Source organism: Microcaecilia unicolor, chromosome 12 (assembly GCF_901765095.1).
Source record: "Microcaecilia unicolor chromosome 12, aMicUni1.1, whole genome shotgun sequence".
In the NCBI taxonomy this organism is placed as follows: domain Eukaryota; kingdom Metazoa; phylum Chordata; class Amphibia; order Gymnophiona; family Siphonopidae; genus Microcaecilia; species Microcaecilia unicolor.
In genome coordinates this window covers 13,380,414-13,502,309 of record NC_044042.1, presented here as the reverse complement: position 1 = coordinate 13,502,309, position 121,896 = coordinate 13,380,414, and the positions used below count along the sequence as shown (strand labels likewise).

The 121,896-nt window shown below is 43.8% G+C and overlaps 1 protein-coding gene across 1 annotated transcript; it reads right to left on the bottom strand.

Annotated features, from left to right (window-relative positions):
- Positions 1-24,435: 24,435 nt before the first annotated feature.
- LRIG2 (leucine rich repeats and immunoglobulin like domains 2) lies at positions 24,436-106,104 on the bottom strand. Its single transcript, XM_030220609.1, has 19 exons — positions 105,777-106,104; positions 83,001-83,069; positions 78,886-78,960; positions 77,461-77,595; positions 73,718-73,861; positions 71,926-72,069; positions 69,360-69,503; positions 59,080-59,223; positions 57,370-57,450; positions 54,479-54,550; positions 53,797-53,865; positions 52,462-52,625; positions 45,401-45,721; positions 40,084-40,365; positions 37,783-38,232; positions 35,433-35,582; positions 28,806-28,961; positions 27,921-28,208; positions 24,436-27,370 (listed from the first exon to the last, which is right to left on the bottom strand). Exons 1-19 carry the CDS (start codon positions 105,974-105,976, stop codon positions 27,144-27,146), a joined length of 3,315 nt encoding a protein of 1,104 aa, XP_030076469.1. The 5' UTR covers positions 105,977-106,104; the 3' UTR covers positions 24,436-27,143.
- Between the last annotated feature and the right edge of the window lie 15,792 nt (positions 106,105-121,896).

Here is a 121,896-nt window from a genome sequence, read left to right as displayed (position 1 = left end):
GAGGAGGTGTTCGTGCGTCCGGGCTCAGTGAGACTTCCAGCTCATGTATTCCCGTCACGCCTCCAACTGCTGCGGGAGATATCAGCGAGCCGCCCGTCGGCGTGCTAGCGGTTTGAGCCCGCAGTAGGAACGAGTCTATTGTATTGCTTCGAGTCGGGGTCCCAAGTCGCTGGGGGGCGATAGCCGCGGCTTTCCCCCTTCTTTTCGGCATAGTGAGGAAATATTTAAGGAAAAACCGAAGTTTTTCCAAAATTCAAAAGGTAAGTTCCTCGGGAGCTACAAGAGTATGTCTTTCCCTCTCGGCAGCCATTTTGAACTCCCTATCGCCCAGCTCTCATTCTTTGCTGAGTCACTGATTGTAGTGGCTGACACCAGGCTCCCTCAGTTATAAGGAGTTTTAAAATCTCTTCTCCCTTCCCTTTCATCAGCTACCATGGAAGCCTCACAGGCAGCTGGAGTTTTTGAAGTGCATTGATACTAATACCCTCATGATCAAAAGCAAACGTTGGCGCTAGAGGCTGTTAGCGCCGTACTAGCACCGGTGTTTGCTACCGCCCCATGATTAGAGCCCTCAAGCGAGTGAAACAATGCGTTTGAGGACTCTTTGCACAAGTAGCATGCAAATGCATGCTAAACAGGGCTTAGCACATTCATCCCCAATGATCTGCAGCCAGCGCGCCAAAATTTGGGTCGCTGGCCGCGGCACACCCTACGCCAGCTCTGAGCTAGGGTTTGCCGATCATTGGCGAGGAATGGTGAGCCCTGTCCAGCATGCAGTTGCATGCTGGCAGGCCCCCGTTCCCCCCCAAAGCAAACTGCAAACAAGGGGCTGGAGGTCCGGTAGACCTCCAGACCCCCGACAATCCCATTCCTCCAGGTTCAGGGAGGGCTGGAGATCCGGTGGGTCTCCAGCCCCCCCACTCCCCCCCCCCAAAATGGTCCCTGGTGGTCTAGTGGCCGCCGGCCAAGCCCCCTCCCTCCCGAGCGACAGGGGGGGGGTGGAGGTCCGGCGGACCTCCAGCCCACCCCAACTCCCCCACCTAGCGTTGTCTTCAGTGGTGGTCCAGCGTACAAAAAGAAACCCCCTCCCAGCCCCCCTACCTTGGTTGGAGAAGGGAGATAGCCTGCCTCCCTCCTCTTCCTTGAGTTGACGACGACAAAATGGCGGCGCCCAGCCCCACCCAATGCATCCTGGGATGCGCTGGGCGGGGCTACAGACCATATAAGGGACCAATTCCCTTATATGGTCTGTAGCCCCGCCCAGCTGGGATTCTGTCTGGAGAAAAAGCAGTTGAGACTGTAAGCGCTTTGGGGGATGGAAATCATGCAATGTGTCACATAGTCACCCGCTACATATGTTGAAAGAAAGAGACAGCAAAACCTGAACTACACAGATGATGAGTGGTGTGGAAGGGGTGGCAGTGAATTGGTTTTTCACTCATTCTAAAAGTACAAAGACCATGGGACACGGAAATACTTTTAAAACAAATAGGAGGAAATATTTTTTTCACTTGAAGAATAGTTGAGCTCTGGAACTCATTGCCTGAGGATGTGGTAATGGCGGTTAGTGTATCTGGGTTTACAAAAGGTTTGGACAGGTTCCTGGAGGAAAAGTCCACAGTCTGTTATTGAGATCAACGTGGGAGAAGCCACTGCTTGACCTGGGATTGGTAGCATGGAATGGTGCTACTAATTGGGTTTCTATAAGGTACTTGTGACCTGGATTGGCCACTGCTGGGAGCAGGATACTGGGCTAGACAGACCATTGGTCTGACCAAGTATGGCTATTTTTATGTTCTTATCGTCCTTCTAAGCCTGTACACAGGTATTATCAGTTCTCTAAAGTAGAAAGGTCCAGAAGAGGGGTGCCTGGAGAGTCCAAAGAGAAACAGCTCATGTCCCCGGCAGACAATTTATTGTGTGATCTTAAAGTTGACAGCTATTTATCCACAAAGTTATGACTGACCCCTGCTTCTCAGTCTCCACCTCGTCTCCTTTCCCTCCCTAAGCTTTTATTTCTGGCTTGAAATATTTATTGGCCAGGACAGTTTTCCTGTTTAAGACAAAGCAGCTCTTACCCTCTGAGATAAGATGGTAAAAAAACATAATCGCCCAGGGCCCAAAATAGAGCAGTAAGAACTCGATATCGATAGTGATTTGAGAAATGAGGGCAGGCCTGACAAGAAACCAATCATAGCAAATAGTTAGTCTGTGGATCGGGGCCCTTTTAAGCATTCATCAATATAAATTTACAGTTTAATCAACACATGTCCCTTTACATAGCAAATCAATACACCCTTCTTTGGAAAGAAAATGGTCTGAACAGCAGACTTAATAGGAGCTTGCAGCCGTTATTAACGGGAGGGCCAGAAATGAAACACAATCGCCAGAGGTAATTCCGAAAAGCTATTTTTTTTGAGACCATTAGGAAAGGCACAGTGGGAATAGACAACGTGCCTCTGGGCTTCATAGACAAGTCCTCAGCCTGCTAAACAACCAAAGTACATATTTTAAAAATAACAAGGACAAGATTTCAAGTGTTGTGGGTGGCTGTTAGACCATTGGATATATGCAACAAGAATCAACAAAAAAAAAAAAAAACATTTTGAGGCAGGACGACTTGGGAACTTTTAGTGAAAACATTTTGTTGCATTTTCCCTTTATAAAATTACTTTTGTGTTACTTTATGTGCATGAAATTATACTTATGGAAATGGAAGCAGAGGAACAAAACAAAATGGACACCCCCACTTGTTACTGGAGTACTGTATCTGTTGCTAGCTTTTGAGAGCTCTGCTCCCTTTCATGAGTAAAAGCAAAGAAAAGAGAAGGGGGTGGGGGTGGGGGATATGATAGAAGTCAACAAAATCCCGAGTGGTGTAGAACGGGTAAAAGTGAATCAATCTTTTACTCTTTCGAAAAGTACAAAGACTAGGAGGCATATGCACTAAAGCTTAATGAGCCTTTAATGACCCTCCAACGAGGAAATTTTGATCCGTTGCATGCATCAAAGGGCTTTTACCGTGGAAGCCAGCAGCTAACGAAAACGGAATGGAGATGAGCTATTAGTGTAAAAACCCCATAGAAACGAGATGCACTAACCTTTTCCGATTGCCTTTACGCAGGAAAAAGGCAGGAAATCTAACGAGTGGTTTACCTACGTCAGAGGAGGGCGGGCCCAGGAAGAAAGAAGGGACGTCTGAGGAGGCCTTCTGACTCGCCAATCAGCTGTTCTTGCCCATGCAGCAGAGGTGAGAGGCGCTGCACGGGCCGGTTAGGAAAAGGGGGGGGGTCGTTGGAGGGGGGAGCGGCAGCCACGACCAAAGGGGGGGGGCGGCGGGGGGGGGGCACGGGACCGGAGCATGGCGGGAGGCGAAGCTAGTGTGGGAGAAGACACAGGAAGGGAGGAGGGCCGGCCCAGGGCTGGGGCTGCTAAAATTTGAGTTTTTTCGTGCGCGGGGGGGGGGGGGGGGGGGGGGGGGTGGGGGAACGGCGACCTCGGGCGGGGGGGCAAGGACGGCCATACAGGATGTTCCTCACGAGCGCCTTTGCCCCCTCCCCACCCTTTTTTTTTATTTTTGTTTTGATTTGGGAGCCATGTGCTTGTGTTTTGGCTGTTTGTGGCATGCGCAGAGCAGCTAACATAACGATTGGCTGCTCTGCGCATGCTTTAGGGGCCGATTACCGATGTGTATTGTGATTCTTTGATACATTGTACTTTTCAATACCGATCCGAGCATGTGTGACTTGTTGCTTTGGTGCACTCTTCGTTTTTTTAAAATCGTTAGGGACTTTAACGATTTAGATTTTTTAACGTTTGCTTGCTGCATCTGCCTCTAGGGGACATTGAATGAAGACCTGAATACGTATAGCCCAGAGGGAGGTGATACAGATGTTTAAACATTTGAAAGGTATTAGTATAGAAACAAATCTTTTCCAGAAAAGGGGAAACAGTAAAACTAGAGGACGTGAGCTGAGGTTGTGGGGTGGTAGACTTAGGAGTAATGGCAGGGAATCCTTTTTCATGGAGAGGGTGGTCGATGCCTGGAATGCCCTCATGAGGGAGGTGGTAGAGACAAGAAAAGTGATGGAATAAAAAAAAAAAGGCATGGGATGAACATGGAGGATCTCTATTTAGATATTAAAAAAAAAAATAAAACCTTAAATGGCTGCAGGTGTGGATGCAGGTGAAATATTCCGCAGCCTGGTACAATCAACGGTGCTAAGTCAACTAGATTACTGCAATGCAATCTATGCCGGATGCAAAGAACAAATTACTCCAAACTGCCCAAAACACAGCAGCCAGACTTATATTTGGAAAAACGAAATACGAAAGCGCCAAACCCCTAAGAGAAAAACTACACTGGCTCCCACTTAAAGAACGTATTACGTTCAAAATCTGCACTCTGGTTCATAAAATCATTCATGGGGAGGCCCCAGTCTACATGTCAGACCTCATAGACTTACCAAACAGGAACACAAAAAGGTCAGCACGCACATTCCTGAACCTCCACTACCCCAGCTGCAAAGGACTAAAATATAAATCAACATTTACGTCCAGCTTCTCCTACGTAAGCACCCAACTACGGAACGCACTACCAAAAGCCACAAAAACAATACACGACATAACTAATTTCCGAAAATTACTAAAAAGTTCAATTAGGCATACCACAATGATCCATCCTAAATACTAGACAACAAAAGTCATACCGGAACTGGACAAAACTGATCTCTCTATACTTGACTACCTCAGTACTCTGTCACAAATGAACTTTAACGCAATTCCACTTTATTTCTCATTACGATAATGAATTCTCTATACTTGATTGCTTAATCTACTCTCACTATGAACTTTAATGCAATACCACTTTGTATTCCTCATTCCGGAAATGGCGATCGCCATCACGGATTAATGTAAGCCACACTGAGCCTGCAAATAGGTGGGAAAACGTGGAATACAAATGCAACAAACAAACAAATAAATAAAGTGAGACGCCCATGGGAGCCAACTTTTCAAAATTATTGGGGGTGCTAAGCCCAGTGTAAATAACCCCCTCCCTGGACATATACAAGGAATATTCTCAATACTAGGGGTGCTCAAGCACCCACAGAGCCAGCTCCTATGATGCTTGGATAGTTGGATGGTGACTCTGGCTGTGGTGACGGGCACACTTTGTAGGTCTGCAAAGGGCTTCAACGGCAACTTCAATAGTCAGAACCGAGGACAGTGCTGGGCAGACCTTTACGGTCTGGGTCCTGCAAATGACAAGATGGATTTGGATAGGCTGCAGTGGGCTTTGATGGCAACTCCGGTAGTTGGAACATAAGGACAGAGCCGGGCAGACTTCTATGGTCTATGTATGTCCCAGAAATACCAAAGAAAGACCATGTATATAATATTACGTTCATTGTTGATTGAATTATGAATTACGAGTGCAACTGTTGGACAGACTCGTTCAGGTCTTTATCTGCCGTCACTTACTATGTTACATGGTAATACTTTTAAAATGAATAGGGGGAAATATTTTTTCACTCAACCAATAGTTAAGCTGTGGAAGTCATTGCTTGAGGATGTGGAAACAGCAGTTAGAATATTTGGATTGGACAAGTTGCTGGAGGAAAAATTAATACAGATGGACATGGGGGCGGGGGGAAGTCACTGCTTGCCCTAGGATTGGTAGCATAGAATCTTATTACTCTTTGGAATTCCGGAATCTTTGCTACTCTTTGATCTTCTGTTTGTGACCTGGATTAGCCACTGCTGGAAGCAGGATACTGGGCTAGATGGACTCTCAGTCTGACCCAGTATGGCTATTTTTATGTTACGTTAGGTGCTGTAGTGTGCCTAATGCAGTAAACATAGCCTAGCTTGAAACATGCTAAAGTGTTCTGCATTAGTTTTGCTATCTCCATGAGCTAAGCATGTGGTAATTATTCTTTTTTTAGGGGGGGGGAGGGGGCGTGTCTGGGTGGAGAATAGGTGTGGATACGCTACTCAGCCAATGCAACGACATTTACCAGTAACATTAGCATACACCCAGAAATAAAACAAAGAGGAAAAACCACTTTTTCAAGGCCACACTAGAAGTGAACTTAGTGCGCAGGAAAGGCCGACTTAAGGATACGCTAAACCCATTTCTTAGGTGTCTCCTAAGACAGTTGAAAGTACAACACTTCAAAACAGAGACTTCATAGGGACCTGGTTTCCTCACTCATTACTCAACACGAACGTACCTAAATCTGCACTACCCAAGCTGCAAAGGACTCAAATACAAATCAACTTACGCGTCCAGTTTTTCCTACATAAGCACACAACTGTGGAACACATTACCAAAAGCCTTGAAAACTACGAACGACCACCTAAACTTCCGGAAAACACTAAAAACTAACCTGTTTAAAAAGGCATACCCTACCAAAACACATGAAGTCCACACACACTAACAGAAATGCATCAATACACCCTCTTCTAAATTCTCTTACCCCGTATTTTCTCCACAATTAATACTCCACCCACATATAAAATTGTTATACTCTAAGGTTTTCGTGCTATTGTTCTATCGCCCTATCTTTTCCCCATTGTAACATTCCATTGTTTCTACGCTCCAAATGATGTTTTGACTTGACTTTGTCTTCCCATAACTCCTCATAATGTAACCCATAATCGTACTGTAACACATTGTATTTCCATCTTTCACAATGTATTGTAAGCCACACTGAGCCCGCAAATAGGTGGGAAAATGTGGGATACAAATGCAATAAAATAAAAATAAATAAAAAAATAAATCCAGCATAATTGCCTGATCTCTGCAACATAACAAAACTAAAGTATGTAATGGACATAACACAACTCTTCCGTTGTACGATTCCCTAGTGTGGCTGTGCCACATGAACTTTATCTTACCACAACATCACTTTGTATTTGTTTACACCGGGGTCTGTAATGCCTCTCCGGTACTATGTAAGCCACATTGAGCCTACAAATAGGTGGGAAAATGTGGGATATAAATGTAACAAATAAATAAATTACCAGACGGTCCCTGCCGGCTGCCCCATTTTTCTCACCCCTCTACTAATGGTCCTTCCTCATTTCCCAAATCCTTCCTTTACATCATCATTCTCATATAAGCAGAGATTTACTTTGCAATCAGGGCAAAGTCATTCTTGGCATTAACCTGCTGATTCTGCAGGGACATGACGGAGAGAGAACAGCTCTGAAAGCTGCTCACAAATGTAGTGTCAATCCAATATAATGGTCTTACCTTTTGTTCTCCTTTATTCAGGTATATTTTAAACCTCTATTTTAACAGTCCTCAGACACATATATTACAGACTCACAGCAGAGCCAATTCTGCCAGCTGGAGAAATGTAACTGGAGGGAACTGACCTCTGCTAACAGCAGGCTTCAGTGCAGAAAGACTCTTCGATTCCAGTTCTGATTTTAATTAACAGAAACATGTATCACTGAAATGCTGGGGCAGAACTAACAGATCACTTTTACCCCAGAAAGCATGGTGGATGGGGTGAGGTAGAAGCTGAGGTGGTGGGGTAATTGCAAAATGAAAAAAAAATTCCTTTTAACATCAAAAATGTTGTTATTTCACTTCCAACAAAAGCACATTTCTAGGCAGCAGGAACAGCCAACACACAGCCAGACTGCTGTCACATTCGCTCTCTCTCCATGAAAAGATTGGAACAGCTCTGTAAACAGCCCAGGAGGTATTTGGGGAGCTGACTGCATGCAGGAGTTTACTCATCCTTGACCTAAGAACAGAACTAAGCATCCTCACTGAACAAACCACCTGTCAGGGCAGGAAGCAAAGTTTATGTTGGGAAGTACGACTAATGGGAATCTTCCAGAGTCCGGTGGCACAGGGCAAGGAGCTCTCCATTTTGATCTGTATCTTTGACCTTTAACTGGATACTGTGCTTGCTGCCCCTCAATCTATAAAGACACCAGATGGACAATAGCAGCCTAAGACCAAAGTCAAGTGACCTCAGCTGCCTGAGTCCATCGGACATACCCTCACCAGCTGAGGATAAATGGGATGATGGGTCATGGTTTTTTTTTTTCTGCATGGACCTTGAGTTGGAATGACAACTTAGAAAAAATCAAACATTTCTGAGGTACATGACACTGACTTTAATGGATTTGGTGTCACTATCTACATCTGTCTCGTACATCAGAAGCAGTAAACCATGAAGGAGCCTTCCAGCCAGGAGAGGTGATCCATCTGAAACCAGCAGAGCAAAAATAGTAACATAGTAGATGATGGCAGATAAAGACCTGTATGGTCCATCCAATCTGCCCAAGTCACATTCATTAGCAAGTCATGATTAAACCAAACAATCCAGAAATGTTAACAATATTTTCTCTTACTAAATTTAAGGTGTTCTTCTTTCTCCCACTGAGTTACACAGTACCTGCACACGTAGCATAAATGAAACAAATGTGGTATAAAATAAAATAAAATATGTATACTTGTTAACTTTGAATTTTTATACATTTTTGGTAATACAAAGACCAACAACCACAAAACAATTATTAATACACTAGTAAAAAAAGGCCCATTTCTGACACAAATGAAACGGGCGCTAGCAAGGTTTTCCTCGGAGTGTGTATGTTTGAGAGAGTGAATGTGCGAGTGTGTGTGTGAGAGAGAGAGAGTGAGTCTGGGTGCAGGTGTGTCTGTGAGAGAGAGAGTGTGTGTGTGAGAATGAGAGTGTGTGCAAGTGCGTATGTGAGACACAGTGTGAGAGAGAGAGAGTGTGTTTCACACAGATACAGTGTGTGCGAGAGAGAGAGAGAGAGAGAGTGTGTGAGACACAGACTCTCTGTGAGACTGCGTGTATGAGACCAAGACAGTATGTGAGTGACTGTGTGACACATAGAGAGTGAATGTGATAGTGTGAGACACAGAGTGTGTGAGAGAGAAAGAAAGAAAGACATTGACTGAGAGAGAGAGAGAGTGTGTGAGAGAGAAAGTGTGTGTGTAACAGAGATACCTCCCCCCCCCTCTCTGGTGTCAGGCCCCCCTTCTCTCTCTGGTGTCTGAGCGTTACTGTGCAGAACGCTGAGCTCTGGCTGTGCTTCAAGGAACTGACCAATCCTAGTTAATAGAATGCACCTCCAACATTCTGAAGCCGAGAAACCTCATGTGTTTGGTCACTTCTGCTTGTGACGAACCCGGAAGTACGTGATGTCAATTCAGGAGATGGATACAGAGAGCAGGAATGCCTCAGCCATGCAGTCAGCTTCAGAATCTTGGAGGTGTGTTTTATTATATAGGATAAAACAAATCGAGTAATGAATGCGCTTAAAGGTGAGCTCCAACATAGTAATACCCACCTTGTCCCAGGGGTGCAGTACATAAACAAAGATATCCAAAATTTGTAATCCAAATGTCTTAACCCTCAAGAACTAAACGCAAAGGCAGCTAATTTGAGAATGGCTAAGCACTAATCACATGGAAAACCATAATCCATGGAACCAGCAGCAAAGCAAAGCAGAGAGGCTGTTTCTAATAAGGGGTGTTTCCGAGGTGGGTTCCATTGAAAACCAGAGAGGATGCAAGAGTATTTATTTCATTTTTATTTAATATAATCACCCCATATCATTGCCCCATGTCCTCCCACCTTATTGGATCCCAGGACAAATAAAATATGTATACTTGATTCTGATCTACCTTTGACATAAATCCACCAGGCACTGGACCCAATTCCCCACTGCTGAAGTTGCCGTCAAAGCAACATTCCTGTCCAGCAACAGTCTAAGGCCAGTTAGGTTTTGTTTTAAGAAACACAAGGGCAGAAAAAAGGCCAAATGGCCCATCCAGTCTGCCCATCCTCTGTAACCCTTAACTCTTCCTTTTCCTAAGCGATCCCACGTGCTTATCCCATGCCTTTTAAAATTCTGACATAGTCCACCACCTCCACCGGGAGGCCATTCCACGCCTCCACCACCCTTTCTGTGAAATAATACTTTCTTAGGTTACTCCTAAGCCTAATCATATGCCCCCTCGTTCCAGAGCTTTCCTATATGTTTATCCCAAACATTTTTGAATTTTGTCACCATTTTTGTCCCCACCACACTCTCGGTGAAAAAGTATTACCCGATGTTACTCCTAAGTCAATGCCTCTCCAACCTCAATTCACGTCCTCTAGTTCAACTACTTCTCCATCTCTGAAAAAGGTTTACATAAGAACATAAGTGTAGCCTTACTGGGACAGACCAAAGGTCCATCAAGCCCAGTATTCTGTTTCCAACAGTGGCCAATCCAGGTTAGAAGTACCTGACAAGATCCCAGAATAGTAAAACAGATTTTATGCTGCTTATCTTAGAAATAAGCAGTGGATTTTCCCAAGTCCATCTTAATAATGGTTTATGGACTGTTCTTTTAGGAAATTATCAACATTTTTAAACCCTGCTAAGCTAACTGCTTTTAACACATTCTCTGGCAACAAATTCCAGGGATTAATTACATGTAGAGTGAAGAAATATTTTCTCTGGCTTGTTTTAAATTTACTACTTAGTAGCTTCATTGTGTGCCCCCTAATCCTGGTATTTTTGGAAAGAGTAAACAAGCGATTCACATCTACCCATTCCACTCCAATTAGTGTTTTATACACCTCTATCTTATCTCCCCTCAGCCATCTTTTCAAGCTGAAAAGCTGTAGCCACTTTAGCCTTTCCTCATAGGGAAGTCACCTCATCCCCTTTTTCATTTCCATTGCCTTTCTCTGGACCTTTTTTTTTTTTTTTTTTAAGTTCGCTATATCTTTTATGAGATGTGGTGGCCAGAACTGCACACAGAATTCAAGTTGCAGTCGCACTGTGGAGTGATACATACATTAATACCTTTCAAGTATTTAAATGTCTGTATCACATCTACCCAGTGGCGTAGCCAAGGGTGGGCTTGGGTGGGCCCATGCCCACCCACTTTGGGTTCAGGCCCGCCCAGTAGCAGCATACCTATGATGTGGCTGGCAGGGATCCCCAAGCCCCACCAGCCGAAAACTCCCAACAAGTGTCCCTCCTACATACCTTGTAAGTAGCAGATCTTCGCCTGCAGTGAGCAGTGACATACTGCTCGCACCGGCCCCACAGCCTTCCCTCTGATGTATTTCTGCCTAGGCAGAAACAGGAAGTTGCATCAGAGGGAAGGGTGTGGGGCCAACATGAGCAGTGTGTATTAGTTGCTGCTCGCTGCTGGTGAAAATCTGCTATTTAAAAGGTATACGGGAAAGGGGGGATGTTTGAGAGACCATATGGCATGCAGGCGAGAGATGGAGAGACCAAATCACCTGTGGGACAGGGCAAGGTTCTTCTGCCCACCCATCTTGGGCCCAGGCCCACCCAAAATTGGGTGTTTGGCTACGCCCCTGCATCTACCTATCCCTCCTTTCCTCTAGGGAATACATATTCAGGTCTTCAAGCCTCTTCTCATAGGTCTTTTGGTGCAAACCCCTTACCATTTTTATCACCTTCCTCTGGACCACATCTTGGGTATCTTGAACTAATTTCAAATATCGGCATACAACCTAGTGCACAGAAGTGTATGAGGACAGAAATGACCTTTAAATAAAGGGATTTAGGATGGTACTGGCCACAGTCAAACAGAGCACGAGCTACCTGTATTCAAGTGTGAAATCAGCTTTGCCAATGCACATTAGCCAAAGCAGAAGCCTAGAATGATCCAGCCAGTTCAGTAACTAAACAAAAGAACCTCCCTTGGGTTTTGATTGATTCCAAACTTTTAGCTCTGGTTTTTGGAGTTTAATTTTAGAATAAACCAAAATAAAACAGCAAGTTAAAAAAAAAATCATTTTGAAAAATCAATTGCTTTGAACTGGTTCTCTAGAAATTTCAGTAAATTTCCTCTGTGGAAGGTCTGTTAATGTAAGGTGATGCGTTTTTATTTGGCTAATATATTCCTGGATGAATTTTCAGGATTAGCAGTGATTTACAGTACAGAAATGTGAAATCCTCAGGGCCAGGCTGTAGTGTCATTTAACCTTTCCTGAGCACCAGCTGGAGTTTATTAATTGGTAAGGGGGAGGGGGAGCAGGACATCTTGTGCAGATTAATCAGTGCAAGCCTCAGAGTGAAACAAATTAATTCAATTATTAATAAAAACATGCAACCAAAGGATAGGAAAACCTAGAAAAAGAGGTGCAAACTCAGCCCTCCATTCACCCTCTTCCTGCTTAAGTGGGTGGAGGATGCGTGTGGAGAGGCCCAATCATTTCCTCTTGCATGTTCCATTCCTCCATGTTTTGTTCCCTCCTCTAAAGTGCCTATTTTTCAGGCAGTCTGTCACACTTATGCGGTGTGCGTGCACCTCTCCGCTCCCCCTGGCGCCACCATCTGGCTACACTTCTGAATTTCTCCACTCCCTCCTACCTTAGAAGGCCTATTACTAAGCTGCGTTGGACACTAACACGTAACACAGGAAAAACAGCCTATCCGTTTTCGCATCCTGTTCAAACTTCTTCTACTAACCCATAAATGTACTCACTCTACTGCTCCCCAGTATCTCTCCACACTCGTCCTTCCCTACACCCCTTCCCGTGCACTCCGCTCCATGGATAAATCCTTCTTATCTGTTCCCTTCTCCACTACTGCCAACTCCAGACTTCGCACCTTCTGTCTCGCTGTACCCTACTTTTGTCTATTAGATTGTAAGCTCTTTGAGCAGGGCCTTTCTTCTATGTTTGTGCAGCGCTGCATACACCTTGTAGCGCTATAGAAATGCTAAATAGTAGTAGTAGTACTAATACGGGAAGCGCTAAAGCATTCCATGTTAGTTTTGCCATCTGCGCATGCTAAGCGTGCAGTATTGTTTAAAAAGACATTTTTTGGTGGGGGGAGAGGCGTGTCAGAGGCAAAGAATGGGTGTATATCTGCTAATCAATTAGTGTGCTGACATTATCACCACGTTAACTGGTCAGCGCATCCATAATACAGGACAGCTCTTAGCACTTCCTAAATAGGGGGTGGTAAGTTCTTCCATGGTAATTTTTTTTAAAGGCCACACACTCAGGCTAACATTAGCACATGGCCATATATTCTGGAAAAAAGGCCAAAGTTGTGGCTGCACTAAAAATGGACTTGGCGCACAGGAAAGCCCTGCATACGGATGTGCTATGCCTAAATGCTAAATAGTAGTAGTAGTAGTATTTCTTAATGCAGGTTAGTAAAAAAAAAAAAAAAAAAAAAAAGCCCATTAGTTCCTTGCAGTTCCGCTAGCTGCCACAAGCCTTCATTTATCTTCCTAAGCTTCCTGTCAACTCCCATTGGCTTTCATTTTTGCTTGGCAGGACCTGGGGCTCCAGGCAAGGTTTAATTAGACAGAAGATGGCATGATGTCACAAGGCTGAAGCTGGAGTCCACCCAAGGAAGTTTTAATTCTCCTCAATGCAGCTGCTACTACTACTATTTAACATTTCTAATGCGCTACTAGGGTTACGCAGCGCTGTACAATTTAACATAGAAAGCCAGTCCATGCTCAAAGAGCTTACAATCTAAAGGACAAATGTACAGTCAGACAAGTAGGGGTCGTCAAACTGGGGCAGTCTAGATTTCCTGAAAGGTAAAAGGTTAGGTGCCGAAAGCAACATTGAAGAGGTGGGCTTTGAGTAAAGATTCGAAGATGGGTAGGGAGGGGGCTTGGCGTATGGGCTCAGGAAGTTTATTCCAAGCATAGGGTGAGGCGAGGCAGAATGGGCGCAGCCTGGAATTGGCGGTGGTGGAGAAGGGTACTGAGAGGAGGGATTTGTCCTGTGAGCGGAGGTTTCGGGCGGGAACGTAAGGGGAGATGAGGGTACAGAGGTAGTGAGGGGCTGCAGACTGAGTGCATTTGTAGGTAAGAAGAAGCTTGAACTGTATGCTGTCATCTTGGCACACCCAAAACCATGAAATTGATTGGGCGACAAACTCTGCCTATTGGCTTCAGCCTACATAATGGGCCAGATAGGCTCATGTCATCTCCTGTTAGCAAACCACCTTGGCTTCAGAGAAGCCAAAACACCCAACACTGCTAGCAGCATGAAGTTCTGACCTCCCACAGAGCAGCCTATGGTTCCTCTATTGGAGAGTATGTAGCTTTGCACACAGGGTAGGTGCAACTCAACAAGCAGTAGAGGCAAAGCGGCTCCAAATGAAATAAAGCTCTGTGTACATTGTGTTGACAAGACAAAGAGGGCAGGTCTCTTGAGAGTTAGTCATAGATCTAGATTGTAAGCTCTTTGAGCAGGGACTGTCTTTTTGTGTATGGTGTACAGCGCTGTGTATGCCTTGTAGCGCTATAGAAATGATAAATAGTAGTAGTAAATAGTAATATAGCAAGTTAGGCCTACGGTTGATGACCTGTATTTTGACAAAAACAGTAACAGAATAAGTACATAAGTAATGCCACACTGGGAAAAGACCAAGGGTCCATCGAGCCCAGCATCCTGTCCACGACAGCGGCCAATCCAGGCCAAGGGCACCTGGCGAGCTTCCCAGTCCAAACATTCTATACAATCAAGCCATTGTGACATCACTAATGAGGTTGGCTCTTATTGGTGGAAGAGCCACTATGACATCACAATAGGTTAAATCACTGCTCTATGTAATAAAAGTGAGCCAAGTAGAGGACATAAGTACATAAGTAATGCCACACTGGGAAAAGACCAAGGGTCCATCGAGCCCAGCATCCTGTCCACGACAGTGGCCAATCCAGGCCAAGGGCATCTGGCAAGCTTCCCAAACGTACAAACATTCTATACATGTTATTTCTGGAATTGTGGATTTTTCCCAAGTCCATTTAGTAGTTGTTTATGGACTTGTCCTTTAGGAAACCATCTAACCCCTTTTTAAACTCTGTCAAGCTAACCGCCTTCACCACGTTCTCCGGCAACAAATTTCAGAGTTTGATTATGTGTTGGGTGAAGAAAACTTTTCTCCGATGTTTTAAATTTACTACACTGTAGTTTAATCGCATGCCCCCTACTCCTAGTATTTTTGGAAAGCGTGAACAGACGCTTCACATCCACCTGTTCCACTCCACTCATTATTTTATATACCTCTATCATGTCTCCCCTCAGCCGTCTCTTCTCCAACCTGAAAAGCCCTAGCCTCCTTAGTCTTTCTTCATAGGGAAGTCGTCCCATCCCCGCTATCATTTTAGTCGCCCTTCGCTGCACCTTTTCCAATTCTGCTATATCTTTCTTGAGATGCAGCAACCAGAATTGAACACAATACTCAAGTTGCGGTTGCACCATGGAGCGATATAACGGCATTATAACATCCTCACACCTGTTTTCCATACCTTTCCTAATAATACCCAACATTCTATTCGCTTTCCTAGCCGCAGCAAATTCAAGCAAACCTGGGATAAGAATAGAGGATTCCTCATTATGAAGAAGTGAAGGGAAAGGCAGAGATCAGCTGGGGGCTGTAGTATTGATTAGGAATGAATGTGGGCAGACTAGATAGGTCTTATGGTCCACTATAACTGTTACATTCTATATAATCTGAAAAATGGTGAGGTCTTCTGTTCTGAACTATGAAAATATATTAACAGACCTTGCCTGCTGCTAGTATAGTATCTATTTGATGAAAATTCATGACCTGTATCATTACTGGAATAATTGTTCCATTTTTTTTGTTTTTGAGACTACAGGCTGAGGAAGCTCCCAGACCCAAACAATCCTCGGCTCTGCTGCGCCATCTAGTGGCTGTCAACGTGCAGTTTGTAGATAGAGCAAAACCACTGGCAAATTGAAGTCCTGTGGTCTTGCTTCGCACTTAAGTGATGGAGGTGGTATACCTCAACCAAAGGTATACATAGAGGTTTTAGGTTGGTTCACTAAAACATATTTCCTGCACCTTGCTTGCAAATTACTTCTTTTTCGATGCATTTTGCCTAAGCAATAGCACCAATTAAGGGAGGTTCCATTCATGCACTTGTACAAAGAAAAATATGCATTCCAATAAAGGCAGATAAGTTGGGCCCCTGGAACCAAAACAGGCGCAGCTGGAACAAACTCTTACTGTGGTGTTCTCTTCAACATGCTGATGAGAAGCTCCATCCATCACCGCCAATGGAAGACAAAAAGGCACAGAAGCAGCATTGACCTCAAGCTTAACCAGCAGAGGCAGGAAGGAAGGCTGCGGGGGGGGGGGGGGGGGGGGGGGGGCCCATGTACCATGTGCAGAGCATGGCAAAAGGCCATGGTGGCAGCAAAAAGGAGCTGCACCAGCCTACAGAAAGCCCAAGCCCTATGAGCAGAGGAAGGGAGAATCTAGTTCATGGTGGTGCTGAAGCTGCAGATGCTCAGTGGATAGAATGTTCTGCACTAGCTCAGGTCAGATATCCACAGAAAAAGGTTCAAATTTGTGTGGAGATGAGGAAAAGAGGAGAGGGCAGGGACTGGAGGAGGAGAAAGACGCTAAAGGAGGGGAATGGAGGGCAGGGGGAAGGAGGAAATGGGGAGTGTTGGGGGAAGGGGAAAGAAAAGAGAGAGTAAGGGAGTGGGAGCTTGGTGATATGAATGCTATAAGGGGGCCAGAATGACTATATACCAAGTTACATGTGTTGTCCAAGTAATACATTTACTAGGTGTTGGGGGGGGGGGGGGGAGTGAGGAGAATTTACAAAGTAATATTAACAGAGAGATAATTCCCTGTCAGGTCAACACTTTTTGCTGGTGGCAGGATACACTTTTGCTACACTGGGGGCTATTTTTCCTCTGTCCCCCAGAATTATACAGTTTTTTCTGCTCATTCTTTTTCAGGAAGTCTTTAAGTGCTAGCACTGGGAAATTTGTAGCTCTGATAGTTTTGTATTTTACACAGTGCAATAGGAAATACATTTTTGTTTCTATTTCTCCAGCATTGGATTATATGCCAATTCCGGCTTCTTGAGGGGTTCAGTTAAGCTCAGCTGTGGTGATATCCTATATAATAATTCTCACCTCCAACAGGATGTGCTTGGGACCCTGCCTGCCGGAAGTGGTCTGCTAGGCAGGCACTCAGTGACATCAGTGACAGACAATTTGGCAAAGCAAAACAATCTGAGTGCTGGCCATTAGGACACAGGGTTGATAGGAGAGTTTTAAAAGACTGAAGGAACTGAAAGTGTTAAATGGGGGGAGGGGGGGTTCTGAGCCACTGAAAGACATTTACATCTTGGGGGAGGGGTGAGGAGGAAAGCGGTGGGGTATCCGGATACTGGGCGTTAGGGCCACGGGGGTACATAGACTTTTGAAAGCCTTAAGGAACCCAACGTGTGGGAAGGAGGAGGGAACGGGGTGAGGGGCATTAGGAACAGGGGAGGGGGCCCTGTCACACACTCTCATTCTCACACACACACTGTCACACAGACAGTCTCACTCTGTCACACACCCGCACATTCACTCTGGCTCTCTCTCTCAAACATACACACTCCCAGGAAAATCTTGCTAGCGCCCGTTTCATTCGTTCCAGAAACGGGCCTTTTTTACTAGTATTTTATATTTGTTGAGGATCTGTCTGTTTTGCACATATGTGACCAATGATTATTTTTACTGATGAGACTCAATTTGCTGTGTGGAGTACATCGGTTTTTGTAAATAGGACTAACGTGAAATAGTGTCAAAAATAAAACACATTTAACAGCACTGAAGAACAATAATGTAACAGAAATATGATATGTCAGTACAATACCAAAATAGACAGCATGGAAAACATTCAGATAAAATAGACATAATACGATGTCAGCATAATACCAATGAAATCTGCAAACGAACCTTTTCCAGAGAGGGGAAGGCGGTAGAACGAGAGGACATGAAATGAGATTGAAGGGGGGGGGGGGGGGGGCAGCCTCATGAAAGATGTCAGGAAGTATTTTTTCACGGAGAGGGTGGTGGATGCTTGGAATGCCCTCCCGCGGGAGGTGGTGGAGAGGAAAACGGTAACGGAATTCAAACATGCGTGGGATAAACATAAAGGAATCCTGCTCAGAAGAAAGGGATCCTCAGAAGCTTAGCCTAGAATGGGTGGCAGAGCTGGTGGTTGGGAGGCGGGGATAGTGCTGGGGGCAGACTTATAGGTCTGTGCCAGATCCGGTGGTGGGAGGCGGGGTTGGTGGTTGGGAGGCGGGGACAGTGCTGGGCAGACTTATACGATCTGTGCCAGATCCGGTGGTGGGAGGCGGGGTTGGTGGTTGGGAGGTGGGGACAGTGCTGGGCAGACTTATACGGTTTGTGCCAGAGCCGGCGGTGGGAGGCGAGGATAGTGCTGGGCAGACTTACACGGTCTGTGCCCTGAAAAAGACAGGTACAAATCAAGGTAAGGTATACACAAAAAATGGCACATGTGAGTTTATCTTGTTGGGTAGACTGGATGGACCATGCAGGTCTTTTTCTGCTGTCATCTACTATGTTACTGTGTAAATACTTAATATCGCATGTTAGCTTTGGTCATTAATGTGTGGCAACTGCTAAATGTTAAAACAGATTGGCAAAATATATTTAGTCTTGTCTTGGAAAAGTGCCCCCCCCCCCCACACACACAAATGCAGGTGTAAATCTAGGTCAGCTCTATTACTGGGGTGCAATAATCAAAGAAAAGGGTGCTCTGGTACTGTTGATTTTGATTTGTAAACCGCCTCATATTCCCTGAAGAAAGGCGGTAGATGAAATTTAAATAAACATAAACAAATATATTGCTCTCATAATAAAAAAAAATGACCATGAAAATTCCCATAAACAACAAGCAAAATGAAAAAAATGTTCTGGGCTGTGCAGCCCTAGGGCAAAAGCCAAGCCTGGGAGAATAACAAATATGAGAAATGTATCTTTTCAATAAACACCTATTTTATGTTTTTGCACTAGGGGAATTTTTTCAGTTAAAACCTAAAATTGGAAGCCTTGATTATATTACATAGTAGATCACGGCAGAAAAAGACCTGCACGGTCCATCCAGTCTGCCCAACAAGACAACTCATGTGTGCTACTTTTTGTGTATACCCTACTTTGATTTGTACCTGTGCTCTTCAGGGCACAGACCGTATAAGTCTGCCCAGCACTAGCCCCGCCTCCCAACCACCGGCTCTGGCATAGACCGTATAAGTCTGCCCAGCACTATCCCCGCCTCCCACCAGCGGCTCTGGCACAGACCGTATGTCTGCCCAGCGCTATCCCTGCCTCCCACCACTGGCTCTGGCACAGACCGTATAAGTCTGCCCTGCACTATCCCCGCCTCCCAACCTCCAGCCCCGCCTCCCACTACCGGCTCTGCTATCCAATCTCGGTTAAGCTCCTGAGGATCCTTTCCTTCTGAATAGGATTCCTTTATGTTTATCCCACGCATGTTTGAATTCCGTTACCGTTTTCCTCTCCACCACCTCCCGCGGGAGGGCATTCCAAGCATCCACCACTCTCTCCGTGAAGAAATACTTCCTGACATTTTTCTTGAGTCTGCCCCCCTTCAATCTCATTTCATGCCCTCTCGTTCTACCGCCTTCGTATCTCCGGAAAAGGTTCGTTTGCGGATTAATACCTTTCAAATATTTGAACGTCTGTATCATATCACCCGTTTCTCCTTTCCTCCAGGGTATACATGTTCAGGTCAGCAAGTCTCTCCTCATACGTCTTGTTACGCAAATCCCATACCATTCTCGTAGCTTTTCTTTGCACCGCTTCGATTCTTTTTACATCCTTAGCAAGATACGGCCTCCAAAACTGAACACAATACTCTAGATGGGGCCTCACCAGAAGTTATATATTATGTTATATAACTTCTGCAAGCACTCGATGCTTGATAGTGTGGAAAAAGGATGCTGACCTACATCGGCCTTGGTTTTCCCTGTTTTGTGACACTTATTCTCAGGGAACGTCAAGGAGGCGGCAGCAGTGCCGTTTGGCCCAGGCTTCAGAAAAAAAGAGGGGCCTCCATTTGGAAAAGAAAAACAATGTTTAATGTATATTTTTACCTGCACATGAAATTAATTCAGATACGCAGAATTTGTTTTGCTTTTCATGAGTAAATACCTTTGTAACAGAACAGATTCCGTTTTGGTTTTTATTTTCCTTATTTGAGTTCTAGGACTCTCGGGCTTTCTAATTTGCACTGGCCCAGGCCTCTGATTCACTAACAAACTCTGCTTATGACTCACAACATAGTTATGAATAAGTTGTACAGGCAAACATGGAGCAGGACAAAGGGAATAAAGGATTTTGGACTGTTCCAGTCTAGAAAGCCCTTTGTGCTTTTTTTTTTCTTAGACTAAGGTGTGCCCTATAGTTCCCATCTCTACTCAAGACCTTTGGATGTTTGCAAGTGTTTTTATTGCATTCAATTTGTGAACATTCATTCCTGTATTATTTCTTCCCTGATTGGAAGAGATATACATCAAAGAAATGCCTGACAGCACTCTGGGCATTATGGACGGGATGGTGAACAGATTGGAAGACAACCAGTTCTGTGAAACCTGCAGCTTTGGCAACTGATGAATCCAAGCTCCCAATACTCAGCTAACAGATCTTACAAACTGGAAATTCTTCTCTATTTCGAACACCTAATCCTGTCCCTTGTCCATCTTGAAAGCTGTTAGATCTCCTTCAGAGAGTCATCATACACAGGAGAGAACAGTACAAGCCGAGTCTGCTCTCGCTACAGCAGGACAGAACGGGCTGTCTGACAGCTGGAAGCAAATCTGTTGCACGGATGTTACTCATCTACTGCTAAAATACAGTCCAGAATGTTTCTGGGTCTTTCAGCTGTCAACTTTGTCCCATGAGCAGCATCACTAATGGACTATTATAGTGAAAGGGCCAAAAGTAGCCATATGCCACACTGTCCTAACTGGCACAATAATGCGATTAGAATACACCAATGTGCACGAAAGTGCTTTGAAGCCAAGTTCCTGTTTTTCATTTAATTATCAGAGAGCGATTCCATGCTTAGCCATAAGATAAAATTTAACTGGCTCAGCAAGCTTACAATAGGTCAGAGTGGGGGCAGAACAGCCACTGTTCAATTACTCACAAGAAAACATACTGAGGGAAAGAAGTGGCACATATCGAAAGTCTATTCTATAATGGAAAGCAGACGCCTACTCACCTTTTAGAATACTAGCATAACCAAGTATATAAGCACATAGGTTCTCGGGTGCAAAAACCTATTCCATAGATTACGGATGCAAGTCCTGCCCAGACTCCTCTTAGCATGTAGTTTACAAGTGCATACACATATATAATATGTGTGTATTTACAGAATAGAGCTCAAGCAGATTATTGGAACATAATGCTTGGACCAGAATTGCAAAATGTTTTAAATAAAGGGTATAAGCATCAAAGCTGGTGGAGTTTGAAAAACAAAAAATTGAATGTATCAGAGTTAACTTGACCTTCAAAAGACAATGAGGTATCCAGATAAATACCCAACACTTCCGATGCTTTCTGCTAATGTCAAGCCATCAAGTAAATGTCAGCTGTTCTGGAAATACCATCATGCCATGCCAATAGTTTGGCATTTTATTCAAGTTTAAAATCCATGCATACAACTGTTCTATTACACCGATACAGTTAGTCTACCAAGAGAAGTATTTACATCATCTTCAACAGCAACCAAGAAAAGCATGTCACCTGCATAAGAATAAAAATTAACGTCTAAATGTGAAAAGCCAGATTCAAAAGGAAAAGGGAAGGGAGTTCTGTGGTTACAATCAAAGCTGTTAACATACTATATTCAGGTGTTTATTTTTTTGTACCCAAGGTAATGGAGGGTTAAGTGACTTGCCCAGAGTCACAAGGAGCTGCAGTGGGAATCGAACTCAGATCCCCAGGATCAAAGCCCGCTGCACTAACTACTAGGCTACTCCTCCACTCATTCCACCAATAAGAGTCAACCTCATCAGTGATGTCACAATGGCTTGATTGCCCGATACTTGGCTCACTTCTGATATTGTGATGTCATAAGGGAAAGGGGGAAAGGGAAATGAGACTTGATATACTGCCTTTCTGAGGTTTTTGCAACTACATTCAAAGCGGTTTACATATATTCAGGTACTTATTTTGTACCAGGAGCAATAGAGGGTTAAGTCACTTGCCCAGAGTCACAAGGAGCTGCAGTGGGAATCAAACCCAGTTCCCCAGGATCAAAGTCCACTCACTACACTAACCACTAGGCTACTCCTCCACTCATTCCACCAATAAGAGTCAACCTCATCAGTGATGTCACAATGGCTTGATTGCCCGATACTTGGCTCACTTCTGATATTGTGATGTCATAAGGGAAAGGAGAAAGGGGGAAAGGGAAATGGGACTTGATATACCGCCTTTCTGTGGTTTTTGCAACTACATTCAAAGTGGTTTACAAATATTCAGGTACTTATTTTGTATTTTGGGGCAATGGAGGGTTAAGTGACTTGCCCACAGTCACAAGGAGCTGCAGTGGGAATCGAACCCAGTTCCCCAGGATCAAAGTCCGCTGCACTAACCACTAGGCTACTCCTCCACTCATTCCACCAATAAGAGTCAACCTCATCAGTGATGTCACAATGGCTTGATTGCCCGATACTTGGCTCACTTCTGATATTGTGATGTCATAAGGGAAAGGAGAAAGGGGGAAAGGGAAATGGGACTTGATATACCGCCTTTCTGTGGTTTTTGCAACTACATTCAAAGCGGTTTACATATATTCAGGTACTTATTTTGTACCAGGGGCAATGGAGGGTTAAGTAACTTGACCAGAGTCACAAGGAGCTGCAGTGGGAATCGAACTCAGATCCCCAGGATCAAAGGCCACTGCACTAACCACTAGGCTACTCCTCCACCTGTATAAGTTGAATAGTACTGGGGGAAGTGGTGAGCCTTGGGGAACCCCACAAGGGGGGAACCAACTCTCATATTGCCATTTATCTTGTTCACTAGACTACTCTCTCCACATGTATAAGTTGAATAGCACTGGGGAAATTAAAGAGTACCTCCTTTTCAGCTTTGGAGTGGAGGAGTGGCCTAGTGGTTAGAGAACCAGTCTTGACATCCAGAGGTGGCTGGTTCAAATCTCACTGTTCCTTGTGATCTTGGGCAAGTCACTTAACCCTCCACTGACTCAGGTACAAATTTAGATTGGGAAAGGGAAATGCCCAGTGTACCTGAATGTAACTCACCTTGAGCTACTACTGAAAAAGGTGTGAACAAAATTGAAATAAATAATAAGCTAGCCAATGATCCTTTGCTTTTCACTAAGTCAGACAGTGCATGGATATCTGTTGTCCACATATGAGAATTACTTTGTATCTCATCAAATCCTGACAATCTTGTTCTAGAAGTTTCAGAGAAAGAAAGTTCTTATCCTCAAAGTCTTACACCCTTTGAATACTGTGCAAGTAGTTAAGTATTTGATTTTCTTCAGGTCAATATGGCAGACTGATGAAGTAATAGACCTGTGAAATGAAAATACAGAGACACCAGTGCAATAAAATACCCACAGCAAAACAGTACTAAGGGAGATGCATTAGGGAATTTAAGACCAGAATAAAATCACATGATAAAATGTGGTCAATGCAAATGAGGGACAGCTTTTTTTGGAACCAGGTTGCATATCCCATCAATAAACTGATCAAGGTGGTCTTTACTGTATCAGTACAAACTTTACAATTTTGATCAACTGTGCACTTGGGGACTCCATTTACTAAGCTGCGTTAAAAGGGGGCCTGTGCTAGGGTTAGCGCGTGTTTTAGACGCACGCCAAGGCCCCCTTTTACTGCAGCGTGTAAATGGCTGGCTATTTCTGGAAAATAAACAGCCGCGTGGTAAGTGAACCACTTACCGTATGGCCATTTTGGGGGATGGAACACTTATTGGTAACTGGGCAGCCCCTAGCGCTGCCCGATTACCACCAGGTAAGCACCGGCACTACAAAAATAGAAAGTATTTTTGTAGGGCTGGAAATGGCGTGCGCTGGGGGGGGGGGGGCTCTGCTGGTCATTCGGGGTTACCGCACACCAACCCTTTTGTAAAAGGGCCCCCTTGGTTTGCTACAGACAGAAAGCTCTGCATTCTGATGCCATGGACCGATGCTACCCCAATCAATGCCCTATGCCAACTACTGCACACTTAATCATCATAATGGAAGACTACAGAAGACGGCCAAAGTTTCCTCAACCCTGGAAGTCCTCCCTAATATCTTCCACAAAATAAGAAAGGGTGCTTTACAAACACTTGACCACGAGGCAGGCAAAGTGAACATCAATTCCAACAAACATCTCACTACAAAAGCAATCATCCTATAAACCTGCTGTTCAGGAAATAACCCAGGGCGTGGGGGGGGGGGGGGGGGGGGGGGGGGGGGGGGGGGGACACGACTGAATTGTGTGAGGTTGAGGGTTTGTTCTTTCTAAATTACTTGTTACCTATTTGACATCACACATTAAGTTTTAGGTAAGATATGATGTTCATCAACAAAATGTGAATTCATATTATGTTTTATTTACAAAATCAACAACATTAAACATACAAATAGGGGAAAACCATTGTCTAGTTGCAAAATTGTAGGCTCACAGCATCACAGCACAACAGATACCAGTTTGGATTGAGGTGGACAGCTGGGAACAGAACAGGAGCAGACAGATGGATTCAAAAGAAAAAAAAACAAAACACAAAATCAACAATTTTTAACAGTCCAAATGTAGTGGCCAGTTTGCTAGTTAGTCCTACATTACAGCAGCCGTGGTAGCCAAGCCTTCGTGGAACACATGTGCATGAAAGCAGTACCAAAGTAAAAACTGACTTTTTTTTCTGATTACATGACGGCATTAAGCTATAACAAAAATACTAGCCACATCCACTCAAATAGCATAGTTAGAAGGTAAGACACAGTCACATTTCTCTTCACTTAAATTTAAGTTAGCAGTTTTTGTTTTTAAAACAGCTACAACAGATAATATATTTACAATGCTGCTTTCACTGTGTTTCCCTAAATTACTTACTAATGTTTGAAAAATCTGTTTTATTTGGTAGTGCATCAAAATTACTACAACATGAAACATATCTTTGGAATAATAAAAAACAAGTAGGAATATTTACAATACAATCAACACATTTATAAGTACTGTATACAAAAAATATGTATAAATGCAAATTTACAATGAACTGATATCCTTTTACGGGACAGAATCTCAGTACCAAATGTTTATTTTCTGTGTAGATGATTATCCTGCAACCAATCAAACAGCAACGTTGCTTACCTGTATCAGGTGTTCTCCAAGAAGAGCAGGATAAGCAGCCACACGTATGGATTAGGTCATCTAACAGCACCAAACCAAATGTCCCAGAGAGTTCTGGAAAGCGTTTTCAGCCTATCACTATGACCTCAGTCTTACAGAACAGCTGAATATTATAACTTCATGTGGGGATGAGGGAGAGTTTGTATAGCTGGTTTATCCTACTGTCCTCGGGAAACACCACTTACAGGCATACTGCTTTGCTATCTCAGAGGAAAAACACAATACAGAACTGGGAATCCCTTGACAGGGGTTGTCATTCAATAACAAAAAAAAAACAACAACAACAACAACAACAACATACATTTACAATAGTAAGTGCCACCAACAACAGATAACATTTTTTGTCAGTGAAAACCCATATTCAGCTTTACACTTTTGACAAGATAATCAAAAATAGACAAAGTGGGCTTAGAGAGGATGCAGCTAAGTTCTACTCCTCAAAGAGAGACTAGACGGATCAAAAAGGCATAAAACAGAGGATCCCCTAATGAGGATGATAGAAACTAATCACTGAGGTAACCTGCAAAACAGCTCACCGAAGCAGTGAAATGATCATACTTCCAAGGAGAAAGCTGCATGGGACGGCAGGCTATTACTTTAACCACATTACTGGACAGAGTGAAGCAGATCAAGTCTTTTTTTTTTTTTTTTAATTTTATGCCTGCAGAGAGCTAGCAGTACTAAAGGACAGATAAGTTAGAGGGACTAATGGAGAGAGGGGCAATGCAGCAGAAGCTTAGGGGACTTGCCCTACAAGGCTGAGACCCTCAGGCCAAGGTCTTGGAACACGATAAATTCCTCAGCATTCAGTCAGGGGACAGGTTTGCAAACTCGTCCCCAAGAGCTTTCCACAGATTGTCTGTGCTCAACCTGAGGGCCACAGAAAGGCGGCAAAGCCAGAACTGGCATGACACTGTGGTCGTTTGCAATAGATGTCTTCGGTGACAGAAGAGTTGCATCAGGCTAAGTTAGATGCAAAAACATCTAGAGGCTTCAGTCTTTTCAGCTTAATGGTTCTGGTCAACGTCTTTGAGCCGACACCATAACCAGCGATACCATATGCTAGACCTGGGCACTGCACACGGCCTTTGTGCGATGGTCACCGATGAGGCTGCAAACTGGACGTTACTGGCCTCATTTTCTAAACTATCAGGGAAAATTGCCAATAAGAAACAGAGGTTGAAATTCTGTCACATAACAAATCAACCAAGCCTGCAATAAGACTAGAAGAAAGCACCAGGACCTAGCAACTGTATTAAGTTTAAAAACAAAACTAGAAAAGAAATTCACAAGAGCTAACACAGCATAATTAAACACAGTACCAGGATCCCAAGAAAGTAAAAACAGGTGGTCAAACCAGGAAGAAAACTCTCTCAAGCACAAAGCAGGTGAAAGATGTCCAACTGCTACTATGAACAAAAAACACCGATGAGGTCCCACTGAATGACAGCACGGCAGGGAAGCCTACCCGTGCCTCGAAAAGCTCGAAAGGCTTTCTAGAACTCACTAGGGAAATGCAAATGCTCTTCACTGCAGAGTTTTCATCGTTTTCTGCATCAACTGATACCAAAGTGTCTTTGGCCTGAATGCTGAGTGCTCAGCAATGCATGCTGTCATGATTTGTGATGGTACATATACCTCCTATAATTTCCCCTCCAAATGACGATTGTGAGCGCATGTCTTTGTACCATCTACTTTAGGACAAGGCTTCCAAACGGGGATCTTGGAAAGGCACCCAGGCAGTGCTTCCAGCCCGCTCTTCTTAACTAAACAGCTGAAGTCTTGCTCCATCCAACTTGGAATTATACACAAGCAATTTTTGGCCACAGGATAAACTCTGAGGTAGTTCACCTGAATTAGCTTTCCCCCTTCCCTTTTGTTGCAGTTGTTTCTATGTGGTTTCCTTATACTCTTGAATGCTCCGAGTCCTATTTAAATCGAAATTCTGTTTTTGCAACTTCTGGTAGGACTGGGGTGAAGGAGGACAGTCTCCTCTCTCTTCCACGTACTCACTTTCAAGGGATTGAGTGTTCTCATGAACAGTTGCTATCTGCCGTGAAAGGCTAGGGAGTGAAGCTCCTGACTCCTTACTTAACTCCCAGAAATGTTGAAAAGATTCTGCAGAAACAAAACAAAACACAATGATACATCTAATATGGCAAACTAGAAACAAACAAAATTAAAGTAAGCAGTTTCAACATATACTGTTAACTCAGACATCCACACAATGGCTATGAAAGATCAAGGGAGGAGTCGCAGGATGAAATGTACCTTGCACTGGAGGTAAATCAGGGTCTACGTTAGTGAGCGCATTTATAACTTTGATTTCAATAAATTGCTCAGAACCAGTGGCTGAAAAGTATATCCATCCACCTGCTGGAGAAGGAAAATACTGAGCAACTGGACTGGATGCTAAAAGAGGTATGTCTCAGTTCAGTTTTCAGTTCTGTATCTCCACCTGCTGGTTGATGGAAACTTTTTTTTTTTTTTACATACAGGAGAATGAAAATAAAAATGGTCTAAATAAAAGTGTCACAGGTTAATAAATACACCAGGGGATGATAGAGGCTGATGAACTGAATCTAGCTGTCTGTAGCTCTTTGCTAAGTCACCAGAAGTCCTATATTACACTGGGGCAGTGTGAACGGCATGAAGGCCTCAAACTTACCATTGTTAATCTGTGGTGCGTTCAGTTTCTGATCACTTAGTCTGTCGCGCCTGGTGAGGTAAACAGACAGCTCTCTGTCTGCTAGCAGAGTCTCTGTGCCTGCAGCTTCGTTCTGTGCATGAGCAGGAGTATATGCACTCTTTGGGATTTGCACTATCAGGCTGGATAAGGTCTGATCTAGAGAATCCTCCTCTGGAACATACGTGTATGGACAATACTCCCGTGTCCTGGAGTAGATGTTCGCATTGTCGTAGCAATCTGAGCAGATCACCAGTGGCCCAGTTCCACCTAGTATCAAAAACCAGGATGTTTACAGGAGGATCTGCAACACCTTTCTCCTACTCTATGACTTACAACCACATTTTTCCTACAGGTCTGTATGCTCACGCCTGTCCTCCCTCAAACCGTATAATCAAGAAACTCCCTCTTCTATTGTATGTGTTAATCATTTACTTTATCCACGTATTGATGCTTCTCTCAAATTACCATGTGACACTGAATATAGTATCAGAATTTAAAAAAAAACCCCACTCAAGTCTGGCACTCATCAATGACTCATCACCCTTTTATAACGCCACATGTGGATATAAATCAAGCTTCTAGGTTTCAAAGCGACTTTTCAACAGTGCATAGCAGAGATGTGAACAATTTACCATTATACCGCAATTTATAGAAAGATCTGCATAGTATAATGGGCTGTATTTTTGAAATGTTGCCTGGCTGTCTCATGCCTCAGCTTGGAAGGTGATCCTAGCAGCTCAAATGGCAGGCCTATATCTAGCTGGCTAAATTTTGATCAGCTAGGCTTAGATAATCAGGTAAGTTGAGTTCAACCAGTTACCTTACCCAGCTTTGTGCCTGTCTTTATAATTTTTAAGCAGTTACCTGGAATCGGAAGCTGTGCCAGCCCCTCAGGTGCCTCTCCTGGCTGGTAGCTGCGCCGGCTGGTGAAGAGGGGCCCCATCCTGCCTGGCAGGTTTGATGGGAATGAAGTATTTATCATTTCTGTATCTGTCTCACTAACTGTGTCCACATAAAGTCCTAATTTGACAAAAGGAATGAAACGTAAGAAATCCAAAAAAAGTACAAGTAAACTAGAAACAAGTTTAAAAATACATTTAGTGTAACAGGACAACCACTAATCCTGACGAGGTGCTGAGAGAGGATCTGCTGAGGGGAAGAAAACTTCACTGTTGAGTATATTATCTGGTGGAAACCGCATTCGAACTTGGGAAAAGGTAGACTTGGGGTTAAACAAGTAAATTCCAGTTACTTTGCTAAATAATTAAGCAGAGTAACTTAAAATAAAGGCACTTTAGAAAATAGTTTAGCATTCGAAGTCTCTGTTAGAGCATCATATCCTATATAATAATTCTCACCACCAACGTTCTAATGTGGGACTGCCTGTGTCCGTGGCTCCTGGAGTTGCTGAGCTAGGCTCCGTAGCCAGGATGACGTCACTTAACAGCTGATTCCCAGGCAGGGGGAGGAGTAGGGAAACATTACTCCTCCCCCTGCCTGGGAATCAGCTGTCAGTGCGCTGCTCCCTGCCAGAGCGGCGCATCAAAAAACTACAAGCGCGGCACCACAGAACACCCCCCCCCCTCGGCGCATCACCCAACCCCCCCGGCAAATCAAACACCCCCTCCCCACCCCTCAAGCACATCAACACCCCCCCCTGGCGCATCAAACCCCATCGCCACCTGCAGATGCCAGTAGTAACGCTGTCCGGCCGCTGCTGCTTCTCCTGTTGAGCAGCAGCAGCTGCTACAAGAAGAAGCGATAAATGTTTTTAAACCCAGCCCAAATCATTTGCAAATGCCCGAGTCCTACAACGCAGTCTCTGCAGCCGCTCCTCCTCTCGCCTCCTCTCACCCCTGGAGGAGCGCAGTGACGAATCATATATTTGAATTCAAGAAAGCATGGGATAAGCACGGAGGATCTCTAAAGGCGAGGAAGGGATAGCAGATGTTATGGATGGGCAGACTTGATGGGCTGTCATTTTCGCTGTTTCCTGAAAGCCAACTTCTAAAGCTCAAACGATTAAAACCTTTCTTCCCAAGAGCAACTTTTCGATACCTAATACAATCAATGGTCCTAAACCATGCAAATTATTGCAACGGAATCTACGCGGGCTGCAAAGAACAACTCATAAAAAAATCTCCAGACCGCCCAAAATACAGCACCCAGGCTGATATTCAGCAAAACACGCTTCGAAAGTGCCAAACCCCTCCGAGAAAAGTTGCATTGGCTCCCAATCAAAGAACGGATCATCTTCAAAATCTGCACCTTAGTCCACAAAATCATATACGGCGTAGTCCCAGAATACATGACACACCTCATAGATTTACCAATAAGAAACAAAGTCAGATCATCAAGATCCTACCTAAACCTACACTACCCAAGTTGCAAAGGACTGAAATACAAAACAACTTATGCAGCCGGCTTCTCCTACATAAGCACACAACTATGGAATGGGCTCCCAAAAGCTGTGAAAACAATCTACGACCACTTGAACTTCAGGAAATCACTAAAAACCAACCTCTTCAAAAGGCCTACCCCAACGACCCCACGTAACCCTCTTCACCTACCAACACAGCATGACTATGATCGCACAGGACAACACGCAATCTTCATCCATTTCGACCCTCCACTTATACCTCATACGATCACCATACAACTTTGTATTTGTTATCCACCGACTGGGCAAATGCCTTTGACGGTACTATGTAAGCCACACTGAGCCTGCAAATAGGTGGGAAAATGTGGGGTACAAATGCAATAAATAAATAAATAAATAAAAATTATGGGGTCAATATTGAGCACTAGTTAACAGAATGGTTAAGTAGCACTGGGGCCAGCACTGCATATTTGGGTGTAATTCAGCCAATGGCAGCCAGTGTTCAAAGAAATGCCGATTGCTGCTGATTGAACCCCCTACAATATTACATGCAATTTTTATTTGTGTGCGTAGTCAGTGGTGAGCTGGAGCAGGCTCTCTCAGGCTCTCGAGAGCTGTTTGTTAAGTTTTTAAGAATTTTGGGAGCCGGTTCTGCATGGCTACTTTAACAAATGGATCTCAAAATGTGGGCTTGGGCCCCTCCTGAATTCTCTTTTACTTTGCTGGCGAGAGAGAGCCCCCTGTTAACAATTTACCAGCACACCCCTGTGCGTAGTGATGATCCCGAATACAAATGTGCCCCCCCCCCCCCCAAAAAAAAATGCTTTACAGTCATTTCCTACTAAATGCTGTGTCTTTTTCAAGATTCTTCATTTGGTTTTTCAGGTTTTTATTGATATGGGTTCACTTACCTAAAAGACAAAGTGAAGTAGTATAAATCAAAATGAGCTTTACAGTCTAGCCAAGTCTGTGATTTCTATATGCTTCCCGGTAATTTGTTTAGGTGGTTGGAGACATGGAAAAATGTTATTAAGAACGGTCTACCTTGCTCTGAACACCTTATTGTGGAAGACAGGACTATAAATCACTAAAATCTATTTACAAATATTTGCTACTCTGCCTTACAGTTAAGTTCACATTTCCACAGCTTCAACACTCTTGATTTAAAAAACTGTGTTTCGGCCAGTTTCTAAATTTCAAATATTCCTTCTTCATTCTCAATTCTAAAGGAAAATAATTTCATAGCACTAGGCCAAATAACTAAGGGTCCCTAACAGTTATCCCCAGAGCTATGTTGGATTTACATAAGTACATAAGTAGTGCCATACTGGGAAAGACCAAAGGTCCATCTAGCCCAGCATCCTGTCACCGACAGTGGCCAATCCAGGTCAAGGGCACCTGGCACGCTCCCCAAACGTAAAAACATTCCAGACAAGTTATACCTAAAATGAGGAATTTTTCCAGTCCATTTAATAGCGGTCTATGGACTTGTCCTTTAGGAATCTATCTAACCCCTTTTTAAACTCCGTCAAGCTAACCGCCCGTACCACGTTCTCCGGCAATGAATTCCAGAGTCTAATTACACGTTGGGTGAAGAAAAATTTTCTCCGATTCGTTTTAAATTTACCACACTGTAGCTTCAACTCATGCCCTCTAGTCCTAGTATTTTTGGATAGCGTGAACAGTCGCTTCACATCCACCCGATCCATTCCACTCATTATTTTATACACTTCTATCATATCTCCCCTCAGCCGTCTCTTCTCCAAGCTGAAAAGCCCTAGCCTTCTCAGCCTCTCTTCATAGGAAAGTCGTCCCATCCCCACTATCATTTTCGTCGCCCTTCGCTGTACCTTTTCCAATTCTACTATATCTTTTTTGAGATACGGAGACCAGTACTGAACACAATACTCCAGGTGCGGTCGCACCATGGAGCGATACAACGGCATTATAACATCCGCACACCTGGACTCCATACCCTTCCTAATAACACCCAACATTCTATTCGCTTTCCTAGCCGCAGCAGCACACTGAGCAGAAGGTTTCAGCGTATCATCGACGACGACACCCAGATCCCTTTCTTGATCTGTAACTCCTAACGCGGAACCTTGCAAGACGTAGCTATAATTCGGGTTCCTCTTACCCACATGCATCACTTTGCACTTGTCAACATTGAACTTCATCTGCCACTTGCACGCCCATTCTCCCAGTCTCGCAAGGTCCTCCTGTAATCGTTCACATTCCTCCTGCGACTTGACGACCCTGAATAATTTTGTGTCATCGGCGAATTTAATTACCTCACTAGTTATTCCCATCTCTAGGTCATTTATAAATACATTAAAAAGCAACGGACCCAGCACAGACCCCTGCGGGACCCCACTAACTACCCTCCTCCACTGAGAATACTGGCCACGCAATCCTACTCTCTGCTTCCTATCTTTCAACCAGTTCTTAATCCATAATAATACCCTACCTCCGATTCCATGACTCTGCAATTTCTTCAGGAGTCTTTCGTGCGGCACTTTGTCAAACGCCTTCTGAAAATCCAGATATACAATATCAACCGGCTCCCCATTGTCCACATGTTTGCTTACCCCCTCAAAAAAATGCATTAGATTGGTGAGGCAAGACTTCCCTTCACTAAATCCGTGCTGACTTTGTCTCATCAGTCCATGTTTTTGTATATGCTCTGCAATTTTATTCTTAATAATAGCCTCCACCATCTTGCCCGGCACCGACGTCAGACTCACCGGTCTATAATTTCCCGGATCTCCTCTGGAACCTTTCTTAAAAATCGGAGTAGTAACATTGGCTACCCTCCAGTCTTCCGGTATTACACTCGATTTTAGGGACAGATTGCATATTTCTAACAGTAGCTCCGCAAGTTCATTTTTTAGTTCTATTAATACTCTGGGATGAATACCATCAGGTCCCGGTGATTTACTACTCTTCAGCTTGCTGAACTGACCCATTACATCCTCCAAGGTTACAGAGAATTTGTTTAGTTTCTCCGACTCCCCCGCTTCAAATATTCTTTCCGGCACCGGTGTCCCCCCCAAATCCTCCTCGGTGAAGACCGAAGCAAAGAATTCATTTAATTTCTCCGCTACGGCTTTGTCCTCCTTGATCGCCCCTTTAACACCATTTTCGTCCAGCGGCCCAACCGACTCTTTGGCCGGTTTCCTGCTTTTAATGTATCTAAAAAAGTTTTTACTATGTATTTTTGCTTCCAACGCTAATTTCTTCTCAAAGTCCTTTTTTGCCCTCCTTATCTCCGCTTTGCATTTGGCTTGGCATTCCTTATGATCTATCCTGTTACTTTCAGTTGGTTCTCTTCTCCACTTTCTGAAGGATTGTTTTTTGGCTCTAATGATTTCCTTTATCTTACTGTTTAGCCACGCCGGCTGACGTTTAGTCTTTTTTCCCTTTTTTCTAATACGTGGAATATATTTGTCCTGAACCTCCAGGATGGTGTTTTTAAACAGCATCCACGCCTGATGCAAGTTTTTTACTCTGCGAGCTGCTCCTTTCAGTCTTTTTTTCACCATTTTTCTCATTTTGTCGTAAACACCTTTTCTATAGTTAAACGCTAGCGTACTTGATTTCCTAGTTTCACTTCCTTCAATGCCAATATCAAAACCGATCATATTATGATCACTGTTATCAAGCGGCCCTCGTATCGTTACCCCCTGCACTAGATCATGAGCACCACTAAGGACTAAGTCTAGTATTTTTCCTTCTCTTGTCGGCTCCTGAACTAGCTGTTCCATGAAGCTGTCCTTGATTTCATCAAGAAATCTTATGTCCCTTGCGTGTACAGATGTTACATTAACCCAGTCTATATGCGGGTAATTGAAATCCCCCATTATTATTGTGTTGCCCAGTTTGTTTGCGTCCCTGATTTCCTTTAACATTTCCGCATCCGTCTGTTCGTCCTGGCCAGGCGGACGGTAGTACACTCCTATCACTATCCTTTTCCCCTTTGCACATGGAATTTCAATCCACAGTGATTCCAAGGAGTGTTTTGCTTCCTGCAGAATTTTCAATCTATTTGATTCAAGGCTCTCGTTAATATACAATGCTACCCCTCCACCAATCCGATTCACCCTATCACTACGATATAATTTGGGTGTCTTATTTATGTGACATTTATATCCCACATATAAAAACAAAAAATCAAGCAGAAGATAAGGTTGTCGACCAGTTAATTAGATCAAAAAAATTAAGACTAATGTGAAGAAATCTGAAATGGATTTATAAAGAGAGGAGTTTTTAACTTCTTTCGAAAGTGCATATAATTAGAATGGGATCTAACAGATTTAGGGAGAGAGTTCCTAACATTTAGTTCCGATGTAGGAGAAGTCCGAGGAGAGTATCGATTTGTAGCAGACATTTTTAAAATTTGTTGGGCGGAGTCTGCAGAAAATCTCTGGCTCCAAGGAAGGCATTACATGAATGTAGGTCAATTAGATGTTGCATATTTTTTTTATTTTATTTTTGTTACATTTGTACCCCGCGCTTTCCCACTCATGGCAGGCTCAATGCGGCTTACATGGGGCAATGGAGGGTTAAGTGACTTGCCCAGAGTCACAAGGAGCTGCCTGTGCCTGAAGTGGGAATCAAACTCAGTTCCTCAGTTCCCCAGGACCAAAGTCCACCACCCTAACCACTAGGCCACTCCTCCACTCATATAATCTGGACCTAGTCTGTACATTATTTCTTAAATGAAATCCTAGCTTTAAATAATCACACAAGAATTTTGAGGACATGAATAGCCTATCAGGCAGACTGACATTAAATTTGACTGCTAACATGTATTCAATTATTATACAACAAAAGGAAAACTGGACGCTTCTTGGTATAAAAACAGAAGTTCTGTATGTATTGGAAAGACGGTTTCAAGAGCAAAAAGTGTATAATCTCCAGACTTCAGAAATTACTTGCCTGTTCCAAATCCCAGTTCAGAGGGCTTTTACAATTCAAGTACTGCTCAAGAGGGCTTAAAGACCTAGCTGTACTTGAGGCAATGGCCTTTTTTGACAACCACTGGAAAATGATGAATCACGTGGAAGGAAAAAGAAATACAAACAGAGCTTAGGGGGCTACATACTTACCATCTGTTCCTCTATGCGCATAACCACTTGCAGGGGGCATGAGCTGCTGATGACTACCCGCTTCAGAGTTACTGTAACCTTCCGGAGGCTCGGACAGCGTTCCCTGGGAGGAAAGGTAACTGGGAATATCCGCTGGTAAATTCATTTCCTCTGAAGAAAGGGATAAAAACCACAGTAATGCAATTAACTGCTTTCAATACAGAAGTGAGTAATTTAATGAATAATATCAGAAAGAAAAGACATTGTCCCAGTGCTACCATCGTTACTGAACTTTGACCAACACGTAAGATTCACTATAAAATAAAACCACAAAACCCCCCCCCCCCCCAAACTTGGGCAACCGTGATCTAAAAATTGTAGGCCTTCAACCTCACTCCTTGTTCAACTTAAAAGAACTAATTAGGGGCCCTGTTTACTAAGTCACGCTACAGGCGCGTTGGTTTGCATGCGCTAAAAGCACTATTAGCACGCGCTGTGGAGGTGTGTACACAGTGAGTGCACCCTAATTTTGTGCATGCGCTAAAAACGCTAGTGCACCTTAGTAAACAGAGCCCTAGGTCTGAAAAAACAGGCTACACAATACATCCACTAGTTTCTGTGGATAAACGGGAGCAAAGGATTTTCCTTGTCAGTTGGCCATGCCTCATAGCTTATAAAATTAAAAGCAAAATACTAAGCAGTTCTGGTGGTTTCAGTAAAAGTGGCTTAAACCTACAGTGCAGTATTCAAAAGCTAAGAGCAAACTTATTTTATGAAAAATTTTATAAGGGATGCCCCAACCAACCTGATGAATTTCAGATCAACCTTTGAAAAGAATAGTGTGTGAAGAGTTCGAACAAAAACAAATCCAAGCAACACCACAGACAGTAGGTGTTTTTATTGCTTTAGGAGCCTCCTTCCTGTCCAAATTCAAATTTCTCTGGTAATTTCCACCAAAACTACAAGAGGAAAACATGTAGAATCTCAAATAGTAGCAACAGTGGAGGAGTGGCCTAGTGGTTAGGGTGGTGGACTTTGGTCCTGGGGAACTGAGTTCGATTCCCACTTCAGGCACAGGCAGCTCGTGACTCTGGGCAAGTCACTTAACCCTCCATTGCCCCATGTAAGCCGCATTGAGCCTGCCATGAGTGGGAAAGCGCAGGGTACAAATGTAACAAAAATAAAATAGATACTATTGGAGATTCTACATGGAATGTTGCTACTATTGGAGACTCTACATGGAATGTTGCTACTATTGGAGATTCTACATGGAATGTTGCTACTCCACTAGCAACATTCCATGTAGAAGGCTGCGCAGGCTTCTGTTTCTGCGAGTCTGAGGATATCAGACTCACAGAAGCAGAAGCCTGCGCGGCCACATTGGTGATCTGCAAGGGCCGACTTCTACATGGAATGTTGCTACTATTGGAGACTCTACATGGAATGTTGCTACTATTGGAGATTCTACATGGAATGTTGCTATTCCACTAGCAACATTCCATGTAGAAGGCTGCGCAGGCTTCTGTTTCTGTGAGTCTGATGTCCTGCACGTACGTGCACTGCGCGGCCACATTGGTGATCTGCAAGGGCCGACTTCTACATGGAATGTTGCTAGTGGAATAGAATCTCAAATAGTAGCAACAGTGGAGGAGTGGCCTAGTGGTTAGGGTGGTGGACTTTGGTCCTGAGGAACTGAGTTTGAATCCCACCTTCAGGCACAGTTACTCTGGGCAAGTCACTTAACCCTCCATTGCCCCATGTAAGCCGCATTGAGCCTGCCACGCGTGGGAAAGCGCAGGGTACAAATGTAACAAAAATAAAATAGATACTATTGGAGATTCTACATGGAATGTTGCTAGTAACATTCCATGTAGAAGGCTGCGCAGGCTTCTGTTTCTGTGAGTCTGACGTCCTGCACGTACGTGGACGTCAGACTCACAGAAGCAGAAGCCTGCGCGGCCACATTGGTGATCTGCAAGGGCCGACTTCTAGTGGAATAGCAACATTCCATGTAGAATCTCAAATAGTAGCAACAGTGGAGGAGTGGCCTAGTGGTTAGGGTGGTGGACTTTGGTCCTGGGGAACTGAGGAAGTGAGTTCAATTCCCACCTTCAGGCACAGGCAGCTCCTTGTGACTCTGGGCAAGTCACTTAACCCTCCATTGCCCCAGGTACAACTAAGTACCTGTATACAATAGGTAAACCGCATTGAGCCTGCCATGAGTGGGAAAGCGCGGGATACAAATGTAACAAAAAAAAAAAAAATGTGCCTTCCACTGCCTGTGGAGGTGATATGATCTAGCAATCCTTCAGCCCAAAAGAAATACCTTCAGCCTCACAAGGGCAGTTCGCTGGATTCTTCCTTCACTCACCTGTGCTGCTTATACTGTAGTCTTCATTCTTTCTTCTCATGTGATATATGACAATCACCCAAACCAAAGAGGTGCCCACAACACAACAAACGACAACAATGATCACGATGCCAACTGTGGTCCAGCTATCGTCTTCGTAGCCCACACTGGGCTGAGAAGAGTCACAATTGGGGGACAGAATTACGTTCAGGTAGATGTGTCCACGTTCTGTCCCAAGTGTATTGGACATGATGCATGTGTATTTCCCAGCATCCTCTGGGCCAGCATCGACGATGATGAGAAGCTGATTGGCTGCAGCAAAAAAGTGGCGCTCAGTCACCATCAGGGGTCCATCGTCTTTGGTCCAGTTGAGGCGAGGGGCAGGACTGCCACCTGCTATACACTGCAGCACAGCAGTTCCCCCCCGAGCCACTGACCTGTCCTCCAGGGGTCGCAAAAAAAATGGTGTTTCTAAGAGATTGGGAGAGAAAAAAACATGTTAAGCCGTCAATAAGAAGAAAAACAGCAACTGCGGAGGTATGATTACATTCATGTAGAAGCATTTAAACAATTATGCACTGGTAAATTATAGAAAAGTATTTTGGCAATTAGTCATTAATCATCATTCTTACATACCACATCTTCCCTACAAAATAAAGGTGGTTAAAATAAATACATAATGATCCATCAAATCATTAAAAAAAACTAATTTCAAATATAACATTTCTGAAATTTAAAAAAAAAAAAAAGCAGCCTTCAAATTTTTATGAAACACAGTAGTAATTCTGCTTGGAACATAGAATTTTAATACTAGTATAGCGTTCAACACTATTTGAGTGTTACAGTTTTATGAATTTGAATGATGAGATATTCATTGAATTTATGACTGTAAGAGTGCTCTCTGATGGTTTGGATTTACCAATGTATCAGTGACTATCTGCCATAATTCATTATGATGTCAGACTCTTGATGCAGGCCATTCAGTCGAAACACAGCCCGTTTTGATGATAAAGTCTCTATTTGCATAATTGGCTACTGTGCTGTTTCATTGGTCATCTTCACTGTTTCCTGTATTAAGAAGCGTAGAGTTTGGTACTTCTATATATATATATATATATATATATATATATATATATATATATATATATATTTTTTTTTTTTTTTAAATAGCCATCATACCTACATTCATTGAAATATTTAAAATATTTATATTCCACCTTATCTACAATCCGAAGTGTATTACAAAAGAAACATACAGTTTCAACAGAACATAATAAAAACCACAATTATCATCAATAATATCACATCTTACAAGGGCACAATCATTAAACTGAACTTGAGACATTTCCAAATCATGCCAAGAGACAAAGCTGGGCCCGGGGCATAAAAATATAAAAAAGACAACTGTGTGTAATGGAAAGGGAGTCAGACTGGAGGGCTTGGAGGGTCATAGTGAAATATGAAAGCGCCAAACCCCTTAGAGAAAAACTGCACTGGCTTCCACTAAAAGAACGAATTATGTTCAAAGTCTGTACCATGGTTCATAAAATTATTCATGGCGAAGCCCCGTTATATATGTCAGACCTAACAGGCTTACCAACCAGGAACACAAAACGATCGTCACGTACATTCTTGAATCTTCATGATCCCAGTTACAAAGGACTTAAATATAAATTAATATACGCATCTAGCTTCTCCTACATCAGCACGCAACTATGGAATGCACTTCCAAATGCCATAAAAACAATGCACGACTTGATAGTCTTCCGGAAATTACTAAAGACCAACCTGTTCAAAAAGACTTATCATAATGATCCTTCGTAAATGACCTGACTTCAAAACTCTATCAGAACAAGATCAATTACTTTGTCATTAAGTGAACACTATGCATTACTCCCTTATCTCTTACACCTGTTATGAACTGTTAATACGCTTAATTTATTTTTAATCCTGTTTGCACCCTAAACCTAATAATACCTTGTATTTCTCATTCCGTAAATGGCGATAGCCACTACGGCTTTATGTAAGCCACATTGAGCCTGCAAAAAGGTGGGAAAATGTGGGATACAAATGCAACAAATAGTCACGCATGTTTTAGCAGCCAAGATAATTATGTGCGTCATGAAGCACATAATGGTGAATGGTGTGAATCTTCACTTCGATACTAATTTAGCGGCAAAAACGCAAGGGACAGTGTTTTTTTTTTTCTGGCACAGATTTGTCAAACCTCAAGTAAGCTGTGGAGCAAAAGGTCAGGGCAGAGCATAGGCTCAAAATTATGCACAGTTCGAAGACACAAGGAAGAACAGAAGCTCCACTTACCTAGCACAGTTAAGGTGACATTAGCCGATATACTTCCTGCAATGTTTTGCGCCATGCAACTGTACTGTCCCATGTCTTCAATTTTAACATCTGCAATAAAGAAGACCTCGTCTTCGGGCATGACGTGCATTCTCCTTTCTCGTGCAGCAGGGAAATCTGTCCCACCATCTTTCTGCCATGCAATCTGCGGTGTGGGATGGCCTTCTGCAGCACACTCCAATCGGGCCATAGCACCAGTGCGGATTGTCAGATCCATGGGGGTTTTCAGAAATGAGGGCATCTCTGCATCAAAAGAATGTGTCATAGCATTAGGACATAACATGCTCAAATATCACCAACCAGGAAACAAATGAATTTTCTGGTTGAGCCTTAACTACATATGATTGTTGTAGTGCGACTGACCTGTTGGTCCATGCTAATTGCTCTGACCTGATGAAGGAAACACTGCTCTTAGAAGCTACTCCCAAATGTTTAATTAGTTGAAGAGCTCATACCATTTATACCTCATTTGTTGATCTTTAATCCTTGAGTATTGTGTTCAATTCTGGTTGCCGCATCTCAAGAAAGATATAGTAGAATTGGAAAAGGTGCAGAAAAGGGCGACTAAAATGGTAGCGGGGATGGGACGACTTCCCTATGAAGAAAGACTAAGGAGGCTAGGGCTTTTCAGCTTGGAGAAGAGACGGCCGAGGGGAGATATGATAGAGGTATATAAAATAATGAGTGGAGTGGAACAGGTGGATGTGAAGCGTCTGTTCACGCTTTCCAAAAATACTAGGACTAGGGGGCATGCGATGAAACTACAGTGTAGTAAATTTAAAACAAATCGGAGAAAATTTTTCTTCACCCAACGCATAATTAAACGCTGGAATTCGTTGCCGGAGAAAGTGGTGAAGGCGGTTAGCTTAGCAGAGTTTAAAAAGGGGTTGGATGGTTTCCAAAAGGACAAGTCCATAAACCGCTACTAAATGGACTTGGGAAAAATCCACAATTCCAGGAATAACATGTATAGAATGTTTGTACATTTGGGAAGCTTGCCAGGTGCCCTTGGCCTGGATTGGCCGCTGTTGTGGACAGGATGCTGGGCTCGATGGACCCTTGGTCTTTTCCCAGTATGGCATTACTTATGTACTTATGATGTAAAATTCCTGCATTATTAAGTCCATTTCTGAGTGGGCCCACACTACGTTAAAATTAATAACTTGGTTGGTGGGGGGATACTTAAGTCCCAGTGCCTTCTGAGCAGTGAACTAAGCATGTGTGGGGAGTGCAGGCGACAGCGGCTAAGAGCAAGCCGCTGACCTCACTGATGCTCAGACGACAAGGGAGGGGGGGGGGGGGGTTGGATACAGGATGACACCTTCAAGTCTATGTGTGCTGTTGATGAGTGGGGCTGAGTGGGTTTAGACCCAAAGTGGGCTGGTCTTTATCTACCTGGGCCCATCTGTGGCTACCCCACTGTACCATTTAATGAAAGTGAGGCCAAGACCTTCCTGCCACAGTGCAACAGGATTTATTTTATTTTAAACATTTATATATCACCTATAACCTAGGCGATTTACAAATCAAACATTCACAATAAAATAAAGATTTAAAACAGTTATAAACCATTACAACCAGCTACAAACGACACATACTGCTCTTCAATAGTAAAAATAAACATATATTATGCCAGGATAACCTCAGAGCCAACCGTAAGGAGAAATTACACCTTATCTGATCATTTTCTTTCCTTTACTTTTACAAGACATGCCAGAACTTGTGGGTTTGTGTCCATCGACTGGATAGTCTCTGGAGACAGAGACTTGTGAGCCCTGTCTAATAAGGGTATTGTGGGTTTTCAGTATTTTGAATGACAAAACAATGGAGACAATATAATTTGTATCAAATTTAATTAAAGAAACACATGTAACTAACCTTTCATGACCAAACATGTGTAATAAAAAAAATCTGCAAACTCGTATAAACAGTAGAAACCAACAAATCTGCTACCCTGCCCTTCCCCAGAAGCTTATTCTAAATTCACAGTTTATCCCCTGCTCAACTGCCAGCTGGCTCAGGAGCTTAAAACTATGACCAGTTCAGGAGATGCAAGGGCAACTGTCAACATCTGCTGGAGACAGAGAAATACTGAAGACCTGAAGCTGCACATCACACTTATATAGGGCAGAACTTGCAAGTCTGGTCTCTCTCTCCATTTGCAGTTCGACATAAACCACAGGTTCTGGATTGGTCTGGTCAGGAAGACCATAAACCATGATAAGGAAAAATATGTTCTGGGGAAAAAAAACATGGGAAGTTTAAAACAAACTGTGTTGCAATTTTCTGATTTTCTATTTATCTCTAATTCTTATAAATGAGACATATCCTGTTCTCATATGAAATGTCAGTCATGGCAGACAAAAATATAATAAATATTTGGAAAAAAGCGAGGACAAGTTGAGTGTACAATGTTCGTACAGCTGCAGGACAGTTTGAACTCTATTCTTTTTTTAAAACTCCTGACATTAATAAATACTCTGGGTAAAATGCACTGAAGTCTCTGTAGCTTTGGAAGTTTTGTTATGCCGAACTTTTGAAATTAAGAAACAAAACTAACTTGATTTTTCCCAGTATTTTCAGTCCCCAAACCCTAACCCCTGCGAACTGAATCAAGATGTTATTTTTGTCTTTAGAACTGTGACCTTCATAATGTTTTGAAATATTAAAACGAAAGGCAGGTTAATTACATTGACTTGCCACTTGGTGGAGTCAGGACCACAGTAGAGATGCAGGACAGAGAATGAGGGTGAGTTTGGAGTGAATCTCTCCTTTTCGGTTTCTTACTGATAGCTCTTCCCAGGTGCCAGGAGCATTCCAAATGAGCGACCAGCTTTTGCTGAAAGCTCCAAAGTGTTCTGAATCTGTTAGGGCAGTGCTTCTCAACAGTCCTTGAGGAACACCTAGTCCCACCAGGATATCCACAGTGAATATATATATATATATATATGAGATAGATTTACAAGGAGGCATGCATGCAAATCTCTCTCATGCATATTCATTGTGGATATCCTAAAAACCTGATGGGACTAGATGTGCCTCAAAGGACTGGGTTGAAAAGCACTGCGTTAGGGTATACAAAGCACAGAGATCACCGTGGATATCACCCACGTATCAAATTTTTTTTTGTTGTTACATTTGTACCCTGCGCTTTCCCACTCATGGCAGGCTCAATGCGGCTTACATGGGGCAATGGAGGGTTAAGTGACTTGCCCAGAGTCACAAGGAGCTGCCTGTGCCTGAAGTGGGAATCAAACTCAGTTCCCCAGGACCAAAGTCCACCACCCTAACCACTAGGCCACTCCTCCACTGTTGCTACTATTTGAGATTCCACTAGCAACATTCCATGTAGAAGTCGGCCCTTGCAGATCACCAATGTGGCCGCGCAGGCTTCTGCTTCTGTGAGTCTGACGTCCTGCACGTATGTGCAGGACGTCAGACTCACAGAAACAGAAGCCTGCACAGCCTTCTACATTGAATGTTGCTAGTGGAATAGCAACATTCCATTTAGAATCTCCAATAGTATCTATTTTATTTTTGTTACATTTGTACCCCGCGCTTTCCCACTCATGGCAGGCTCAATGAGGCTTACATGGGGCAATGGAGGGTTAAGTGACTTGCCCAGAGTCACAAGGAGCTGCCTGTGCCTGAAGTGGGAATCCAACTCAGTTCCCCAGGACCAAACTCCGCCACCCTAACCACTAGGCCACTCCCCTCCACTGTTGCTACTATTTGAGATTCTACATGGAATGTTGCTATTCCACGTAAAAGTCGGCCCTTGCAGATCACCAATGTGGCCGCGCAGGCTTCTGTTTCTGTGAGTGTGACGTCCTGCACGTACGTGCAGGACGTCAGAGTCACAGAAGCAGAAGCCTGCGCAGCCTTCTACATGGAATGTTGCTAGTGGAATAGCAACATTCCATGTAGAATCTCCAATAGTAGCAACATTCCATGTAGGATCTCCAATAGTATCTATTTTATTTTTGTTAAATTTGTACCCTGCGCTTTCCCACTCATGGCAGGCTCAATGCGGCTTACATGGGGCAATGGGGGGTTAAGTGACTTCCCAGAGTCACAAGGAGCTGCCTGTGCCTGAAGTGGGAATCAAACTCAGTTCCTCAGTTCCTCAGGACCAAAGTCCGCCACCCTAACCACTAGGCCACTCCTCCACTCAAAACATCGAGCACTACATACTTGTGTCAGTTTCTTACATTTAGAAATAGAATCGGCCCACAAGGACATGGGCTTGGGACAACTATGTCCCAGCATACTCCAATTGGCAGAATATAATACAGAGAAAACGTAAAGCAATGTAATGACTTTTATAACTTTTAACTAGGAATGATCTAATCACGGCTACGTTATGCTAACGATGAAGCTTTCGCAGAATGTTTTACAGATCAAGGATTGGACAACTAAAAAGGAAATAAAGCATCTGTAATGAGCCAATCAGAACTCCTAATTTTGCAAAATTAATGCACGTTAGTAAAAGGACCCTCCTATGGTAGTAAATGGTAAGTTGCGATAAGCACTAGCACAGATTTACCATAGCACTAATTATTTTTTAATGGCCACGCGATAATGGTTAACATTAGTGCATGACCATGAATACAAGAAATAGAAAAACAGCCATTTTTTGGCTGCTGTAAAAATGGTCTTAGCATGCAGGAAAACTACTACTACTACTTAACATTTCTAAAGCGCTACTCGGGTTACGCAGCGCTGTACAGTTTTACAAATAAGGATAGTCCCTGCTCAAAGGAGCTTACAATCTAAAGGACGAAATGTCAAGTGTGTCCACATAAGGACACACACCAAGGTCACCTTTTACTACAGCTTAGTAAAGGACCCCTTAGTTTGCTAATCGTTCTCTGTTATTTTATCAGAAACAGAAAAACAGCCATTTTTTGGCTGCTATAAAAATGGTCTTAGCATGCAGGAAAAACCCACATAAAGGCACACACCAAGGCCACAAAGAGGCATATTTTCGAAGCACTTAGCCTTCCAAAGTTCCACAGGTTTCTATGGAACTTTGGAAGGCTAAGTGCTTTGAAAATATGCCTATTTATACTACAGCTTAGTAAAGGACCCCTTAGTTTGCTAATCGTTCTCTGTTATTTTATCAGCACTGTATCCATTAATGAAAATGCACTTCCAAGCTTCCTTTTCAACGCTGCTGTTTATCAGTGTTTACAAAAAAACAAAAAGCCTCCACTGAATCCTGAAGGAGAATCCTTTTCCTAAGATAAAATACTGGGTTGCATTGTTGCTGGCTCACCATTGACTGTCAGCTTTGCTTTGGAAGAGTAGTTGGAACCAAAGTGGTTTGTGGTAACGCACTGGTATTTCCCTTCGTCTGTGAAATTTACGTTGAAGAGATGCAAGGTGGTTGTGTACTCCAGGACTTCGGCTCCATGTCGCTGATACCTGGCAAAGGTTTCCACTTCTGCGTCATACAGAATTTCATTGTCCTTACGCCACACAGATGACATAGAGGAGTCGCTGCTGCTCATAGCTACACAGGTGAAGGTCACATTCATCCCTTTTAAGGCAACTGTGGTTTTGGGTTGGACCTTAATCTGTGGTTTAGGGAAATCGTCTGGGAGAAAACAAGAAAACATGTTCTGAATCAGCTTGCAGTAACTGGCACGGATTGGTTAAGCTCTGGGCATATTATGCTGGGTTAGGTATATTATTTTTTTTATGCAGAACATTTATACCCCGCTTTATACCACTGAAAGCAGCCTCAAAGCGGATTACAATGAACTGATGAAACAATACAATGACAGTAGAGAGGGTAGAAGGAACAGAGGAAGAAGGGAAAAGAGCTTATGACCTCAAAAGAGAGGAATGAAATTTAACTGTCAGTTCTCAATGGTCTCAGCAAGGAAAATTACAGAGGATATTTCTACTTAGGAAATATTTTACCTCATTATTCTTACCTCACCCTTAACAAATTGAAGGATAATTTCTTCCTAGAAATACAAACTCAGTTAAATGCAATAAAACAGAATTTATATTTATAAAAATGGGTTCCTAACCCATTATAAACCATAAAGCTGTATTTCTCTCCACCCCTCACCTATCCTCACCCATCCTGTTAGAATATCAATGATATGCTTTGATGTCCCCATGCATACCTCCGACCCACCCCCATCCTCCCACCCTGTCAGACTGTCATAGTAATGCTTGAATGTTTTCACTTATATACACTGTCAGCTAGCACATTTGCTTACTTCCGATCTGACGAAGAAGGGCAACCTTCGAAAGCTAATCAAGAAATGTATTAAGTTATGTCCAATAAAAAAAAGGTATCATCTTATTTTCTTTTCCATGTTTTATTTTGTTTGATTTCTATTGATATTTATAAACAAAACCAAAACTACAATAAGGACTCGCATGTTTACAGAAAGAAACTGTAAGACAGCGATCCTTGGATCTGAGAGAACGAATTGTTATTCCCGCAGTGAATAACTCCACCAAATAATATGTGAAAATCTGAAATTACTGTGGTTGAACTAGATAATATCTGAAAATCTGGGACACAGTATATCACACGTCCCAGGTAACTGCAGCACAGTATTAATGCCATAAATGTGTAGCTCGATTTGCTGGTGTGTATTAATGCCATAAATGTGTAGCTCGATTTGCTGGTGTGTATTAATGCCATAAATGTGTAGCTCGATTTGCTGGTGTGTATTAATGCCATAAATGTGTAGCTCGATTTGCTGGTGTGTATTAATGCCATAAATGTGTAGCTCGATTTGCTGGTGTGTATTAATGCCATAAATATGTAGCTCGATTTGCTGGTGTGTATTAATGCCATTAACCGCATTATTCTGAAATAGATGGAACTTAGGGGCCGATGTACAAAGGCCACCATTAAATACGGCAACTGTGGGAGAACCTACAGAGTCGTCAACAGTGACCGATACACAAAAAGAAATGCTTTTGTGTATCGGTTGCTGTTTGCAACTCGGATGCCTAGCACAGAAATACAAACACAGATCCATCTCCGGCTAACCCTGCATTGGTACAAAACTTTCCAGGCGCTTTGTTGATTTACATTAGCTAGCACAGCGATACCTCACATCTGAGCTCCTCTTTTCTGACCCACAAGTTTCTGAAAAGTTCCTACTGTGCTAGATTAGGCTGCCTGATGCTGGAACGATTCCCGTTTGCTGTTAAATGTAGGATGCGGAATGAAGAGGCTGGGGGAGAAGACAGACCCGGAGATGCCAGCGTGAATGAAGAGGGCTCCTCTTCAACAGCTTCTGACCTGTCATTAAAGTCCTGGAGGTAGGATCTTGCCAGGCACTTGTGACCTGGATCACCCACTGTTGGAAACAGGATACTGGGCTATATGGACCTTTGGTCTGACCCAATACGACAATCTGTACGTTCTTAACATTTTGCAGCATCATTACATAAAATATGCTGGTGCAGCCTCCAAGATGAGTTAATAGAGTCAAAGTAGAATTTTAAAACTTCTTACAAAACTCAAAACACATAAGAACTTTTCACCTCTCTCAAAACAGATGTTTTAAAATAAGGTGAGGAGGGGAGGATATATTTGCAGTTGGGAAATGCTAAGAGGAAATGGCAATTTCACAACTTTTACATGGAAGTAATACTGCTTCCATGTGTAGCTGCCCATTTCACAAACCTATTCATCTATGTGCCTCCAATTAAACAGTGAGGCCCCAATTTTAATTTGGATTCACATTGGAGGCAGAAATAAAACAATGGGGGATTAAGGAGAATGACTCTTAAAGCCCTGAACATAAGCACTTTTTAAAAACGTGTGTGGCTGAGCTGGTGTAAACCCCAACAGGGATATTTTTCCCCTAGACGTGTGAAACGGGAAATGCAAGTTTAGATTTTTGCCCCACTCCATTCCATTGATTCACAAAAAAAAAAAAAAAAAAAGCAAATTAATAGAGAGTTATCTTATCAAACAAAACTTAAAAACCTTCCTGATCTTTAAGTAATTTGGAATTCTACAAATAAAAGACAGGAATATTCCAAATCTTACAAGATAGATAAGCAAAAGAACTATCATGTATATTTTTATAGTTTACATTTTTAACCGATGGAAACCCCTATCTTAAAAATAGAGGTAGAGCGAACTGTTATTCTATTAGAAGTGTAAGTTAATATCTGACTAGGAGAAAGTGGGAAAACAACTGAAAAAATCTTGTAAGCTAAACAGGCCACTTTAAATTCCACCCACGCTTTCATCAGCAACCAAACAAAATAAAACATGGAAAAGAAAATAAGATGATACCTTTGTTTATTGGACATAACTTAATACATTTCTTGATTAGCTTTCGAAGGTTGCCCTTCTTCCTCAGATCGGAAATAAGCTATGTCCAATAGGTTATGTCCAATAAAAAAGGTATCATCTTATTTTCTTTTCCATGTTTTATTTTGTTTGATTTCTATTGATAACATGTAGAATCTCAAATAGTAGCAACAGAATCTCCAATAGTAGCAACATTCCATGTAGAATCTCAAGTAATAGCAACATTCCAGAATCTCAAATAGTAACAACATTCCATGTTCCACTGCACTAACCACTAGGCTACTCCTCCACTACCAACATTCCATGTAGAAGCCTGCCCTTGCAGATCAGCAACGCGGCCGCGCAGGCTTCTGTTTCTGTGAGTCTGACGTCCTGCACGTACGTGCAGGACGTCAGACTCACAGAAACAGAAGCCTGCGCGGCCGCGTTGCTGATCTGCAAGGGCAGGCTTCTACATTACTACTACTACTTATCACTTCTATAGCGCTACAAGTCATATGCAGTGCTGTACACCATACATGAAAAGACAGTCCCTGCTCAAAGAGCTCACAATCTAAATATGGAATGTTGCTAGTGGAATAGCAGCATTCCATGTAGAATCTCCAATAGTAGCAACATTCCATGTAGAATCACAAGTAATAGCAACATTCCAGAATCTCAAATAGTAACAACATTCCATGTTCCACTGCACTAACCACTAGGTAACTCCTCCACTACCAACATTCCATGTAGAAGCCTACCCTTGCACATCAGCAACGCGGCCGCGCAGGCTTCTGTTTCTGTGAGTCTGACGTCCTGCACTTATGTGCAGGACGTCAGACTCACAGAAACAGAAGCCTGCGCGGCCGCGTTGCTGATCTGCAAGGGCAGGCTTCTACATTACTACTACTACTTATCACTTCTATAGCGCTACAAGGCATACGCAGCGCTGTACACCATACACAAAAGACAGTCGCTGCTCAAAGAGCTCACAATCTAAATATGGAATGTTGCTAGTGGAATAGCAACATTCCATGTAGAATCTTAAGTAGAGGAGTGTGGTAGCTGTGTTAGTCCACTCTTAAGGTTATCAATAGAAATCAAACAAAATAAAACATGGAAAAGAAAATAAGATGATACCTTTGTTTATTGGACATAACTTAATAGGAATGGCCTAGTGGTTAAGGTGGTGGACTTTGGTCCTGGGGAACTGAGGAACTGAGTTCGATTCCCAATTCCCACTTCAGGCACAGGCAGCTCCTTGTGACTCTGGGCAAGTCACTTAACCCTCCATTGCCCCATGTAAGCCGCACTGAGCCTGCCATGAGTGGGGAAAGCGCGGGGTACAAATGTAACAAAAATAAAAAATAAATACATTTCTTGATTAGCTTTCGAAGGTTGCCCTTCTTCGTCAGATCAGAAATAAGTAAATGTGGTAGATGACAGTATATATAAGTAAAACATCCAAGCATTAGGATGTAGGAGGTATGCATGGGAACATCAAAGCATTTCAGCGATAGTCTATCAGGATGGGGGTGGATAGGTGAGAGGAGGGTGATAAACATAGCAGCACAACTTTATGGTTTATAATAGGCTAGAAAACCAGCAACCAATGAAGTTCTCTCAAAACAGGCGATACATGATCATGCTTCTTACAACCAAATATCAATCTGGCTGTGGTGTAAGGTAATCTATTCAACAGCTGTTAATGTATACCAGCATACAGAACACTGCAAACCACATCCTTTGAAATCTGTGCACGGCATGGATCTCCACATGTAAACACCAGATTTCTAAAATCACTATTGACAGGCGTGTGCGCTTTACATGTGTAAATGTTGCTATGTACACAAACAGCAGCAAAATACCTAGTCTTCAATCCAGATAGGATGTTATCTCACAGAAGTCATAGTTGGAGGGAATCATTTCTATTACAAATTAATATATGTTTGCAGAGTATTTTCTCATGAAGATGTTGATGCAAATATTCCAAGTCACACTTGGTCTTTCAAAGATTAAATGTTTGATACGAACTCAGAGTTCTTCTTAAAAATCTTTATACACCAGTTAATATTTAACTAGGTAATGAGCCCCTCAAAGTAACTAAAATGCAAAAGGATGCAGTGAAATAGTTTATGGAGCAGGAGACATTTCTAGATTCAAATTCAATATAGTGGTATTACAAATATAACCCACTTTTAAGTTGGCGTAATTATTGTAAGACTGAAAGATGCTGAGAATGGCTTTGTGAAGAGTGATGAGGATAAAGCAAACGTGCTGAACAAATACTTCTCTCTTGTATTCACAGAACCCTGAAGAAGGACTGATGTTGGCTGCCAAAGGAATGGAGAGGATATTGCACCATTCATGGAAGAAAGCATTTATAAGCAGCTTGAAAATCTGGCAGTGGACAAAGCTAAGAGGCCAGATGGGATACATCCCAGGATACTGAGGGAGCTCAGAGAGGTCCTGATGGGACCTCTTAAGGATTTATTTAATAGATCTATAGACAGGAGACATTCCGCTGAACTGGTGACGAACTATGTGGCCCATCTTCACAAAAGCGGGGACAGGGAAGAAGTGGGAAACTACAGGCCGGTAAGCCTCATTTCAGTGGAGTCACTGCTGAAGGAAAGGATAGTTAACTTTCTAGAAGCCACGGATAGCAGGATCTGAGGCAACACAGCTTTACCAAAGGAAAATCCTGCCAAATGAACCTGACTTCTTTGTGTGACTAAAGAACTGGATGAAGAACAGGCGCTAGATGTATTCTACTTGGATTTCAGCAAAGCCTTTGATACGGTCCCTCACAGAAGACTCATGAATAAGCTGAGAGGGCTGAACTTAGGACCCAACGTGGTGAAATGGATTGGAAACTGGTTGACCGACAGGGGCAGGTCTACAAACTGAAGAGTAGCAAATCTCCTGGACCGGATGGTATTCATTCCAGAGTACTGATAGAACTGAAAAATGAACATGAGGAGTTATTGTTAGTAATATGTCATTTATTCTTAAATTCAAGCATGGTACCGGAAGATTGGAGGGTGGCCAATGTAACGCCGATTTTTAAAAAAGGTTCCAGAGGAGAACCAGGAAATTATAGACCGGTGAGTCTGACGTCGGTGCCAGGAAAATGGTAGAAACTATTACAAAGAACAAAATTACAGAGCATATTCAAAAGCATGGATTAATGAGACAAAGTCAACATGGATTTAGTGAAGGGAAATCTTGCCTCTCCAATCTACTACATTTCTTTGAAGAGGTGAACAAACATGTGGATAAAGGTGAGCCGGTTGATATTGTGCATTTGGATTTTCAGAAGGCGTTTGACAAAGTACCTCATGAAAGACTCTAGAGGAAATTGGAGAGTCATGGGATAGGAGATAGTATTCTATTGTGAATTAAAAACTGGTTAAAAGATAGAAAACAGAGAGTAGGGTTAAATGGTCAGTATTTTCAATGGAGAAGGGTAGTTAGTGGGGTTCCCCAGGGGTCTGTGCTGGGACCGCTGCTTTTTAACATATTTATAAATTATCTAGAGATGGGAGTAACTAGTGAGGTAATTAAATTTGCTTATGACAAAGTTATTCAAAGTTGTTAAATCGCGGGAGGATTGTGAAAAATTACAAGAGGACCTTATGAGACTGGGCATCTAAATGTCAGACCTCTACGGTCTATGCCCTGAAAATAGTATGAACAAACAAGATAAGGTATACGTATATTGTATCACCTCATACCTTTATGTAATGAGTTTATCTAGGTTGGGCAGACTAGATGGACAATGCCAGGTCTTTATCTGTCATCATCTACTATGTTACCACTGAATTACATTTTTGAACACCAAGCCCAAACCAAACCAGAGTCTCAAGATTAAAATCAAAGTTACTGCTGCCTCTTGCCCCATCATACAGTCTTTCCAGATGCGAGGTCAGAGAAATTGGGTAGAGCAAGGAAGAGATGCTCTATCTGCTCTATAGCTTAGAGAAAATAGGACGTACATATTTCACAAATGGCTGAACCTCATTTTAGAAAAGAAAAGCCTTAACAATACTAACCACAGACAAATTCTTCAGAGTTCACATTGAAGAGGCTTTGCCCCGTTAGCCAATCTGGATGAGCACAGATAACCGTTACAGCCCGCTGCATGCCGCTGTCAGACAGCCACTGAAGAAACCATTTTATCTGGCAATCGCAGAGCAAGCTGCTTGTATTTAACAACCTGCAGAAAGAAGAAGGAAAGTTGGCACTAATTTGTTTTCCCTTTTGGGGAACCCCTAACTCTGTCATATCCTACTCGGAGATGATCAGGCAATGAACATCCAGACAAAAAACTGAAAAGCTTGGGCATGGGAAGGGATATTTTAGGATTTTTGAAAATCGTGCTATGTGCACACCATAAAAAAAATCATGTTTACATTGAAAAAAAAAGCACAGTACGGAGAAATGATCAGCTGAAATAGCTTTGGTAAAAATTAGCAACAATTATCTCCACAACCAAAGGGAAACTATTTTCTGTTGTAAATTAATTTTTATACTGCAGAACCTGCACTTTGTGAAATAATGCATTTCTATCACATTTTTCCACTGGTAGAGATAAAAGTACAATTCAGAGATTATCTACCAAAATAGTGCAGGGTCTGTGGTAAAAGCTCTGTGAAATGAGAATTTATGGCCCTAAATATAATGGAACAGGGGACAACACCAGAAATTATTTATTCGTGGAAAAAGTGGTGGATGTATGAAACAGTCTCCCAGGGGACAAGGTGGAGGCCAAAGCAGTAACAGAATTCAAAAGCCTTAGATATGCACGGATGACCCTTAGCTGCAAAGTAGTGACAGGTGAAACTAAAGATTAACCGAGGTGTGAGCCATTCCACCAAGGGTTGACCAGATGGACTTTACAGTCTCTCTCCTGTCAAATTCTTTGTTCCTGATTTATTGAAAATAAAAGGAATCGTTCTGCTCACACACAGGACAAGTGGCCATGTTTTATTTATTTATTTGTTGCATTTGTACCCCACATTTTCCCACCTATTTGCAGGCTCAATGTGGCTTACATAGTACTGTCAAAGGCGTTTGCCCAGTTGGTAGATAACAAATACAAAGTTGTATATTGATCGTATGAGGTATAAGTGGAGGGTCGGAATGGATGAAGATTGTGTGATAATATTTAACTTACTGTAAGAGGCAGAACACAACGCGATGGTCACTCATAGTCTACGCTAACAATTTCTTATGTCCCCCACACGCCAGTACTGGCAGCAAAGCCACTTGTGAAACTGTATGGCGTGAAAACCTTATACAAATGCTATTTTCATGCTCAATAAATCTATATAATATTTTCAGAACTACTTAGACAAAATCTCTATACCCGGGTAGCTCACACTCACAGTTCTTGGAGATGAAGATGTGCAAAAGCATTTTCTTGGATGGACACAATAGCATTATTGCTCAAATCACTGGAAAGGAAAGAAGATTGTACTCATAAAAATGTTTTAAAATACAAGTTAAGAAAACACTATTGAAACATTCAACTGGTCACATGTCCAATATGAACCTTCACTACTGTAGTCTTTCGTTTAAATTTCTCACTATGATGCAATGAACAGAATGTACTAAGGATTCTTATTTTTACATAAACAGCCTTTTGGCATATAATTTGTTTAAAAGGTGCTACAAAAGGTCATTTCTCACCAAACCATCCTTTTGTTCAAGGAAAATAGTTTTACATGCAGCAGTGAAACTGAGGCACTTTGTAACAGTACAAAAAATATATATATATAATCAAGTTAACGCCTTCCTAATCATGACAAAGGATTTATGATGTTCAGTCTATATATTTTTTCTCAGTGGAGAAATAACATTCACAAACAATATTTATGGAAGTTTGTTCATTAGTGAGCCTTTCGGTAAACTTATAGGAAACCATTGGGGTGGGATATTCTTCATTAAACATCCATCAACTTTTATCTAGTTTTGCTCTACGTAAGCGTACACCTCAGGATTTAGAAAACAACGCAACGACCAGCCTTCTGACCTTGACTGGCTGAAACGACCTCTGCCAGTACTTACAGATGCTGAAGTGGCTCTAGACCGGCAAATGCTCTCCTTGTAATGGATTTAATTTCATTTCCTTGTAAGATTCTGAAAGAGAGGGAAAACAAAAATGCTCTCAAGTTTTCAAAAAAAAGGTATAATACTGCGATGTCAGAAGAAATCAAAATTTTAAAGTACCTAATACCATAATTGTGCTAGGATGCAACTTGTTGCTGATTTTCATTTGTACAGCAGGGATGTCTTCTTTAGTTGGCAATACTACTGATTGGGGGTGGGGGGGAGGAAGGTGTGAGAGGCAGTACTGGGCTCAAGAGAAACTTAGCTGCTTCACACTAAGAGAACACACTGATCGCAATTTGGCCTGGGAAAAGTGTGCCTACTGCACAGAGCCCAGCACTACTTTGCCTTCTAAATAAAACCTCCTATCTTTATCCCTGAAACTCAAACCATCCTTCACCCCCCCCTCACTTAACCGAAACCTTCCCCCCTTACCCTGCGTTCTTAAAAACCTAGTAATCTTCAACCTATAATCAAAAAATGCAATATTACAGCCTTCCAGAAATGCTCTCTCCCAGTAAAATCATTTCTACAGTAGTCACCAGCTCTCTCTAGTGAAGGGGCTTCGGAATTTCTTTATGTACCAATACCACACTATTACTTAATGTGTTCAACAGAACACACACGTTGGTTTGCCTTTGTGTTTTCCCTTTACTGGCAGTATTCTTAGCGTTTCTCATGCTCTTAATTCTTTCATAATCTTTGCGTGGGCTTTATGCACACTTAGATCAAAAGCTTTCATTATTTACACTGACCATATCCTCTTAAATTTTAATCTTATTTTAGATGCAACTGGTTGAAGTTGGCATTTTTCTTATTACACTTTCAGATGAAAGAAAATAAAAGACAGCACACAGAAGCACTGTCCTTTACATTGACAACAGGATCTTTCAGTGTACCAGCCAGGTGGCTCAGCAGGAGTACAAGGGTCCTGGTGCAATATCTAAGTCAGATCAGGTGGGGGATGTTGCAGAGGAAGCATTCACAGCTCCAAGAGGGGAGAAGTCAAGGTCAATGTTAAAAGCAAAATCTGGCAGCTGTCTTTCCAGTCCATGATGCAGGTCCTGGTGCATGGCTCCCAGACTCAGGACGTTTAGTGCAATGGTCAGACTATTTAAAAAAAAAAAAAAAAAAATCCATGGTGCAAAAGAAGGTTCATGATGCCAGATTGTAGCATTGGGTCTGACTTAGTGGAAAGAGAAATAAAAAAGGAAGAACTGCCAGCAAAGAAGATCTGCATTAAAAAAATTAGAAATGAAACAAAAAGTGACCGAACACTAGTAATTCACCAAGCCATTCTAACCAGAACTAAAAATCAAGCCTACTTCCCAGAGCACACACAAACGCCTCATCCTGGTCTGCCTCCTGATGTTTCCCTGACATTCTCCACATTTTGCATGACAGGACTTCAGAGAATTTATTGCTGGAGAAGCACACACAGCAATTTCCTAATCCTTCTCTGGCTAAAAACAGAAGGCCATTTACTAACAGCAATGTTAAAGTCCATTATTTGCCACAAGGCCCATTTTATTCAAGTATTAACAGTGGTAACTCATGTCATTAATGAAAATGTGGTAATCCTACCTTTCATTTAGATCTAGGTTTAAATTATTACAGCAAAATAAACTAAGAAATAAAATATGTCAAGTTTAAACTTATAATGGAAACAATGAAGAAATTTCAAGTCAACATATGCATTTGCATTAGTGTGTCTTTATAGTTTATTTCTACAGATGAAAATGCAAGTTCATCCTTTTGCTATGTCCCAGTGACCTTGCAAAGCTCACTTAAACCTCCACTACCTCAGGTAATCTTGGGACCCAATTTTCAGTGGGAGATAACTGTGTAGGAGAGACTCCTTATCTGGTTATCTTCCACTGACTAGGCGATTCCTGGATTTGCAGTGGTGCATAACTTGACAGTGCTGCTGAAAATCCCGGGAGATCGTTTTGGTACTACTCAGATGGTGCCGGGGTGGAGCCAGTAGTCAGCTAGGTATTGCCGATAATTAGTGACGGTACCTGGATAGTTATTTTGTTAACTTAGGACAGCAAAATGGCCGTTCTAAGTTACGCAGGTAGATATCAAGGTACCACCGTTGAACACTGGTGACACCTGGGTAACTCCCAACAGGCTTCTCCTCCTAACCTACAAATGCACTCGATCTGCAGCCCCTCCCTACCTCTCTACCCTCATCTCCCCTTACGCTCCTACCCGTAACCTCCGCTCTCAAGACAAATCCCTCCTTTCAGTACCCTTCTCCACCACCGCCAACTCCAGGCTCCGCCCTTTCTGCCTCGCCTCACCCCATGCGTGGAATAATCTCCCTGAGCCCATACGCCAAGCCCCTTCCCTGCCCATCTTCAAATCCCTGCTAAAAGCCCATCTCTTCAATGTTGCCTTTGGCACCTAATCACTATTCAAGAAATCTAGACTACTCCAACTTGTCATTTCGTCCTTTAGATTGTAAGCTCTCTTGAGCAGTGACTGCCCATTTTTTGTTAAATTGTACAGCGCTGCGTAACCCTAGTAGCGCTATAGAAATGTCAAGAAGTAGTAGTAGTAGTAGGTTGCTGACTGCAGGGATGATCAGTACCAGCACCTGCATAGAAACCAGCACCAAATATCCAGGCACATTAAAGGTTGTCTGCATGGTATTTTCTATTCTATTAGAATGGGATACATTTGTCCTATTTTATATTGCGTTATTCCCCATTAAGATGTATTTGATGCTTTAACTGATCTGCTAAATCCAAGCAGTATAGAACATTTTAATAAATGATTAGGGAAAGGCATGAACTAACCAGACAATACATATAAAACAGAATTCAATGGCTCATCATACATACAATTTATTCAGTTTGCCAAGGCCTGCAAAAGCTTCATTCGAGTCTTCAATGGCCCATGAGATCTCGTTGTTTCTCAAATCTCTAACAATGGATGAGAAAAGTCTTATTATCCAACAGTCATCCTGGTTGCAAGGTATAAGTGAAAGATTGCTGCTTATTAATTACAAGATAAATACAATAATATAGACTGCCTGATATTCAAAGTGATTTAAGTGGGCAACAGAGGCTTCTGCCCACATAAATCACTTGGACCTGATTGCCAATACTCAGTGGCACTTAACTGGCCGTGCTGCTCAACAGCTCTGACCGGTCATGTTTGAAGTAGGCAGGTGAGGGGCAGTAAAAGGTGGGGGAGAGGGGGAGGAAGTGGCAATATTCAGCACTAGCACCCACATAGCTAACTGGGTGAGTTAAAGTCTCAAAGCTGTCCTAAATTCACCTGGTTAGCGTTATGGGCCCTGGCTGAATATTGGTTGGAACCCGCATAACATTTGAAATTATGTTCAGCCCCTCCAATCCTCCTCACACCCCAACCCGTGGAATGTTCTTCCCATCTGATCCCCTCCCAACCCCAGGCCTATACCTAAGATCCCTGATAGTCCAGTGGGGGCAGGAGTGTACCACATTCGATCCTGCCCCTAGCAGCAGCCTCGAAGTGCCAAAGTGGTTTATGGAGCTGAGTAATTTGTATGTTTTTCTGTGTCTGTAAAGTACTAATTAGTATAAATACAGGTTTCCATATTACGTTTATTTTTAACGTGTTGTAATCTACCTTAAACAGGCTATTGGTCCAGCCTGGTAGAACAGAAATGTCAAATTAAATTTAAGAAGTTTAGCCTGGTACCTCTTTAGCATCCTGAAAGCAGAATGGAACTTACAAACTAAATGTTAAAGCTAAAATACATAAAATGACAAAACTGGAAAGTAGTAACTTGGACCTACAAGGAATCCATACCGTGTTTCCCCGAATATAAGACACTGTCTTATATTAATTTATCCTCCCCAAAACGCGCTAGGTCTTATTTTGGGGGGGATGTCTTATTTTTCTGGGATCGTGGTCACCCCCCCACCCGAGGTCGCCCCCCACCCGAAGTCGCCGGGCCCCCCCTCCACCCGCCCTCCGTCGCTCCAGAACTAACCTTAAACTCCTTTCACCTTCGCAACGCAAGTTCCTTCCCAGCAGCAAGCAGCAGCAGGGCAGACCTCTCCTTCCTTCCATGCCCCGCCCTCGCCTGACGTACCGTAACGTCAGGCGAGGGCGGGGCATGGAAGGAAGGAGAGGTCTGCCCTGCTGCTGCTTGCTGCTGGGAAGGAACTTGCGTTGCGAAGGTGAAAGGAGTTTAAGGTTAGTTCCGGAGTGACGGAGGGCAGGTGGAGGGGGAGTTCGGCGACCTCAGGTGGGGGGGCGACCTTGTCCGGCTCTCGGCGGCCCTGCTGCAAAAAAAAGTTTGCTAGGTCTTATTTTCGGGGGGAGGCCTTATATTTACAAATGTAGCAAAATCGCTACTAGGTCCTATTTTCGGAGGATGTCTTTTTTTCGGGGAAACACGGTAGGTAAAATCTGGACCGTTTACCCTCGGGGTATATATGGCTATGAATGACCAGGCAGGTATGGTAGGCATACTATATGGACTGAGTAAACTACAACTTTCTGATTTCAATTCTGATTAAGACAAAGAAAGAGAAACAGTTTTGCTGTAACATACTTACAATGTCTGAAGGTTTGTAAGGCCCTTGAAAACATCGTCAGCAATGTGATTCACTCTGTTATCCCCCAGGTTTAGCTTTTCCAACATGCTCAGCCCTGCGAAGGCAGACTCATCTAAGCGGGTCAACAGATTGTAAGACAGGTCTCTGCAGACATTAAGATACACGAGAACAACTGGTTTAAAACTGTTCAAAATGAAAACTATGTCCACTCTGTTCTTTGCAGTCTTTCACAGGCAAAACATGAAAGAAAAATAAAAACCCACAAGGATCATCTTACCTGTCCATTAAAACCATTTTTAGAAGATGCTACATTGTGTATTGTGGTTCAATCCCTTCTATTAAGCATTCTGGATTACAATAATGTCTTATGAGTTGGCTTAGTATCAGATATAAGTAAAAGCTTCAAATGGCCCAGTACGCCGCTGGTTGGATATTATTAGGCGAGAGCAGGTGGGAGAGTGCTCGCCCTCTACTGCAGTGCTTACACTGGCTCCCAATCCAGGAAAGATGGACATTCAAACTTTTGGGATAGATTAGTACCATATGTTCCTCGACAACCCGAGTCCACAAGGGAAGCTACTTGAATCTCCTAGTACTCAAAGCTTTTACGTCTATGTTTACTAAGGTGCGCTATGGGCGCGTTAGCGTTTTTAATGCGCGTAAATGATTTACACACGTTAAAGGCTAAAACGCCCATAGAAATGTATAGGGTATGATACATACCTGTAGCAGTTGTTCTCCGAGGACAGCAGGCTGATTGTTCTCACGACTGGGGTGACGTCCGCGGCAGCCCCCACCAACCGGAAATAAGCTTCGCGGGACGGTCAGCACGCAGGGCACGCCCACCGCGCATGCGCGGCCGTCTTCCCGCCCGTGCGCGACCGCTCCCGCCAGTTGAATGACTAGCAAAAAATATGAAACACACAACTCCAAAGGGGAGGAGGGAGGGAAGGTGAGAACAATCAGCCTGCTGTCCTCGGAGAACAACTGCTACAGGTATGTATCATACCCTTTCTCCGAGGACAAGCAGGCTGCTTGTTCTCACGACTGGGGTATCCCTAGCTCTCAGGCTCACTCAAAACAAGAACCCAGGTCAATTGAACCTCGCAACGGCGAGGGTATAACAGAAATTGACCTACGAAGAACAACTAACTGAGAGTGCAGCCTGACCAGAATAAATTCGGGTCCTGGAGGGTGGAGTTGGATTTACACCCCAAACAGATTCTGCAGCACCGACTGCCCGAACCGACTGTCGCGTCGGGTATCCTGCTGGAGGCAGTAATGAGATGTGAATGTGTGGACAGATGACCACGTCGCAGCCTTGCAGATCTCTTCAATAGTGGCTGACTTCAAGTGGGCCACTGACGCTGCCATGGCTCTGACACTATGAGCCGTGACATGACCCTCAAGAGTCAGCCCAGCCTGGGCGTAAGTGAAGGAAATGCAATCTGCTAGCCAATTAGAGATGGTGCGTTTCCCGACAGCGACCCCTAGCCTGTTAGGGTCGAAAGAAACAAACAATTGGGCGGACTGTCTGTTGGGCTGTGTCCGCTCCAAGTAGAAGGCCAATGCTCTCTTGCAGTCCAATGTGTGCAACTGACGTTCAGCAGGGCGGGTATGCGGCCTGGGGAAGAATGTTGGCAAGACAATTGACTGGTTAAGATGGAACTCCGACACCACCTTCGGCAGGAACTTTGGGTGGGTGCGGAGCACTACTCTGTTGTGATGAAATTTGGTATATGGAGCATGAGCTACTAGGGCTTGAAGCTCACTGACCCTACGAGCTGAAGTAACTGCCACCAAGAAAATGACCTTCCAGGTCAAGTACTTCAGATGGCAGGTATTCAGTGGCTCAAAAGGAGGTTTCATCAGCTGGGTGAGGACGACGTTGAGATCCCATGACACAGCAGGAGGCTTGATAGGGGGCTTTGACAAAAGCAAGCCTCTCATGAATCGAACGACTAAAGGCTCTCCAGAGATGGCTTTTCCTTCCACACGATAATGGTAAGCACTAATCGCACTAAGGTGATTCCTTACTGAGTTGGTCTTGAGGCCAGACTCTGATAAGTGCAGAAGGTATTCAAGCAGGTTCTGTGCAGGGCAAGAACGAGGTTCTAGGGCCATGCTCTCACACCACACGACAAACCTCCTCCACTTGAAAAAGTAACTCTTTTTAGTGGAATCCTTTCTAGAGGCAAGCAAGACCCGGGAGACACCCTCAGACAGACCCAGCGCAGTGAAGTCTACGCCCTCAACATCCAGGCCGTGAGAGCCAGAGACTGAAGGTTGGGGTGCAGCAACGCTCCGTCGTTCTGCGAAATGAGAGTCGGAAAACACTCCAATCTCCACGGTTCTTCGGAGGACAACTCCAGAAGAAGAGGGAACCAGATCTGACGGGGCCAAAAGGGCGCGATCAGAATCATGGTGCCGCGGTCTTGCTTGAGCTTCAGTAAGGTCTTCCCCACCAAAGGTATGGGAGGATAAGCATACAGGAGGCCGGTCCCCCAATGGAGGAGAAAGGCATCCGACGCTAGCCTGCCGTGTGCCTGAAGTCTGGAACAGAACAGAGGCAGCTTGTGGTTGGTCTGAGAGGCGAAAAGGTCCACCGAGGGGGTGCCCCACGCTCGGAAGATCTTGCGTACCAGTCTGGCATGGAGCGACCACTCGTGCGGTTGCATGACTCTGCTCAGTCTGTCGGCCAGACTGTTGTTTACGCCTGCCAGGTACGTGGCTTGGAGGAGCATGCCGAACCGACACGCCCAACGCCACATCCCGACGGCCTCCTGGCACAGGGGGCGAGATCCGGTGCCCCCCTGCTTGTTGACGTAATACATTGCAACCTGATTGTCTGTCCGAATTTGGATAATTTGACAGGACAGCCGATCTCTGAAAGCCTTCAGTGCGTTCCAGATCGCTCGGAGCTCCAGGAGGTTGATCTGCAGATCCTTTTCCTGGAGGGACCACAGACCCTGAGTGTGGAGCCCATCGACATGGGCTCCCCACCCCAGGCGAGATGCATCCGTCGTCAGCACTTTCGTGGGCTGCGGAATTTGGAATGGGCGTCCCAGGGTCAAATTGGTCCGGATGGTCCACCAGAGCAGTGAAGTGCGGCAACTGGTGGAGAGGCGGATGACATCTTCTAGATTCCCGGTGGCCTGGAACCACTGGGAAGCTAGGGTCCATTGAGCAGATCTCATGTGAAGACGAGCCATGGGAGTCACATGAACTGTGGAGGCCATATGACCTAGAAGTCTCAACATCTGCCGAGCTGTGATCTGCTGAGACGCTCTGGTCTGCGAAGCCAGGGTCAAGAGATTGGTGGCCCTCGCTTCGGGAAGGTAGGCCTGAGCTGTCTGGGAATTCAGCAGCGCTCCTATGAATTCCAGAGACTGAGTTGGCTGGAGATGGGACTTTGGGTAATTTATCACAAACCCCAGCAGCTCCAGAAGTTGGATAGTGCACTGCATGGACCGGAGGGCTCCTGCCTCCGAGGTGTTCTTGACCAGCCAATCGTCGAGATATGGGAACACGTGCACTCCCAGCTTGCGTAGATAGGCCGCTACCACCACGAGGCACTTGGTAAACACTCGTGGGGCAGAGGCGAGCCCAAAGGGCAGCACACAATACTGAAAGTGCCGTGCGCCCAGTCGGAATCTGAGATACTGCCTGTGAGCTGGCAGTATCGGGATGTGAGTGTATGCGTCCTTTAAATCCAGGGAACATAGCCAATCGTTTTTCTGAATCATTGGCAGAAGGGTGCCCAAGGAAAGCATCCTGAACTTTTCTTTGACCAGGAATTTGTTCAGGCCTCTCAGGTCTAGGATGGGACGCATCCCCCCTGTTTCTTTTCCACAAGGAAGTACCTGGAATAGAATCCCTGCCCTTCCTGCCCGGGTGGTACGGGCTCGACCGCATTGGCGCTGAGAAGGGCGGAGAGTTCCTCTGCAAGTACCTGCTTGTGATGGGAGCTGAAAGACTGAGCTCCCGGAGGACAATTTGGAGGCAGGGAGGCCAAATTCAGGGCGTATCCGCACCGCACTATTTGGAGAACCCACTGGTCGGAGGTTATGAGAGGCCACCTTTGGTGAAAAAATTTTAACCTCCCTCCGACCGGCAGATCGTCCGGTACGGACACTTGTAGGGCGGCTATGTTCCCGTGGATCCAGTCAAAAGCCCGTCCCCGGCTTTTGCTGTGGAGGCGCAGGGGGCTGCTTAGGCGCACGCTGTTGACGAGAACGAGCGCGCTGGGGCTGTCCCTGTGCCTGACGAGGCCTTCGGGCCGGCTGGTTGTACCTACGCTTTGCAAAAGAATAGGGTGCAGCCTGCCGTGCCCGGGAAAAAACGCCCACCCGTGGGGGCGGGTGCTGAAGGCGCCCGGTGGGAGAGCTTGTCGAGAGCGGTTTCCCGCTGATGCAGTTGGTCCACCATCTGCTCGACCTTCTCACCGAAAATGTTATCCCCCCGGCAAGGGACGTCAGCCAGTCTCTGCTGGGTGCGGTTGTCCAGGTCAGAGGCACGCAGCCATGAGAGCCTGCGCATCACTATACCTTGGGCCGCAGCACTGCCATTTCCTCCCCTCACCCTCCCCACTGACAGTTTGAACTTCGTGGGTGTGGCTTGGATCTCTTTCAGGGAGAGAAAACTAACAACTTATAGCAGCAGCTTCAGAGAGCATTTTCCATCTCACAGATAGGCTGCAGAGAATACCTTCTCCTGCTTTAGACTTAGCCTGGCCTCAGAATGACATCCTATAGTATATCTCCTATCACCTTCTCCCACTACTCCAACCAGAGTTACACCTAATCACACTGACCACCCTTCAACATCTTCTGTCCTTCTGTGACTGTTCTCTTGTGCTTGACTGCTTAAATATTTTAAATTTAAATGCTTTACTTTTTGTCTATTAGATTGTAAGCTCTTTGAGCAGGGACTGTCTTTCTTCTGTGTTTGTACAGCGCTGCGTACACTTTGTAGCGCTCTAGAAATGTTAAATAGTAGTAGTAGTAGTAGCACGAGATGCCACGTCACAGGTGTCAAAAATCCCCCTGGACAGGAACTTTCTGCACGCCTTCAGCTGCCTGACCACCTCCTGATAAGGCCTGGACTGCTCCGGCGGGAGCTTATCGACCAGGTCCGCCAGCTGTTGCACATTGGTCCGCATGTGGATGCTCATATAGAGCAGGTAAGATTGGATGCGGGTCACGAGCATGGAGGATTGGTAGGCCTTCCTCCCAAATGAGTCCAGAGTGCGAGACTCCCGCCCCGGGGGCGCCGAGGCGGTATCCCTCGAACTCCGTGCCCTCTTGAGAGCAGAATCCACGACCGCTGAGTCATGGGGCAACAGGGGCCGCATGAGCTCTGGGTCAGAGTGGATCCTGTACTGGGACTCTGCTTTCTTGGGAATGGTGGGATTAGTTAGTGGTCGCACCCAGTTCCGGAGCAGCGTCTCCTTCAGGACATTGTGCAGCGGTACCGTGGAGGACTCTCTAGGTGGTGATGGATAGTCGAGGACCTCGAGCATCTCGGCCCTCGGCTCTTCCACAGAGACCACGGGAAAGGGAATGCTTATAGACATATCCCGCACAAAGGAGGCAAAGGAGAGACTCTCAGGAGGTGAGAGCTTCCTCTCCGGTGACGGCGTGGGGTCCGAGGGAAGGCCTGTAGACTCCTCGGAGGAGAAATATCTCGGGTCCTCCTCTTCCCCCCACGAGTCCTCGTCCTCGGTATCGGACATTAGCTCATGTAGCTGAGTCCGGTACCGGGCCCGGCTCGACGTCGAGGCACCAAGGTCTCGGTGTCGTCGAGCGGTGGACTCCCGCGCCGGCGGGGACGGAGCTCCCTCCATCGACGTCGACGGGGACTCCACCTGCGTGGCTGTCGAGACCGGCACCGCAAGCGGCGGCGGTGTCGACTGCCCCGGCGCCGGGCTAGAGCTCGCCGGCGCCACAGTCATCGGCGCCGAGGGCGCAAGCACCCCCGGCGCCGGCACAGCCTGGCGCATCAGCCCTTCCAGGATCCCCGGAAGGATGGCTCTGAGGCACTCGTCCAGGCCCGCTGCCGGGAAAGGCGGTGGGGCCGGTAAGGGTGTCGGTGCCGGAAGCTGCTGGGGGCCAGGAGATGGCACCGAGGTGCCGGAACCCCGACGCGTCGGTACCTCCACCACCGACGGAGATCTCTCCTCTCTGCGATGACGCTTCGGCGTCGACTCCTCTTCAGGGTGCACCGAGGGCTCCCGGTGACGGCGCTTCTTGTCTTTTTTCCGGTGCACGTCACCGGTGCCGGAGGGCATGGAGGAGGAGGAGGTCGATCCCCCTCGGTCTCGGGGTACCGGGTCCGACAGGGTTCGGTCCCGTGGCTCACGAGTTGAGGGAGTGACCGGGGCCGACTGCCCACGCGGTCTCTCTACCCCACTCTCGCCGGCGGACCGGCGGGCCGACGGGACCTGTTCTCCTGGGGTCGCTGCCATCGGTGCCGATGTCTCGGGCATCGATACCGGTACCGAAGAACCGGTCTTCGATACCGATGCCGTCGAGGTCGACGTCGAGGGGCCGGCGCAAGTTCCAAAAAGACGGTCCCGCAGAACTTGCCTCGCAACCTGAGTCCGTTTCCGGAGACCGAGACACAAAACGCACGACTTGAGATTGTGCTCCGGCCCGAGGCACTGGAGGCACCAAGCGTGGGTGTCGGTCTGCGAGATCGGCCGGCCGCAGCGACCACACTTTTTAAATCCACTCGGGACCTTCGAGGACATCGACGGAAAAATCGCGTCGGCGAAGTCAAAGTCGGCAATGGTGGCTAAAATCACACCACGAAATTGTAACCGACCGAGCGGCCACTAGGCCGCAACGAGGCGTCCCCGCTAGAAAGCGAGGGAAAAGAAGGAGCGCGTGCTCCACACGCGCAAAATTCTTTTTTTTTTTTTTTTTTTTTTTAATAAAAGAGAAAGAAGAAAAAGAAGAGGCCGAACAGGCCAAAAGCGACGATCCGCGTAAACGCGGTCGAAAAAATCCGGCGGCTGAAACGAGAGAGAGGGGAAAACACAACTCTCTCAGTCGCGGAAAAAAGTAACTGGCGGGAGCGGTCGCGCACGGGCGGGAAGACGGCCGCGCATGCGCGGTGGGCGTGCCCTGCGTGCTGACCGTCCCGCGAAGCTTATTTCCGGTTGGTGGGGGCTGCCGCGGACGTCACCCCAGTCGTGAGAACAAGCAGCCTGCTTGTCCTCGGAGAAAGGCGCGTTACCGTTTAACGCGCCTTAAATTTAAAGGTGCGTTAGAAACGCTAACACACCTTAGTAAACATAACCCTTAGTGTGATAGGGTCAGAGAAATGGAACAGGCTACATCTTGCCATGAGAAACAAAAGCAAAGAAACGGCTCTTTGTAGGAACTTGAAAACATTTTTCCCTGTTAATCAGCAATTGATTTTACTTTTATTATGCTCGTGTGACATCACTGTATTTGTCCAACTCCCTTTTGGGAAAAAAAAAGAGTGGGTTTTTTGGGGGTTTACCATCTGTACATCTGCCGCCACTGGTGCTAAAACCGGAAATTCAATGCTGGGCCCTGTGCGGGCTTTGGCATTGAAATTCTGTTTTTGTAGAAGCTGGCTAGGTCAATATTCAGACTTAACTGGCCATGGGCTAGTCCCATTTATGCACTAAACATGGCTGGTTAACTCTGAATATTGAGAGCGAAATGGACTCTGCCCCTGAAACGTTCCCAACGTATCAGGCTTCCCGGTCATTTTCAGTGCTGCTGACAATCACCGGATAGCGTCATACGAGTTAACTGGTTGGCAGCTGTTCCCGTCTGATTAACTCGCTTTGAATAGCAGCCGGATAGTTTGTTGTCATTTTTTTTTCTTGACTTTGTAAATCATTTCGATGTCTTGCTAAACACCACAAATAAATACTGCCGTATTATTTTCACAGTTTTAAGGTGCTGCCCTGCTATTATTACTTGGCTTTCCCAACCATATTCGACTGTATAAATGAATTCTTGCAGGTGGTGCACAGTGTATCCAGTTTTAAATGTTAAAATGGAAATGGGATTAATATCCTTGTGAAAATTCCATTGATCTCTAAAGACAGAACATCTGTTTAACAACTGACCTCCCCATCTCTTTCCACCACCACCATCATGCTGAATTCAGTACTCATTTACAAGGAAGCAGACCCTTTACTGAAATACCTACAACTTCCTTTCTGAGATCCATTCTCCCTTTGCTGAGATTCCCTCATTCTTTATTGCCTTCTTTTCCCAGCACCAATCATTAAGACCCATTTTCCTCAAGACAGTGCCAAAGTGAAGTAACTGGGCACACAAGAAATGCCAGAAATTTTACTTAGTAAAACTGAAATATGTACAAATATATGTATTATTTTTGAAAATAGAGAAATTAGCAGATGAAACCTAATTTTCTTTTCTTTAGTCCCAGAAGACCAGTCCAGGACCTGCAGGTTGAGCGGTCAACCCCATCCTTAATACACAAAATATTATTTTGCATCCTTTGAATTTTTAGTCTATGTGCTAATAACCTACTAGCTTTACTGCTGAATTCAAAGGACTGTTGCTTCAAGAATTGTAACAGATTTTTTAGATCCTCCACCTGCCTATTTTTTGTCTCCGCCAACTGTGCTCCTGGATCCCCCCTCCCAGGCTGCCACTTATAATCCTGCTTAAGGAAGTACCACAGAATTTTAAAGAATTTATAAACCCTTGTGGGTATAGCTTACAGGTAAATGCAGAATATTGCTGGAATTCTCGATTCCAAAAGGTAGCTTACTGCTTACACAGAAAAGCATTAAAAGGGCCAAATTTAGTAACATGCATTAGGCTTTTACAGTTACTGCTTGGTAACTGCCAAAATTACCATGTGGTAAACTGTGGAACCCATGTGTTAATGGCTGGGAATGTTTCCAGTATTTTTTCATACAGTTAATGCAAATAACTACATTGTAGATAACATTCTAATTTTTTTAACATTTCCCAGCCCTAAAGGTGTTTGCCACTGGGAATTATTTCAGATGACTTTTATATGTAATCAAGCAGCAGCTTTTTGGTCAACAGGATTAAAGCCTCGTCCAGTTTTGCTAGTTTTAAGAAGATGCTTAAAACCTCTCTTTAGGAAATATGTTTTAAAAACAGTGAGATTTGTTATAATTTTGTTGTTAATTCAATGTATGCTCCTAGATGTCTGGTCTAGTTCTCTTATTGTTATCCGCTTTGAACTATATTTGGTAATAGTGGACTATAAGTTCTGTAACTGTACGGTGCAGGTAATTCCATGTTATCCGACGTGCTTTTTTATTTATTTATTTGCTGCACTTGTATCCCACATTTTCCCACCCATTTGCAGGCTCAATGTGGCTTACAAAATGTTACGACGACATTCAGATTAATAGAATAAGAATTTCAGAATATAGATACAGATAAGGTGCACAAGACTATCATGGCAATCATATTAACGGAATAATAATTTCAGAATTGTTACAAATAAAGGTGCATAGGTATATCATGTAGGATTGGAAGTGGATAATTAGATAAAACATACATAATGATATCAGGACAAGATATAATACTCAGTAATGAGGAAGTAAATAAAATAAACAAATTAGGAGAGTTCCATAATAGTTGTATCTAGAGTAATTTGGGAGTCAGATCGTTATGGGGGATTTTTTTTTTGTACGTCTTTACGAATAAGAAGGTCTTCAGTAATTTTCGGAAGGTTGTCAAGTCGTGTGTTGTTTTTATGGTGATCGGTAATTCATTCCACAGTTGTGTGCAGATGTATGAGAAGCTAGATGTATGTATAGATTTGTATTTAAGTCCTCAGCAGCTGGGATAGTGAAGATTTAAACAAGTGCGTGATGAGCTTTTGTTGTTTCTCACTGGCAAGTCTATTAGGTCTGACATGTAAGTTGGGGCATCTCCATAAATAATTTAACATAAATAATGTTAACAGTTAACATACAGTAACTACCTCCACATTAACCACCTACTCTACATTGGACAGTTAATGCAGGAATTAGCAAGGGCCTGCGCTATTAGTGCTCAGTCAATAGGCCCCCAAGTAGTAGAAACTTAAAACTGGTAAACAAAACTACTAATTGGGTTTCTGCCAGGTACTTGTGATCTGGATTGGCCACTGTTGGAAGCAGGATACTTGACTAGACGGACCATTGGCCTGACACGGCATGGCTGTTCTTATGTACAGTATTGTTCTTGCTACATAAACATTTCTTCCCAGCCCTGCAGACTGGAACGTCACCCAAAACTTACAGCTCCCATAGGCTCTGACAGAACTCGCACGCATCTGGACTGATCCTGCTAATAACATTCTGGCTCAGGTAAAGTTGCTGTAAAGATCGTAAGCCGTAAAGCCAACCCTTGCTCACTTCTGTCAGGTTATTGTGCTCCAGTTCTCTACAAAAGAAAACAAAAGCAAAAGTCTTATGATACCTGTGGAAACAAACAACATGCAGTCCTTTCAGTTGTGTAAGTTGTCTCAATTTCTACATTTCATACTGAAAATACAGGCCACCGTGTCAGTCTTCTTGAGGTATTTTTCTGTTCTAAGATGCTGTCACCCAGTGTACCAGACTGGAATTTCACAAGGATAAGGGCGATGCATTTACTAACCAGTTAAGAATAATGCACTGTTACACAGTGTAAGCATCTTATCGATCCCCATTCCTTTATTTGGGCTGGCTAAACCTATCCATTACATCTCCATATGTCTATGTGTAGATATAAAAGCACTTTGAGGGGAAGTGGCTAGAGCTATGGGTTAAGAAACAGTAAAGCCAAAGTTCAACGCCTGTTTCTGCCACTGGTCCTCTCTGTGCTCCTGAACAAGATACTTGATCTCCAATCGCCCTCAAGTACCCATTTACAGTGCAAGCTCCTTTTTTCTATGTGTGAAATACTTTTTTATTAAACTACCATCAATCAGATCCAGATACACCAAAGAAGCAACAAGAATAAACACACAAAATTTGAATAATAACTTTCAACAGTATTTCCCCATTCTGTGGTTATAATCAAGATATAAACCTCATTCTCCTTCATCCTCCAAAACCAATCCCCAAGCTCCTACTATACTGAAATTGCTCATGTTGTTCCTTCATAGTCTTCCTGGGTGGGTGGGTGGGGAATTATATAGTCATCCCATAACCACCCCTCACTACCCTCCCATCAACCAACACCTCCTCCCCCTCAGTGCTCTCAGTCAGACTCTGTGAGGAAGCGCCTCCAACACGGGAGACCAGATCTGTTGCAACAGTCTCCAGGCCATGGGGAAGTCACGTCGGGCCCCCAAACACTCAACTTTTAACCAACTGTGAATCTTATTTTTCTACTCCATTACAGTAGGCACCTCTTGGCTCTTCCAAAGACGAAGGACACACTTACGTGCCAATAAAAAGGTCTGAGTAGAGCACTGGCACCTCTACGTAAGTTCAATTGAGTAAGTAAAAAAAAAAAGGGTTGAAAGTCAGCACTCACAATGCAAGCGCCTTAAAGCAGGGGCACTATTATACCTGAATACGAATTATCACTGTACAAAGCTACATTTTGTGTAGTAGTGCTTTAATATCTTATTTTTACTATGTTTACTATTACAGATTCGGTTACCAAGAAATTCTAGTATGTTTAAAAACCTGGAAGTTTGCAATTTCCACTGCAGAATACTGCAGGTTTCAGGCACATTGACATTTGCATTATCCACAATTGTTTTTTTTTTTTTTTAATCTCTTTTGCAACTATTGTATAAAAATCCTACTAGCTAGCTCCAGGTAGCCTCAGGAGCTAATCTCTTATCGCATCATAGTCATCTTCTATATAGCTGATATACAAAATGTTTATCCGTTTCATTTGAAATGTAGTTAACAAAATTTTGTGATTAAAAATTTTGCAAAAGGTACTTTTCATTTTCCTTCTATAACACAACTCACAGTGATTTTGCTACTGAGAGAAAAACATGTGATTTATACTAAATTGAACCCGCCGATTCCAAATATGAACTCCGAATTTGCCTGACACGTCTAGATTTTAAGTTATACATGCAAAGCCTATTCACTTATAATATTAATGCTTGGGATGCATTTGTGCTAGTAGTGAAGAACTTCCTTGGGAACAGACGAGCTGAAAACTATGCTGAACTAGTAGACAACATGCTTAAGGCATACGAACAACTTGGCTGCCGAATGTCAGTGAAAATGCATTTCTTACATTCCCATCTTGACTTTCTCCCACCCAATTTGGGACAGGTAAGTGACGAACATGGAGAAAGGTTCCATAAAGACATTTCTACAATGGAGAACAGATATCAAGGCCGCTGGAATCCCAACATGATGGGGGACTATATGACTGGTCACAAACGCAAAAGCAGATGCCTGAAGCACTTTTAACAGTCCTGGGCCTCACTGAAGTAAGACTTTTAAACTGGAACACGAGACTTTTTTTGAAATTTTGTTACATTTTCATATACTGTTTACCACGAAAACTTTGATGTAGATCAGGTAATTGTTGGAGTAAAACTCGTTCTGTAAAAAATTATTCAATGCTGTCCAAGTGCTTAATTCATTTGGGCAAACTTATGCATAACAAAATTTCCTTACGTGTTACAACAATTCTGACTTCGGATTTGGAACACGCACACTGAATTTAGTATAGGACAAATGGTTTTTGCCCAGTAGCACATGAAAATTTTTTTTTTTGTTGTGCTGTGTAATCTAAAGTTACATCAATAACATATGGGTTCAAAATACGAGCCTCTAGATTTCAGAAGAAAGAACAGTCTTTATCATCTGAAATTTTAAGTTGACATGTTATAGTTTATACTTACAACTGTTCCATGTTATCCAGCCCAAAGAACGCTCCATCCATTAGTTTGTTGATACCATTCCTCTGCATTTTTAGAGACTTCAAGGATTCGAGCCCTTGGAATGTAAGACTTTCCACAATTTTGATCCTGTTCCTCTTCAGTTCCCTTAAATTAACACCACAATAAAGACATATCAGGTACAGCAGCTCTGAAGGAATATCTGGCAGCAAGAAACAGAAGTCTGATGTCACGCTGGCTAGCTCTCAGCTCAGGTTCTCGCTGTTGACCTGCAAACGTTGCTTAAGACACACAAATCAACCAAGTCCCTTTATTAGGGATTATGTGGTGATCAGCCAAAGAAAAACAAAGTAGTGGCTCGAGGGGTGTAGCTTAGTCTCCAGGCCTTCGAAGCCTCTTCCAGGAGTGGAGGAGTGGCCTAGTGGTTAGGGTGGTGGACTTTGGTCCTGAGGAACTGAGTTCGATTCCCACTTCAGGCACAGGCAGCTCCTTGTGACTCTGGGCAAGTCACTTAACCCTCCATTGTCCCATGTAAGCCGCATTGAGCCTGCCATGAGTGGGAAAGCGCAGGGTACAAATGTAACAAAAATAAAACAGATACTATTGGAGGTTCTACATGGAATGTTGCTACTATTGGAGATTCTACATGGAATGTTGCTACTATTGGAGATTCTACATGGAAGGTTGCTACTATTGGAGATTCTACATGGAAGGTTGCTACTATTGGAGATTCTACATGGAATGTTGCTACCATTGGAGATTCTACATGGAATGTTGCTACTATTGGAGGTTCTACATGGAATGTTGTTACTATTGGAGATTCTACATGGAATGTTGCTACTATTGGAGATTCTACATGGAATGTTGCTACTATTGGAGGTTCTACATGGAATGTTGCTATTCCACTAGCAACATTCCATGTAGCAGGCTTCTGTTTCTGTGAGTCTGACGTCCTGCACGTATCTGCAGGACGTCAGACTCGCAGAAGCCTGCGCGGCCACATTGGTGATCTGCAAGGGACAACTTCTACATGGAATGTTGCTACTATTGGAGATTCTACATGGAATGTTGCTACAATTGGAGATTCTACATGGAATGTTGCTATTCCACTAGCAACATTCCATGTAGAAGGCTGCGCAGGCTTCTGTTTCTGTGAGTCTGACGTCCTGCACGTACGTGCAGGACGTCAGACTCACAGAAGCAGAAGCCTGCGCGGCCACATTGGTGATCTGCAAGGGCCGACTTCTACATGGAATGTTGCTAGTGGAATAGCAACATTCCATGTAGAATCTCAAATAGTAGCAACAGTGGAGGAGTGGCCTAGTGGTGGACTTTGGTCCTGAGGAACTGAGTTCGATTCTCACTTCAGGCACAGGCAGCTCCTTGTGACTCTGGGCAAGTCACTTAACCCTCCATTGCCCCATGTACGCCGCATTGAGCCTGCCATGAGTGGGAAAGCGCGGGGTACAAATGTAACAAAAAAAAAAAAAAAAGTGAGATTGACTTTAGGAGGAAGGGAAAATGTATGGACGATAGATGGCAGCACATACTGAAAAGGGCTAAATCAAGTAATGTAGAGAAAGCATGGAAAATAGCACACAAGTAGTATGTAAACCAAGACCAAGGACACTACGTTAAGAAAAATATTAAAGGAATATGTATCTCTACAGCGCTGGGCATACCTGGTGGCACTGTAGAAGTGAGACGTAATAAGGTGGGAACTAAAATTATTTTAACTGTAGTACAAATCAGTTTCTGACTACAAAAGTATTTTAGTTGAAAACAAGTTACTCACAGGTGCTGCAGTTGGGGCAACCTGAAAATTTTCGGCTGAATTGTACTTATTCTGTTTCGGTTTAATTTTAGCACAAGTATTGAACTGGATAAATTATCAAAGCAGCCTGCTTCCAGGGTCTGTATCCTGTTGTTACTCAAGTTCCTATGAAAGAAAAATAAATGACTTTTTAAGTTTCAAGACATATACCTTTCATAACTAGCACTTGAAATTAAAGGGTAGAGAACATCCCTCGAAGCCCAGTACTGCCAGGGAATGAAAAGCTAACGAGATGTGCTGCATAACCTTACGTACAATGCCTCAACTTGCATGCATGGCACATTGAAAGGAAGCGCAAACAGCAGGACTTCAAATGCTGCAAAGATATTTCATATCAATGTTCCAATACTGTAGGACAGCTTCAGTTAACGCAATGTCCGATTACTATATGAACAAAAACCTCTGCCAAGGGACCACCAGGTTGGAGGAACAGACATACCACTACAGTATCACAACAGGAAAAGGAGAAGCAGGGTTGTAGAAGGTCTTCTAACACAATTTCCACTGCAAATATAGAATGTATAGCACTCTCGAAGGTTTTTTTATGGCCAATGATGAACAGAGGATCATATAAAGATCCGTTTCAGCTCTATAAGATTGCATTAATCCAGGAGCTCTGTGAGGCCATTTTTTCCTTCGGTGTAAACATCTATGTAATTTAATACATTTTCAATACGTGGAAACTATTGTTTAGCTATGTCTTCTAACACAAGGTGCAGATGCAAGAGGCTTTGTTCAAATGTTTATAGAAGCAACAGCTGAGAACAAACAGCTAGGATCATGTTTTGAGGCAGTCGCATGCGCTCAAGGGTCTGCTGATGTGTCACTCATAGGTCGGTGTAATTCAAAAACAGCAGTGATAACTCCCTATAGACCCCAATGCGAGGTAAATTGCTTGGATAATGGATGCCAAAGAGTAGTGTTCAAGTGCAGCTGTTGCTTCAATAAACATTGGAACAAACGTTCTTGCATCTGCACCTTGTGTTGGGAGACCCTCTACAACCCCTACTTCTCCTTTCCCTCTTGATTTCTTATCAATCATGAACGATGAGAAGGAACATTTTGCACTACAGATTATGATGGGGAGATAATTGGAGAAAACACCCACATGCTTTTCTGTTTGGGTGTTGAGGAGAGCCACTTCGTTACTTTGTGACAGAGATTCTGCTGCACACAGGGGTCCTTTCACTAAGGCGTGCTCAGCCAAATAACACATGTCTTATCCTTTAGTGCGTGCCTTAGTAAAAGGACCCCACAGGTTGTTGGAAGATAAGCACATTGCTCTTTTAATGTAACACTGACACCTTGGGATCTTTTGTTCTCAAAAGTTTCTTTGATATTTTTGAATTTATTTGGCACTAAGTATTTGATTTGCGGAAGTACACTGGTGTTTGCCTTATGAAAAAGCAAAAGAACCCACTCTATTAACGGCTGTAGATAATAAGGCTGTGCAGTAGGTGAGAAAATGATCTGAAGGCTTCTCTATTATTAAAAACTAGTAAAACATGCCCGTTTCTGGAGGAAATGAAACGGGCGCTAGCAAGGTTTTCCTCCCGAACCCCCCACCCCCACGGTGTTGTGAAGCCACTGACCGCCATTGCTCCACACCTCGTCAACGCATGCCACCTTCATCCACTGACGCCATTGCTCCGCCCTCGACGTCATCACGTTTGACGCGAGGGCGGGGCCCAGACACAGTGATTTCGGTGGCTTCACCACCACGAACCCGAAGGAAGTGCCCGCAGGAAGTGACACTGACGTCAGTGTCCTCAGAACGTTGAGGGTGAGTTTTATTGTATAAGATATTTTTAAAAGTCTAGTTTACAGTGACACTATTTTTACTTGGCTGTTAAAAAAATCAGCTGTTTTGTGGTTTTTATATAATTGATTGGTCCAAAACACAGCTAACTTTCTTCAGACTCCCACCCCACGGCACAACCTCCAGTTTGTTCCAATGAACCTCACCTTGTGGCACATCCCTCACCTTGCTCATGTGACCTCTTACCTCTCGTGGCACACGCCTTCAAATAGCTCTAGTGACATCCCCACCACTAAGCGTCTTCCAGCAACTCCTACCCCATGGCACATAGCTGCAGCTTTCTATAGTAACCACTACCCCCATGGCGCATACACTCCATCTGGCTCTGGTGACTAACATCCCCTTCCCTGTCACTTGCTCTAAAGACCACTACTGTGGCATGCTGCCCTCCCCTTTGTGCTTTCTCCTGCTGCTCTAATCCTGTGGCACACCTTGCTTCCCAGATTGCTCCTGCTGTCCCCCCCACCCCACCTGTGGACACTCTTCTCCCCAGCCTGCTTCTGTTGCTCTCTCCTTCCCATGCTACCTACCTCCATTTGTCTAGTACATAAGTATTGCCATACTGGGATAGACCAAAGGTCCATCAAGCCCAGCATCCTGTTTCCAACAGTGGCCAATCCAGGTCACAAATACCTGGCAAGATCCCAACATCCTTGCCTTGACTGCAGAAGTAAGAGGTGGTGGTGAATGGCTGTGCATCAAGCCATGTCCTCTTCCTCTGGACCAGCTGCTCACTAAACTGTGTGGGTCTCCATATGGCTCGGCGGGTCAAATGAACAGTGGGGCCTAGGCCAGCAGAAAACGACAGCCCGATGTTCAGCCATTCACCTCCTAATGCTGTGACTTAGAAGGGGACAGAGGCGAACAGAGAAGAGCTCAGTGTACGGCGGCAGTTAAGAAAGCAAATAGAATGTTAAGTATTATTAGTAAGGAATGGAAAAAAATGAGGACATTATAATGCCTTTGTATTGCTCCAAGGTGCGACCACACATTGAAAACTGTGTGCAATTCTGGTCACCGCATCTCAAAAAAGATAGAATTAGAAAAGGTACAGAGAAGGGTAACAAAAATGATAAAGGGGATGGGATGACTTCCCTATGAGGAAAGGCTAAAACAGCTGCTACGGCTCTTCAGCTTCGAGAAAAGATGGCTATGGGGAGATATGATAGAGGTCTATAAAATAATGGATGGAGTGGAATGGGTAGACTTGAATCACTTGTTTACTCTTTCCAAAAATACTAGGACTAGGGGGCATGCGATGAAGCTACAAAGCAGTGCATTTAAAATTAACTGGAGAAAATATTTCTTCCCTCAACGTGTAATTAAACTCTGGAATTCATTGACAGAGAATGTAGTAAAAGCAGTTAGTTTGGCAGAGTTTTAAAAAATGGCTTGGATAGCTTCCTAAAAGAAAAAGTCCAGAAGACATTATTAAATTGAACTTTGGAAAAATCCACTGCTTATTTCTAGGATAAGCAGCATAAAATGTATTACACTGTTTTGGGATCTTGCCAGGTTCTTCTAACCTGGATTGGCCACTGCTGGAAACAGGATGCTGGCCTTGATGGACCTTTGGTCTGTCCCAGTACGGCAATACTTATGTACTTGTGAGCTGATGCTGGTGTCTGTACAGAAACTCCCAGGAGTACTTTACAAATCTACTTGAGTCCTCACCTCGTTTAATTTCCTCACTGTCCAACTTTTAACTCAGGTATCACAGCAACAGTTTTCAGTGGACTCCCTCCCCTCTCGACTGTAGCTCCCTTTGGCACCAGGTACACATGTACTTTGGACTCCATGTAGGTGTCCATATTGTGCCACAGCTTGGGTTCCCTTTCCTAAAGGGCTGTTAATAATGCTTCCTTAAGAATGCTTTCATACTTACAAGTACTTGATCTGCATTGGCGGAAATGAAGAGGCTTTAATTTCTGAGATGAGGTTGGAGCTGAGATCCAGAGTCTCTAGGGAAAGGTAGAACTGGAGATACTCACTAGTTACTTCCAAAACTTTATTATGTACTCTAAAAAAAAAAAAAAGAAAACACACAGGGAAAAATTATAAGTAGTAGCCAAGCAAGTATCATGTGATGAGCTTTACAATCCTTGGAGAAATGGAAACACATTAGGATCTTTCTCCTGCTCTACATTTCAATGGAAAAATCTCTTGATAAATGAAGCGCCTTTCTGGTCTGGCCTCGAGCAATTTCTCATCATTCCAAGAGAAGGGAGTGGGCCTGTGTTTAAAAATCACAACACTGTAGGCTAGTATTTTTTCAGACTACAGAAACGTGACTTCTGGACCAAAGATCAATGCGGTCTTGACAGCTTACCATCTTTTGATAATTCTTATAGCTAGTCCAATCTTGCTATATAACACAAGACTACTTTTGGTACAGTGGTACTCTGAAATAGTCAATGTTTTTTCTAGGAAAAGTGATTAGGGGTCTGTGATTCCTTATTTCTGTAAGTAATTGGTATGAATTTGTTTTCAAGAACACTGAAAAACTTGTCACCCGACCAGGAGAATTCCCAGAAAAATATAGAGTGGAGGAGTGGCCTAGTGGTTAGGGTGGTGGACTTTGGTCCTGGGGAACTGAGGAACTGAGTTCGATTCCCACTTCAGGCACAGGCAGCTTTTTGCGACTCTGGGCAAGTCACTTAACCCTCCATTGCCCCATGTAAGCCGCATTGAGCCTGCCATGAGTGGGAAAGCGCAGGGTACAAATGTAACAAAAAAAAAAAAAAATTTCCAAGTATAGGGAAAGGAAATTAGAAGTTGTAGAGTCTCAGCTAACTGTCCGGATTGACAGCCGGTACATCAAACTAAGTTTTCACATATGCGTGGGGGAAAGAGGAGTTGAGCGAACACCAGTGGATAATCTCTTTGTCTGGTGGGGCTTGGGGATTCCTGTCAGCCATAGCAGCAAATGCCGGTACTGCACTATGAGGCGGCACAGATCTCTGAGGCCACCCCACTCCCCCAGCTGCAGCTGAGCAGGTGAGTGGGGAGGAACTTAAGAGGGTGGGGGGGGGGGGGGGGGTCCAACAGCAGGCGTGCTGCATCTGTTTGGAAGGGTAGGTGGAGTAGGAGGCACTTTGAGGAGGGAGAGTGCAGCTGAATAATCAAGACTTTACTGTACTAATAGCTAGGAAGAGGAAACAAAAGATAAAAAAGTTTAAAGACAATAAAAATGGATCCCATGCAGTCATTTCCCAGATTCCAGTGCTGTTCATATGGTCTCCAGCACAGACTTGCTGCCTTACATTCCTTACAAGGCAGCACACAAAACACGAATAAAGTGTTTACTTACAAGGACAGAAGAGTGATGTTCATAGTTGCATCTCCCAAGTAAGGAACTGCAGTTACTTCATTGTAATTCATCTTCCTAAGGGTGAAGGAAAAATCCTTATAGAAACCTTAACATAATTTGCATCATTAACAGTTATGGATAGTAACCTTTGTCATGAATTCCTAGAGCTCCAACTCTTTTTGCAGCCATGCCATTCTCTGACAGGCATGATAATTCTTGTGTTAAAATACAAATCCAGTGCCTCAGTTTTTATTAGTGAATAAAAGGGCATGCAAACTTTTAAAAAAGGCTTGCAAACTAGTGCAAGAAAGCTGAAGGTGTACTGGGAAATTTTTCATCCTATTTTCAGTTCTAAGGGAGATGTCAAATCAAACCAATTATTACATTTTCTGCCTTATCTTTGCTCATCCTCCGCTTGTCAATGAAACACTTCATGTAACCTACCAACTAAAGAAGAAATTATTTTTCCCCTTTAGTCCCATAGACCAGTCCAGAACATATGGGTTATGCCCACCAACCAGCAGATAGAGACAGAGAGCAAGAGTTGTAAGCTGGGTCCTATAACGATATTGTGCAGCTTAGCGCCTCAATATTTCAATTCACAAAAAGCAGTGATACACATTACTTTTTTGCTTGAACTGTAGCGTCCAAATTACTCCTCCCCAACAACTGTAACATGAGAAATGAATTCTTAGAAAGACACAGAATAAGTCTACTGCAACTTCAAGTGCATTTAGAAGTGCTGACATGGTAGGGAGTCACTGGACTGGTATGATGGGACTAAAGGAAAGAAAGTAACAGGTAAGACCTAATTTCTCCTTCCTTAGTGTCCTCACTAGATCAGTCCAGAATATGTGGGATGTAGCAAAGCACTTCTTCAGATGGTTGGAATTTAGAAACCCTGTCCAAAATAGCTCAGCACAGAACTCAGATATCAGTTGTGTTTTCACATCTAGCTGGTAGTATACACAGATGACCGGCATGCCACTCTGCAAATGCCTATCAGAGCCACTGCAGATAACAGGTGGCTATATCTCTAAGACAACGTGCTCTTAAGTCATTAGGAAATAGTCTCCCCCTTCAAGGTGTAGGCCGACAAAATCATCTGTCATAGCCAAACAGCAATAGCAGCTTAAGAGGCTACTTTGATGTCTCCAGGTGCTCCAAAGAGAATAAACATCTTTTAGGACTCTGTCATTCATCAGCCATCTCCATTAGAAAATGGCACAGGGACAAAGTTTGTCTCCAACCCTGTGTGCTCTGTTCCCATCTGTCCAAGCCTCAAACACTTATGATTTTATATTTAAATCTTTTCATTAAAGTATAAAAAAAGAATATTCTGTACAATTGTTCATAAGCCACAAACAGAAAACAACAACAATGAGCAACTGAAATACCACCCCCCCAAACCCAACAATATCTGCCTTCTACTACTCCAGGGAACTCTAATCCACCCTGTTAAAAATGTCCAAGGGGACAAAATACAACCCGCTCTGTTTACCCTAGCAGGGGAAAAATGTGCTCTATGAAGCACTGTTATGATTTTTTAATCTGTGGATGAACAATAAGTCAATCAATCACCTTAGGATTCAGTCTAGTTCTCCTGTCTCCCATAGTCCTTCCCATAATAGAAAAATGTCCCCCAGAAGATGTGCTGGTAGCAGGAATGAACAAAATCCTTTGTGTAAGTTGCCAGTTATGGGCAGTATTTTGCTTGTTTTTATAAAAAATAAATAAATAAAAAGTTTGATGTAGGGGTGTCTCTCTCTCACCCCCCTGTAATGCGGGTGTAATACAACTGTTACATAGTTGTATTACTGACTTATAATATTTTTTTGGTACCTCCATAGTGATGGCATTGAACAGTTTGTGTGTTTCCTTTGATTATGAGAGTAGCATCCGCAAATTAGGCCAACCTCGCTTCCAGCTAGGCGTTATGGCACCCATCTTGTGTTGCTGACTGCTGATGTCAGTTCATGCATGCCCTTGCCATGATCGAGCTGCACACTGTTGCTTGAAGCCTCAAAGAGGCTACTTCAAAGGCTTGTTTCAATAAGCCTTCTAGCTTCTAATCCTTTACGTAATGCCCCTTTCCACCGGCAAGGTGGTTTTTAGTCACCACCGTAACTAGAGTCTCCACCCTGGGAAGCTGCAATTTATTTTTCTTCTCTGGAACTAATGGGTAGAGGCAAACCACTGCTCTTCCCACTCTGAGCCCCACATCCGGCGAGACCCATTCTGCTGTAAACAGGTCCTGAAAGTCTGGATGCATCGGGAAGGCCTTAGAAGAACCTGTAAGCTCCCTCATAGCCTAGTGGTTAGTGCAGTGGACTTTGATCCTGGGGAACTGAGTTTGATTCCCACTGCAGCTCCTTGTGACTCTGGGCAAGTCACTTAACCCTCCATTGCCCCTGGTACAAAATAAGTACCTGAATATATGTAAACTGCTTTGAATGTAGTTGAAAAAACCTCAGAAAGGCGGTATATCAAGTCCCATTTCCTTTTCCCTCATGATCAACAAAGATGGAACTCCTGACACTGAAGCAGAAGACTCCTCAATGGAAAGAACTGCCAATGCCTCAGAAATAAGAGTACTGAGCTCCTCTTTATGAAAATTTCAGATCAACTCCTTCCTCTAACGGCTCCTTCAACGATAACTCCTCTGAATAGACCAAGGCCACATCAGATAAGGAGGGACAAGCAGAGACAGCCTCATCTGTCCACTCCTGGAGATCTACATGAGTTCTCATAGGAGCTGGAGGGGCAGCAGGGCAAGAAACTGAAGCAGCAACTCTGACTATCCCAGCTTCAGTAAATACGCCTGGTGTAAGAGCAATATAAACTCCGGAGAAAACCAAGATCCTGATGCAGCTGAATGCTCTCTGAGGCCCTGAGGTTGAAAAATGGCGGCTCAGGCAGAGGCTGCTCCTCACTGCCAGTCTGTCCCTAGAAAATGGCGCCTGTTCTGGCACATCAAACTGTACAGAGGCCCTGCAGGAGAAGCCGAAGATCCTGGAATATTTGGATGTTGCACCAAATCTGAAGATGTGCTGCCATCAACTGTTTTCTTCGCGTCCCATGAGATTCCCGACCTGCAACGCCTTGACACCGGCTAGTGGGTTTCACAGTGGGAACACTGCTTAACTGCCTCCATGAGAGTCACCATTCACCCCAACTGCAGCACAACTTGTCCCAAGTTCCAAGCAGTGAGCCAGGATCCCTCCCCTGCACCAAGTGGAATTTGCAGCCCTCCAAGCGGTTCCAAGGCAAACTTCAGTTGGACTTACCATTGCCAGCTTACCACAGATGAGAAAGAATCAGGACTGAATCTGTACCGTGCTCTCCAGCAAACCTCTTTCCTTCTACTTTCTTTTTCCTGTTTAATTAAATTGTTTTTTTTAAGGTTGTTATACTGGAAAAGGAGAGCTCCACAGGAAACAGGGGAGAGGTGAAAGGAAGGAAGAAGTAAATTCGCAGGGCACAAAAGACAGGGATCTGAAGACCTCCAGAAATGACTCTGCAGATCAAGCCATCCATACAGCTGAACTGGGGACTAGCCGCAAAGCACTCAGAACCAGAGTCTGAAGAGTGTGTCCATCCACCTGCTGGAGATAGAAAATATTGAGGCGCTTGACTGGATACCAAGGCAGATATGTCTCAGCGCAATTTTCAGATGATAGACAACTATCCCAAAGGTTCTGGAATAGTGGGAAGCTACATAATGGAGGAGTGGCCTAGTGGTTAGGGTGGTGGACTTTGGTCCTGGGGAACTGAGGAACTGAGTTCGATTCCCGGCACAGGCAGCTCCTTGTGACTCTGGGCAAGTCACTTAACCCTCCATTGCCCGCCGCATTGAGCCTGCCATGAGTGGGAAAGTGCGGGGTACAAATGTAACAAAAAAACAAACAAACTGCCCTTTCCACCAAAGGTCTGGGTTTCCCTAATGAGCAACAACTGTCATCATGATTTCCAATATTAACAACTGTTTATATATGCAGAGCTCTCAGATATTCTAAAAACAACACATTTAAGTTTGTATATACATCTTGAATATTCATAAATACATTGTAATTCTGAATCACTGGATTTAAGGTTTAAAAAAACTAGAAACTTACACTTCCTGCAGTGTATGTAGGTCCAGATTGAGGCTGGAGTTCGATGTGAGCCGGTTGTGACTTAAATCCCTAATGAACAGTAGAAAGGGAAACGTCACTGTCAATGGAGCACACCAGTTACTTATGCATGCGCAAAACAAAATCTCTTAATGTGTATACAAGGCAGGCAAATAGAAAGAGACAGAAAATAATGGCAGATAAAGACCACATGGCCTATCCAGTCTGCTCATTCATACGAATTACTAAGCTCTACAATCCCTTCATCTCCCTCAGAGATCATGTATGCTTTTACCAAGCTTTCTTGAACTCAGATCGTTTTTATCTCCACCATTTTCAGCAGGAGGTTGTGCCATGTACCCCTCACCCTTTCCATAAAGAAATATTTTCTTAGATTACCCCTTTTACCTTCATCCTATGCCCTCTTATTGGAGGGCTTCCTTTCAACTGAAAGAGACCTACTTCCTGTGCATTTATGCCACGGAGATATTTAAATCAAAGAATGCATTACTTTCAAAATCTTCCTTCCTTTCACCTCGTCCCTGTTTCCTGTGGAGCTCTCCTTTTCCATAAGATTATCTATGGCGAAGCCCCGAGTTATACGTCTGGCCTTATAGCCCTACCAAAAAGAAACACAATTGGATCATCACGATCATACCTAAATATTCACCACCCCAGCTGCAAAGGACTCAAGTATAAATCAATCCACGGATCCAGCTTCTCCTATATAAGCACTCAACTATGGAACGCATTACCAAAAGCCATAAAGACAACGCACGACCACCTCAACTTCCGGAAATCACTGAAGACCGATCTGTTCGAGAAGGCATACCTTACTGATGCAACTTAAGTGCCTGGACTCAGCAACACAACAAAACCAACGAACATTATATAACTCTTCTTCTCTCGATTCTATTATGTGTCTGGAACATCTCATTCTCTACCACATCACTCTGTATTTGTTTCATCACTGGAGGCGGCTTACGCTCTCCCCCAATCCAGCTCTCTGGTCCAATAAACAAAAAAATTGGTCAGACAAGACTTAACTGACCATATACATATATGTGTGACCATCTCTGGGAAAACATGACTAAAATCACTAAAAATTAAAGAAAGAAAAATGTTTTAATGAAGTTCATTAGAGCAAACAATTTCTAATACAACAGTCCAAAATGCATCCTTTTATGTGAAAAATAAAAAAAAAGTTACAGAAGTTAAATCATAATTTTTTCAGACTGCTTATGGACCCCTGATATGAAAATTACACAGTTTCAATATTTTGAATCTGCGACTTCGGTTATGTTTTCCCAGAGACGGTTACTATATAAACAAACGTGTGGTGGTGGTGGTGGGGGGGGGTCTTTTACTAAGTCACAGTAGCGTTTTTAGCTCCCGGTACAAATCAGCTGACAATATAATGGGTATCTCAGCATTTGCCGCCAGCTGATTTCTACCATGGGCTCAAAATGCTACCGTGGCTTAGTAAAAGACCACCATTATTTCTTACATCTATATATTAGGTAGCTCTTGCTGGTACTTTCTGCATGTAACTGCTCTGATTTGCTCCTAAATTTTGCTCAATTCATTTTGGACACAATTCTTTCTGTGCCCCCAAGGTACTGATAAATGTAGAAACTCTGTGCCACTGTATGCAGAACCACGGGGGTAGAGAGCACAATCTGTCAATATTGTTGCATCTCATCACCATTGCAGACTATTTCCAAGATTTCAACCTTTCCTTTTTCAATCATGGCACCAAACCAAACATGCCCATCATTCATTCCCACAGGCTGCCTCTAGCACTATGGTATATGACATCATCATGGGAGTTCAAAGTCTCCAGAGTTTACCGAGAAAGGCAATTTAAAATCTAGATAAACAAAAATCAGCTATCTGAAGAAACTCACACAGGTTTGGAGCAAAAAATAATCACCAGCCTCAACAGAGTTGGACATGGAAAAACAAGACAAAATTTCAAAGGTGGAGGCAATAAACCTGTTTCAAAGACACACTAAGGGGTCCTTTTATCAACCGGTGGTAGGGCTACTGCACACAAAAGAGCATTACCGCCAGGAACGCCCGGGCGCCCTGCGGTAGGGTTTGTTTTTGCTGCTTCCCATGCCAGAAAATAATTTATTTTCTAGCGCAGGGGGCGGGTAGTAGGCATGCCTGGCCGGAATTAACACTGTGTTAGCCCTTACGGCCTACTAAACAGGTGGTGGTAAGGGCTCAGGCAGTAAATTCCCACTCACTAATTTTGATACGAGCGCATGGCCATTAACTTGAAAAAAAAAAAAAAAAAAAAAAGGTGTTTCCCCTCCGTAGAAGAAAGTGGTCTGGTGCATGGCAATTGCATACACCCACTGTACAGCAGGCCATTTTTACAGTAGCTTGATAAAAGGGTCCCTTAATTTTTTTGCCTGAGGATTTAATGAGTTTTGTACCTTTTAAAAGTACAATAAAGCCTCTGCTAGAAGACAAATGAAAGCATCTGAACATTAAAAAACTTGCAGTGCGAGTTCAAGATGGCCGCTGAATAGGACGGACGCGTTTTTCGTCTCTCTCTTACCTGGGAAAAAATATCGCTGATATGCCGAAGAGAAGGGGACGGGCTGCGGCGGCAGCCTCCCAGCAGCCAAGGAATATTCCCTCTCTCGGCTCGATTGAACCATTTTTACAGAGAGCCGCAGGCATGGCTACTTCGTCGTTGGGCGGCCCGCTTGTTCACACACAAACTGGAGAAAGTGAAGTGAACACAGGGCTGGAAGTTTCGTTGAGCCCCGACGGCAGAGAACCTCCTCCTCAGCCAATTGGCAGCAGTTCTCCGAAGATTGCGTACTCAGCTGCGACGACCGGAGAGTCAGGAAGTGGAGGAGAACGGGAGGCTATTCTATCCTCGACGGAAGGTTTGGGAAGTTTGTTAACTCCCATCTTAACTGCTCCCATACAGAGGAGATCTACTGAGGAGATCATAGGAACAAATGGGAACGTGAGTCTGTTACACACTGAGACAGAAGAATTATTTCCTTTTAAAAAACCTACTGAAGTAACATTAGACAATCTTTGGCATCTAATTGTGGAACTTGGAAGGGCTTTATGCCCTCAAACAAAAAAAATGACAGAAGACATTGCCTTATTGGATGGGAAACTGAAAGAAGTGGAAATTAAACTTAATTCAGTGGCCTCACAGACTGAAAATTTTGAAAAAGAAATACAACATATAAAATCTGTGCAAACAACAACTGTTAAAGATTTGGTAAACCTTAGGAGAAAATCGGAGTTTCTGGAAAATAATCTTAAAAATAATAATTTGCGCTTTATAAATTTTCCTATGCAGTCCTTGATTTCTCCACGGGAAATGTTAAGAAATTATTTCAGAGAGGTCTTGGAAATTGGTGAAGAACAGCTCCCTCCTATTTCACAGGTTTATTACATCCCCGGTAAAAAAGATGAACAATTACTAAGTAATCAGGCAATAGATGTCTCTGCATTGTTAGAAAATTCAGATAGTAATAAAATCACTGCTTCAACTTTACTTGCCACGGTTGCGTTGATCTCAGACAAATCATGGATATTAAAGAAATTTTTCCTAAAGAAAGAAAAAACCTTTAGAGGATTACAAACTCGGATTTTTCCTGATTTGTCAAGAGACACGCAGAAGCGTAGGCAAAAGTTCTTGCAGTTGAAATCTGAGACGCTCCAATTAGGAGCAACGTTCTATTTAAAATACCCATGTAAATGTTTGGTTAATTATCAGAATGTCAAATATGTGTATTTTGACCCTTCCCAATTATGTTCATTTTTAACATCTAAGAAAGCTCTGTAAATGAATATATACCATGTTTGAACGCTGAAATCTTTAATTTAGCTACAATTTATTTGAAATGTTTAATTTCTTTTCCTATATCTCCAGCTGTTTGAGTACTTGAACTCATTAATTGTGGACTTTAAGTTTCTAAAAAGGAGAATTTTTTTCTTTCCTTTTCTTTAGTTTTTGGAATATTATTGTAAACTAATAATCTTTAGAAGCTTTCTTTCTCAAGTAATAATTGCTTGTGATTTAATGAAATAATAATAAATAAAATAATAAAAAAAAAAAAAAAACTTGCAGTGCTTTGTGATACTTCTGGCTCCCTTCCAGCAGAGATGAAACCAACTAGGTTTGTGCTGACAGTTCAAGTGTTCAGTGTCAGCTGGCTGGCACCACAAGGGGATCTGCAAAGTGGTGCAGACAGACAAAAGGAGGAGAGCGGGAACAGTTCATCAGAATGCTGTATATGCTGTTAACAGGGGCAGACATGTCAGAACAATGTTTTCATTACAGCAGAATTGCTGTGTGTCAGCTGGCTGGATTCATAGCCTTCTGTAAGTGGAGCCTTTTTCACCTTCAGCTGAACCACAGCCCATGAGGAATGCAAATCTAATGCTCAATTGCTTATGCTTGCCTTACACTGTCTTGAGTGAACGCCTTCAAAAGGCAGTAAATAAATTCTAATAAATACATAAATTGTATGTTAGAGGCTTCATGTTGGCATGCTTCAGAATATATTTGTTCTTAAGCTTCCATGTATGCAATAAAGAATTTCTTTGTTATTAGCTCTGGCTCTGAATAAGTCTTCATACATTATTCAGGATCAATCAAGGCCAATAAGTGAGAATCCCGTCAAACACAGGACAGATATTTATAAAAATGTATATACCCTCTTCTTGAAGCAGAAGAGGTCCACCCTTAATAGTGTAAATACTAAGAAAAAAAAACTACAATATTAAAATTTAGGAGTTAAAATAAAATATAGAAAACATTTAAAGCCCTGGATGAAAAGTCTATGTGACCGAGATCAGTCATAGCTCTGCAAAGCCAATGCTATGAGGAAAGAGAGCAATACGGTTTGTATAAGCATAAGACTTATACGGTCTGTGCCAGAGCCGGTGGTGGGAGGCAGGGATAGTGCTGGGCAGACTTATACGGTCTGTGCCAGAGCCGGTGGTGGGAGGCAGGGCTGGTGGTTGGGAGGCGGGGATAGTGCTGGGCAGACTTATACGGTCTGTGCCAGAGCTGGTGGTGGGAGGCAGGGCTGGTGGTTAGGAGGCGGGGATAGTGCTGGGCAGACTTATACGGTCTGTGCCAGAGCCAGTGGTGGGAGGCGGGGCTGGTGGTTGGGAGGCGGGGATAGTACTGGGCAGACTTATACGGTCTGTGCCAGAGTCAGTGGTGGGAGGTGGGGCTGGTGGTTGGGAGGCGGGGATAGTGCTGGGCAGACTTATACGGTCTGTGCCCTGAAGAACACAGGTACAAATCAAAGTAGGGTATACACAAAATTAGCACATATGAGTTATCTTGTTGGGCAGACTGAATGGACCGTGCAGGTCTTTTTCTGTCATCATCTACTATGTTACTATGATTTCTGGCTTCATGAATGCAAATTTATATCCATCTATCCTGTATGATATCTCTTGGAGTCCTTTTTTGTTAAGACCTTTTAATAAAACAATGCTAAGTTCAAGTCTAAACCCTGTTTTCAGCAGAATTTCAGCAAGAATAACCACAGTATACAAACTGCCTGACTTTTAATAATAACTTACAGGCTGCAACAATTAACTTTATTTCATTTCATTGGAATGTGTTTTCCAAATCATTTTCTTTGCAGATAAACAAAATTTAACTGTGTCCATATGTCCAAGAAGGACAATTCTATCTGATTCTGATGTCAAAGTCTGTTTTCTTTACGATCATTGGGGAATGATTACAAGGTATTTGGTGTGGCCCAATGTGGAAGCCTTTTTAAAATTAAATACTTGAGTGGGCTGGGGAAGAACTGCAAGTTTTGTTTTTTTTTTACTTGAAAAATGTTTTGTCTTGTTCCTATAGGTCTGCAGAGGTGTCTAAAGCTATAAATGTTTAGTCACGTCACAACTACCTAGACACTTTTCTCTCCTATTTTACAATATCCAGAAAATCTCAAATCACTGCACTGAGTCTCCTCAGCTGGGAACCTTTTTCTATAACCCAGCAATAAGGGGATCTAAATTTGACCACTAAGTCTTCACTGCATGACGGGTCCTCCCTACCTCTGCAGCAATTCCCAGTCTTGGTCAGTATGACGAACAAAGACCCTCAGCTGGAAATTGAGGCCTAATCCTCTGCATGGCAGTGCTGAGTGCTGCCACTGAACCAGTCCAACTATTACGAACAAGCACACGCTTACAGAAAAGGAACTTGTCAACAATTAAAATACTGCACAATCACTGAGGACCTTACAACAAGAAAAGGCCCAAACCAAATCAGAGATATGTTAACATACGAAGATGCAGGAAAGAACGACTATCTTCTATCACCTTATAAGCATTATTTATGAGCACTCAGTCATCAATGGAATAAAGTTAGGTAAATCCATAAACAGTTCTGGCTACATTTTAAACTGTCAGTCTATAATGTTTATGGTTTTCATACATAGAAATATTTAGGAAAAAGGAAAAAGACCATTTTAATAAGATTGCATCTGCTTGGCATTCTCTCTACATCCTCCACATCAGAAGGCAAAAGCATCCAAATTTTTAAAAATATATAAAAAATGTGGAGCAGTAGTCTAGTGGTTAAGGCACCAGTCTTGACATCCAGAGGTGGCCAGTTCAAATCCCACCGCTGCTCCTTGTGATCTTGGGCAAGTCACTTAACCCTCCATTGCCTCCGGTACAAAAATTAGACTGTGAGCCCTCCAGGGACAGGGAAATACCCAGTTTACCTGAATGTAACTCACCTTGAGCTACTACTGAAAAAGGTGTGAGCAAAATCCAAATAAATAAAATGCTAACTGATCCTTTCCTGGTGGGGTTTTCAGGATTACCAGAATGAATATTATATACATAGTCATTACATGACTATTCCATGTGGTAATCTGGAAAACCTGACTGGTTAGGTGTGCTTGCAGGGTAGTATTGAGAAGCACTGGTATAAAGAATATGATTCTACCCCTCCGAGGGACACCACCTTGCAGTGGTGGAGGGGCTTCTGTGTTTCAATGACTCAGAGGGCTATGCTGAAGGGTTACCCATATCAGACAGGCCTCTGAGGAGAAACCAGACAAAGAGTGTCCCAAACTAGGGAGAGTAAAAAGATGGCGACCTGAAGCTCGTATGCTCAACAGCCCAGCTGTCCGCTGAAGTTCTGTCTCTGTTTACTTGAAATTTCCTCTTTGCAACTGCAGTTACCTTAACTGAGAGGAAGGGGACAATCGGGGGTCAGCCGCCGATGGCTAGAGTTTTGTCCCCTGTGCAGCCAAGTGTGGGACCGCTGCGTAATGAGCTGCCCACAGATGACTGGGTTGGTGAGTCCTTTGATTAGCGCCGGCGAAGGAGCATCGACGCTCTTGGACCTGGAAACAACTTCATCGCTCCCGAATCATTTAACCACCATGTCCAAAGGAGTGGAGGAGTGAGATAGGAGTCCATGCTGAAATGGAAGTCGTTTACAGCTGAACGCGAGTCGGCGGTGCCACTCCTAAACACGTAAGAACTATCAGCTTGGAGTTTTGGGCTCCCGTGGAGGTTACACTGAATATCATCTGGAAGGTGCTCCAGGACCTAACGGTGGTAGTAAATAACTTTACTTCAGATATAATCTTATTAGTGAGCTACATGGATAACCTAATCGAACCCTTTGAGAAAGAAAAATTGATACAGCAAATGAAGCTCTACAGGAGTAGGAAACAGTTAAGATTTTGAAAATGATAATAGTCCAAACAAAAAAAACAGCACCACGGGCCTTTAAAAATGGAACACAGTTCTTTAATGAATGAGACTTGACAAAAAGACCCGACACGGGCCGTGTTTCGGTGACTAGCACCTGCGTCAGGGGTCACAGTGATGACGTGGAAAACTTGGGGAATAACTCGAATATATTCCTCTACAATATATTATTCCTTACCCCACGTCTCATATAGTAAAAGCTACGAAGCTTTTACTATATGAGCCTTGGTGCTTTGTAGCTTTTACTATATGAGACGTGGGGTAAGGAATAATATATTGTAGAGGAATATATTCGAGTTATTCCCCAAGTTTTCCACGTCATCACTGTGACCCCTGACGCAGGTGCTAGTCACCGAAACACGGCCCGTGTCGGGTCTTTTTGTCAACGCTCATTCATTAAAGAACTATGTTCCATTTTTAAAGGCCCGTGGTGCTGTTTTTTTTGTTTGGACTTTAGTTTGTACTTCGTTCCCTCTCTTTTGTTATATCCAAGAAAATGATAATAGACCAGAAATTTGAAAAAAATGATTATTATTACAGATGATCAATATTGAGATTGTTGTTTTCCCAGAGTTCCGGGTATGATTCCTAAAAATGTCGTTATTTTCCTTTGTAATGATTCCTCTTAGTAATATTAATTCAAAAGGAGTGAAGGCTGTGAAACTGGGATTACCTTAATCAGTGGGAATTGGATTAGAGACTCAAGTGTTCGCATTGTTAAATAAATAATTTCTGGTTTTAAAAGAGAAAAAATGAAATTAGATATATTATTTCTACTAATATTGGACAATAAAGTATGTTTCCAACGAAATAAATTGAATATACACCGTTTTGGGTTTGAAGAAGCCAACCAGATGATCAATGTGGAATAATGATTCAGATAAATAATAACTGGGGATAATCAGGTTAATACCACGTTTTTTCTGTTTACTGTTGTTTAATTGATCTCCTTGTCTTGTTTCACTCTCCCTATTTTGTGGTCTAAGGAAGAGTATAGAATTACCTGATTGAAATAATTCTTGTGTATTACTTTCTCCGTTATTTCTGGAAAGTTATTTTATTGCTTATGAATTTAAATTCTTATAAATAAAGAAAAAAAAAAGAATATGATTCTAGGTATTTTTTTTTAAATTAGAGAGATTCGGAAAGAGGTTTACACAAAAGGCCTCCTAAACTTAGTCCTTTAAATTGAATAACTTTCTCAACATACCGGGTAATTATGTTACAAATGACTACGGATTTATTCCTTCCCCTTTTCCCTCAACATAATTAAGAAAACACACAGATGTGATTACCATCCCTCCAATTTACAGAGGACACTTTGGTTTCAAAGAACCGTCTACAAGCTCATTAAGGCTCACTCTATCAGGGTCCCCAAATCCAATCCTAGCAGTCATAACCCAGTTTGGTTTTCTGTATTTCCACAATATGCATGTCTATTTTTATAAAACAGGGCAGTGCAAACAAACAGATCCCATGCATATTGTCACAAAATGCCTAGCATCACATGGGCCTGTGGCCACCTGGAGGGTCTGTCCTCAGCACTGCTCAGGCCCGCTGCACCTGGGCATGTGCTCTACACACTGCACCCTCCTCCCACAGACTGGGTCCTGCTTGCCTATTTTTATTTTATTTTTACATTTGTACCCCGCGCTTTCCCACTCATGGCAGGCTCAATGCGGCAGGCAATGGAGGGTTAAGTGACTTGCCCAGAGTCACAAGGAGCTGCCTGTGTCGGGAATCGAACTCAGTTCCCCAGGACCAAAGTCCACCACCCTAACCACTAGGCCACTCCTCCTATGGGATAGTCTCCCACTCTCAAGTTATTCCCCAGTGATTTCTAGAACACAGGCCACATTCCCAGGGGTCCCACAGTTGCTAGAACACCCTCAGAGAACCAAAACACAAACCACCGGGATTCTTAGTCAGTCCAAGACAAAGCTAATAAACTAATGGGTTTATTATCACAGAAATAGAACAGTGGATGATATAAAACAGGTGGAAAAACAGCAAGCAATAACAGGTAACTGAACAAGGATCAATATTAAAACTAAACACTTTGTCACTACCTGGGTAGCACCTGAGGAGTTTCAGGAAAATAACTGCCCACAGAGATGTTTACCCTCTGCACTCCTGGCTGGATTTTCAACTCAAAGGGCCAAACAGAGCCTAGGGCATTATCTTTGAAAGTATCTGGCAAATGGCACTGCAGGCTGCTCTCTCTCAATCTTTCTCTTAATCTAAAAAGAAAGCAGCCTTTGCTGCAACAGCTTTAAAACAGAGACCACCTACTAGCAAAACAAGAAAAATACACTGCACGAACATATTAACAGAATTCACAGGCTTGAAAACCCCCTGTACTCACTGTGGAAATTCTAAAAAATAAACAAAAAACCAACAGATTGGATTCTGGCTAAAGATTAGATCTGGGGACTCTTGTTCTACGTGTTTATAATCCTCTCAGCACATAACAAAATAAGGGAACCAGCATGCCAAGCCCCTTCAATATAAAGAAAATAAAACCTGCAAATGAGAACTTAGACTCAATATATATGTGTGAGTAGGCTGTGAGTTAAAATCTCTTAATCCAATTAATGCCAATTTGATGAGAGGCTTATAAGCATACAAAAAGGAGCCATCAAACAAACAAAACATGCAACTCCACTGTTTTATACTGAAAACTGTAAAGAAAAAAAAAATACTTGACTGAAAAAGTCAAGCTGATGGCACACGGGAACACCTGCTTGCAACACACTGTCTAAATACTGTATGTTATATGCTTACACTAAAGACAAATTACTTCATTATTGTGAATACTTTCACATATCACCCTGTTCTGCTTTATATATTAACTAGTAAAAAAGGCCCGTTTCTGTTTGAAAGGAAACGGGCGCTAGCAAGGTTGTCCTCTGAGTGTGTATGTTTAAGAGAGTGACTGTGTGAGAGAGGCTTCTGTTCCTGCTGCTGTGCATTCCCCGTGTTGTGCTGATTCGCTGCTCCCTGTATCGTGGCTCCGCCCCTCTCCCTTCTACTGGCCAATCTGGTGTGGGTTGTGTGACATCACTATTATCTACTCCAACATGATCCACGGTTCCAGGCAGCCTCAGAATGTTGGAGGTGAGAATTATTATATAGGATTGCAAGTTCTACACTGGGAATATTTTGAAAGTCTATTTAAAGCTAAAGAGATTTACAGAAAAAAATGCAGCAAATTTATGAGGTGACTTAATTTTTGTCTCCTTTTGCTTAGCAGTAGGACCCTTTTACTTCAATTTAGTGCGCGCTAAATACTATGAAGTCACAGGCAAAAAATAGGTTTCTTAGCATTTAGTGTGTGATAATTCCATTAACGCACGCTAAGCTTTAGTAAAAGGACCGCTGTATGTGCAAAAGTGTTCTTAGCTACAGCTATCCTTTCCTGCTGTTTGCATGGGATGTGATGCTCCTAGGGGGTAAAGGTTTGGTTAAGCAAGACATAAATGATGGAATATTATTATTATTATTCCTCGTCAAACAGGTTGCAAGATTATCAAAAATTCTGTCATGTATCAGAGAAATATGGAAACTGAATAAATAAAATATAAATCACTAAAAACCAACCTGTTCAAAAAGGCATACCCTACTGACCCAACATAAATGCCTAAACTCTGCAACACAGCGAAACCAAAGATCATATTGGACACTACCATGTTTCCCCGAAAATAAGATATCCCCTGAAAATAAGACCTAGTAGAGGTTTTGCTGAATTGCTAAATATAAGGCCTCCCCCGAAAGTAAGACCTAGCAAAGTTTTTGTTTGGAAGCATGTCCGCCAAACAGACCACCAGAGCATGCAGCTGTGATCATAGGCGCCGACTCCGTGGGTGCTGTGGGTGCTCAAGCACCCCCAATAATTTGGCAGTGGCACGTAACGACGTAAAGTGGGGCATAAAGTCCCTCCCGCCCAGTCCCGCGCCCTGCACCGTCCCAACCTGACTCCTTGCCTGCCTGCACCGCTGTGTCCATCCGCTCCGCCCCCTACCTCCTATGTTCCAGAATCCGGATTGACTCTGTCTCTGTGTGCAGACACGCACTGCCTTCGACGTTGCCGGAAGCTTTCCCTCTGGCTGCTCTGTTAGTTTCCGCTCCCGCATAGGCGGAATGATCATCATGCTGCAACAGTCAGAGCGAGGCAGAGCACAGAGGAACTTCCGGAGTCACCGAAACCCGAACTTAGGCAGTGGTGGTGGGCCCGCCTGAGTGCATGTCTGTCCTGTCCCTCCCGCCAGGCCGGCTCCCGCTGCAGTCCCTGCATGCTCCTCCTTGGACCGCCCTGCACAGCTTCATTGTTCCAACTTCCGGGCCCCGAAGCTGTACAGGCTACAGTGCAGTTTCCTTTTCCTGTCCTGCATAGGCTGGATACTGCAGAGGGAGAGCGCGGGAGCACCGAAGGCGAAGGAAGCTGTATCATAGGTAGGTACAACAAGGAAAGGTGCCAGGCTGCCAGCCCAGCCCCAGACAACAACGTTAAAAAGCTGAAGTAAAGAAGGAAGGTAATTAACTTTTACTTTTCCCTCTTTCGCTCTGCTGTCGGGTGTCTGCAGAATAAAAAAGAATGGATGGGAGTGTCTGAAAAGGAGGCTAAAGATGGTAGAAAACACTAATTAGAAGAAGGTGCCAGGTAGTAACGTTATTTTAGTTGTAAATGTGAAGAGGGGTGTATTGTAGTTAAGAAGCAAGTCTTATACCTTGTAGTTTAGGTATCTCATCTGCAAGGTTATTAAGAAGCATGTCATAGTATAAAAATAGATCTGTTTTCATAAATATAAAAAAAAAACAAAAAAACAAAGGTCTGACAGTGTAAGCTAGACTTTACATGGTGTTAGTACAATCTCAGGCTTCTCTATCCTTTGCTGCTACAAATCCTCCCTTTATCTGTTCAAGATCGGTAAATGTACCATAGATTGTTGTACATGGAAATAATGGTAGTAACAAGAAATTCTTGATAGGATTCACAGTTTGTCTGATTATGCTGGTTTGTGATGACAACTACTGTACAGTATATAATAAATGTTCATTTTTTTTTTGTTCAACAATAAATGTGAATTCTTCTTCATGAAAAAATAAGACATCCCCTGAAAATAAGACCTAGCGCATCTTTGGGAGCAAAAATTAATATACGACACTGTCTTATTTTCGGGGAAACAGGGTATATACTACTACTACTACTTAACATTTCTAGAGCGCTACTAGGGTTACACAGCGCTGTACAAATTAATAACTAAGGACGGTCCCTGCTCAGAAGAGCTTACAATCTAAAGGACGAAATGTCAAGTTGGGGTAGTCTAGATTTCCTGAGTAGAGGTGTTGTGATTAGGTGCCGAAAGCGACATTGAAGAGGTGGGCTTTGAGCAATGATTTGAAGATGGGTAGGGAGGGAGCCTGGCGTATGGGCTCAGGGAGTTTGTTCCAAGCATGGGGTGAGGTGAGGCAGAAAGGGCGGAGCCTAGAGTTGGCGGTGGTGAAGGGTACTGAAAGGAGGGATTTGTCTTGAGAGTGGAGGTTACGGGTAGGGACGTAAGGGGAGATGAGGGTAGAGAGGTAAGGAGGGGCTGCAGATCGAGTGCATTTGTAGGTTAGTAGGAGAAGCTTGAACTGTATGCGGTATCTGATCGGAAGCCAGTGAAGTGACTTGAGGAGAGGGGTGATATGAGTATATCGGTCAAGGCGGAAGATAAGATATAACCTTCCTCTCTTCAACCCCCACAGTACCTGAAGCACATGTACCTTATTCTACCACAACATCACCTTGTATCTGTCTCCCTCTCGGACTTGGCGAACGCCTTCACGGTATTATGCAAGCCACATTGAGCCTGCAAATAGGTGGGAAAATGCGGGATACAAATGTAATAATAATAAATACTGAAGTGCCCCAAACCATAACACACAATCCATTACAGATTACCATGGGGCTCATTTTCAAAGAACTTAGACTTACAAAGTTCCATAAGTTACTATGCTTTGAAAATACGCCTGTGTCATAATTTTATGTCAGAAAATCACTCAATTTCCAACACCATTTTAGCACAATAATCTTAATATTTACTGGCATAAACACTGAAGAGAGATGACCTTGGCAATGTGGTGAATGTAGTATAAGAATAAATTATTAAAAGATATTCATATCCTACTGAGCCAGAGGTGCTGTTAATGTAGCCGCTCAAAAGCAGAGTGTAAATAATTCAGACAATGTGTCAGGCCCTAAAAACACTTGGGATTATGGACAGGAAGAGCAAAGCTTTAGACTTAAGATGTTCTGTGCAATGAGGTAAGCACCGCATACTGTACAGTAACACCAATGAGAAATCCACTTAATAAATGTTGCTGGAAAAAGTTCAACTGAGAACGGATAGTCTTTAGATCTCCTACATTTGAAAACATTAATGATAAAGAGGGTGAGAAATGAAAGTGCCACCTTTTCTTCAGAAATAATTAAGAGCCGCAAGCAAGACCTATCACCCCTATGACAGTCTAAAGCAATAATATAGAGATAAATTTTAAGGAGCCATCACTCACAACAAAGACTTTTCACACGCTATATATAGAACAGAATGCTCAAAAAATTGTTTACAGTCATTTAAAGGTTCCTTAACATTGGCAGAAGTCAATCTTTAATCCACTGTTGGGGGAAGCATGTTGCCCAGATAAATATATGGTGCGTTATTTTTGCACATGGTTTTTGAAGAGACTATTATAGATATAATAGGGATTTTCATAAAGTGCAACTCATGGAGGAGCGGCCTAGTGGTTAGGGTCCTAGGGACTCTGGTCCTGGGGAACTGAGCTCGATTCCCACTTCAGGCACAGGCAGCTCCTTGTGACTCTGGGCAAGTCACTCAACCCTCCATTGCCCCATGTAAGCCGCATTGAGCCTGCCATGAGTGGGAAAGCACAGGGTACAAATGTAACAAAAATAAAATAGATACTATTGGAGATTCTACATGGAATGTTGCTACTATTGGAGATTCTACATGGAATGTTGCTATTCCACTAGCAATATTCCATGTAGAAGCCTGCACAGGCTTCTGTTTCTGTGAGTCTGATCTGCAAGGGCCATGTAGAATCTCAAATAGTAGCAACAGTGGAGGAGCGGCCTAGTGGTTAGGGTGGTCCTGGGGAACTGAGCTCAATTCCCACTTCAGGCACAGGCAGCTCCTTGTGACTCTGGGCAAGTCACTTAACCCTCCATTGCCCCATGTAAGCCGCATTGACCCTGCCATGAGTGGGAAAGCGCAGGGTACAAATGTAACAAAAATAAAATAGATACTATTAGAGATTCTACATGGAATGTTGCTACTATTGGAGATTCTACTTGGAATGTTGCTATTCCACTAGCAACATTCCATGTAGAAGGCTGCGCAGGCTTCTGTTTCTGTGAGTCTGACGTCCTGCATGTACGTGCAGGACGTCAGACTCACAGAAGCAGAAGCCTGCGCGGCCACATTGGTGATCTGCAAGGGCCATGTAGAACCTCAAATAGTAGCAACAGTGGAGGAGTGGCCTAGTGGTTAGGGTGGTGGACTTTGGTCCTGGGGAACTGAGTAACTGAGCTCGATTCCCACTTCAGGCACAGGCAGCTTCTTGTGACTCTGGGCAAGTCACTTAACCCTCCATTGCCCCATGTAAGCCGCATTGACCCTGCCATGAGTGGGAAAGCACGGGGTACAAATGTAACAAAAATAAAATAGATACTATTGGAGATTCTACATGGAATGTTGCTACTATTGGAGATTCTACATGGAATGTTGCTAGCAACATTCCATGTAGAAGCCTGCGCGGCCACATTGGTGATCTGCAAGGGCCGACTTCTACATGGAATGTTGCTAGTGGAATAGCAACATTCCATGTAGAATCTCAAATAGTAGCAACAGTGGAGAAGTGGCCTAGTGGTTAGGGTGGTGGACTTTGGTCCTGGGGAACTGAGCTTGATTCCCACTTCAGGCACAGGCAGCTCCTTGTGACTCTGGGCAAGTCACTTAACCCTCCACTGCCCCATGTAAGCCGCATTGAGCCTGCCATGAGTGGGAAAGCGCGGGGTACAAATGTAACAAAAACAAATAAAAACAAAACACCACAAGGGGAGCCAAGTGAGGTAAATTTCAAAGACTAGCACAAAGGTCACTAGATCTAGCATGCAGCCTAAGTGCTGTGAGTGATGGCAGGGGGGAAAAAGTGGTTTCCTCAGTTCTGCTCTCTCCTTGCAAACATATTTGGGTTCTCTTTTGTTGGTTTGGGGTAATTTCTCCTACTACTTTCCCAATCTGCCTCAACTCTGCTTCTGGCTTCACTTCCCATAAGCAAATCTACCTCAAGTCTTGGATGAAGGCTCAGTTTTTCCCATGTGAAAGACACTACTATGTATAAAACCAAACTGCTTTTATTTCAAATAGCTGATCTGCTTTAAGAATTTCATATTGGTTTTATCCAACAGAGTAGAAGAATTCGAGAAAAGTAATGAGATGACTGAGCTAACATAACAGATAAATTGAAGGGTAAAGACCAATTAACCCATCCAGTGTTTCCGGTACCTTCTCATTTTGTCAAGAAAATACACCAACTACAGAACCATGACCACTTGTACATTATCACTGCAGCACTGGAAGTCTCAGCCAAGTGGGCTGCGTTTTGAAACATACCAGGCATCATATGCAATTCATAGGTTTTTAAGAGGTTCAATTTGTGTCACACTGAAAGTCACCTAAACATGTCCCCATGAAAAGAAGAGAAAGTTTTTTCCTTTTACTGTATAAATAACTACACTGAATAACTCAAAAAGTGGAGGTGGAGTCAAAAACCTCAAAACCCAAGTAACATAACAAATATAGTAACATAGTAGATGACGGCAGAAAAAGACCTGCATGAAATGACCCACTAAGTTCAAGAAATGAGCATACGTGAAAACAATAGATGTCTTATTGTAAAAAAGGAAAAGCCTCAAGGAACTCCTGACCATAAAGGTCTAGCGGGCTACTGGCAAGCAATACGACCTAACATATCTATATATATAAAACTCACCCTCAACGTTCTATTCTCTGACGTCACTGAAGCCAAGGTTCGTAAGTTCGTGGTGCTGAAGCCACAAAAATCACCCAGTCTCTGGGCCCCCGCCCTCGTGTCAAACGTTATGACGTTGAGGGCGGAGCAATTCAGTCACACATCGACGGCGAGCAGGGCGGCGCAATGGCATCAGCGACGACGAAGGTGCGTTGGTTGGGTGGTTGCCCTCGCGTCAAACGTTATGACGTTGAGGGCGGAGCAATTCAGTCACACATCGACGGCGAGCAGGGCGGCGCAATGGCATCAGCGACGACGAAGGTGCGTTGGTTGGGTGGTTGCCCTCGCGTCAAACGTTATGACGTTGAGGGCGGAGCAATTCAGTCACACATCGACGGCGAGCAGGGCGGCGCAATGGCATCAGTGACGATGAAGGTGCGTTGGTTGGTTGGGTGGGTGGAAGGGAGGGGGGCAGAGGAAAGCCTTGGTAGTGCCCGTTTCATTGGCTCCAGAAACGGGCCTTTTTTACTAGTGGTCAATATGATCTGTCCTCATTATAAGCTTAAAAACCTTATTCTTAAAGACATTCAAAAACAAGTTTGAATTTCTAAATAATTGCACTGAATATATTACAGAAAGCGATGCCTTTACAACATAAAAATGTCAGAGCCAACCAAAGAGTTAACTGAGAGTTAAAGAATGAAACAATTTATGGTTAGGCCCGATCAGTACAATTCCTAATGGAAGCTTTTGCCACACTATGAATTTTTTTTTTAAAGCAATGATTTACAGTCTTGGATCTAAACGGGACTTGTCAGCTGTACTGTACAATCTTCAATTGCTCTTGCTTTTCACCCTCTTATCACCCTGTCTCTCACCCAACCCACCCTAATCTCTTCCTGTGAGATATATTCTTGTGATCCTGGGCAAGTCACTTAACCCTCCATTGCCCTGGAGTGGAGGAGTAACCTAATGGTTAGTGCAGTGGGTTGACATCCTGGGAAGCTGGGTTTGATTCCCACTGCAGTTCCTTGTGACCCTGGGCAAATCACTTAACTCTCCATTGTCCCAGATACAAATAACCTTATATTGTGAATCCATTAGGGACAGAAAGTACCTGCAAAAATAGTATATGTAAACAGCACTGACTGTATCTACAGAAAGGCAGTATATTGTGTGGGGAATAAGAATTCTGATATGTCAACCTTGCTCATTTCTGATCTGAAGGCATTACCTTTGAAAGCTAATCACAACATGTATTAACTTAGTCCAATAAAAAAAGCATCATTTTCTTTTCTGTTTTATTTCTATTTATTACTCCTACAGATAGTGTTCCTTCTATCTATAACAAGAAGATGCCAGTGGATAAGGCCCAACTCTACCAGTCTACTCAGCAGATACAAATAATAGAGTTGAGGAGCAGAATGATCTGTAGCCATAGGCATGTCCCTACCTCACCCAATCATCTCTACAGTGAATGAATAAATTGACTTGGGCTGGAAGAGCACTCAAGCATGTTCATTCTTAGTCCTTCAATCTCCCTCTCTCCCCAATTTTTTAATTTACAGTCCTTGAAAACAGAGGGTGTTATTGAACCTACAATTTACTTGCAGACACCCTCTTCTTAGCTCAGTTTGCAGTGGCCTGATTAAGTCTCAAATGTTTAATTTGCTGTATGTAGTATCTTTAGACTGGACTAACATGTTAACTGTCCCTTCCAGGTTATCAATTGAGCTTTACTTATAAGCAGTAATCTACAATTAGGACCCCGTTTATCAAGATGTTTTTTTTTTTACCCCTTAGATACAAATTAGGCAAAAAGCCTTACTAAGCCAAGAATGAACCTGAAAATCAGAGCCATAAGATATTGATCTTATGGCTCTGATTTTATAATACAGCACCTAGCTTGTCAAGACACACACAAGTTTATAAAGCCAACATGCGCAGAAATCCAGTATACATCATGATGGGATATACTTATTTTTGAGCAAGAGTGGACTTCCTTCTGCCATTGCAGGGTATATAAAATCCTAGATAACAGATTTACAAAGCACCTTTGCTCTAAACACACAAACTGAAGATGTTTTAGTTATAGCATTTCAGCCATCCCACTGCAACTTCGCAAAAAAGATTGAACATTCACAGACTAAAAACCTCATAGTACCTCTAGAACCGTGTTTCCCAAGGTTGGTCCTACAGTACACTTTGCCAGTCAGATTGTCAGGCTATCCACAATGAATATGAAAGATTTGCATATAATGGAGGCAGTGTTTGCAAATAAAGTTCATGCATATTCTTTGTGGATATCCTGACAACCTGACTGGCAAGGCGTACTCCAGCACTGGACTTGGGAAACACTGCTCTAGAACATATTTAAATAATGACTACAGGATTTCTTAATAAAAAGATTTAAAAAAAAAGTTATCACAGATGTTTTGGTCTCTACTTGGCCCGATTAAAATGAATTTCCAAACAACTTGGGATAGATTTACTACAATGTGCTAATGCTGTCAGTCTATTATTAGTAAAAAATAGATCCCACTGCATAAAATGGAACCTACAGCAAATAGAAACAGAGAGAAATGAAGGCAGATAAAGACCTATTCAGTCTGCCCACACTTTATTAAATCTAGCATCTTATGGATTTCAGAAAGAGGCTCTGTTTGCACAATTTAAGCATAAAAGCAAAAACTAGCAACACATTTGAGAAGCCATCATATCCAACGTACCTTCACTTATAAAGTTCATTCCTCACCATCCCCTGGATTCTATGTATGGTGCTTTGAGTTGCATGCGCAACTTAATCGAATAATTAATAATAATTAGGAAATAACAAGCCATTATCGGCACCAAATGGAAATAATTATAATTTACAACCATATCTTTTTATGTGTATTCTATAAAAAGATGCGTGTAAATTCTAGAGCATGGATCTGGGCATTCCTAAAACTTATGCACACCGTTATAGAATTAGGGGGATCCACACCTAATTTATATGTAGGGATTTATACCAGGTTTTTATTGATGCAAATGGTCACGCCTAAATGTAGCTGTGATTCCCGGGCTAAGCGCTATTCTATAAACTGTGCCTAACTGTAAGCATGGTTTATAGCAATGCGCCAAGCGCTATCTTTTTCGGCACCATTATAGAATCTAGTCCCATATGTGCAAAACCCATTTGAAGACATCACCTCAAAGACACCTCTTTTGTGGAAGGTTTGGATGGAAGAAGGAAAATGTCTATTCATCCACCTAAATGAATGGGACACTGAATGCAGCGATAGCAAATCCCAGCAAAAATTAATGAAATTGTGAGAAACATTAAGGGTTCTTAATCTGGCAAGCTAGAATTGTGATCCAATCAACACTGCTCACAGGAACGTTTACAAATTAGGGTTATCTAAACCACCATTTCTGTACCTGCCTCTGCTTATACCTTACCGATTTTAACCATGCCCACATTACATAGTAACATAGTAGATGACGGCAGAAAAAGACCTGCACGGTCCATCCAGTCTGCCCAAGAAGATAAATTCATATGTGCTACTTTTTTTTTTATTTGTACTGTCCTCTTCAGTGCACAGACCGTATAAGTCTGGCCAGCCCTATCCCCGCCTCCAACCACCAGCTCTGGCACAGACCGTATAAGTCTGCCCAGCACTATCCCTGCCACCCACCACCGGCTCTGGCACAGACCGTATAAGTCTGGCCAGCCCTATCCCCGCCTCCCAACCACCAACCCCGCCTCCCAACCACCAGCTCTGGCACAGACCGTATAAGTCTGCCCAGCACTATCCCCGCCGTCCAACCACCAGCCCCGGCACAGACCGTATAAGTCTGCCCAGCACTAGTCCCGCCTCCCAACCACCAGCTCTGCTGTGGAAGATGCAACCAAACTGCAAGAAATGTCTATCATAAATATTTTTCCCACCAAACTTTCACTCTAAGCATCCATATTAATGCAATTTCTCTGCTAACCATAGAAGTTCAAACCAATAGGCAGAAATTGCAACACAGTTCCAGGGGTTATCAAACATTCAGGGCTTCTGTGCATCACAAGTTGGCACAAATGTCCCTGGGACAGTAACAGTAATGAATCAGTGGCAATGTTATGAATATCAACCTAGATATTCTCTGTATTCACCTTTAAGATGATACTGTGTTCTATGTACTGCTATACAAAACGAATGCATGTTCTATAAGTGTGAATGTTCTGCTCTCCAAGTCTCTAATGTCTGAATTCTATAGCGCAGAAACTTAAACCTGTTTTGTCAATAGCTTAGAATTGCAAATGAATGAAAAATACACATCTTTTTGAAATTTTCATTGATATGGGAAATTCTACAGCACAGAAGCATAAACCAGTTTGTTAATAATTGTGACTGTATGAAAATGTATATCTTTCAGTACGCTTCATTGATGTGGGAAATTTTGATTTAAAAATCTAATCCTTTTTAAAGTTGGATGACAGGATAATTCTGTCTGAGGTGGAGTGGTTTTGAACTTTAGTCTAAAAAAAAAAGCATAAAACTGATAATTCTGCAATTTGATACTAGGTAGAAAAGAGACTGATGCGCTTTTTTTTTTTGTATGCATAACTGCTTGTAATGGGGAGTCTGAAGTAAATTAAAGATCTCAAAAACAAATAAATGCAAGACCCATCACGGGATAATGCCCCTGTAGAAAGCTCTCAGAGCCAGTGCCTGAGAAGCATGACAAAGCAATGACCCCAGATCCTGCTGGGAATCATGGCAAAGACTAAGACAAACAAAACCTTCCCACTTCAGAGAACTGGCAGTAAAGACACACAAACTCTCTTATACCTCCATAAATCTACAGGTAGCCAGGCTGATAGTGTGTGTGTCCTACTCCCCACCGCAGACTGACAAAAGGCATATATATCAACGAAAGTGCCCTAGTCCCCCTCCCCAGAAGAACATGTAGCGCTGCTCACCCCAAACATACTGACAAGCAACAGGATAGAGGCCTCCCACCTCCCACTGACAAGCAACAGGGTAGACGGGCCACCCCCCCCCCCCCCCTCACCGAGGAGCAACAGGACAGAGAGACCTCCAACCTCCCCAACACTGACAAGCAACAGGGTAGAAAGGGTTGAGAGGCCACCCCACCCCCACTGACAAGCAACAGGGTAGAACAGCCTCCCCCTCCCCAACACTGACAAGCAGCAGGGTAGAATGGCCTCCCCTTCCCCCCCAACCCTGACAAGCAGCAGGGTAGAATGACCTCCCCCTCCCCCCTGACAAGCAGCAGGGTAGAACGGCCTCCCCCTCCTCCCCCAACCCTGACAAGCAACAGGGTAGAATGGCCTCCCCCTCCTCCCCCAACCCTGACAAGCAACAGGGTAGAACGGCCTCCCCCTCCTCCCCCAACCCTGACAAGCATCAGGGTAGAACGGCCTCCCCCTCCTCCCCCAACCCTGACAAGCAGCAGGGTAGAACGGCCTCCCCCTCCCCCCCAACAAGCAACATGGTAGAGCAGCCTCCCCCCAACCCTGAGAAGCAACAGGGTAGAACAGCCTCCCCCCCAACCCTGACAGGCAACAGGGTAGAGCAGCCTCCCCCTCCCCCCAACCCTGAGAAGCAACAGGGTAGAACAGCCTCCCCCTCCCCCCCTGACAAGCAACAGGGTAGAACAGCCTCCTCCTCCCCCCCTGACAAGCAACAGGGTAGAACAGCCTCCTCCTCCCCCCCCCAACCCTGACAAGCAACAGGGTAGAACGGCCTCCCCCTCCTCCCCCAACCCTGACAAGCAACAGGGTAGAACAGCCTCCCCCTCCCCCCCTGACAAGCAACAGGGTAGAATGACCTCCCCTCCCCCAACCCTGACAAGCAACAGGGTAGAGCAGCCTCCCCCTCCCCCAACCCTGACAAGCAACAGGGTAGAAAGGGTTGAGAGCCCACCCCACCCCCACTGCCATGCAATAGGGTAGAGGCCTCGCTGCCTGCATTTCTACCCTCCCCCCCCCTTCCCAGTACTCACAAGCCGGTGAGGCCTCGCGGCAGAGGGGGCGCCCGGGCCAGCTTTCTCCGGCTGCAGTCCAGCGTAGGCCCAGCGCAGAGGCAGGGAGCGGGGCAGGAGGCCTCAAGCAGCCCCGAGGCGGCGGAGACTAACGGCGACAGTAGGAGGAGGAGAAGGAGCGGAGGAGGAGGCCGAGGCCAGGGGAGGGACCGGGCCGCCATCTTCTCTCACAACAGCGACGGGAGGCACCGGGTCCCCCCCGCACATTCCCCGCAGCGGAGACCGGGCGCTACAGCCAAAGAGACTCCGACAACAACACAACCGACACTAGCACGCAGCGGCAGCGACGGCACGCTCACGTCCGCCTGGCTACGACGTGACGTCACGTAAGATGGGGGGAGCTACTGAAGGAGGTTCCAAGTGACGTCAACACGCTGAAACCAAGTAGCTTAATCTCGGTTTCCATTCCCCCGCGCGGCCGTCACCCCTGCACACTCAAAACAAAGCAAACTAACCTAGGTTGGTAGCATTTTAATTTAATCGCACTTACATTTTCAAACGTGTCAGCTTGTGCAGTGTGCACAGAGGAACTATGAGATCTGAATAACTTTGCATAGGTAGAGTAGTAGTATTTTGTTATACATTTTTTTATTTTTCTTACATTTGTACCCTGCGCTTTCCCACTCATGGCAGGCTCAATGCAGCAGGTACTTATGTGTACCTGGGGCAATGGAGGGTTAAGTGACTTGCCCAGAGTCACAAGGAGCTGCCTGTGCCTGAAGTGGGAATTGAACTCAGTTCCCCAGGACCAAAGTCCACCACCTAAACCACTAGGCCACTCCTCCACTGTTGCTACTATTGGAGATTCTACATGGAATGTGCTATTCCACTAGCAACATTCCATGTAGAAGGCTGCGCAGGCTTCTGTTTCTGTACGTACGTGCAGGGACGTCAGACTCGCCGAAACAGAAGCCTGCGCAGCCTCTACATGGAAGTTGCTAGTGGAATAGCAACATTCCATGTAGAATCTCAATAGTAGCAACATTCTATGTAGAATCTCCATAGTAGCAACATTCCATGCAGATCTCCAATAGTATCTATTTATTTTTGTTACATTTGTACCCTGCGCTTTCCCACTCATGGCAGGCTCAATGCGGCTTACATGGGGCAATGGAGGGTTAAGTGACTTGCCCAGAGTCACAAGGAGCTGCCCTGTGCCCTGAAGTGGGAATCAACATCAGTTCCCCAGGACCAGAGTCACCACTAGGACACTCCTCCACTGTTGCTACTATTTGAGATTCTACATGGAATGTTGCTATCCCACCAATATGGCCACACACGCATCTGCTTCTGTGAGTCTGACGTCCTACACGTACGTACAGAAACAGAAGCCTGCGCAGCCTTCTACATGGAATGTTGCCTAGTGGAATGCAACATTCCAGTAGAATCTCCAATAGTATCTATTTTATTTTGTTACATTTGTACCCTGCACTTTCCCACTCAGGGCAGGCTCAATGCTGTCTTACATGGGGCAATGGAGGGTTTAAGTGACTTGCCCAGAGTCACAAGGAGCTGCTGTGCCTGAAGTGGGAATCAAAACTCAGTTCCTCAGTTCCCCAGGACCAAAGTCCACCACCGTAACCACTAGGACACTCCTCCACTGTTGCTACTATTTGAGATTCTACATGGAATGTTGCTATCCCACCAATATGGCCACACACGCATCTGCTTCTGTGAGTCTGACGTCCTACACGTACGTACAGAAACAGAAGCCTGCGCAGCCTTCTACATGGAATGTTGCTAGTGGAATAGCAACATTCCATGTAGAATCTCCAATAGTATCTATTTTATTTTTGTTACATTTGTACCCTGCACTTTCCCACTCATGGCAGGCTCAATGCGGCTTACATGGGGCAATGGATGGTTAAGTGACTTGCCAGAGTCACAAGGAGCTTGCCTTGCTGAAGTGGGAATTGAACTCAGTTCCCCAGGACCAAAGTCCCACATGCTAACCCAGGGCCACTGAGAGGGATGGACGGGGGGGGGACCAAAATTCCCGGGGCCCAGGCCTCCAAGGGGGCCCGGGCGCCGGAGAGTCCCACCCGCCACGTCACTGGGCCCTTCCACCCAAACCCCGCCAGCAGAAGTGCTGTCTTCTGTTCTGACTCTGGCGTGCGTGGCCCACACAGACGTGCTCTCTCAGCTGATCTTTGCTGTACTCTGGCAGGGCTTCTGTGCGTCTGACGTGTAGAGTACAGCGAAGATCAGTGAGAGGAGCACGTCTGTGTGGGCCGTGCACACCGAGTCAGAAGACAGCACTTCTGCTGGCGGGGGTTTGGGTGGAAGGGGCCCGGCCTGGCCCGGTGGCGGAGGCGGGTGGGACTGTGGTGCTGGGCCTCCCTCGGGGGGGGGGGGGGGGGGGGGGCGACGACAACCTGGGGGGGGGGGCAGCCTTGTCCCTGGCCCAGCCCAGTCTCTCGGCGGCCCTGCCCTAACCACTAGGCCACTCCTCCATTTGGAGGGGCTGGCTGTAGGGTCACCCTAGTGCTGAGATTTTTTTTTTTGCTCCTGGTAAAGGGCCACTAAAACACACATCATGTTATGAGAATCAGGTGCTCAACAATCAAAGTTTCTGTCTATCTACTTATTTAGTAACTTATTTATGACATTTATATCACACATTAAACATAAATTAGATTGAAACCTGGGAGCATTTAAAACTTTTTTTTCCTGTGCCTACATCAAAAGAAAAGATGGCATGTGAGAACTTGCTCCTTTTGTGTTCTGGATTGCAGTGGCATATTATAAAAATGCACTTGATATTTTTATTACTATTATTTAAAAGACAGATATTGAATAATGAGGGCAGAGCTACCTTCATGCAGAAGTCCAGAGTCAGTCTAAATGTGCCAAACATTGTCCAGTTCAGCTCACTATTAGCTACCAAGTTCATACAAAGTTAATTATTTTCAATGGAAAATAAATCTGTTGGCTTAAGCTGCTTGCTATGTGAATATTCCATCACTGTTCATTACTGCCACCAAGTATTACATATTAAGGGCATTTGCTTTAAACTTTGTTTTAATTCATTTATCCAGTCCCTACAATGCACATGGTTTTGCTTTTTAACCAAAAGTGAATCCTAAGGGTGGTGGAACAATTCGGTTTAACTGTGTTGTTTCTGACTACTTGTTTTGGACTGCTTTGGGTCCTACTGATCTGTACATCTGCTGTCTGGAATTTTGGAAGATGGAAATGAGAAAATAAAAATTAAGGACCATGTTTACTAAGAGGTGCTAGTGTTGTTAGCGCACACCTAAAATTAGCGCACGCTAAATGCTAGAGACACCCATATATTCCTATGGGAGTCTTAGCGTTTAGTGTGCGCTAAAAATGCTAGTGCACCCTTAGCGCTGCTTAGTAAAACAGGGCTTAAGTTTGGAAGTACTCTGTAGAAGTGGTTGTTTACTTTGTGTATGGATGCCTGTTCTGGTGTATGCGTGTGATAATATTTGAATAACTGTATATACTTATGGCTATGATTTCTAAACATAGGATAGGATAGGAGGTAGTGTCCTATTGTAGATTAAAACTGGTTAAAAGATAGAAAACAGGAGTAGGGTTAATGGGCAGTATTCTCAGTGGAGAAGGGTAGTTAGTAGGGTTCCCAGGGGTCTGTACCGTGGACTAAACTAGTTCCTGCAGTGCCTGCTAGAGGCTATCTGTTAATGCTGTGGTACAAAGTTAAATTTTAAAACTAGAGGGAAAAGAGTATGGAGGTGAGTTGATAAGGTTGCTGTTTTATATTTTTACTAGTAAAACAGGCCTTTTTCTGACACAAAAGAAACAGGTGCTAGCAAGGTTTTCCTCGGGAGTTGTGGTATGTTTGAGAGAGTATGTGTGAGATTGACTGGTGTGTGTGAGAGAGAGAGAGAGAGAGAGTGAATGTGCGAGTGTGTGTGTGTGCAAGTGTGTCTCCTCTGTCCCCCCTCCAGCCACCCAGCGAGTCTCCTCTGTTCCTGCCCCCCCTCAGCCACCCAGCGATTCTCCTGGAGGGCCCTGCTGCAGATAATTCAAGCTAAGCTTTAGTAAAAGACCCCCTTAATGTGGTTTTTATTATGTATGTTTGATCTGTAAATCGCCTGGTTATAGGCGATATATACATTTTTAAAATGAATAAATAAAATAAATATTCCCAGCAACATGATGGCCCTAAAGAAGATTGTGGAGGTAGAGTTGATAATTCACAAGCATGCTGCCATCTTGTGGTCATTTGAAAAATGTTCAGTTCTTGCCTTAATTGTTTTTTTGGATGGTTGAGTCACTTTTAGTTCATTCTACCAAGGACTTCAGGTAGTCAGGTTTTAAAAAGAGTCTTTACTTATATAAGAAGTTAAAAAAAAAATCATCAAACACTGAAATCCAAATTAATTCTACAATTCAGATGCAACAAAAGCAAAGAGACAAAAAGGTCCTTTTACTAAGGTGCGCTGAAAAATGGCCTGCGGTAGTGTAAGCGTGGATTTTGGGCGCGCGTTGTCAGCAAGCACCCCTCCGTGCTGTCCGTTCACCACCTCTCCGTGCTGTCCGCTCTCCACTCAACAGCTCTCCGTGTGGTCTGTGCGCAACTTAGCACCTCTCTGGGCTGTCCTTCTTCACCCACACAATTGGGGCTAATCCATCTCCTAAGCCAACTGCTCCTGCTCACTTGCAAAGAGTAATTTACAGTACTATTTATTCGGCAGAGTACTTTATTCCAGGGCACAACCAGCGAGAAAACAGCAAGTCCACTGTACTATAGCTGCTGGTCTCGGTGCACCTGGCTTCCCTTCTTCCCCCACCCAACAATCCCCAATAGTTCAGAACAGTTCAGTCTTGAACTTCACCACTACTTGAAATAAACCTTTGGATCAGTCGATTCCTCTACTCACTTTCCTCCTACTGCCTAGGAGATAGAGGCATTTCTCCTCCCTCACTTGTCAGACACCAACACTCTGACAACCTCCCACTGAAAAATGTCCAGACTGACCTTCTTCATGTAATTTACCCTCTGTCCTGAGCAGAAGAACTCCATTTGCTCCTGTTCAGCTTCTTTCATGGCCTTTTCACCGTCCTCCCCCAGCTCAATCTCCTCCCACTCCATGGAGTCTTCCCCCCCCCTCTCTACCCAGGTGCTGCTCCTCCCCTTGATTGTCCTCCATCTCCCATCACCTGCTGACCTTTCTGCCTGCTGGGAGTTGGAGTGCTGTCCTCATGTTCCCTCCTGCCTGCAAGTGCTGCTGGGTCTGTAGTTCACTTCCTTTCTGCAAGTCTCCTACCCCCTTTCCCGGCAGAGAGTGATCTCCTTCTAGGCCTACTGCCCCTGTCAGTCTTTCACTGCCTTCCTCTAACCTCCTCCTACAGCGTATAATAATTTTCAGCGCACCTGTACAAAAGGCCTTTAAAAATTTTTTGCCGAAAATGGATGTGCGGCAAAATGAAAATTGCCGCGCGTCCATTTTGGGTCTGAGACCTTACCTGCCAGCCATTGACCTAGCGGTAAAGTCTCATAAGTACATAAGTATTGCATACTGGGAAAGACCTAAGGTCCATCGAGCCCAGCATCCTGTTTCCAACAGTGGTTAATCCAGGTCACAAAGACCGGCAAGATCCCAAAAATATACAAACCATTTTAAACTGCTTATATCCCAGAAATAGTGGATTTTCCCCAAGTCCATTTAATAACGGTCTATGGACATTTCCTTTAGGAAGCCATCCAAACCTTTTTAAAACTCCGCTAAGCTAACCGCCGTTACCACATTCTCTGGCAACGAATTCCAGAGTTTAATTACACGTTGAGTGAAGAAATTTTTTCTCCGATTCGTTTTAAATTTGCTACATTGTAGCTTCATCGCATGCCCCCTAGACGCAGTAACCGGGCGGTAACTCCATTTTGGCGTGGTTGGGCGTGTGTAGATGCTTACATGGCTTAGTAAAAGGGCCCCTAAAAGGGGAGGCTATCAATGTGGGCTACCCTTAAGACTTTTTATTGTATCACTAAGTTGTAGCATTTTAACACAAAGTCCCATTTTATGCAATAAGACCTAGTCCTTCTTTTAGAAGCTTTATTCGTATTTGGATGTCTGATAACTGGCATTTAGACATCCCAAACCTGATTTTAAAAAGCCAGGAAATGACTCTCTAAAACTGCAGAACGTCATTATGGCAAGGGGGTGTGCTCTGGGCATGTTTTGGACTGGACCAGGGCTCAAAATGTGAATGTCCAACTCCGATTGCAGAAGGGAAAGGGACATTCGTGTCCAAAAAGATGGACATCCGTATTTACACCTGGTACTTGGCACATCCATGTTACAAGCACCAAACACAGGGGTCCTTTTACAAAGATGCGCTAGCGGTTTTAGCACGTACTAAAAATAAGCGTGCGCCAGGGGCGTAGCTACTATGGGGCCACTGGGGCCTGGGTCCCTGTAGATTTGGCCCTGGATCCCCCTGCTGATGACCCTCTCAGCCTACCTTTGCTGGCGGGGGACCCCAACCCCCACCAGCCGAAGTCTTCTTCCTTCGTTTGGTTTCTGAGTCTGACGTCTTGCACTTACAACGTGCAGGACGTCAGGCTCAGAAACAGAACGAAGGAAGAAGAGGACCTCAGCTGGTGGGGGTTGGGGTCTCCCGCCAGCAAAGGTAGGCGATGGCGAAGGCGGGGGAGGGTTGCGGCGGGAGGGGGGTCGAGAGGGTTGTCGGCGGGGGGGGGGGTCAAAGGTGTTGTTGGTGGTGCTGGCAGCGGCGGGGGGTGTCGACAATGGTGGCGGGGGGGGGCAGCGTTGCGGGGGGGGGGGCTAAAATGTGCCCCCTCACCTCGGGGTCTGGACCCCCCTCCTGCCGAAGTCTGGCTACACCCCTGGCGTGCGCTAAACACTAGAAATGCCCATATAATTCCTATGGAAAGAATCCGCTATCAGCTTCTGAATGCACAGCATCGGCGTCCCAGACAAAGAAATTCTGATAACAGAGTGCTCTGTTGGACGTCTTGTGAGCAGTTTATGGAAAATGACATATGAAAGTCACGGCAGATTGAGGTAAGTTTTTCACTGCTTTTTTGAATTTCTGGTGCTGGCCTTAGTTTATGATGCTATGGACTTATTTTGGGGGAGTTTTTCAGTAGTGAGATTTTGTATTATAGCGCCTTTTGGATAGCCGTTGACCTGTTAGTCTTTTATATATTTATATATCCCCTACAGGTCTCTTGTGACATGCCGGCTGTCTGATTTATTCTTTGTCTCTTTATCTCGTGCTCTGTTTACAGCTGTTTTTAGTTTTGTTTTTGGCATTGAGGTGTCTGCATTTTCATAGTTATATCTCTTTTATAATTTTCCTGTGGTGCCAGTTGTTGTTAGAATTGCTTACAATTCGACATGTCCAGTGCCTTCGACATGGTCAATCATGAAATACTACTACATATCCTAGAATACTTTGGAGTCGGAGGAAACGTTCTCAATTGGTTCAGAGGATTCCTGACCACCAGGTCATACTGTAACAACTAACTCAATTACATCAGCCCCATGGTCATCTGAATGTGGAGTTCCCCAAGGATCCCCTCTCTCACCAACCCTCTTTAACCTAATGATGAATCCCCTAGCCAAGCTACTAGCCAATCAAAACCTCATTCCTTACATATATGCTGACGATGTCACGACTACATTCCGTTCAAACATAATTTATTTTATTCATTTTTGTTACATTTGTACCCCACGCTTTCCCACTCATGGCAGGCTCAATGCGGCTTACATGGGGCAATGGAGGGTTAAGTGACTTGCCCAGAGTCACAAGGAGCTGCCTGTGCCTGAAGTGGGAATCAAACTCAGTTCCCCAGGACCAAAGTCCACCACCCTAACCACTAGGCCACTCCTCCACTGTTGGTGCTATTTGAGATTCCACTAGCAACATTCCATGTAGAAGTCGGCCCTTGCAGATCACCAATGTGGCCGCGCAGGCTTCTGCTTCTGTGAGTTTGACGTCCTGCACGTCAGACTCACAGAAACAGAAGCCTGCGCAGCCTTCTACATGGAATGTTGCTAGTGGAATAGCAACATTCCATGTAGAATCTCCAATAGTAGCAACATTCCATGTAGAATCTCCAATAGTATCTATTTTATTTTTGTTACATTTGTACCCTGCACTTTCCCACTCATGGCAGGCTCAATGCGGCTTACATGGGGCAATGGAGGGTTAAGTGACTTGCCCAGAGTCACAAGGAGCTGCCTGTGCCTGAAGTGGGAATCGAACTCAGTTCCTCAGGACCAGAGTCCACCACCCTAACCACTAGACCACTCCTCCACTCCATTTAAAGGAAATCACCAAGGACATCAACCAAAGCTTCCAAATCATGCATAAAACTTAACGCAGAAAAAACACAATGCCTTATACGCACCTCACAACATAACACCAATAAGTTCACTACCATAACCACTCCAAGCCAGTGCTGTAGCGAGTAACAGTAGGTGCAAGGAAGCTGATAAGGTTCCAGAAAAGAGAATACAACTCTGGGACGAATATATAGTAGCATATAGAGAGAAGTAATCCCAATGAGGCTGATAAGTCTCCGGGGATGGGACTACAGCCTCTAGTGAGCAATACAGAGTAGGATAAGGGTAAAAGTACACTTAATTATAACTGGAGTGGTACAATTCGTACAGTTTGAAGTAATAGGATTATGTGGAAGGGGTATTGTTCATTTCTTAGATCGAAAGATGTGATGCATTGTTCATGAATTAGTTCGGGTCTGCTGGGTAGACTTTCTGGAAGAAGTGAGTCTTGAGGTCTTTTCGAAATTTTAGATGGGTGTTCACAGTTCTAATATTTCTAGGTAAAGCGTTCCAGAGCTGGGTGCAAATGTAGGAAAAGCTGGAGGCATATGTTGATTTGTATTTTAGTCCTTTACAATGTACTAGAACATTATCATTGGTAGGGGGCGTAGCCAGACACCCACATTTGGGTGGGCCTGGGCCCAAGATGGGTGGGCAGAAGAACTCCGCCCTGTCCCACAAGTGATTTGGTCTCTCACTCTCTTGCCTGCATGATGTATGGCTCTCTCAAACATCCCCCTACCCGCATACCTTTTAAATAGCAGATTTTCACCGGCAGCGAGCAGCAACTAATACACACTCCTCGTGTTGGCCCCACTGTCTTCCATCGGATGCAACTTCCTGTTTCCGGATAGGCGGGAATACATCAGAGGGAAGGCTGGTATGCAGTTGTTGGGAGTTTTCGGCTGGTGGGGCTTGAGGATCCCTGCCAGACACATCATAGGTGTGCTGCTACTGGGTGGGCCTGAGCCCAAAGTAGGTGGGACTAGGCCCATCCAGGCTCACCCTTGGCTACGCCACTGATTGGTAGTGAGGGGTAAAGGAAAGTTGTAACAAATAGATGAGACTCATGCGCCAACCAATCAATGCGTGGTTAGCGCGCGAGTCCCTACCACCGTCAAAATCAGTGGCAATAGAGGCTCACGTGCTGATGAGAAAATTAGCGCATGGCCAGAAGATAGAAAAATTGGCCATTTTGCCCCTATGGTAAAAATGTTCTTAGCGCACTGGAATGACCTGCGTAACCACAGTTTGGTACAAGAGGCCCCTAAATTTTCAGAAGAAAATCCTTCTTAATTTATTTTTTATTGTTATTTTTTAAATCGATCGTATAGTTTATTTGAAAATGTATTTTAGACACTTGATACATCGCTATTTGCAGTGTCGCATCCAAGTGGATTACAAGACATTAATGAGAAAAATGAGCAAATAGCCAAGTTTTAATGGGATTTTTTTAAGGACAGAAAAGAAGGTTGTAACTTAATAGCGACAGGTAGTGTGTTTCATAGTAACCACCTTACATCCTTTGGTAGAGGAAGAAAATGTTACCCAAGATCCTTCTGTACCACTAAATGTCTATTTTCTAATTTATGTCCACCATTCATGATGTATTGTTAGCCACATTGAGCCTGCAAAGAGGTGGGAAAATGTGGGATACAAATGCAATAAATAAATAATGAAAGAAAGCAGGTGTAAAGCTGTTTGCTAACAAAATCCTTCTTAATTTAGCTTAAAAGTTATGCTTACAAATTTATGCCTACCATTCATTTGCCTCTCAAAATTCGCAGCATAGGTCCTTTCAGTATTTGGGCCATTATTTCTACACCACCTTTCGTAGTTTACATCAAGAAGGTTTGCAATAGTATAACAGATAAAACACAAGGACAAACCAACATAAAACATGTAATCTCATAAGAAATAGGAAAAGGACAAAGGGAAAGAGAAGAAAAGTCAAGGGTGGTCAGCACACTACTGCCCACCCCCCAGCCCAGAGCTGACAAGAGGCTCATCTATGTACTAATAGCCGAGTTCAGGAATGGCCGCCACGTCTTGCGTAGGACTGAGAAAAGACACAGGGAAGATTTTAGAAAATTCGCATTGCTCATGCTTCCTTTTAACCATCCGTGACTACACACGCTTTGCCTTTGAAAAGGTTGCGGTAGCTGAAAGAAATTTCCATCTTAACAAAGGGGTCCTTTTACTAAGCTGCGGTAAAAGGGGGCCTGCACTAGCGTCAGTGCCCTGTTTTTGATGCGCGCTGAGGTCCCCTTTTACTGCAGCGGGTAAAAGGCTGGCCATTTTAGGGGAAAAGAAATGGCTATACGGTAAGTGAACTACGGCGAGGAGCCCTTACTGCCACCTATTGAGAAGGTCTCCCACGCTAACCCGACGGTAACCAGGCAGCGCTTACTACTGGTTAAGTTCCGGTGCTAGCAATCGGTGTAGGCAGCAACACACGGCCTCATTGTTTTACAAAGCTGTGCAGTCCGATGCTGCCTCACGTAGTTCTGTGCAGCATGTGTGGGATTAGATTTGAATGACACATAGTCTGATACCCAGTGGTCTCGAATTTGGTTGACTGGCCCTAGGGCGTCAATGTCGGCCGCAATAACACAATCTCTTTTCTTTATGTACCACAGGGCTCTCTGGACGCCTAGAAAGAGTAAACTGTCTGGGTCTTCTAAATGGGATTAGTGTTGGTCATGTAAAAACAAATCTGGAACTCTTATCCATCTCCTGTTAGAATGTCCGCATCTTGTTATATTTTGGGCAGATGTTTGGGAAAAATTGAAACAGATTTTTGGATTCCAAGAATCTTTTTTACCTAAATATGTAATCTGGAAATCAGTTTGTTTCTCATTTCTCTTTACAGAGCATGATAAGCTATGGTTTGACTTTTTGGTTTCGGTTCCACTGAAACTGATCATTTCGCACTGGAAAGATAATTCCCACGTAAATGTGGTGGTTTGATGGAATTGGGTTCTGCTATACAAAAAGTATGAGCAATCTATAGTAATTTTCATGTTTCGTCCTAAAACTGCTATTCAAAATGGAAATCTTTAGACCTTTTCTCTCCGCTAAGGACTAATTTTATGACTTGAACTTGGCTTTGTGTATTGTACTGTGTGTTTTATCTTGTTGCACTGCTTTTTGTGTTGCTGTATTTTGAAATTTAATAAAAATATTACAAAAAAAATATCTAAAAAATTACTGTAGCACTGGAAATGACATGTGATGGGGGTGCCCGGCGGTAGTTCCGAATTGACGCGCCCCCAAAATCCTCTTCAGCACTGTTCGGTTGTTCAGAGCCTGCAGTGTGTAAACCATGTGAATGGGCTTTAATATATGTATGTTGAATTCACACAAATACTGCACAAAGATATTACTAACAAATGTATCTCTTATCACCTCTCACTTAGACTATTGCAACTTGCTTCTCACAGGTCTCCCATTTAGCCATCTCTCTCCTCTTCAATCTGTTCAAAATTCTGCTGCATAACTTATATTCCGCCAGTATCGTTATGCACATATTAGCCCTCTCCTCAAGTCACTTCACTGGCTTCCTATCCATTTCCGCATACAGTTCAAACTCCTCTTATTGACCTATAAGTGCATTCACTCTGCAGCTCCTCAGTACCTCTCCACTCCGTTCACTGGGTAAATCTCTCTTATCTGCACCCTTCTCCTCCACCGCTAACTCCAGACTCTGTTCCTTTTATCTTGCTGCACCATATGCCTGGAATAGACTTCCTGAGCCGGTCTGTCAAGCTCCATCTCTAGCCGTCTTCAAATCTAAGCTAAAAGCCCACCTTTTTGATGCAGCTTTTAACTCCTAACCCTTATTCACTTGTTCAGAACCCTTATTTTATCATCCTCACTTTAATATTCCCTTATCTCTTGTTTATCTGTCTTAATTAGACTGTCTCTTCATGTTCAAGTGTACAGCGCTGCATACATCTAGTAGCACTATAGAAATTATAAGTAGTAGTAAATTACTGCTGATTTCAGTTTACCTAGAACAGCAGTGTGACTTCAGCCACTGGATGGCGCCACAGATTAAGAAAGAGCAGAGGGACATCTTTTCCTGTGGCTAGAGCAGATTTTCTTGCTCATTACTTAATAAGTATGTCTCTCGTATGTGTACCTGATGACTCCAGCTCTTTGGGCACAAGCTAAACAAGTCTTGGTTTTATCCCAGTGACTCTATGGATGTGTTGGCTGATGCTGCATATTTATACCTTGGAGGTATTTAAATGTTTCTCTCTCTTATATCTCCCCATTCCTGCCTTCTTCCAGGGTATACACGCATAGATCTTTAGGGCTCTCCCCATGTGCTCTATGGTTTATGACAAAGATCAACCATACAGAGAAGGGCGACAAAAATGATAAGGGGGATGGGACGACTTTCCTATGAGGAAAGGCTGAAATGGCTTGGGCTCTTCAGCTTGGAGAAAAGACAGCTGAGGGGGAGATATGATAGAGGTATATAAAATACCGAGTGGAGTGGAAAGGGTAGACGTGAATCGCTTGTTTACTCTTTCCAAAAATACTAGGACTAGGGAGCATGCAATGAAGCTACAAAGTAGTAAATTTATTTTTTCTTCACTCAACATGTAATTAAACTCTGGAATTTGTTGCCAGAGATGGTAGCAAAAGCAGTTAGTTAGCGGAGTTTAAAAAAGGTTTGGATAGCTTCCTAAAAGAAATGTCCATAAGCTGTTATTAAAATGGTCTTGGGAAAATCCACTGCTTATTTCTGGGACAAGCAGCATAAAATGTTTTTTTGGGATCTTGCCAAGTATTTGTGATCTGAATTGGCCACTGTTGGAAACAGGATGTTGGGCTTGATGGACCTTCAGTCTGTCCCAGTATGGCAACACTTATGTCCTTATTTTGAGCAGCTGCCCTCTGGACCAACTCCATCTGGTTTATATCAAACAAGGTCTCAGTAGAAACTTATACAGAAAAGCAATCGCCTCCTTTTTTTCTGCGGACAGTTCCTCTCTTATTGCCCTGTTTCCCAAGTCCGGTCCTGGAGTACCCCCTTGCCAGTCAGGTTTTCAGGATATCCACAATGATTATGCATGACATTGATTTGCATATATTGCCTCCATTTTATGCAAATCTATTCATGCATATTCATTGTGGATATCCTGAAAACCTGACTGGCAAGGGGGTACTCTAGGACCGACGTGGGAAACAATGTCTTAATGCATCCAAGTATCCTTGTGGCTTTTGCCATCCCCTTATTTACCTTAAGATCATCAGATAAGATTACTCTATGTCCCGCTCTGCTTTTAGGGGTGCTTTTACTAAGCTGTGTTAACTGCCGGATTCTCTATATCGCGCCTTAATTTCTGCATGAAAATCGAAGCGTATTCTATAGCAATGCGCATAACTTAATTGGTTAACTAGCTAATCAGCGCTGCCGATTGGATGTTAATAAGCAATTATCAGCACTAATTGGCATTAAGATTTACGTGCAGAACTCGCTAAGGGGGGTCTTTTACATAGGGGCAGTAGTGTTTTTATTGTGCACTAAATGCTAGAGATGGCCTTAGGAATATATGGTAAATCTCAATAGTGGAAACAAACTGCAACTCTTTATTTATTTGTTACATTTGTATTTATCTTTGTTACATTTGTACCCTGCGCTTTCCCACTCATGGCAGGCTCAATGCGGCTTACATGGAGCAATGGAGGGTTAAGTGACTTGCCCAGAGTCACAAGGAGCTGCCTGTGCCTGAAGTGGGAATCGAACTCAGTTCCTCAGGACCAAAGTCCACCACCCTAACCACTAGGCCACTCCTCCACTGTTGCTACTATTGGAGATTCTACATGGAATGTTGCTATTCCACTAGCAACATTCCATGTAGAAGTCGGCCCTTGCAGATCACCAATGTGGCAGCGCAGGCTTCTACATGGAATGTTGCTAGTGGAATAGCAACATTCCATGTAGAATCTCCAATAGTAGCAACATTCCATGTAGAATCTCCAATAGTATCTATTTTATTTTTGTTACATTTGTACCCTGCGCTTTCCCACTCATGGCAGGCTTACATGGGGCAATGGAGGGTTAAGTGACTTGCCCAGAGTCACAAGGAGCTGCCTGTGCCTGAAGTATCCCACATTTCCCCACCTATTTGCAGACTCAATATGGCTTACATAGTACCGTAAAGGCGTTCGCCATTTATGATCAGGAAGGGCTGCCACATTAGCCACGGCTGTTCCCCTTCCTTTCCAAAGTTGGCATACAGCACCCTCCTTGTACCAGCCTCTAGTGGAAAAGGAGAAACCAAGGAGAGAGATTTGAACCCAGATTCTGTGCTTGGCACATTTGTACCCTGCGCTTTCCCACATACAGCAGGCTCAATGCGGCTTACATAGTAAAAGAAAAAACATTACAAAGATATCTATGGTTATCCAAAAACTGTAACGAAGAGTCCAGTAATAAGTTTGTGGCAGTATACAATATTTCTTTAAAAACGAGGAAAAGACCTCAAAACACCCAAACGCTTACTTTTGGTTTTCAGCGTCTTTAGCTGGGGTCGTGGTATTCATAAAAACCTCAGAGTAACATAGTAGATGCGGCAGAGAAAGACCTGCACGGTCCATCCAGTCTGCCCAACAAGATAAACTCATATGTGCTACTTTTGTGTGTACCTGACCTTGCTTTGTATCTGCCATTTTCAGGGCACAGACCGTAGAAGTCTTGCCCAGCACTAGCCCCGCCTCCCAACCACCAGCCCCGCCTCCCCCACCGGCTCTGCCACCCAATCTCGGCTAAGCTTCTGAGGATCCATCCCTTCTGAACAGGATTCCTTTATGTTATCCCATGCATGTTTGAATTCCCTTACCGTTTTCATCTCCACTGCCCGGGAGGGCATTCCAAGTATCCACTGATCTCTCCGTGAAAAAATACTTCCTGACATTTTTCTTGAGTCTGCCCCCCTTCAACCTCATTTCATGTCCTCTAGTTCTACCGCCTTCCCATCTCCGGAAAAGGTTTGTTTGCGGATTAATACTGGCACTCTACTGCGGGATGCCTCAGCGCATCCCACGGCAGTGTTTTTTGGTGTGCAGTAGGTATGCGCTAGTACCTACGGCGGCTTAGCCAAAGGGCCCCCTAATTTGCTGCTGTGAGTCCACTACTCTCTTATGTACTTTTTCCAAGGATCACCAGCAGAACTACAGTTTCCAGGCATTAGAGGGAGCCCTAGCACAAGAGTGAGAAATCATGTATTGCCTGGCACTGGTAACCAGTCTGTCCCAGTCTGTTTGACTGTGGAGCCCACAGACTAAATAAGCCAGTGATTCCTAAACTGGGTTCCTTGAACTCTCTTCAGCAGTACGGTATCCCAAGAAATTCAATTGTAGAATCTTTTTATACTATGAATATATGTTTGCTAGTGCATTTTTCCTAGCAAAAAAAGTGCCGGTACTCAAATGCCAGGCCACCCTTCAGGGGTGGGGTGATCGCTGAGGGACCCCACCCCACAATAGCCAGGCCCCCTGCAACCAGTCACAGAATCTATGACAAGGCAGAATTGGTGTGTAGAGCCTGAGCTCTTTCATTAAGAGGTCCTTTTACAAAGGCATGCTGAAAAATGGTTTGCAGTATTGTAGGCAGGGCCGCCAAGAGGGGGGGGGGGCGGAAGGGGCAAAATTCCCCGGGCCCGGGCCTCCAAGGGGGGCCCGGCGCTGGGGTCAGGCCGCCGGCGCTGCAGTCCCCAGTCTCACCTGCCTGCCTCCTCAGCTCCGGGCCCCCTGCATTCAAA

Excerpts from the sequence above, each read along its gene's own strand:
- LRIG2 (XM_030220609.1), bottom strand. The coding sequence starts at position 105,976 with ATGGCGGCCCGGTCCCTCCCCTGGCCTCGGCCTCCTCCTCCGCTCCTT. Across the intron at positions 77,596-78,885 it reads AACATCACTCTTCTGTCCTT|AGTACATAATAAAGTTTTGG; the intron begins GTAAGTAAACAC and ends TTTTTTTTTTAG. Across the intron at positions 72,070-73,717 it reads TTGCCCCAACTGCAGCACCT|GGAACTGAAGAGGAACAGGA; the intron begins GTGAGTAACTTG and ends TGTTAATTTAAG.